At 43.1% G+C, this 144,179-nt stretch overlaps 4 protein-coding genes and 1 pseudogene across 6 annotated transcripts; 1 reads left to right on the forward strand and 4 right to left on the reverse strand.

The window, feature by feature from the left end:
- Positions 1-28,659: 28,659 nt before the first annotated feature.
- On the forward strand, positions 28,660-61,444 carry DRP2 (dystrophin related protein 2; the record flags this gene model as incomplete). The annotated part of the gene is made up of 22 exons (XM_084258072.1): positions 28,660-28,776; positions 35,476-35,642; positions 37,012-37,168; positions 38,622-38,742; positions 40,527-40,795; positions 41,453-41,599; positions 41,680-41,758; positions 43,441-43,501; positions 43,808-43,869; positions 45,743-45,817; positions 46,688-46,889; positions 47,116-47,201; positions 48,815-48,972; positions 49,568-49,734; positions 54,667-54,778; positions 56,121-56,257; positions 56,570-56,635; positions 56,867-56,932; positions 57,757-57,900; positions 59,504-59,741; positions 60,887-61,007; positions 61,320-61,444. The coding sequence occupies 22 exons, from the start codon at positions 28,660-28,662 to the stop codon at positions 61,442-61,444; spliced, it is 2,877 nt and encodes a 958-aa protein (XP_084114198.1).
- Positions 31,034-32,083, reverse strand: LOC311186866 (small ribosomal subunit protein eS1-like; annotated as a pseudogene). Its single transcript has one exon. The product of its transcript is annotated as a small ribosomal subunit protein eS1-like (transcript).
- Positions 61,445-69,363: 7,919 nt separating the features above from the next.
- Positions 69,364-83,825, reverse strand: TAF7L (TATA-box binding protein associated factor 7 like; the record flags this gene model as incomplete). The annotated part of the gene is made up of 11 exons (XM_084258953.1): positions 83,674-83,825; positions 82,816-82,894; positions 80,527-80,660; positions 79,745-79,871; positions 79,441-79,496; positions 76,164-76,311; positions 75,779-75,892; positions 75,182-75,373; positions 74,859-74,971; positions 73,629-73,688; positions 69,364-69,408 (listed from the first exon to the last, which is right to left on the reverse strand). The coding sequence occupies exons 1-11, from the start codon at positions 83,737-83,739 to the stop codon at positions 69,364-69,366; spliced, it is 1,134 nt and encodes a 377-aa protein (XP_084115079.1). The 5' UTR covers positions 83,740-83,825.
- A 32,681-nt stretch (positions 83,826-116,506) lies between these two features.
- TIMM8A (translocase of inner mitochondrial membrane 8A) lies at positions 116,507-118,299 on the reverse strand (the record flags this gene model as incomplete). Its single annotated transcript, XM_084258434.1, has 2 exons — positions 116,507-116,668; positions 118,168-118,299. The coding sequence occupies 2 exons, from the start codon at positions 118,297-118,299 to the stop codon at positions 116,507-116,509; spliced, it is 294 nt and encodes a 97-aa protein (XP_084114560.1).
- A 1,276-nt stretch (positions 118,300-119,575) lies between these two features.
- BTK (Bruton tyrosine kinase) lies at positions 119,576-142,091 on the reverse strand (the record flags this gene model as incomplete). Of its 2 annotated transcripts, XM_084259215.1 has the most annotated exons (18): positions 119,576-119,647; positions 121,569-121,726; positions 122,244-122,362; positions 122,995-123,059; positions 124,033-124,249; positions 124,762-124,933; positions 125,592-125,666; positions 126,699-126,826; positions 127,005-127,084; positions 127,367-127,421; positions 127,987-128,049; positions 128,465-128,652; positions 131,978-132,045; positions 132,358-132,486; positions 137,591-137,672; positions 139,299-139,367; positions 141,315-141,413; positions 141,936-142,091. In XM_084259215.1, the coding sequence occupies 18 exons, from the start codon at positions 142,074-142,076 to the stop codon at positions 119,576-119,578; spliced, it is 1,980 nt and encodes a 659-aa protein (XP_084115341.1). The 2 variants fall into 2 exon arrangements, with proteins under 2 accessions (XP_084115341.1, XP_084115342.1); XM_084259216.1 differs by lacking the exons at positions 124,033-124,249; positions 124,762-124,933; positions 125,592-125,666 and having other exon boundaries at positions 126,763-126,826; positions 141,936-142,076.
- Between the last annotated feature and the right edge of the window lie 2,088 nt (positions 142,092-144,179).

The raw sequence follows: 144,179 nt of genomic DNA on the forward strand, positions 1-144,179 counted from the left end.
AAGCAACAAAGAAATACAATTAAATGTCATTGACGGGGCCTCCCTGGTGGCCTAGGAGTTAAGTCTCAGAGCAATCACTGCTAAATGCTGAGTTCAATCCCCGCCTGGGGAGCTACCCACATGGCATAACAGACCTCTCCTGTCTCACCCCCCCCTCCCCTCAGCAGTGTATTTCAGTCAGTCTGCCTGTGCTATTCCTCACTCTGTCTCTGGTGAATACACTCACCCCCGCACCTCTGGCCTGTACTCCAGCTCTTCTACACAAAAATTAAAAAAAAAAAGTCATTGATGAATTACTGGAAATGGGAAAGATAGTGAGGGAATGGAGTTTTGAGTGTCTACTATGAGTAAGCACTATGATTACAAAGATGAATATAACATACCTCCTTTCAAGAGTTAAGGTTTTTATTTTTTGGAGAATATTTTGAAAATATGTCTGTTGATTTGTACTCTCTGTGTGTATGTGTGGGGGGAGATGAACGTTAACACGAAAGCAGTAGTTTTCTCTTTTATTCAAGAGGGAGAATTGTGGGCAGGACTTAGTCATAAATTGGCATTTATGCTAAGAGAAGGAATTCAAACTTGTCTTAAATTGAATGGGCAACCACAAAAGGCATTAAATATATAACAGAATAACATCATCAGATTTGGGTTTTTAGAAAGCAAGTACCATAGCATGAATATATTGGAAGGGACTAAATCAGAACCAAGGAGACCAACTCAGAGGCTTTTGCTGCAATTAAGGCAAGATGAGGGCCTGAATTAAGGCAGTAGCAATAAGAATAAGGAGACAGATTAGGGACATTTAAGAAGTAGAATCAATATCAGACTATGTGACTGATGATACAGGTGTTAGCAACCCAGTATTCTCTGGTTTCTAATCTAAGTTATTGGGCAAATAAAATTATACCATTCACTTAGTTTAGTTTTATCAGAGTCCTCAGCAATATAAAATAAACAAATATAAAACAAATATAAACAGCAAATATAAAATAAAATTAAAAGCCCCTGACTTTTAAAAAATGGAACTCATTGGGATAGGTCACAATTGAAAGTGTTGAGCTCCCAGAACTTAGACAGGATAGCATCAGAGGAACTGTGGGCTTCTTTGCAGCAGGAAACTGAATATCTCCTTAGAGTGCTGTCATTATAACCGAGCCTCAGCCACCTTCCACCTTCAATCCGCAATGAAATGAGAACAATACATAAGGTGCTTGAAATTCAGATTCTGACCTGGCTTGGAACTACAAGAGAGAATCTGACCTGGCTTGGAACTATACACCCACTGCTGTGGTGGGGAGGTAGAGGTACTGTGATCCATCATTTCACAAGAATGAATGAAATGGAGGAGTGTCAGTTTCCTGTTTTCCAGAAGTAGGACCAATAGATGTTAGGCAGATGGATAGATCTACTCAGGGAAGCAGGATGTGGGGGGAAGAGGTGTTTGTATGGAAGGGAGCTATGGGATAGAGGTACTCAATTTTAAGCACCTTGAGTTTGATGCCTTGAGACACCCCCAAAATTATCATTAGTAAGTATACCTAAAATTTGAATGATAATAATAGTACTTGATTGCGCTGTGGTGGAAATTGAGTTAATGCATGTATTTAGAATGTGTGCTGACCCAACTACCGTAGATGACTCAATACATGTTATCTTCTCCTATCTTCTCCTAGCATCACATCATCCTTCCAAAAATATTTATTGAACACTTAATATGCACTAGATACTGCACTGGGTGTCGAGGGTTGTCATGAAAATGCAATGAGAGAATGCATATAGAGGGATTAGCACAGCCTTGTGGAAATAAGTAGAAGCTTAGAGTGAGAGAAAAAAATCCGTTGAGCAGAGGATGCACCCTGCTGGATGATAGGGGTAACGAAAGGGAGACGATACTGTCAAAACATCACATACGAGTTTAAAATTTGTGATTCCACTTGTAAGATGGCTTTGAGCAAATTACTTAACCCCCACCAACAGTAATTTTCTCTTCTAATTTATTCATTTCATTTGTTATTCTTCACATATTTTTATATTTTTTATTTTTTATTTATTTTTATTTTTTAAATATTAGTTTCCTCATTGGCAAAATGGGGTATTATGAACTACCTTGTAGGTTTGTGTTAAAAATAAAGACTGTAATGGACATATTGCATAACACAATAGATATTCAAGACATATTTGTGAAATTCATAGCTACTTTTCTAATTCTCCCATTGCATTTCTAATGTCTTATATAAATCAAGAATAGAAGAAGCAGGATACAAAGATTCTCAGAAAAAGAGAGTTCTGGAGCTTGTTTAGTGTTATATTGTAAACCCTGGCAAGGAAACACTTCACTACCCTACAGAGAAAGTCTTCCATCAGAGAAAAATCCACCACCAATCATGTGGAGCCTTCATCAGTCCTAATTCATTCAACAAATATTTAATGATTCTGTACAAGGTGTGTTAGTCATATTGGGCTACCATAACAAAATACCATAGGCTTCAAAATAGGCCTAAGTAACAGACATTATTTTTCTCACCGATCTAGAGCCTGAAAGTCCAAAATCAAGGTACTGGTCAATTTAGTTTCCGATGAAAGCTTTCCTTTTTATTGTATTATTTTTATTAAGATAGCAATGATTTACAACACTGTATATGGTTTGGGGGTATAGATTCAAAACTCTACAGATCTTTGTTACCGTACCACACCCACCGTCCAAGCAACCTTAACCCTCCACCACAGTCCAGGGGGACCCCTACCCCATTTTCTTCCTCGCTCTTCTCTACTACCACTGGTAATTTCAATTCTACAGTCAGATTTCTAGGGTTTGTTTTCTTTTAGTTTTTCTGTTTCTTTGGATTTCTTCTTCATATTCCACATATGAATGAAGTCATTCAGTATTTGGTGTACTCCTTTTGACTTATTTTGCATAGCAGAATCCCTTCCAGTTCTGTCCATACTACTGCAAATTGCAAGATTTCCATCTTTCCTTTTATATATAGCTGAGTAGTATTTCATTGTGTGTGTATGTACCGTATCTTCTTAATCCACTCCTCTATCGTTGAGCACTTAGGTTTTTCCATAATTTAACTATTGTCAGTAGTGCCACAATGAATGTAGGAGTGTATACGTAGTGTTTTTGCTTTCCTTGGGCATATACCTAGGCATGGAAATGCTGGGTTACATGGTAGATCTATTTTGAATATTTTGAGAAACCTCCCTACTGTTTTCCGTAAGGGCTGCACCAATTTACATTCCCACCAACAGCATATGAGGTTTCCTTTTCTCTACACCCTCACCAACGCTTGTCATTTCTGGGTTTTTTGATATAGTTCATTCTCACAGGTGTGAAATGATATCTCATTATGGTTTTGATTGGTTTCCCTAATAATAAGTGATGATGCACACTTTTTTTACACTTGTTGGACATCTATGTCTTCTTTGGAGAAGTGTCCATTAAGCTCTTCTGCCATTTTTTAAAATTGGGTTATTTGGTTTTCGTTCTTGAGTAGTTGTTCTTTATGTATCTTGGATATTAACCCCCTGGACTCACACAGGCTTCAATTTCAGTTGCAGCTGCTTGCCCTTGTATAAGTTTCATATCCAATTGGGTCTCATTTCTCTTATTCGTAAAACAAAGAAAGCAACAGTACCTAATTCATTTAATAGGTACTTGTTGAGCAACTACTATATGCCAGCTATTCTACTAGAGTCATAGGGTTGTTGTAAAACTGAAAGCACATAAAAATATATAATGTGCTTAGCACAATGTAAACATTCCATTAATGTGGGTTATTGTTACAAGGCAGAGTCTCACTTACAATTGAATTCCAGCGCCAGCATTTCCAACTAAACATGTCCAGCCCAAAGTCACAATTCTCTCCTGGGATGACTTTTACTTAATCTTCCCCACTCCAGACAAACATACAAGTCTATTTTACCTCCTGGGTTCCCTCTTTCCATGAATTTAACATTTAAGGAGTCAACCAAATTAAACTCATCCATCATCTTTGATTTTTCTCTCTTTTTCCCCACATCGAATAGGTCACTTCATAGTGTGCTGGCTTCTATTGGCCCAAGACAATTGATTAAGCACATCTCTTCCCAACTCCATGTCTGGTAAAGTCTAGGTAGCTTGAAGACACGGGGAAGCACACAACACGGAAATCAACAAGTACTATAAAACCAGGGCTGTTTTTCTTTTGTGGAGAGTTAGTTGCTTACCAGCACATCATTGTTTCTTATTTTTTAAGAAAGAACTGGGGTACAGGCCAGAGGTGTGGGGGATGAAAGGATCCACCAGAGACAGAGTGGGGAGCAGAACAGGCAGATTGACTGAAATACACTGCTGAGGGGAGCAGCAGGCAAGACAGGAGAGGTCTGCTGCGCCACGTGGGTTGCTCCCTGGCCAGCCAGGGAATCGAATTAGTGCTACAGTGACTGGTGAGAGCTTGATAGCACTGTATTTAACCCTTGTGCCACCAGGGAGGCCCTGCGTCTTAATGATGTTCAAATCTGCCACCTTTCAGTTGTTGCTACCACTTCCCTAGATAGAGCTCTCCCTTCTTATCTAGCAAAGGGCAAGATGAATGGTCTCCTTACCTCTGTCTATCAAGCCTCCATACTCCCACCAGAGGTGTTTTTGTAAATGTGATTTTGATGGTGTTTTACCTGCATAAAACCCCATTGCTCAGAAAGGAAGTCCACTTCCCTTAACATGGCATTCAGTACCCTTCACAATCCACCCACTCTCCGTTGTCCCAGTCCCTGGGCATCATTCTCAGCACTCTGATGCCCTCTTTCAGCCCCACTTGCCTATTCACTGTCTTGAACGTGCCCTGCACTGCACACCTCTGCACTCTTGCACGCTGCCCCCCTCCCCCGCCCCGGTCTGGAATGCCCTCGTCTACCTGGTGACCAGTTTAAATATCAGCCCCTCTTGGACGTCTCACCGACTTTCTCTTCTTGAGATCAGAATGAATTTCTCAGTCACTGTGCTGTCAAGCCGGAGCTTCTCCAAGAAGAGGAAACAGTACCAAAAGTAGCAGTAATAGCAGTGGCAGCAAATATTCAATAAACAGATCTGGTGGACAGCATGACCTCTGGAAAATTTGGACAGGAGACTAGACAGTGTGGGCACTCAAGTTGGCTCATCTCTGTGGGATTCAGGAACCAGGAGCTGAGATTCACATGGCTGGAAAAGACTGTCTTTGTTTTAAGCAGAATGGCACCTAACCCACCCCAGATCAGCAAGAGGGCACTTTTTGAGAATGTCTAGAGGAGAAAAATAATCATAGAAAATTATTTGCCTCACCTGGTACCTCCCGCTCACTACGCACCTTCTTACCCTAAGTAGGAGGTGTGAGGAACTCGCCACAGGACTCTGGACAGTGTTCCCATATGTGGGCTGCTAGCTCATTGGTGCTTGGGGTTCATTCTGCTCCTTGCCCTGCTTCTCTCACGGTTGGATTACAGTTGGATTGTTCACAAATGGCTGTTCACCAGCCCACTGTTTCTGGAGCTCAACCCATCGGGAGTGGAAAACAAAAACAGGGCCTCTAAATGGCAAAGGGACTTGAGAGAAAACAGCAGCGTGGGCACAGGGATGCACTCTAATGTTACCCCACTGTGCATGTCCAAGGGCCCTCCACCCTTCCCTGGAAGGACCAGCGATATTTTATTGGTTGGTTGCTGCTTAAAGACGGCAGAATGAAAAACTAATGCAGCAGTGAGCATAAACATAGTATTTTAGACAGTTCTGGCTGCAATCCTATAACCAACAGAAGTGCCCACGCATGGTTTATGTTACTCTGCGAATTGAGTTCAAGAGGCCCTAACGCTAAGCTCTGTATGTAAAATAAAAGCAATTAGTGCAGCTGTTACCATTGTACTCTCCAATCTGGAATCAAGTTGCACTCAGGAAATGCAGATCTTTTTTCCACTTCAGTTTAATCACAGTTTGGAAGCAGGAAGCTCATTTGTTGCTTCTTTTTGTCCCTTGCAATGCTTAGCACTACCATACAAAGAGCAGACAATAGATAAACATGAGCACCACAATGTGGTTAAAGATTACCGCTTGACAGCCAGAAGTATGGTCAAGACAGCTTTCGCACCTTCCGCCCACGCTTCCTCATTCCTTTGGACCCTTGTTCTATCAGAAGGCTCTCTACCCCCTCAAGTTCATCCTAAACCAGTCCTCTTCTCAGTAAGCCTATCCGTTGGATTTTCTCTCTACCACTATTTTGCCTTTCCCTGGGGTCAGCTGGGGTATCCTAATTCATAAGACTCATTCTCGGGAAAATGCTGATGGGAGAAATTTGGGATTATTTGTTAGCTTCTAGACTTTGCATCAAAGAATCACTGCCCGAAGTTTGCACTGTGCTCGTGTCGCATGATGGAAAACAGGGCTGGTAGGGGCTTGGCTGTGTTAGCAGTAACCTTTGACCCTAGAGCAGAATGTATTGACATGAATAATTTCTTCTTTGGTGTTGACATTCTAAAACTTCATTAGTTTGTAGCCAGTTCTTCTCTGGAGTTCTTCCTTCCATGCTTCTCAGCGTGTACTTCTTGCCCAGAATAGTTCCTGCAATGAGCACAAGGAACCGGTAGGAGGGCTTTCAAATTTGACTTCTATCTCCACTGATCGCTGGCATGGTTACTAATTCTGCAGCAAGAGCCACCATAGCTAACGTTTGTTCAGTATTTCCCGTGTGCCAGGCAAGATGCTCGGTGCTTCACATGTGGAACTCATTTCATCATCGCACCTACCCTATGGTGTGAGTAATTTTATTCTTTTCACTTGACCAAGAGGAACACTAAGGTCTATAAACAGGCATGAGAGTCAGGATTTGAGCCCAGGCCCCATGTGGTAACCACTATGCTATGCTTACCCTGAAGTATTAAAATTAGTAAGAGACTAATACATATTTGAATAAATAAATGACTGGAGGTCTCCACCTTCCAAGGAGCTTCCCCCGAGGCATCCCTCAGGCAGAGTCACATGCTTTCACACTGCCCTGGCCCATTGCTCTGAGCAGAGTTTAGACAGATGGTGGAGGGCAATTAGGTTGTACTTGACATTTTCAAGCACAATTGAGTCCCACTTCAGCAAAGGAGAGAGCAGTTCAAAAGTGAAATTACCTTCTTGGGTCTGTTGAATATGAGTTAGTGTGTTCAGGCAGGGACTTATTCTTAGCTACTCTTAGGAGGAAGGCTCGGGACCCAAAGACCCAAAGTACCCCAAACCCACAAGCTTGGCAACCACTGTTTTCTCACCTGGAAGGATGGGAGTTAGACAAAGAGGATACATGGAACTTCAGCCTGATAATGTGATTTTCTTTGTTAACTAGTCGGGTCACTTACTCTCCACATGCCTCGGAGTCTCCACTTAGGACTTGGGAGCAACGTGTCTGACTTGCTCTCTATTTCCAAAGCAAATACTGCACCAAAGTGCTTCTAAGGCTGGAAAGGCTCTCTGAAGGCTTAACTGATTGTAAGCATTATCTCCAGAAGTTGGGGTTTACTGATGCAAAAAGGTGCAATGGAAACAATTTGGGTAAACTAGTGTATTGGAGAGAAGGCAATGAGGAACTGCTGGAGTAGATTTGCTTGTTATTGGTAGAAGGTTGCTGTGAGATCATTGTTTGTAATGCGCTTTGGAACTACAAAGCACCTTTATAACCCATCAACAGTGCCCTCCTACAAACTGACATAAGACTGAGGGCCTCCCTGGTGGTGCAAGGGGTTGAGCACAGCACTGTGAAGCTATCCACAGCCTCTGCAGCATGAATTCGATCCCTGGCCGGCCAGGGAGCTACCCACATGGCACAGCAGACCTCTCTTGTCTCGCCTGCTGCTCCCCTCAGCAGTGTGTTTCAGCAGATCTGCCTGTTCTGTTCCCCACTCTGTCTCTGGTGAATCCTCTTACCTCCCGCGCCTCTTGCCAGTACCCCAGTTCTTGTATGCATAAATAAATAAATCTTTAAAAAAAAAAAGACTAAAAGTGATGAGGCCAGGTCTGAAAGAGTCAGCCAGTGGGCCATAAGTGTGAAATGAGAAAATGACAAATATACCTCTCAGGCCTAGGACAGTGTGTCTCTAAGCCTTGTTCTCCGCTCTCACAGTGTTTCCAAGAAGATTGTGACTTCATGTTGTGGCCAGTAGGGCTGGGGAGCTGGGCTGCTTTGATGGCATTTGAGCCTGCTAAGCACGGTATTTTGGAAGAAGTGCATCTGGTTGGTACTAATACCTCTCTGGACTTCCATTGCCAACTCCATGGTATTGTTTTGTATTCTATCTTGTTTTGTAATTGTGTGAGTTGGTGTCTGCCTCCCCTATTAAACAGAGCATGTGGCTTTATCTTCTTTGTATCATGATTTGGTGTTGGAGATATTTGACAAGGCAGGGCCCTCCCTTACTTGTTCTCTGACCTCTGAAACCAAATCGATTTTAGCTAATTCCTATCTTGGATGGCTTAGTAATGGGCAGATCAAGCATATGCTTAGGAAACCAGCTAAATAGAGACACTAAAATTTTTTTGAAGAATTAAGTATTTGATACTTCAAAAAAGGATTGACATAATGAGACACCACTTTATACCCTCTATGATGACTATCATCAAAAAGTCAGAGAATAACAAGTATTGGTAAGGGTGTAGCACAATCAGAACTCTAGTACATTTCTGGTGGGAACGTAAACTGGTGCAGCCATTTTGATAGATAATCTGGCAGTTCCTCAAAAAATTAGTTACCATATAACCCAGCAATTTCATTCCTAGGTATACACTTAAAAGAATTGAAAACATATGGTCCATACAAAAACTTGTGCGTACACAAATTTTCATAACAAAATTCATAATAGTCAAGAATTTGAAACAACCCAATGTCTATCCATTAGTGACTGGGTAAATAAAAGTGGTATAGCCATACAAAGGAATATTATTCATCCATAAAGAATAAAGCACTGATTCATGCTACATGAAAGAAACTTATTAACAGTGTGCTAAGTGAAAGAAGCCAGGCACAAAATATCACATATTGTACGATTCCATTTATTATTTATTTATTCCATTTATTTATTTATTCTGGAAATTTAAATGTCCAGAATAGGGAAATTTCTAGAGACAGAAAGTAGTGGATGCCCAGGGAGAATTAGGAGGTAGGGGAGAGGGTAATGACAACATTCTAACAATGAGGCAATCAATGCACAACTCAGTGAATATACTAAAATCCATTGAATCTCACACTTCATAGAGTAAATTGCACGGTAATAAAAAGAATTGCGGTAGTTATTATGGGAAAGATCAGATTTTGTTGAACTATCTTATGTTTCTTTTTCAGGTTAGTATTATTTTTATCTTGAATTATTCCAGACATGTAGGGTTTGTCACTTTGTCTCTTAGGTGCTTGGAGTTTCTAAATGTCTTGAGCTGGCCCTACTAGACATCACGCTGACATCACACTGAATCTTTCTCTCTACCTTTCCCATCAAAAATCAGTTGCCCTGCACTCTGTACCTGTCTGGTTATTAGGATGAGAGTGATAAACTAATGAGTATAATGTATGGTGACTGAAGATAACACTTTTTTATTTTTAAAGATTTATTTATTTATCCATATAAGAACCGGGGTACAGGCCAGATTCACGGGAGGGTGAGAGGATTCACCAGAGACAGAGTGGGGAACAGAACAGGCAGACTGATGAAATACACTGCTGAGGGGAGCAGCGGGCGCGACAGGAGAGGTCTGCCTCGCCATGTGGGACCCTCGCCGGCCTGCCGGGATGAACCAGCTCTGCAGAGGCTGCAGACAGCTTCACAGCACTGCGCTCAACCGCCTGTGCCACCAGGGGAGGCCCAGCACTTACATTTTGACAGATGCCTTAACCTGAAGAAAGGGACTAATGGAGAATCGCAGGCCCCATAGCAGGGGCTGGGGGAAGTCATTTAGATTAATGATAGCATTTCAGTTCTCAAATGAAGCCACGTAAGCATCAAATGACTCTACCCATCCCTCTAAGATTAAATTTAAGATTGAATCAAAGAAGGGGCCAGTATGGTAGTTCTGAGTTTGACTGGTTTTTGGCCAGACAACACTGGGTCAGGCAACTTTTATCACTGACAGATTTGGGACTTTGCAATTGTCATTTTGCTGCTGTCAGGCCAATATTTTGCCCTTTCTTTTGGGAGGTGTCCTAGAGCTCACTACTACAGGTCAAAGACAGACAGCCTCTTGCCTCTTAAGCCCAGGCCTGCTTTAGATGCCAAAACAAATTCAGGCATCCCCGACAGGGCTCTGCAGAGGCTGCGGGCAGCCTTGCAACCCAGCGCTCAACCGCTGCGCCACCAGGGGAGGCCCCAGATGTGTGCTTTTGAGTACCCCAAGAAGTGATCATTTCTAGGCTCTGCCTTACTTTTAATATTGGAGCCCCATCTAAAAGGAGAGAATTGGGAAGAGCATCAACATTGGAGTCAGATGGACCTGGGATGGCATCCCCACTTGTCTTTTCTATTGGCTTAATGAACTTGCACAAGTTTTTAATATCTCAGAGCTACAATCTCTTTGTTTGTAAAATTGAGAAAAAAGTCCTTACCTCACAGAGTTGTTGGGAGTGTTACAGTGGGAAACAGAGGGCAAGTGCTTTACACTGTGCTTGGCACTGAGTATGACCTCAGAAAATAATATTTCCCTTCTCCTCTCAATGCAAGTTACAGGTAAGCAAGAATGCCCATAGATTCACCTCAGCAACCTAAACATAATGAAAATACAAATTTGTAGCCGTTCTATTTATTTTTTTAATAGAGGCATGTTTTATTTGTTTGTTTGTTTGTTTGTTTGTTTTGTTTATACATGCACCGGGTACAGTCAGAAGCGCAGGAGGGTGAGAGAATTCACCAGAGCCAGAGCGGGGAGCAGAGCAGGCAGAAGGACCGAAGTACACTGCTGAGGGGAGCAGCGGGCGGCAGGAGAGGTCTGCGCGCCATGTGGGACCCTCCTCCGGTGGCCGGGGAGCAGCCGGGGATCAAACCGGAGCCACAGAGGCCGCGGGCAGCTTCGCAACCCAGCGCTCAACCGCTGCGCCACCGGGGAGGCCCTGTAGCCATTCTGTTTAGCCTAGAGCACCAGTGGTTCTTTACTGCAATGGTTATCCTGTCCTGAAATTTCATATGTGAAGGTTGTTACTATGTATATGTTTGTGTGTGTGTGTATGTGTGTGTGCACACAGGCCTGCAACCTGGGCTGGAAGGAGAATGAGAGATTGATAATGTGAAGGATGCCTTGTTGGTATGTCTACTTAAAGCACTATACTATCTGATCTATCATGGAAACAGGGAGCTAATTATATTCCTGGCACTGCTTCCTAGCTGCCGTAATCTACCCTGGGCCTTTATGTCTTCTGCAGATAGGAAATCCACAAGGACCTTGAAGCAATGAAATTAATAATCTCTTACATTTGAATAGCACCTTATAATTTCAATATATTCAATACATATTCACATTCATTATCCAGTTTGATTCTCAACCTAATCAAGTGAAATAAACAGGGCAGATATTATCCTCTTTCTGATTCAGAAAAAAAAAAAGGCTCACAAAAGTTAACAACAAATTAGTAGCAAAATTGGGATTAGAACCTTTGTTTTCTGACTCCTAATTCAGTGTTTTTTCCACTGTACCACTTCAACTGTAGCTTGAATGGTTTTGGTATAAATGGAATACATTTGAAAACATAAATAGAACATAATATTTGGTTATATAACATCCCAGCTGCTGGGTCTGGTTTAGCAGAAGCTTGCAGAACAGCAGAAGAGGGTGGAAGTAACCAATTGTGTTATTCAGAACATTGATTCTTCAATCCTTAACCTATTGTGGCGTTGCATTATGTCTTATCAACTCCAATGACAAAATACAGCCTTTTCAGCGTTGCAGCCCCACAGCCCTAACGTGTTCCTCCAACTTATCTCCCAATTTCCTGTGTCCTTGCTTATGTTGTGCACACTTGCTGAAACTCCCTTCCTACTACTGTCTGATTCATTCTCACATGCCACCTTCTGAAGTGTGTCATCTCTGTCTTCCCCTCTACTTAATTAACCCTTTTGGTTTTGCTGCATGAAATTGCCATTCACTGGAAGCTAAATATATAAAATAATGTGACAAAAACATTCTGCAAAAAACTGACAAAAGTTTATGATTCTTATCCTCTGTGTTTTCTTAGTACTGTTTTTACTTCCCAACTTAGCTGAAACCTGGAATATCTTTGCCCTGAAGATGTTACTTCCTTCCTAACTTTTTCCAACTTATTGGTAAAAGAGTCCTGACCTGATTGGGGTGCTAGGGCTCTTTCTCTAATGGGAAAACGTCCTCCTATGGGTGGCCAGGAGCGACAGTCAAAGCTTGTGGCCTGAGCAAGTTTGATCTTTGCTTGCCTTCCGTAGAGAAATAGTTGAAGCTAGCCTATGTGCTTGCTCAGGCTTATCCAGATATATTTCCTGGGTGAAAATGACTCTCCCTGGGGTTTAAATGCCAGAGTGGAATTTTCTATCTAGTGTGGTAACAAGCAAAAATGTTACCTCTCCTGAAACAGTAGAGACTCTATCCAAAAAAAAAAAAAAAAAAACCAAACAAACAAAAAACAAACAATCCTCCTCCAAATACCCAAGAAAACCAACAACAGTAATGAATGCACCTTCAGTGGCCTCTGAGACAGTGTAGTGAGAAGCCCATAGGAGTTAAGCAGGTAGTAGAAACAAATAGAGAGACACGGAAGGCTGTATGGGGATCAGAGTGTAAGCACACAACCAAGGGGTACACAAGAACCCTAAATTATTAAGGGTGCATGCTCTAAGGGTTTGGCCATCCATGCACGCAAAGGCAAAGACAACAGATTCTCAGTGTGAATGATCTTTAATTGGTTCCATAGAGAGAAGACTTTATTTCAAGTACCAGCAAAATCCAAAAGTTATTCATCCCCTCATGAGCAAATGCCCAGCCAAACAGATTCAGCCCAAAATGGGGTGACTGAGGCCCCAAAGCTTGCCACGAGTCTAAAGTCACTTCGGGTGGGGAACCACAAAAAGGGGGGGCTAGGCAGCTCTCAGAAAGCTGGGATAGAAGGAAAGATCCCAAATTCAAAATGTGCCATATAATCCACCATGAGGTCAAGATGATAGCTGCCACTGTCTCTGCCAAGAACCAGGGGCAGCCTTCTAACATGTCTGTCACCCATGTGACTCTTCCCTAAATATCTGTCAAATGTCCCTTTTCCACATGTCTCCCCTTCAAGTCAGTTCTACCTCACTAAGTATCTAGCTTGTTCCTTTCCAGCTGCCCCCTATTCAGGAAGTCTGGTTAATGTCCTGCTGGGAGTTGTAGAGCAAGATGGCTGTGGAGCAGGGAAAATGGCGCCATTCACTGTGCTGCGATGCTCCTCCCCTTTCACCGTGATTCATTCAGTAACAACAGCAAACTGGAGAGCGCCACCCACCTCGTCATGTCTTTTCCCTCTCGTGCCCCATCCATAGACTTACCCCCAAATTTTGTGGGTTCTGACCACTTGGAGTGAGGGGAAGTTGGGGGTGAGTGAAGAGAGAGAGAGAGAAAGGAGGCGGGGGGGGGCAATTCTGATCTCTATGGTCCCTGTGTCTCTGACTTCTAAAGGAAAGGGAAATATTTTGAGTAGAGGATGTAATTGAGAAATGCACAAAGGATAGAAAAAACTATCTGGGGAATTCTTCTACCCTAGTCACAGTCTCAATCACTTGCGTGGGTCTGACATCAGATCAGGTTACCACTACACGAAGGGAGGCAGTATAGCGCAGTGGGTAACCATGTGATTATTGCCCAGAGAGAGCTACGTTATGTCTTAGCTCCAGAAAACATCAGCCATGTGACCTTGGGCATGTCACTTATGTTTCACTGCCCTTAGCTATAAAATGTTGGTGTTTGGAACATTCCATTTTTAATTGGGTTGGGGGGCATCCCTTTGATTCCACAATTGTTCCACTGTCAGACTGATGAATGGACTTGGGCGCCTGGGCTTGGGGGTGCACCCTCCTGGTTCCCACTGATTGTTCAGATTGATAAATGGACTTGGGGCACCATGTCCCTAACTATCTGTACCCATTTCCTAACTTTCTCATTCATTGCTACCTGATGAGTTAATGTTTTTTGTTTAATCTCAGAGGTAATATTTTCGTTTTCACAGCAGTCTTAGTGCCTTAAGAAAAGGAACTGGGGTGGGGAGAGTGGGAGTGGGGTGCTGTCTTTTCCACTATGATGAGATCTGTGAAAGAGACGTTTTGGGAAGCTTTTTGTTATATATCCCCCAAAGCAAACTCTGTGTTTTTTTTTTGTTTTTTTTTTTAAAGATTTATTTATTTATTTATACAAGCACTGGGTACAGTCAGAAGCGCGGGAGGGTGAGAGAATTCACCAGAGCCAGAGGGGAGAGCAGAGCAGGCAGACTGACGAAGTACACTGCTGAGGGGAGCAGCGGGCGGCAGGAGAGGTCTGCGCACCATGTGGGACCCTCGCCTGAGGCCGGGGATCGAACCGGCGCTGAGGAGGCTGCGGGCAGCCTCACAGCCCAGTGCTCAAGCACTGTGCCACCAGGGGAGGCCCTGTGGGTTTATTTTAATAGAGACTGGAACTGTATTTTTGTATCTGTGGCCTGAATGCTTTGTCTAGAGCTAGAAAGTAAGGGATTATTCCAAGTGTTCCTTGTGATCTAGGCAAGCCCAACTGCAGTCAATGTGGGGAGCCGGAGCCGCGTCTGCTCACCCTCCTTCCTCTTTTTAGACCTAGACTCTGGTTTTGTTTGGCTGCTGGTGAGCGGGTGCCAGAGGTGAGCCATGAGTCAGGTTCCCATGTGTTTGCTGTGTGTCTGTCACAGTTGTTCTGTGTCTGTGCCAGCCCAAACAATTTCTCAGAGTGTTCCTGTTACCGGGCAAAGGGTCTAAAAAAACTGTCATTGGCTCAGGACCTCTCTCACCAGTTCTGGGTCTGGCTACCCACCATTATAAATGCAAACAAAAGGGCTTTTGGCGCTGCAAAAGAGGAAAAGATACAATTTATTCTAACCAGCAGGATACAGGGAGAGGGAGAAGGTCCAGTTACCAGTCAGTGGTGTGAGATGGATTTGTAGCTACAGGAGCGGACAGGATATGCTAGAGGTCTGCAGTTGCTGAAGTGGGGGGGGGGGAGGGCAGCTCACCCCCGCCCCAACCTGCAGAGACACAAAGATCTACCATCCATCACAGCAGCTGCCTTCTCCAGGAGCTTCTACAAACAAAGGACCGAGAGCCCGTGGGCCATTCCTTCTTGTAAGGACTCTCAAAAATGGCTGCCCAGCTCTGCCCCTTCCCAGCAATCCCTTCACTCAGGATGCCAGGGGCAGGATTCAGGCCAAGGCACCGTGCAGGGGTTGTCGCCTCTGGTTTGGGCAGTTTCAGGAGGTCAGGGGGACAAGTTCCGCCCATCGTCTGTACTGACCAGGCCGCTCCAACATTTCCTCTGGTCATTCTTCTAGGCACCGCCTGCCCCCAAACACACTCCCAAGTCATTCCAAGTCAGTTGCAAAGGTTTCCTGGTATCTTGGATGTTGAGAAACCTTGCAAGTTGCCAGGACTAAGACTCAGGGCCAGGTCTGAACTAGGCTGGATAGCTAACAAATGCCCTGTTGAGGGTGTGTGGATTGAGAAGACTGATGTGTTTCCAAGAGCCCTTTCAGAAATCAAAGGCCCTTTCATACACCTGCTTGGGGGCCTGGCTGCTACCACTTTGGGCCAGTCAGGAAGGGCTGCACAGGCCTAGCTTAGCTTGGGGGTGGGGGCAATTTGTTTCCCATTTTGTTTGCTTGTTTTGAAGAGGCCATCACACCGGCCTTATCACTCACCTTTTACTGAAGCTAGCAGCTTAAGTTCTTAACATTTCATCTCAAAAGGAAACACACACCCATTCATTCACATGCTGAAAGATTTCAATAATGATGATGATGGTTCTCAGTCTTCATAAACATTTTTAAACACCAGTCCCAGGCCCTTTGGACCAGGAAGTAGTTTCTGATCTAAATTCAAGTGCCATCAGAGCTTTTAGAGGCAAATCAGTGAAGTTGAGCAACCCGCTCCCAAATCAGGCTGTTTCTCTGTCGCATATACATTCTGTTCTAGAAAATGGAGGGAAGAAAGAAAAATGTTATTTTTATCCTTTGCCCTGGCCTGGAGCTGTTGGGGCTCTAAGTGTGTAGCAGGACAGGAGTAGAGGCTTTCTGACTGCTCTTCATGTACCTATCCATCCATGCAATCCACTCACTTGACAAATATTTTTTAAGTAACCTACTATGTGCCAGGCTCTCTGATAAGGCATATAATTCCCCTGCATCCTTCAGTGACTTCTCCCAGGTCTCTTGGGGGTGTTTGGAGCTCATACTATCCTCTCTTCCACAGGGGTGACATTTGCTGAGGGGAGAAGTGGATTCTCTGAAATCATTCAAGGTCCATTTGTTTCCCTCACTGTCGAAGCTCTCGCTACATATAGATCTAAGAGGGGGTGAGGACAGAACTTAGAGGTGACTGGCAGACTGCCCTGGGCCCAAGACTCTACCTTGGGTACCAATGACAATTCTAGAGCAGAGTGTTTCAACCTTCAACACAGAAACTGAATCCTGGACTGGCTACTGAGGGCCCCTGCCAGCCGCTGGCTCCAAAGTTGGCCTTGGCTCTGGGCTCAATCTGTGCAAGTCGGGGCCCAGGCTCCTCACTCAGCAGCTTGTATTGATCTCCGGGCGTCTTTTGTCTCCTCCTCCCCAGTAGAAGCCTCTCCCCCTCACCCCCTCTGCCTCTCAGCCTCTTCCGCTTCCCTGCTCTGCTTCTAATGAATTGAAATCTCTGAGAGCCGCCAAGGTTCTGGTAGTTTTGCAAAACTGTCCTTGCTCTTTCGGCGTTTGCCCAGTCAAGGGTATTTTTGCCTGAGGTCGGAGTGATGCTGTTAGTCCCAGTGATATGATTGCATAGCAACACAGAGCAGCTCTGAGAGGGGAGGAGGAGGAGAAGGAGGGCAGGGAGGTGGGAGAGACAGAGGGAGAGTGTGCACACAGCAGCTGTCGGCATCCCTGTCTCAGGGACTTCTTTGCTGATTCACAGAGGCAGCCCGGGCCTCCCAGCTCCCAGTTGCCGCCTGCTCCTCAGACCTGAAGGAATCAGAAGGTAGGCCACAGAGAAATGATTTCCAAACCTCACCCTTTTTCGGCTGGCTGAGGGGAAAGATCTGAGGGAGGGGAAGCTCCAGAGGTTTTGTGTGTGTGTGTGTGTGTTAGAGAGAGAGAGAGTGTGTGTGTGTGCGCGCACGCACACACACGAGCGCACGCACGTGCACGCGCCTGCCTGACTGCATATGCCTTTGGGTAAAACTTGCATTAAAAATGCCCACAATGAAGTAGCTACTGCTTGGATTCATAGAGGGGAAAAAAGACAATCAGGAATAGAAACTCAAGCCCTTTCAGCAACTGTGCTCTACAAATGATTAAGAGGAAGGGCTACAGTTTGCAGCTCTGAGAGGAGAGGGGTTTTTGTTTACTTGTTTATTTGTTTTGTCTGTTCTCCATGACATGCTTTTTGCCCAAGGGTGGATTTCCCAATGGGAGAGAAGGGAACGAGGTGTGAAAAGCATTGGCCGGAAAGGGAGGAGAGAGCAAGCGTGGGACCTTGGAGCAGCCGCCCCCAGCAGATGAGTGTTCTGGTCAGCAGACAGGACACAGGAGTGCACCCCTGAAGTGCACCCAGCTCTGACCTAGCAACCTGGGGCTGGCAGAGCAGCCGAGTCTCTTCATGCAATTCCTGGCTCCATCTACCTTCACGGTTGCATTTCTCTGCAGCTTCTCCCCTTGGTTTCCTTTCTACCCCCATCACCAGGAGGTACCGCTGTACTATGACGAGCATAGCCCGGGGTGCTTTGAAATAAGGTTTACCTCTCTTGGAGTCAAACACCTGCTTCCTCTGCACTTTCTGCCTTCCTCTGACATCAGGCCCTGCCCCAGCCTGGGAGTGGGCCTGAGAGAGTGGGGGTGGCTGGGGCTTATGAGTCCTCTGGTGGGCAGTTAGAGTCGGGCAGGCTTCATGGGTGTTGGGTCCAAGCAGGTAGCTGAACTGAGCTGGGCTGGGCTGGGTGGAGGCAGGCAGAGCTGGGGCAACCACAACAGCTGCCAGCTTCCATGAACACGGTGCATGCTGTCTGGAAAAGAACATTCTTGTCTCTTACGTCTTCTTTTTGATTGTTCAAAAGAACAAAAGCCTTTAGAAACCTCTATGTTGAGTTGACTTTAGTTCCCAACTTTTCCAAAGAAATCCTTGTTTTAGGATTGAAAGTACATGGGTCAATCACCTTTTAAAATGCCTGGCAAGAGCCTCAAACCTCAGCAGAGTTTCCCTCCAGGGTTTGGGCGGGGGCGGGGGAGGGGTGGTTTCAGAGAATCTGGAGCCCTTCCAAAGAAACTCCCCTGCAAAGGCAGGGCTGCAGGTGGAAGTGATAAATGTCCTCTCCGTGGAAGAAAACGGAGCCCCTCTTTTCCTGGGTGGCCCAGCCCCTGTCCTGCAGTTCTACCTCCTGCAAACTATTCTTGGGGGTTGAAGGCACATGGAAAGGACACCCGTTCCTGTGAGACCTATTCCTGAGGGCATTCCAGGTAACTGAGTTCTGGACAGAGCACCCTTTGGTGCTGCCATCCTTAAAAGATGGGTCTGTGCCTCGAAGCAGCAAACTTAACAAAGACCCCAGGGTCAGCTACGGAGAGCCCATCTGGGACACAAGCCCCTCCAACCCAGTTGTCCAAAGGTCTGATGCCGACTCTGCCACGATGCCAAATGAGATGGGCTCTCTTCTCACTGATGATGTCCAAGAAGATGTGCTCTAAATTTGCCAGGGACATTCACCCACAGGAAGCCCACTCTGTGGAAGTTACACTATGAAACCATATTCCTCCCTTACAAAGGTTTTTCTAAACACTCACCAGGAACTGAAATAGCTCATGAGCTAAATTCTTCTAGGGCAGCCATTACCAAACCAATGCTCCACAGAACACTCTTCTGTGGGAATGTTAATAGAATCTGTTTTAAAATAAGAGTGGAGGTGGGGTGGTAGGGTGCACTCTAGTTTCAATGTTTTTTGGAGACAGCTTCATCACTGAATCTCCTCTTGGAGAGCAACAATGTTTAGAAACCTGTTAAAGGCTCAGGGAAGTACTGCTGAAAATAAATCTGTTTCATTTTGTATAACCCTCACCTCAGTACAGTTTTCCCTCACTATCCTAAAGTGAACTGTTGTTCTTTGGGATAATTTGGTAGGTTATTTGGCGGGGTGTAGGAATGCTCAAAAGATTTTCCATGTAAACTAATGGTAATAGTGTTTTGAGACCCCCACAAAAATCTACCAAATTATACCACATGGGAACTTTCTACTTTGAGGTACTGGGGGAAGGAGGGAGGGGTCACCTGTACGTACCAAACATTTGACCAAGGCATACTTTTTTCTACATTGAAACACATATGCATCTTGCAGGCACAGTTTTGGGAATTGCTGCTCAAAAAAAAAAGGATGAAATAGTCATTTGTTTAAAAAAAAAATTGTAAAATAATCTAGCCCAATCCAGCATTTAACAAAAAGATTGAAGTAGCATTGGTTTATAACATTATGTAAGTTTCAGGCGTACAGCACCATACCTCCACATCTGTCTACACTACATTATGATCCCCACCAAAAGTCTAGTTTCCATCCACCACCACACAGTTGACCCCTTTTACTCATTTCACCGACCCACCCCAGCCCTTTTCCCTCTGGCAACCACCAGTCTGTTTTCTGAATCTAAGAGTTTGTTTTTGGTTTGGTTTTGTTTGTTCATTTGCTTTGTTTCTTTATCTTCCACATATGAGTGAAATCACGTGGTATTTGTCTTTCTCCACAACACTGCATTTTTAAATGTAAAAAAAAACCCTGAGACGTGAAGGGAATTGCTCTCCTCGTAGCCTATGAATATCTAAGGGAGTGGAACCCATTTCTCCGGATCCCCAGCCCACTGTGCCCAACCGCTGCTTCTCCAGCAGGTTCCCTGCCCGGGAACTAGTGGCAGGAAAATGAAACAGCTTGAAGGAACAATCTTGTCATTTTGAGTGCAGCATTTGCATCTTACACATTTATTTTAGCTCCATCCCCCTCTCTCCAAAGTAACCACGATCCTGGATTTCATGTTTGTTATTCTCATGCATTTATTTATACTTGTGTGACATATGTGCGTGTCTTTAAATAACACATACTGCTGCTTTATATGTCTTAAAAATTTATATCCCTGGTATGATATGTACTCTTCTGCAACTTGTTGTTTTCTATTTACTGTTATATTTGTGAAAATTATCCACACTATAACACGTGGCTCTGATTCACTCATTTTTCACTACCGTGTAGCATTCTATTTCATGAATACGCCACCATTTATTTATCCATTTGCCCTTGATGGGCAGTTGAGCTCTTTCCAGTTTCTGGCTCATACTTAGGTCTACTATGATTGTTGTGTGTAGATATTCTTATGTCTATTACTATGAATATATATCTAGGAGGGAATCATCCCACCGCCTTTGGGAGATATTGTCAAATCCCCCTCCAAAACAGTTTACTAAATCTTGCTCTCACCAGCAATGTAGAAAGATTTCAGATGTACCACATTTATAGATGCTTATAGTAAAATTCTGCACTGTGAGGGTGCATCTCTGACTTTTTCCCTGGAAAATAAATTTTATTTGTCAAAATTGCTTGACAGCTAACTTCACAGGAACACATTTCATTGTTTCCCTTTGTAAATGAAGGGGTTGGCCTACATCATCTCTAAGGTCCCTTCCAGTTTGACAACCTCCGTTTCCATGATTTATTCACTAAGTGAGATCATCCAAGCAGAACTTTGGTTTTTGACTACATTGCAGGAATTATTTTAGGAACACATAACAAGGCTCGGTACCAAGGAAATGTGTGTCTCGTCGCTCAGTGGCAAGCTGTCAGGTAGAAAGAGTGCTGTGAGGAGGGTCAGCAGGAAGTGTCATCCTGGACTGGGGAGAAGAATCTGTAGCCTGTAGAAAGAGGGTCTTCTCCCCGCTGCTGTTCCCAAGTTTCTCTTGATTTAGAACTCTTCCCTCTTGATTTTTTCCTTCTAAAAATAATAAGAAAAGCTAGTTTTAAAACATACACACAAAGTGTTTCAAGTCAAAAGGCAAATCCCCCTCATCAACTCCTCAGAAATTATTTTGTGATTGGAATTCTATTCTGACACTTGTTTTCTTTAATCTAAAATATGTTCAAATCAGAGCCTATAACTACCTCTTTCTTTTTGACAGTGGCATAATATTCCATTGTGTGAATGGCTACAGTGATAGATAAGATTTGAGTATTTACTGTGAGTTTTAAAAAAGGAAAATATGTGCTTCTATATGCAATAAACTTTGGAAGAATACAAAAGAGCCTTTTGGAGAAGGAACTTTTCAGAAACTGTGGATGCCCTCCTTGCAAGGCTATGAGGCGGTCTTTTGGTGTTCCCTGTTTTGCAGACGCAGGGACTGTGCTGATGAATGTCAAATCCCTAGTGTCCTGGCTCAGATCTTGTGCCCTTAACTGTCATGTTGTGCTGCCTCTCTGACGGCATCCATTTAACCAGTCCCCTGTTGACGAACATTTGAGTCAATTGCAGAGTTTTGCTGTTGCAAACAATGCTGCAGCGGACATCCTCATTCACTTCTGCAAGTCTTTCTGTAGAGTAGGTTCCTAGACTTCTCCAGTTTACAGGTGGAAAGAACTTATTCATTCATTCAAAAAAATATTTATTGAACTCTAAAGGCACTGGAGAAGGTCTGGGATCACACTATGAGAGATGACCAGAATTTTACTTCTCAGATGTCCTAGGAAGATCATTCAAATGCTCTGTGGGGGATTTGCCAGCTGGATACTGCCCCAGACCCCACACTTATTGCCCCTCTTTAATTGTTTGTGTCTTTTCCTGAGTAGTGGCATGACTGACTCAGTGCTTGGGATCCTACCTGGTGGCCTGTAGCCAAAAATCTTCTCCACTTGCTAAGAATCAGTGATTACAGTGCTGCAGAAACTGGGTTCTCGAATTTATAGGATCAGAATAGTGTAACTGTGAAGAATTTGTTCTCTGGGGCACCCAGGTCTTCACCACTTATTCACAGCATGCTTTCTTATTCTCATCTCTCAGTGAAGACCACAATAATAGCTACTACTTAGGGGCTTCAAGAGGATTAGATCTCTTGATATAGGTAGACAGCTTAGTTAATATATGTTAAATGCGGAATGAGTCAATTTTAACTGTTATTATTTATTCAGTTATGAAAAAGAGACCTTAGCAATATTTCTACAAAACAGTTAAAGATATCCATGGCATTTTGGTGAGGAGTGGGGATGGAGGGAGAAAGTAGTGTTATTAAATCACTAAATAGTCATGTGGTTCAAAATACAAAAAGTAAATATATATTTATTTTTATTATTTAAATAAAATATATTGCATTATTTATATTTTTACATTTAATTTTTAATTTACATTTTATATATTTATATTATATTTTCATTTACATTATATTATTTAATTAAAATATTTATATTACAATATTCAGTAAAAACTACATCTCTTATTGGTGACATGGGGCATTTATGGGTGTGAGTAATAATTTTACATCTCAAAGTAGACAGTGATTATATGAGGATTAGCTTTATCGTAATTCAATACACTTCACATATATGTTTATTAGTGTGTTGTATTTCTCCTCTTTAAAAAGAGGGAACATATTATTGGCCTTGGTAAAGAACACTGTGTGAAAACATACTTTTGAAGAAGTGTTAACATATAAACTTTAAAACAAATACACTGTTATAAACCAACATTACCTCAGTAGACATATTGTGAAGATAAATTAATAAAAAAGGGAAAAATCCTGAAAAATGGAAGGAATCCGCACACCTTTGTCTTGTAACTGCTTGGCTCTCTTCTCCAAAGGCAATCAATGTGAACAGGTTCTTTTGTATACTTCCAAAGATGGTTTATTGCATATACAAACACATATTTTCCTTTTTTAAAATATAAATATGGATTAACCCCTAAAATATAAATATGGATTATTTCGTTCTTGTTTTCTTTTTACTCAAAATATATACATGAAGAGATCATGCCATATTGGCACACAAAAAGTTCTTTGTTCTGTTTTGAATGGCTGTATAGCATTCTTGTATGGATGCACCATTATTTATTTAATTAGTCCCCTAGTAATGGACACTTGGATTGCTTGCAATGTTTTGCCATTTCAAGTCCTGCTTCAAATTTTAACATTCTGTATACATCATTTTACACAAATACAAGTATATATGTAAATCCAAAGCTTTTCTTTCTTACTTCCTGGAATTTGTACCAACAAAATTAAGGACCTGTACATTTACCTAATTGGAATTCAATTCAGTAAATGAAGTCAGGGAGTGCTCATCAAGGACCTGCTCTGGGCTTAGCACTGGGTGAAAAAATACATGCAGGAGAAAGAAAAAATAAAACAAATTTAATGATACTAAAAAACAAAAAAATATGCAGGATAGAAATAAATATTGAGCAGGGATTTTGACGTCCAGAAGCCAATAGTCTTGCTTTTCAGTTTGGAATCGTGGTATTTCTCATGTTTTGAAAGTTTTGACCTATGCCCTGGAGAAACTGTCTCCCCCTAAAGCCTCCTGGAAAGGTCTGTGTGTGACTCTGAGAGCCAGGAAAACTGGCCCAGCCCTTATGGAAATCAGTATGGAGGTGTCTCAAAACATTAAAAATGGATCTGCCATTCGACTCAGTAATTCCCACAGCTAGGCATCTACCCCCAAAATTCAAAGACATTAATTGGAAAGGAAACTTGCATTCCCATGCTTATTGCAGCACTATTTACTATACTAAACTATGGAAACAGCCTAAGTTCCCCAAAACAGGTAAGTGGATCAAGAAGATGAGGTGTGTATACACAATGGAAGACTACTTAGCTATAAAAAAGTTAAACACATGCCTTTTGCAAAAATATGGATGGAACTGGAGGGGATTATGCTAAGCAAAAGAGATCAGGAGAAAGACAAATACCAAATGGTGTCACTTGTGTGTAGAATATAAAGTAACTAAATTAAGAGTCAGATAAAAACAAGCTTAAAAACTAACCCTTGATTGCTGACTACAGAACTGAAGCACCAAGAGGGAAAGATAAGGACAAAGACAGAAGGAAGCGGAGTGGACTATGAACAGTTTGGTAGTGGCTGCACTACGGTGGTAATATTTAATGGGGGTATCCAGATATTACCTTAATTGAAAATAAATTTAAAAAAAAGAACCAGGAGGGGCCTCCCTGGTGGCGCAAAGGGTTAACCACAGCACTGTGAGGCTATCCATAGCCTCTGCAGCATGAGTTGGATCCCAGGCTGGCCAGGGAGCTACCCACATGGCGCAGCAGACCTCTCCTGCCTTGCCCACTGCTCCCCTCAGCAGTGTATTTCAGTAGATCTGCCTGTTCTGTTCCCCACTCTGTCTCTGGTGAATCCTCTCACCTCCTGCACCTCTGGCCTGTACCCCAGTTCTTGTATGCATAAATAAATAAATAAATCTTTAAAAAAAAACAGGAAAAGGATATTTTGAGTGGCAAAAGCCACAAATGGATATCTAGAGGGATCCCTAGAGGAGAGCACAGAGGAGTTAATTCCACCCCCAAAAGCATCCTCCATGCTACTCCGTGTGTGCAAATCTTCTCTTTCTCCTTAGCTCAGAAACATCTCTTCCATACATACATCTTACATCCCTCAAACTTGAAGTAAACGCTTCTTCCTTTTACCTCTCCTAGCGTGATTTCCATGTCCCATATAAGGTAGGAATCATTTTTTTCCCTTAAGTCGTTCGTGCATTTAGAGTTTAAATGCCTTATTTCCTACATGTGATCATTTGGTGACCGAATCAGATTCATCTCCAACTTTTTACAGCCTCTGCAAATTAAAAGGAGCAATAGGAAAGAGAATCAGTGTGTGTGGGTAGTAATTTGGGACAGGATGGACATAAAATAGAGAGGCAAAAAGTGGAACCTTTGTATAGAACAAAGAACACTGACCAGGCATCAGGAGACCCAGGTTCCCTTGTCTCAGCTGCTTTGCCTGTTAAATGGGATCATAAATCTGCCTGGGCCAACCTCACCAATTGTGCTGAGGAGCAAGAAATAAAGTACAGTGGGCTTCAAAAGCATGATATACAGACCCAGGGAGTGCTAGCAGTTTGTGTGTGGCGAGTCTTTTTTTTTAATTTTCTTTTTATTTATATATTTTTTACATGGTTCATTTTTAAACAATGTTTGCTTTACTCCCCTCCCCCCTCAGGTGTAGTCTCCATAGAATTTCCTTCACCAATGCACCCGTGTACCATCTGTGTGTGGTGATTCTTAAATGTTAACATTACAGGTTAGCAATCCAAGATCTAAAGAAGCGAAATAATTTGTGGTCATAGTTAGTCATAGTTGACGTCATAGTTAGTGGCATAGCAGAGGTCAGTGAAAATAGCATAAGAGCAGTTATGCTGGAGTTAGAAGATTTGACTTCTCTGACTCCTGGGCTTATTTTTCTTTTGTGACACATCCACCTGGTATCAGGTCAACAGAGGGACAGGAAAGAGGTTAATCTGCAGAGCATTTCCTCAAAAGTGGAAAAAACAAGAACTAACAAATGACCACTAAAATGGGGAGTTAAGCATCTCCAGTAATTAAGGAAATGCAGATTAATCCTCAAGATGCATCTTCCCCCCCAAAATTGGCAAATATATTTTAAAAATTAGAATACTCACTGTTGGCAAGTGTGCTGGGAAATGGTACTATCAAGTGATAGAACTTACTTTCTAGGGCACTTTAGAGGTATATATCACAAGTGTGAAACTGATTCATACCTTTTGATTCAGGAATCCTCTCTTCTAGGAAATCATCCTAAGGAAAGTATCACAAATACACACGAGGTTGTTCATTCTAGTGTGACTTGTTTCTGTTAAAATTGTGATATATCCATTCAATGCAAGAGAATACAATGATGCAGGAAGCATTTAATGAGCAGTGTACTTATGCCAGAAACTGCGCTAAGCTATTGGAATGCATGACTAATTATAATCAGTAGGATAGTTCTGTGAGGGCAACACCTTGACCACCCCCAGATGAGGATGCCGAGGTGAGGAGAGGTAACTGACTTTTCACAGGCCACACTGCTGATAGGTTGAACAGTGTGGTTTCAACTGTAAGGTTATCTGACACCAAAGCCTGTGGCTTCAAATATAGTGCTCTAACACCTTTGTAGCTGTTGGAAATCATGGTTTAGAGAGAGAGTTAGCAATCTAAAATGATCATAATGTAAACAGAAAATGAAAAAGGTGGTATGTGGCATATGACGACAGTTTTATTTTAAAAGTGTATGTACACATTTTTCATTGATAAACTATGACAAGACCTCACACCTGTTAGTCCTGGTATCTCTGGGTTGTAGTATTGTAAGTTCATTTTATTTTCATCTTTGTGAGTTTTTTGTTTTTCACTTTTTCTATAAAGAATATGCACTACTTGCGTAATCCACAAAAATTTAAATGCTGATACAAAAAGAGGTCTGAAAGCAAGCTGACATGTGCATAGCAATACTTCATTTTTGATCTGAGTGGCAAATTCTTTTGTGCTGGTGTCCGATCAGGAGGGAGTCATTTATCACCCATCCTTTGGGGAGTCTCTTTGGGGATGAAGAGCCAGGTATCTGTGTCATCTCTATGAACTTCCACTACGACGAAGTGTCTGTCCTCCATGATCTGTAATCAGCCCCAGTCTTTGTACCATGGACCCCTGAGGAAGAGAGTACTTAATGCAAGGAGTCCACAGATCTTGAAATGTGTCTTTTCTCACTCTGTAAGTACTAAAAGTACAGCTACTATTGTAGGTATGAGTGGGCGAAGTGATATTTTTTAAATCTTAAGAAGGGGCCCTCATACCTAAAATGTTGGGAGCCGCTGAAATAGAGACTAAAAATGGTGGCCATTTCATCGTCAGCCCCAGAAATCAAAGATGCTCAGTTCCTGCTTTTTGGATCAGGATTTGCACATCCCTGCCCGGCATTGAAATGCAGCACTTTCCTCATTTGCAAGCATCATCTTTACCATCCAGTCTCATCACACTTGTGTATATTCATCAGACTATCAATTGGTTTCTACATCTAACTTTTCCACTCACATCTTCCTTTTATAAGCTTAGCTCCATCGCTTATTAGGAAACACTGCCCTCGCCTCCAACCACACCCAGTTTGGTCCTTCTCCTGTCTTTCCTCTCTTGCTGTTGGCAACATTTTCTACCTGGCCCCCAAATTAGAAACCTTTGACTCCTTCACCTCCTTCCAACTCACATCTGATGGATCAGAGCCAATTTATTTGATCTCACAGCTGTGCTCGCTATCTGATCCACACTACAACTCTGCCTATTAGGACAGCTTCCCAAAGGGTTCTTCCCAAGGAAAAACTCCAGAAGGTGGATTCTAAAATGCAAATCTGGTCCTGTCACACACCCTCTCCCCCGCCCCTGCTTAAAATCCTCAGTATCTTCCTATTGTCTACAAGATAAAGCCTAGAATTCTCTGTCATTCAAGAGTGACCCAATCTGGCCACAGCTCATTTTCCAGCCTGATCTGCTACTCCCCACCAGACACCTACCTTGCACTCTGGTCACACCATAGATTTTATTTTTGTGCCGTCTGGTATGTTCTTTTTTTGTTTTCTTTTTTCTGCCTAATGGCAGTCCGATTTCTCTTTCGTGACTCACCTACAATATGCTTCCTCTGAGGAGGCGTTTCCTGACATGACCAGGGAGACCTCACCTCATCTGTCCCTTCACTCCACCCCTTAAATACTTCTGGCGTTAATGCAAATAACACTTTATGTATCTGTGTTCTCTGTACAGGCACTCCTCAGGGGCAGGCACCTGTCTTTCATTTCCCTGCCTCCTAAACTCTAGCCATACTGAATTTACTGCTCTCTGAACATTCTATGCCTTTTTGTGACATTCCCCCTGTGCATGGGTGGGTCTCTCCTGGGAATGCCATCCTCCCTTTCCCCCTTCGCGGACAGGAAAACATCTACTCACCCTTCAAGGCACATCTTAAGTGCAGTCTCTGAAATATTTGCACACTCTCAGGTAGAGGTAGTTGTTCCCCATACTGTGCTCCCCTAGACTTCTGGTTAAACCTCAGTGATAGTATTTGCCACACAAGCATTTTATTATAATTAGCAGCTTGCATAACTGCTCTTCTTCCTCCTCTCCCTCCCCGCACCCCTGGCTGTGAGATCTGATACAGCAAATCATTCATGTGTCTCTAGCACAAAGCACAATAGGCAAGTGATAAGTACATTTGATCAATAACTAAAGTCTTTTATGGGACATGGTGGCCTGGGAGAATAAGGCAGGTCAGCATGATAGGAGTATTTATTTATATAACTAGTCAAGGTGCCTCTAGGTAAGTGCTGGGTTCATAGGTCTTTTCTAGGACTTGACTCTAAATTTCTCCTCCAGGTGCTTATGCTCAAAGTCGGTGCACGGCCCATCCTCAGCCCTCCATGAGCCTTGGTTCTGATGCAACCTATGGTCATGCAGGGATGCCCTTATACCCTCCCACGATGTCATGAGTGGCGGGCAGCTGACCAATTCCATCACAGCAGCAGCTTCCGAAGCACCGGTCCCCAGCCTCAGGTAAGAGGCCAATAGTAAAGAAAGACCTGTGGAGAAAGGGGTGGACATGGGATCTGTGTGTATTCTTGTGGGCGTCTATGCTTCTGAAGACTCAAGAGCACCCTCCTTTGGGTAACACGGGACCTTCTTCTGGCCCATCCCTGCCATTCATGAAAGCTTTTATAGGAAGCATAGTGCAAGGAAGGGTGTTGATTTGGGCAAGCCAATGGGCCTACCATGACTGAGAGGAGGTTGTTCTGTGTTAACCTCCCAGAGCAGGTCCTGGAAGATTGTGATCTTTCACTCGGATAAGGCACAACCTTCCTTTGCCTTGATTTCTCCACTGTGCAACTGGTATTCTGCAGGTATCTCTCATCTTCCATCAGTTCTTCCTTTCAAGTCCTTAGTCTTATAGCTCCAGGCTCAACCCCACTAAGAATCCCCTGGGTTTCATACCTGCCTCTCTCCTATCTCCACCCCTAGGAGTGGATGGCTGTGGTTTGTGTGCCTTCCTGTGTATGTTGGTAGGTGGGCGGAGGATGGGAGAGGCAGTCATCTCGAGAGGGCAGCTTCCTCTCCTAAAACCGAGGGAGGTCCACAGGTAGTTGACCAGACGAGGGTATATTTGATGTACCTTACAATGTTTTGGGGTCCAGAAAGCATGGGGCTGAGAAAGTACAATGTCTCTTAGGTTCTCACAGATGGCACTGCTGGGGGTTCAAGCAGCAGCTGAATATACAGGGAAGAGGAAGGGAGGAGAAAATGATAGGGTTGGAATACATGGGTGCTAGTGAGTCCATTTTAGAGAGAGTAATGAGGGAAAGGAAAGGTCTAGAGAAGCACAAAATCCAGATCCTCTTGGGCTATTTTCCCACATCTGACTGGAGAGAAATGGCTGCCTCCATTCTCAAGGCCAGGGTCAACTTTGAGTTCTCCAGGGTACAGACCCTTTCCCCAGAGTGGGACTTTCATAGGGTCAAGGGATCAAGAAACCTCAGCCCTTCCAAAAGGCTTGTCCTGCTCATTGTCCACCCGCTCCGAGCTTTACCGTCTAGACTGGGGGATCCCAGGGCTTCATTTTGTGATTAAGAATGGCGAGACCAACCCCAGTCCTCTGCCACTGCCTAGTTTCTTCTCTTTTTTTCTTATGATTGTGACCTTTCTTTACCTTAAAAAAATCAGTAGCTTTATTTTTCTTCAACATATATTTACATAACAGATGTGAGAAAGGATCTCATGAAATACACCAAGGGACTATATACAGCTAGGAGTTCCAAATCAGCAAGACAAAGTACATGGACAAAGCACTCCTCCCTGAGGGCCACAGCATCCTAGGACTGTCCTGTCAGAGGTCAGACTAGTTCTTGGATGGCTTTATGCTCAGCTGTGGGATTGTGCTGAGCTTCAAGGGTTTGTTGCTTGTGCCTTTGTTCTTGATGGCAATGGATTTTCTGGTTTTCATTTCACTACATTTTTGGCCATGTGCTACACGACTCCTAATACTTCATTCTTTATGCATCCAGGGTAATACTGCTACTTCACATTCCATTTTCCTTGGCCTAGAACCTTCTGGGACAGGCAGGAAGCAGCTGCTGCTGCCTTAGAAGGTATAATGTACTACGTCAAAGTCAATGAGTGCCAGCTCCATCAAATATTTGGCTAAAGTGTGCTGCTTGACATCAACCTCTGACTTTCAATGCCTGCCATAAGAGATGGAGTGGGAAAGGTGGACCCAACTCAAATTTCATTTGTTTCACTATTAGTTTCCATTTCTTGGATTTGGGAGCTGGTTAAGTAGTGTCTTTGATGTAATCAAAGTCTTCAATATTTGGAGAAAATGTCTCCTCATACTTGGAAGCCAAGAGCAGAGCTGTAATTCTACCCCAATGAAGCTTCCTCCTCGAGACTGACTAAACCTGTAAAAATGGATCCATTGTGGTGACACCCACATATAGAGTTTTCTACAGCAGCCTAGACTGGGAGTGGACCGGCCAGTAGACCAAGATGGCATGTGTACATGCATTTGTACCACTTCCATACACCATGGAATATTATTCAGCAATCAAAAAGATAAACTCATGCAATTTGCAGCAACATGGATGGAGCTGGAAGGGATCATGCTCAGTGAAATAAGCCAGAAAGAAAAGGAAAAATACCAGATGGTCTCAGTCATAGCAGGAATCTAGAAAACCTAAATAAGGGACCAGGAAAAAGACTAATTATAATAAAGCAAAAATCAAAATCAACAAGCAACTATAAACCAGAGACACGCTATGGTGGTGAGAAGGGAATAGAATCAAAACAAGGGTGGTGGGAATTGTATGGGGACTATAACCAAGATGAAAATGCATACATTGTGCAAAAATGAAAAATGATGTAAAAAATACATAAAATTTTAAAAAATTAAAAAAAAGAAATGTGGGTTTATGGGTTGCAGAACCTCAAGTTGCCTTTGATGCTGGAAGATAAGTTTTCCTTTTTCACGAAAAAAAAAAATCACAAATCATCACCATTAAAACTCTGAATTTTAAGCAGATTCTTGAACTAGTCGCTCATATCCATCACTTCATTCAACCTGTCTCATCTCCAGTAACTTTTCCAGATCTACTGCCTTCACCATGAAGCTCCATGCATTTTCCCAATTCAAACCTGGGCTTCTTCAGCATTTTTACTTTTCTAGACATCATGGAGTGGGTACATAGATTGGCAACCTGTTTCTGTGTCTTTCCCAATGCTGTCTGGAATCAATTTATTGACCACCTCTATCAAGTCATTCGTCTGCATTCTTTAGGTCACAATTTCCATCATCTTTTTCTGGACTTGGTGGACCTGTTGGTGCTGAGCATAAGAAGTCTTCTGCATCTGATTGTTGCATTATTTTTTAGTAAAACCAATGGAGAATAACTAAAACAAATAACTGTGAGCTGTCTCGACATCAACATGAGCTCCAATCACTGTCTGCCATTTTTTGACCATGGAGCACATTTTCTCACAGGTAAGACCCATGTCATGAAAGTTAGTCAGGCAGTTTTTGCCCTGAACATCCTCAGTGATCAGCTTGGATTTTCTAAATGCAACTTCTTCATTCTGAAGATCATCAAGGCTCACTTCAAAAACACAAACCTTCAGGCCATCAGATGCAATCTTGTTTCCTTGACTTCTTGTGACTAGTGTTTGTCCATTATTTCTTATATTGAACATGGCTGGTCTTTGACATCATACCAATCTTTCTTAGAAGATGGATCAACCACTTTCTTCTTGGCTCTCTTTCTGCCACCTTTCATAAGGTGTTTGTTTTTGCCAATGCCATGGTGCTGCTCAGACAGCCAAAAGGGCAAAAGTGTTGCAAAATATTTTAACATGGTCACAGCAGAGCTGAGGAGTCTCCCAATATTCATTATCAATATCCCCAATGTTGCCAAGCAAAGCATCAGAGAAAGCTTGGCAGAAGTTCTCTTCATGGAGATATGCTCTGGTGTGGGAGAAGGATCCTCTGGAGCCAACACTTCTGTCTGTTTCACAGAAGCAGCAGGTTCTAGTTGTTTGTTGACACTTGTTGATTTGATGGGTTGAGCAGGTTCTTGGGTGTTCTGAGCTTTCTTAGTTACTTGTGTGACCCTGGTTGTAACTCTACTTCTAATTTCTTCTAAAAATGCCCACTTGATAGTTACATAACTCTTAGCTTTGGAATTAATTTCTATGTCAATAGACTCCAAATCCATGAGCACTTTCAGGTGTCAGAGTAGCACCCAGAGGGACTGGGAAGGCCAGAGAGCCAGGCTCCTCTAGAGAGGAACACAACCTGCAGGGATGGCTGTGGAGCAAGCTTCTGAGGCTCCATTAGGCCTGAACTCTGGCCCCCACTGCTGGGAATCTTTGGCCTTGACTTGCCTTAAAGTTTCAAGAGATGGGAAGAAAGCCCTGTGGGGAGTGGGGAAAGGGAATGAGAGTCCTGGGCCACAAAAGCCAAAAGTAGAAGACTATTGATAGAGACAGAAGACAAGTAATATTCAGTATTTGCCTATCGTGTGTGCCTGGCTCTGCTGGGGGAGACTTGTAAGTATAAGAGGGAACTAGGAGAGGAAGAGTGGGGTGAACAGGGGACATAATAAGGGGACCTTGTGGGGGATTAGGAAAGTAAGAAGACTGGAGAGAATGACAGGCTAGCTTGGTGGAGCCTAGCTCAATGTGGGTGCTTCCCGCAGAACCAGGACAACTTGGCTGTGGCTGGGTCACAAGGGGCCATTTCTAACTGGGGGCATTCCAAGTGCCAGGCACTCTGCGAGACTGGCTTAAGCCCAATTATCCCAGCATAGGCGAAGCTGTGGCCCAGAGCTAGAGCCACTCCAGGCTCTTGCTCTTGGCCTGCCATCCCCATTCCACCCCAGCTGGCTCTATCCCAGAGACCCAGAAGGGGTCAGGCAGCTGCTCCAACTATTCCTGTAGGTGGGCCTCAGCATGGAAACAATGTGGAACTGTGGAAAGCCCAGAAGACTCTGTGGGAGATAAATGAGGATGGGAACAGAACACTTTCTGGTAAAAATGAAGTGTTTTCGCTCAATGCTGAGTGGTGGGGGCCCATCTCGGGAATGTTAACCTTTCCCTGGGCAAGTCTGCTGGAGCAGAAGAGTGGCCACTTCCAGAAGGGGCCCTGCCCCTCAGGTCTGTGGCCCGGGGCAGTACCGACAGGGCACAGGAGCTTCTCTGGCACTGGGTCCCTTCATGGAACTGCTTAGTTTCATGTTGCTCTGTCCTTCCCTGCGAAAGTCCAAGGGGTGTCCACAGGCTCCATTTCCCTTGGGCCTCAGAGGACAGCAAGAGCTTGGTGGGGGCGTATCGTTCTCCCTCCCACAAGCAAGGCAGAGCACCCCTCATTTTCACAGTGAGTTTGGATGAATCTTCTGTGGTCCACATTCCTTATCCCGCCATCCCATGGCCCTGTCCCCAGGTGCGCCACACACATTCCTCACAGCATCTGAGGACACTTATCAGAGGAAGACAAGACTTGTTTATCCAAGTCCATCCTCCTACCAGGCTGGGGGTGGGGGTGGGGGGTGGGGTGGGGTATTGATAACAATAGGTTTGTCACCAAAGTGGTCTGATCCTTTCCTCCACCTCAAGGGAGGGGCGGGCCTGGAGGCTAAGTGAGTCCTTTGTATCTTCCATGTACAGGGGAAATAAATCAACAAGAAGCTCCCCTCTGCATGCCCCTCCTCAGCACCATGGAATGCCCAGTCCCACTCTTGCCACCCTTGCCAGCCCGGGAGGGCCCTCCTGGCCCCGGTGTGGCGGGCCCAGTTGGGAGCAAGCCAGAATTCCCCAGGGACAAAGCTCTGATTCACCGGCTGAGCCCTGACATGGCCGCCCCCTCCAGATTCCTGGGGAGTCAGTAAACAAACAGGGTGACAGCTCCCGCCTCCTGGCCTGGCTCAGCCCTGACTGCTGTCCCAGAGGGAGTCTGCTCAGAGACTATCAGGACTCTGCCTGGGGCTTACCGGGCACTGGCTCCAGATTGGTGCTGAGGGATAACCATGGAGCTGCCCAGTCCTGCCACAGAGTCCCCAGGCAGTACAGGTAGGGTCGGCTCATGGTGACGCCCGGTTACTGAGGTCAGAGCTTTTCCTCAGCGCCTGGCTGCTCCCTCACTTCCCTTTCAGCGTGAGGCTGCAAGCTTTGGTTTTCATGGGACGACTGATGTCCCACATTGCCTGGAGGGTCTTGGGTGGGGGACCGGGATGCTAGAGGAGTCTCAGTCCCTAGCAGTGCCATGTTCTTTCCACAGAAGGCAAGTGGGTAGACAAGCAGGCCGAGGGTGGGTTTCCATCAGCTGAGGTGGAAGGGCACAGGCTGAGATTTCCGCCTCCACCGTGCTTGCCCTGGCTGGGCAGTCCTGGCATTGTTCGGGAGATAGCTAATTTCTTCAGGGCTATTGGCACAACCGCCATTCCTCAAACCCTGCAATCCTCCCCACAGGATGAACAAGCAAGCGATGGGCTCTGAATCAGATGAGACTTTGGGAGTTTCCATGGCTGGTCATAGCTACAGACTCTGTTCAGAGTCTTTTGACGATTGGGGTGGAAATGCTGCTTTATCCCTTTCCTCAGCCCATGGAAGAGTAGCAGTATTCTACAGGATTGTTTCCAGGCTTCTTTTCTTGACTCTGGTGGGAAATTTGGGTGGAAAAGAGGGTGAAGAGAATTCAAAACCCAACTTCATTTGGGAAGAACACTGCGTACTAATAGCTCTCTCCAGCTGGTCTATTCTCTCTTGCGTTCTTTATGGGACGGTCTCTCTTTCCTTTCCTTTTCTTTCCTTTTTTACATGGCAGCCCTTTCTTTTCTAAAGGTGGAGCCCTGGGATAGGCCCCTACAGCTCACCTTAAACATGTTTGGACTATATGGCAGTGGTAGCCAGTGTCGGGCAATTCTGAACAGCTCTTACCTAACTTAAGTACTTCCAGGATCCCACCTGGGCAGTAACTCTGGCAGAATTTACAGTCATAATAAGAATGATAGTAGTCACTGTTGTATGTGACCAACCTGGACCAAGAGAGGGTCTTATAATCAACAGTTTTCCATGGAGTTTCTCTTTTTCTCCCCTCACCTTCACCCCCAAGCACACCCTGGGCCAGCCCTTCTCTCCCCTTGTTCACCCTCAGTTTGTGGCAAACCCGGATGTGGCATGCTCCAGGGGTCACAGGATGTCTGTGTTTCTGTCCAGGTTAGAGCTGCTGCTGCCGCCGCCCCTACGCGTCCTCAAGATGGTGCTGGGGTTCCCTGCCTAAGCCCAAAGCTGTTCAACAGGTCTATTGGTGCTGCCAGACCCCTGGAACCTTCAGCCATGAATCTGTGTTGGAATGAAATAAAAAAGAAGTCTCACAACCTCCGGTAAGGCTTGACCCCTAGAAACAGGGGCCTTGGTCGGTGTCCGGCTCCTGTTTTTGCTGCTTAGCATGTCGTTCTCCTCTCAATTTTAACTTCCACTTGTTTGGGTGGTTTGATTTGTTTTGTGTTAAGTGGAGGAATGATACCTGTCCTAACCACCTCACTGCGCTGTGTGAGAATTCAGATAAGATATGGAAATGCTCCTGAACTTAAAAGCCCTGCGTGTAAATGACCGATAGGATCTCTCCCTCCTACTCTTCTGTCCCCCATCTTCATAGATCTCATCTGCTCTCTTTCCTGTCCTTTCAAGCCCTCTTAGATCCCATCCATTGGTTATCAGTCCGCCTTTTCCTTCCTGAACTAAGGCAAATAAGTAAGAATCTGAAGCAGCTCTATGTGTAACTTCTTCTCCCTGCCCCTCTCTGTAGCCCCTCCAGCCCCTCACATACATCGATTCTCACATAGATATTCTTTGCTCCTCCACTCCCTATCATCAAAACCCAAACCCCTGGCTTCTGGTGGGCCTTGGTGGCAGTGTGAAGAAAAATGAGTGCAGGCTGTGGAGTCAGACAATGCTGAGTTCTATCAGCGACTTAGCTACATGACCTTGGGCAAATTACTTAACCTTCTTGAGCAATGGCCATGCTTACTTATAAGACTGCTCTGGGAATTCATGGGAGCAATAATTTAGGTAAAGAGCTTGGCCCAGGTGGGAGGGAAGCAAAGAACACATTTTCTTTCTCAGCTCCATGGCTGCACACAGCCAAGACTGGCCTCCAGTTCCTACCACTTGGACCTCAGCTCATGGTTTATTTGGGGGAGGAAGTAGACAGATGATTATAGAGTACATACTTTTCTCTTTCCATATAGCAGAACTTTCGCCCATGTTGCTATCTTCCTCAGAGACCCTTGGGCTGCTTATATTGGTATGCACCCTCCCACGAGTGCGTGCCCACGCCCACTCCACTTGCGCTTTCCTCTGACCTCATCCACTCTTGCTCAGAGGGCAGACTTGGAGAAGTCTCTATGGAGGGAAAATTTGGCATAACTTGAGTTCCTCCGGGGCAAGGAGGCAACGAGACAACTGTCACCCCAAATATCCTTGCTCAGTGTCCTACTCTTCCCAGCCTGACATTGGGCACAAGAGATTAACTGGTGGCCACAGAAGGTGTTAATCCCCAGCTCCTGCGGAGGTGCTTTGGGAGCTTCTGTAGCTTTTCTTGCTTTTTTCTTGCTTCTGTAGCTTTTCTTCCACTAGAGCAAGTCATCCTTAATTGGTTCCTATATTAAGATCCCACATAAGTATTTGGAAACAATGTTTTGGCACTTAAAAAGAAGCTTGAAAATCATTGCTTTTATCCACTGTGTGCAGTGCTCGCCTAGAGGCCTTCTCTGACCACAGTGGAAAACTTCAGCTCCCTCTCCAAGAGATCATTGACTGGCTCAGCCAAAAGGATGAGGAATTGTCAGCTCAGCTGCCCCTACAAGGAGATGTGGCCCTTGTGCAACAGGAGAAGGAGACACATGCGGTAGGTTACAATTATGGAGGCCATGTATGTTCCCTCTCAGCCGGGAAAGGGCCTCTCTGCAACTCTCCAAGACACACAGGCACCCAGCCTCTGCCTAGGCACCCGTAGTAATGCCACACTGATGCAGTCCTACTGGGCTGTGGCTAGCACCGCACCGAGTAAAGTAAATCTTTCCTTTCTAGCTCTCCGCTCAGATATTAGCCTTCCCTTAAAAACCTGCCCTGATTTTGAATGGACACAAGGGAAAAAGAACATGATAAAAAATTAAGTTAAAAAAAAAACAACAGCCAATAACTTAGGATGCTAAACCATATACAGGTGAATGCAATTGTATAAAAATCTATATAGATGCCTGTACATATATACACAGGTAGAAACATAAAAAAGAACTATAGGGGTGATGAAAGTAGGGTATTTGTAATTTTTTTCTTTATACTTTTCTGAGATTTCTTTTTTTGTCTATAAGAGCATGTGTGTTTTCTCATTTTCTGATAAAATAGAATTGTATTATAGCATTGTAGAAGTTTGAGGTGTGCATCATTATGTCCAAGATTTCTGTGACATGTTTTACCTTGACAGTCAAAAACAACAACATTTAAAAAAGAATGCAAAATGCACTAGACAAAATAATAAATATATGACCTAACAGAGTGTTAGCTAGTGCTATGGTGGCAATCACATTGCAATGTAAATGACTGAAATCAATATGTTGTACACCTCAAACTGAGACACTGGTTATAAGTCATTTATATCACAATAAAAATAAATACAGAGTGGAATACAATACGGCAAGAACGTAAACCATAAAGGCATGCCACAGCAAGGATGAATCTGAGTGAAAAAAAGCGAGATACAAAATGAATCCATATTGTATGAATCCATTTACATACAATTTAAAAAAAGACAAAACTAATGATCGTGGTTGCCTGGGGGGTGGGAGGAAAGATGACGTAGTGACCAGAGGGTGCCATCAAGGGGCCTTTCAGGGAAGCTGGTGTTCTGTTTATTGATTTCAGAATTGATTACACACATGGAATCACTTTATGGAAATTCACTGAGCTCTATATTATTGATTTGTATAGTTTGTGTCTATCTCAAAAATAAATAAATAAAATATTGAATCTAAATCTTTCCCATACTGGTTTTGATTCCTTTAAGCCCCTTCCAGGGAACTTTTTGAGTCTTCCAGAGAACCAAACTTCCCAGCCCCAAATCTCTGAATTCCTTTCTACTCTGTCTGGGGGTAGACAGACTAACAGACCTTCCAGTGTCAGAGTGGTTCTTCTGCCTCTATGGAGGACTGCACCTCTTCTTCCCTGGGTTGCCAAAGATAAGAGAAAATGTTAAAGGATCAAGTTGCACTGGGGACAAAAAAGGTTATCAATTGCAGGATGGACTTCAAAGCAATTAAAAGACTTTCCTTCCCTCTTGACCACATTGTTAAACTTCACAGGCCTTTATGGAAGATGTCAAGTCTCGGGGCCCCTATATCTATTCCGTGCTGGAGTCAGCTCAGGCCTTCCTGTCCCAGCACCCATTTGAAGAATTAGAGGAACCTCGTTCTGAGAGCAAAGGTGGGTGGTCTCCCTCTCTCCCCACTTCTTCTTGAGCTATGAACTGCTAAATACTTTCCTGCCCTCCCCAAACTTGTTTTCTCAGCTGTTGTCTAGGAGGATAGTTTTCTCTTAGTAGCCTAAGTTAAGAGGAACAAGATTCATACTGTAAGACAAAGCAAAAAAAAAAAAAAAGAGCTTGGAACAGGAGAGTTAAGTGTGTGACTCAAAACTGTATGCGGCTCATCATGTGTAGCCCTTCTAACGAGCATGGAAAAGGAAAAACGAGAATCACATGCCATGAACTGACCCAGGGAATAAAAGCAATAGTATGTCCCTTGAAAACATACTGCTTTAATCCCAACATATAAAAATCCTTTTCAAAATCTAAAATGTTAGCTGAAGGCATTTGAGAAGCAAATTAATTGTGACTCTTTGATACTTACCCTAGTGACTTCTGGCACCTTCTCTCAGAAGAGAGGGTCACTTTGGGTCCTGGTTCAAATATGGCAACAGGGTAGGATCCATGGTGATTAGGTACGTGTGGTGATCCAACAAGTAATATTCTCCAGAAAGAATCCGCAATCCTCCAAGACTGGCAACGGATAGCCTGGAAGTACCCTGTTAATTGAGCCTTTCATAAATGCTGTTGACTGTCTCAGTTTACCTTGAGCTCCTCAGAAGGAGAACAAGTACTCAATTTACTGCCCAACCCAATTTACTGGGCCTCCAATAGTGCAAGCTCAAGAAAGAACAAGATAATTCAAATTAGCCTGAGGCTTTAGGCTCTGAATCTACTTCTGAGGAGAGATCTGAGGGAGGAGGAGGAAATGTACAAGTTAGGAGCTTAGATGGAAAGTCTGGGCTAGTTATACTAACCGCTTCAGGGATGGGCCTTCATAAAATGCTAGACTTCTTTGGATGGAAGTGGGCAGCAGACACTAATGCAAAGATCACATTCTAGACTAGCATGAATAAGACCCTGGATGATTTGCCTCACTTCACCTCTTAAAATATTTTGCTCACTATACTTTGCCCATTTAAAAAAAAAAAAAAAGGAAATCCTGATGATATAATAAATGAAAAACAACAATATACTCTCTTGACTTTGGTGGTGGATTTGTAAACCTACACGTATGATAAATCATGTAGAACTAAATACACATGTGAGTAAAATAAAACTGAGCAACTTTAAACAAAATTGCTGGATTGTATCAATGTCAATATACTGGTTGTGATATTGTATTATAGCTGTACATATGAATCTACAATGATTTCAAAATAAAGCAATCTAAAACACATACAAAATATACAAAAGGAACATAACCATGGGAAGATATATATTGATATATATATGCATATATATTTCTGTGTATGAATATATACAAAATAAGTGAGCACGCATGCACACACATACATTTTACAAATGACTATCTTTGTCTCTGTCTTTCCTGCGGTGGCCCCTGCTTGTTTCTTTCTTTTTTTTTTTTTAAAGATTTATTTATTCATTTTACACAAGAACCGGGGTACAGGCCACATGTGCAGGAGGGTGAGAGGATTCACCAGAGACAGAGTGGGGAACAGAACAGGCAGACTGACGAAATACACTGCTGAGGGGAGCAGTGGGCGAGACTGGAGCTATCTGCTGCGCCATGTGGGCTGCTCCCTGGCTGGCCGGCAGGGATCCAACCGTCTCTGCAGAGGCTGCGGACAGCTTCACAGTGCGGTGCTCAACCGCCTGCGCCACCAGGGGAGGCCCGGCACCTGCTTGTTTAGCTGACCTGGCTTCTTACTTGCCCATGCAGATACCTCTCCCAGACAGCGGATCCAGAATCTTAGCCGCTTTGTATGGAAGCAGGCAACTGTAGCCAGTGAACTATGGGAGAAGCTGACAGCCCGCTGTGTGGACCAGCACCGCCATATTGAGCGCACTCTGGAGCAGTTGTTGGAGATCCAGGGAGCAATGGAGGAATTAAGCACCACCCTGACCCAGGCTGAGGGAGTCCGAGGCACTTGGGAGCCCATTGGGGACCTCTTCATTGATTCACTTCCTGAACACATACAGGCTCTTAAGGTATGTGGTCCTCCCCCTCACCTGGCTACAGTATACCCTGAGGTCTCACTCTCCTCCCACTCCCAGACCCTGATAATGTTCCCCCTGCTGAGATTCTGTTGTTGGTCTGGACTATAACCAATCTCTCCCAGTTTGTGTGCTGGATTTATCTGGAGGATGGCTGAACTGTCTGGTGTTTTTTTTTTTTTTAAAGATTTATTTATTTATGCATACAAGAGCTAGGGTACAAGCCAGAGATGCAGGGGGTGAGAGGATTCACCAGAGACAAAGTGGAGAACAAAACAGGCAGATTGACTGAAATACACTGCTGAGGGGAGCAGAGGGCGAGTCAGGAGAGGTCTGCTATGCCATGTGGGTTGCTCCCTGGCCGGTTGGGGGATTGAACTCATGCTGCAGAGACTGTGGATTGCTTCATAGTGCGGTGCTTAACCCCTTGTGCCACCAGGGAGGCCCTGTCCGGTGTTTTCTGACAGTCAGAAGTGAAGCCGATAAGGACAGTGTCCACCATGCCTTAGTCTGGTTGCCCCCAATAAGCAAGCACCTAGGTTGTACTGTTGGAATGAAATATCTGGGTAAACAGGGAGGAGTTGAGGTGAATGACTTATGGTTCCTCTTTCCCACTCTGCCCACTGTGGGCCTTGGGTCCTGGTTCCACAGCTATTCAAAGAAGACTTCTCCCCCATAAAAGATGGCGTGAAGTTGGTGAATGATCTGGCCCATCAACTTGCCATTTCTGATGTGCACTTGTCAATGGAGAATTCCCGGGCCTTGGAACAGATCAACATCCGGTGGAAACAGCTACAGGTAGAGAGAAACTGGAGGTGCCTGGATATGTCATACTAAATATGTGGAAAGAGTCCATTGACTTCCTGTTCTTTCCATAGGTGTCAGTTGGCGAGAGGCTCAAGCAGCTCCAGGATGCCCACCGGGACTTCGGGCCTGGGTCACAGCACTTCCTTTCCTGTACGCGAGATAAGCAATTTCACTTAGCAGAACCTCAACCACCTTCCTCCCAAGAGAGCCTGCTACTGTCCTCTGGGGGCCCTGTGGGAATCCAGCATACTTTGGCATCCAAGAAGCAGGAAGGATAAAGCAGTATAGCATCGTGGTTAAAAGGACAGGCTCTCAAGTCAGAGACTACTGTGTCAGAGTCACCACTCCTCAATAGTTGTGCAAGCTTGACAAAAAATAGCTTAGCATTTCTGAACCTCAGTTTTCCCATATGTAAAAAGAGGAGAAAATACCTAGCTCATAGGGTTATGGGGAGTAAATAACTATTTTTTTCAACAATAGGGCCTATGGTGGGCAAGGCAATCTTCTAGGCACTGGGGCAACCTTAGTGGACAAAACAGACAGAAGTCCTTAGATTTTTAGAGCTTATATTCTACTAGGGGAAGCCAGATCATAACAAATAAGTAAAACATATCTAGGGTCAATTGGTAATAAGTGCTATGAAAAAAGGAAAGTGTGGATAGGGAGCGCTGGATTTATGGGGGAAAACATGACAACTTTGAATAGTATGGTCAGGAAAGTCCTCCCTGAGAGCATGGCAACTCAGAAACCTCCAGAAGGTGAGGAAGTGAACCGTGTGGGTATCTGAGGGAAGCTCATTCCAAGTAGAGGGAACAGCAACTTCCAGGAACTGAAGGCAGAGGCAGGCCTGGGGAACAGCAAGGAAGCAGACACGGAGGAGAGGAGGAAAGGGGAGGAGCAGGCTGTGTATGGGATGAACTGCTTTCATTTGGAATGAAGACCCCTCAGAGGGGTTGAGCAGGATGACATGATCTGACTTATGTTTCAACAGAGTCAGAGTGTTAGTGGCAAAACTGTAAGCAGAGACACCTGTTGGGAAGTGTATTGTAATAATCCAGGTGAAAGATTATGCTGACTCAGACCAGAGAGGTAGCTGTGCAGATGGTGGTAATATAGAGATTTGAACATTAGATGTGAACACAAAACATTTGGCTTAGTTTCTGGCACACAGTAGGAATTCCAGCAATGCTAATAGAGGTTAGAACTACTGGAGTCATGGTTGCTGGCAGGCAGCTATGCATACAGAAGGCTTTTGCACCCAGAAGCACTGCCATGAGGAGGTTGGTTAAGCAGCATGGCCTCTCCCAGACCATCTGGATGATAAAGACCTGGGGCAGAAAAAAAGCATCCTCTTCCAGAGTTTATCCCCACATAGAAATGGGCAGTACCTCTCCCTAGGACTAAGCTTGACTAAGCTTGACTAAGCTTGACTAAGCTTCTGTGGGAAGGGCTTTGAGTCCCATGAGGAAAGTGGGGTCCACCTCACATCCACAGCAGCACTCCAGCTGCCTGCTGCTGAATGGATAGAAATAGCGTCCTGCTCAAGGAGAGGACTGTCAGGGCGCCAAGGCCAAGTATTCCTGTGTGTACCTTTGTCACTCTTCTGGCACATGCGGGTGTCGATAGCTTTCGTCCTTCCCTTGCCCTAACGGCAAGGGGGAAGTGTGCTCCTTAGAAGTTTTGGCCCCCCCCCTTGCGGATGTTAAGGGCTGGCAATGAGAGTCAGGCATCCCCTTGGGACTTGGCCACCTCTTTGGGAGGATAAAATAGGGGAGTCTTCGGCATCCTGAAAGCATTCGTGGCCACCTTCTCTTTCTCTTCTCCCTTGCTAGCCTCTGTCCAGGTTCCCTGGGAAAGAGCAATTTCACCCAATAAAGTTCCCTACTACATCAAGTGAGTGAGCACCTGAATCAGAAGCGGGTCAGTCACCTGCCCACCCTTTCCTTCGCCTGTCTTTTTCTCTACCTGTCCCTGTCACTCCTTATTTGTTGGACTCCTTCATCCAGTCCAGTTTTTCCTCCTACTCATCTCAAGAGCTCAAGATTCTACTTTGTTAAAGGTGAACCCTTATGCTTTGGTAACTTCTTGGTTCACCCTCGGATCCTGCAGCTTCTTGCATCCAACCTGTGGAGTACTCATGTGGGTGGGGAGGGTGGGGGGTGGCATGGGCCCTGGTGCTAATGATGCTTTTGTTTGTAGCCACCAGGCTCAGACCACATGCTGGGACCATCCCAAGATGACTGAGTTATATCAAACCTTAGGTAAGAATGCGGGGTTCCTGATTAGGGTGGTGATTTACACAGCTGCTGGCTTCCCCTAAGAATAGTAGGGAATCCCGTTCTAAAACGGGGGTGGGGTGGAGGGTGAAGGACAAGTGAGTGCCTTGTCCTTTCTCCAGCAGCCTGCCATCCTCTGCACATTGTCTAACTCGAAGCTCTTCATTCTCCCTGGACCACTTTACCATAACATTAGAGAATTATGCTTGTAGATGTGAACCATTTCTGTCTTTGAAAGACAAGGTCAAAGCTGAGTGTGTGTCCAGGATGAGCATGACACTTGTGTGCCTTATTTTTGACTAAGAGAAACTCTCCCCTTTGGGTTGCAATTTTTACCTGTGCTGGTGCATGTGAGTATAGTTCATTCATCTTCACTGTTATAGAATGTTCCATTGTATTTAACACACCTTCTTCATCCATTCTACTGCTTATGAACATTTGGGTCATTCCTAACTTGGAGCTAATAAGAAGAGTGCTCCGGGGGTTTCCCCAGTGGCACAGCGGTTGAGCGCTGGGTTGCGAAGCTGCCCGTAGCTTCTGCAGCGCCAGTTCGATCCGGGGCTGCTCCCCGGCCACCGGAGGAGGGTCCCACATGGCGCACAGACGTCTTCTGCCGACCGCTGCTCCCCTCAGCAGTGTATTTCGTCAGTCTGCCTGTTCTATTCCCTGCTCTGGCTCTGGTGAATTCTCTCACCCTCCCGCGCTTCTGACTGTACCCAGTGCTTGTATAAATAAATAAATAAATAAATCCTGGTGCGTGTATGCCTGTTTTCAGTCTACAGGTCAGAATGTTGGGATAATCTCAGTATGTTGGGATAAGCATTCAAAAAACTAGAAGTGGTTTTTTGAAATATGAAAGTGCGACAGAGCCTTAACAAGGGGGGTATTTGATATTAATTTTGTTTTTACTGTATCAGATTTACTAAGGTATTGTTTCCTGCAATATTTAATTCAGTTACTTATTTATTTTTTTAAGATTTATTTATTTATGCATACAAGAGCTGGGGTACAGGCCAGAGATGCAGGGGGTGAGAGGATCCACCAGAGACAGAGTGGGGAAGAGAACAGGCAGACTGACTGAAATACACTGCTGAGGGGAGCAGAGGGTGACAAAGGAGAGGTCTGCCTCGCCATGTGGATTTCTCCCTGGCAGGCCGGGGATCGAACTCGTGCTGCAGAGGCTGCAGATTGCTTCATAGTGTGGTGCTTAACCCCTTGCACCATCAGGAGGCCCTAATTCAGTTATTTATTTAAGAGCACAAATGTGGATGCATACTGGACGATGATGTAAAATGAATTTCTGATCAAAGAAAGTTTTAAAAAATCACTGCTCCAGGGGAGTCTCCCTGGTGGCACAAGTGGTTAAGTCACAGCACTATGAAGCTGTCCACAGCCACTGCAGCACGAGTTCAATCCCTGGCCAGGGAGGTGACCCACATGGCGCAGCAGACCTCTCCTGTCTTGCCTGCTCCCCTCAACAGTGTATTTCAGTCAGTCTGCCTGTTCTGCTCCCCTCTCTGTCTCTTGTGAATCCTCTCACCCCCGCATCTCTGGCCTGCACCCCAGCTCTTGTATGCATAAATAAATAAATCTTTAAAAAATGACTGCTTCAGGATAAATAGCTGCTTGGGTTGTACAATATGTGAATGCTTAGCTACTAGGTAATAGCAAGTTGTTTTCTGGAATGATTGTATCAGTTAACACTTCTACCAGCACGTCTCATTCATCTACATCTTTGGTGTGACAACTGCTACTGTCAGACTTTTATTTTTTGCCTGTTTGATGGGTGGAAGATGGTATCTTGTGGATTTAACTTGCATTTCCCTGATCTGAGTGGGTCTCTTTCCATTCTTTGCAGCCGATTTGAACAACATTAAATTCTCAGCTTACCGCACTGCCATGAAGCTACGCAGGGTGCAGAAGGCACTGCGCTGTAAGTCTCTCATCCCACTCCCCTTAGGGCCTTCAACCCTCTCCTACTTTTCCTCATCAATCAGCTGTTTCCCACTTTCATTCCCCCTAGGCTAGGATTGATTGTTGGCTTCATGGAAACTCCCCAAAGGCTGGGGACTGTGCTGCCTGTGGACATTTGCTCTTTCCAGACTTGTTTCCAAATTAACCCACATCTATCCTCCTTGTCCCTTCCTCCCTGCCCAACATGGATAGTCAAGCAACTGTTTTATGCTAGAAATTCTCCCAGCCCATGATTTGGAGTCTCCAGGGATTTGTGTTCTCCTGCCATCTTGGAGTTGTTGGATGTAGCAGCAGAACACTTGACACAAGCACCGATATCATGTTCTTTCTTGTCTTTCTCAGAGGTACTGTCCATTTATCTTCCTGGCCCAGGCGTGTCAGGCTGGGCTGATTCCAGCATTGGGGGTAATTAAACAGCTCTCCTGAGATATGTCATATTTACCCAGGCACACCTAAGCTTTCATAACTGGTGTTCAGTTTCTCAGACCAAGGTTCATGTGTGCAAAGACAGAGAAACTTAAATTGAGAATTGATTCCTTAGGAACTAATGTACCAAAGAAGGTGAGTCACTCGCATCCTGCCATCTTCCCAAAACTGATGACAAAGAGTTTATGGGTATAGAAACATTTGGGTCAGTTCAGGGGATATTTTGCTGCCTTCCCTCGCCTTGGGATGAGGATTTTAGTAAAGGACAAGCTTATATCAAGCTAACAAATGATGGGCCTGGAGATTGAGTCAATTTTGGTGACACTGTTGTCCTTGCCTCTTTGTCTAGTATTTGGGGTTATACTTATGGCTTTATTTTCTCCCTCTCCCTTGTCCTTCCCAGTGGATTTGGTAACTTTAACCACAGCCCTGGAGATCTTCAATGAGCACGATCTGCAGACCAGTGAGCATGTGATGGATGTGGTGGAGGTCATTCACTGCCTGACCGCCTTGTATGAACGGCTGGAGGAGGAAAGAGGCATCCTGGTCAACGTGCCCCTCTGCGTGGACATGAGCCTCAACTGGCTCCTCAATGTGTTTGATAGGTAAGGGCTTGCAGCTGGCAGCCCTGGTACCCTCCAAGAGGAAATGCACGGGGACATCCAGAGTGGGTGTGGTGGGAAGGGAGGGCTCCCACGGAGACTTGGGCTTCTGTTCAACTTGGGGCATGGAAGACAGAGGTCTTCTGGGATCAAGTGTGTGAGGGACATGTCTGTCAAGATGTTAACCCTTTACATATAATCATGCTCTCAGTCTCCTCTTTCAACCTAGTGGTCGCAGTGGAAAGATGCGGGCATTGTCCTTTAAGACTGGCATTGCATGCCTGTGTGGCACAGAAGTGAAGGAAAAACTACAGTGTGAGTACAACTCCAAAGCCTAGAGGGGAGCTGGGTGGGGGGAGAGATGAGCTGGGGAGGTTAAGTGTGTTATAAGCAGAGGTGATTCTTATAACTCAGCAGAGGGCTATTTGGGTTACCTTGTAATGCTTCCTAGTCCAGGTTATCACAAAGAACCCACCAGAGGTGGTCAAGATATGCTTAAGGCCTATCACTATTCCCAGTCTCACTCCAGGGGGGTGATTTCTTCTGATCTGATGTAAGCACTTGGCCAGGATCTTAGCTGGCGTCCTAGCACACCGAGAGCCCAGATCTTCTAGTTCCACTCCCATGGCCTACCAGGCTTAGCCTTTTCCCAATCTGAAGCTCAAACCATGTCACCTATTGTGCTGGAGAATTCCCATATGATTACGCGGGCAAGGTACAATAATCTGTTGCCTGGGAGGTGGACACAGTGTAATTCTGTAGGTTTTAACCACTCTTATTTAGAGTATCTCTGCTTTATCCTCCACCCTCCATCTCTTGTCCAGCATATTGTACTTTTCGGCAGCAGTATTATTGATTGTTAAGTACTTAATGTGTGTTGACCACTGTGCTAAATATCCTGAGTAGTAGGTTCAATTAGACATGGTCCCTGCCTCCAGTGGTTCATGGTCCAGAGGAGGAGACAGAAATACACAAAGAGCATTTTTGAAGGTCCATTTAGAATCACCTGAATGACAAAGGGTGTGTGCTATAGCAGATCATAGGAGAAAGATGAAAACTTTGCAGGGAAGGAGACTTCAGAGCATGTTCATAGCTATGATATTATCAATTTCTTCCAACATTCCTTTGAGACAGGATGGAGGATGATTATGTGTCCTCAGTTCAGAGGTGTATGACTCACCCAAGTTTCTCCAAGCTAGTCAGTAATGGATTCAGAACTAATACACCTCTGCCTTCAACTTCTGCATATTTTCTAAGCCTTACATCAGGTATGAAGCAGACTGACACGAGCCTCTGGAGGAGGTTTTTGGAGGTTGGGGTGGGACAGGGGTGTTCTCACAAGGGCAGATATAGCCCACATTCGAGTGTAAGTACCATAGTCTAGTCCACAATTGCTTAGAGATAATTCTCAGATGATCAGATGCTTTCAATTGTCTCCACTTTTGGATTGCCCATGCCAATGTTTCTCCAAATTTGTGTGGGTAATTGAAATGCTGCACTATCAGACTACGTGAGGTATGTGAGCAGGAGGAGAGAGGACAGAGTGATTGAAACACACGCACAAATACACCTGAGCCGCATACTCCCTCATCTTGCTTCTTGAGAATCTGTTTTCCTAGCAGTGTCATATCTATGTCTGGCACTGCTGCCACGCAGCTCGCTCTTGTCTTCATCTCTCCCTCTTGTACCAATGAGCTCTCTCTTTGTGTCTGTCTCACTTTTTCTCTCTGAACTCAGAGAATGCTCTTTTTAGAACCCCTGGGCTTCTAGAAGTTCAGGGATGAAGCTCTAGGTATTCCAGTTTCAAAAGCCATTAGCTAAGTCTATGTGCTCTCTTTCCCTGTCTTCCTTTTCTGCTCTTTCTCCTTGCACCATTCTTTGGCCATTGCTGCATCGGGGTTGGCCATGACTTATGATGGGGCCAGCAGACCTCTTCAGCCAAGTGGCCAACTCAGGCAGCCAGTGTGACCAACGCCATCTTGGTGTCCTGCTTCATGAGGCCATTCAGGTGCCCCGTCAACTGGGGGAAGTGGCAGCCTTTGGGGGCAGCAATGTGGAGCCTAGTGTCCGTAGTTGCTTCCGCTTTGTGAGTATGGAACTGGGGAGAGATGTGGAGAGGGAGGGTGGGAAAGGAGGGAGGGTGGGAAAGAAGGGAGGGAGGACTAAGCTAGGCTTTTTTTTTTTAAGATTTATTTATTTATGCATACAAGAACTGGGGTATAGGCTAGAGGTGCGGGGGGAGTAAGAGGATTCACCAGAGACAGAGCGGGGAACAGAACAGGCAGACTGACGAAACACGCTGCTGTGGGGAGCAGCGGGCGAGACAGGAGAGGTCTTTCGTGCCATGTGGGACCCTCGCTGGAGGCCGGGGATTGAACCAGTGCTGCGGAGGCATGCGGACAGCTTTGCAGCCCAGCGCTCAACCGCTGCACCACCAGGGGAGGCCCTAAGCTAGGCTTTTGACATGAATTACTTAGATGTAAGGCAGTTTGTGGGGATGGAACACCAAGCAGAGGGTTCCCTGGACTCTTGGGACCAGAGTCCTTCTGGGGAGGGTGCCAGCTCAACTAGGACAAAGTAGAAGGTAGACATCAGGCCTTGCTGGTTCTCCTCTTCCACTGAGGGCAACCGTTACAGAGACAGACACTTTGGGCCTCACTTCGGGCTTCTTGTTTCCCTAGAGCACTGGGAAGCCACTCATTGAAGCATCACAGTTCCTGGAGTGGGTGAACTTAGAGCCCCAGTCCATGGTGTGGCTGGCTGTCCTACATCGGGTCACCATTGCCGAGCAAGTGAAGCATCAGACCAAGTGCTCTATCTGCAGACAGTGCCCCATCAAGGGCTTCAGGTAGGGCAAGCTATACCCACTGAATTGACGATGATGATATTATGGTAATAGTGGTATTATTATCCTATAGGTCATATATTAGAAAACAATAGATATAGGTCATATATTAGAAATCAATGCCTTACGTAGTTATATAGTCACTGCTGCTTTATTGTTTGATGTTATATATTGTAATCCTTTCCTCCAAGAAATTTTGACTATTTAAAAAATTGGAGATGAAGTATTTTCTTTGGTTTTACTGGTATTATGAACTACTTGAGACTTAGAAAATGTAGAGAGAAGCAAAGGGGTGGGGTGAGGAGTAATTTACTCATTGTTTTGCAGAGTGTTAAGTAGAACCCAGAAGCCCAGCCTCCTGGCATATGAGGACACCTAGGCCCCAAATGGTGTGCTGGCAGATGGTTCACAACTGACTGCAAAACCTGATTTGTTATATTTGATAATTTCCATGATATAAATATTCCCACCACGGCTGATGTGAGGCTACCCAAGGAGATCGGAAGAGATGAGTGGTTGTGTACCATTTATAATATTTCTGCCCTGTGGGAACAATCGATGTAGAAAACCTCATGAGCATAGACGATAGTAAAATAATTAGGAAAATATGAGTTTTGAATAGTTATTATTTTGGTTTGAGTATTATTTACATAATTACACAGTTGTTTATATAATTCAATTTTTATAAAATTAAATCCCCTTAAATTTAATCAAATAAAGACTGGATTTAACAACTTCTGGAATATCCCTGAAATTTTAACAACTGGCTCTTGTGACATGATGTGAGCCAGCTCCAGCATACCATGGAGTGCAGTCACTACCAAAGTTAAGAAACAAAGCAGTGTTCCAATATCCCACATTCCCCTCCTCCCCCCCCAAAGTTAACCACCACCCTGAATTTTGTTTTCATCATAAAATGATGTTAACTTTTTAAAGTTGAGAATTTAAGCCAGGTGTTAACAGTCAGTTAGTTTCAGGTGTACAACACAATGATTTGATATTTGTGTATATTGCAAAGTGATCACAATTAGTCCGGTTATCTTCTGTCACCATACATAACTACATTTCTTTTCTTGTAAGAAGAACTTTCAAGATTTATTCTGTTAGCAACTTTCAAATATGCATGCCATACAGTGTTATTAACTATAGTCACCACATTATACATTACACCCAGGACTTAATTTATAAAAAATGTTTGTGCTTTTTGACGCTTTAAGACGTGTTGCCTGTCCTACGACCCTCACTGCTGGCAACCACCAATCTTTCCTCTATGAGCTCAGGTTTTGGGTTTTTCTTTTTAAGATTCCACATATCAGTGAAATCACTTCTCTGTCTAACTTATTTCACTTCATATGATGCCTTCAAGGGCCATCCATATTGTTGCAAATGATAGGGTTTTCTTTTTTATTGCTGATTAATATTTTATATATTTATATGTCACATTTTCTTTGTCCACTTATCCATCAACGGACACTTAAATTATATCTATAGCTTGGCTTTGGTAAAGAGTGCTACAGTGTGGGCCTCCCCTGGTGACGCAGGCAGTTGAGCTCCGCGCTGTGAAGCTGTCCGCAGCCTCTGCAGCGCCAGTTCGATCCCGGCCGGCGAGGGTCCCACATGGCGCAGCAGACCTCTCCTGACTCGCCCGCTGCTCCCCTCAGCAGTGTTTTTCAGTCAATCTGCCTGTTCTGTTTCCCATTCTGTCTCTGGTGAATCCTCTCACCCTCCTGTGAATCTGGCCTGTATCCTGGTTCTTGTATAAATAAATAGATAGATAGATAGATAGATAGATAGATAGATAGATAGATAGATAAATAAATAAATCTTTAAAAAAAAAAAAGAATGCTACAGTGAACCTGGGTATACATATGCCTTTTCAAGATAATGTTTTTTGTTCTTTTGAGAGATACCCATAAATGGAATTGCTGGATCGTGTCATAGTTTTATTTTCAATTTTTTTGAGGAAGTTACATAGTGTTTCCATAGTGGTTGCACTAATTTACATTCCCATCAATAGATCACAGGGGTTCCCTTTTTCTATATCCTCATCAATACTTGTTTTTTCTTGTCTTTTTGATAATAGCCATTCTCACAGATATTAGGTGCTATCTCATTGTGGGTTTTTTTTTGAGATTTATTTATTTATGCACACAAGAACTGGGGTACAGGCCAGAGGTGTGGAGGGTGAGAGGATTCACCAGAGACAGAGTGGGGAACAGAACAGGTAGACTGACTGAAATGCACTGCTGAGGGGAGCAGCGGGCGAGTCAGGAGAGGTCTGCTGTGCCATGTGGGTAGCTCCCTGGCCAGGGGTCAAACTCATGCTGCAGTGGCTGTGGACAGCTTCATAGGTTGCGTTTTAACCCCTTGTGCCACCAGGGAGGCCCTCATTGTGGTTTTGACTTGCATTTCCCTGATGATTCGTGATGCAAAGCATCTTTTCATGTACTATTGTTCATCTGTATGGCATCTTTGGAGTAATGTCTATTCAGATCATCTGCCCATTTGTTAATTGGATTGTATAATTTTTTTCTACTGAGTTGTATGAATTCTTTACATTTTTTAGGTATTAACCCCTTAGCAGATATATGATCACACATTTTTTTTTTTCCATTCAGTAAGTTTCCTTTTCATTTTGTTGATGGGGTCCTTTGCTGTACGGAAGCTTTTTAGCTCAGTGTACTCCCACTTGTTTATTTTGGGTTTTGTTGCTTTTGCTTTTGGTTTCAGATCCAAAAAAGCATTGTCAAGACCAATGTATAAGAGTTCACCGCCTGTGTTTCCTTCTAGGAGTTTTATGATTTTAGGTCTTACATTCAAGTCTTTTATCCATTTTGACTTATTTTTTCTGGGTAGTGGAAGACAGTGCTCCAGTCTCCTTCTTTTGCATGTGGCCATCCGGCATTGTCAACACTGTTTATTGCAGGGCCAATCTTCATTGTGACTTGAACCCCCTTGGTTTTCAAGACTAAATGTTTTGGGGGGCTCATCTCAGTACAGGCCTTAAAAGTTGGGGTGCCTGATGTTGGGTTTAGACCCTTCACTCCTCAGAGAGAAGTGCAGGTTCTGAGTTCCCTTCCAATTGTGGGTCACTGTGCCGGGGTGAGGTTTATAGCAAGATGATGTCTTTTTCTTATTTGCCTGTTGTGTAGAAGTTGCTCAGCTATTTTTAAATTTTTCCTCAGAGAAAGTTGTTCCATATATAACTGTACATTTGGTGTGTCCGTTGGAGGAGGTCAGTTCAGGATTTTCCCACATCACCATCTTGAACTGGAACCTTTTCAAATTTTTTAAAGCACTGGGCCCTCCCTAGTGGTCTAGGGGTTAAGTCTCAGCATTATCACCTCTAAGCCCCTCCCACTGCATAGTGGCCTGAGTTTGATCCCTGGCCAGGGAGCTGACCCACATGGCACCACAGACCCCTCCAATCTTGCCCGTTGCTCCCCTCAGCAGTGTATTTCAGTAGATCCTCCTGTTCTGTTCCCCACTCTGTCTCTGGTGAATCCTCTCACCCCCTGCACCTCTGGCCTACACCCCAGTTCTACGCTAAAATAAAAATCTTATAATAAAGGAATAATTCTTTAAAATAAACAGATAAATGTTTAAAGCACCAACATACACTATCACTTTTTATAAGCAAGTGAGCTCAGAGGAGAAATGTGATTTGTCTTCATAGCCAGTTAAGTGTAGATCCAGGACTGGATTTTAGATCCTCTGACTTCTCTAAGTCTAGGTATTTCACCAGTCTATACTACTAGATCTAGGCAATTCAGCCAGACTTTAGAACTAGATCTAAGGGGCTAGTTTATATTCAGTAATAAAATAGTTGTTGTTATTATAAAAGACTTTTGGGAATACCTTTTTTTCCCCTTTGAGTTTATGTTTATTCATTCTTCAGTAGATACATAGGAGTGGAATTGCTGGATCATATTGTAGCTCTACTTTTAATGTTTTGCAAAACCTCCACATTGTTTTCCATAGGAGCTGGGCCAACACCATATGAGAGTTCCTCGTTCACTAGACCCTTGCCGACTCTTGTTTCTTACCTTTTTGATATGGGTCATTTTCAGAGTTGTAGGCGGTATCTCACTGTGGTTTTGATTTGCATTTCCTTGATAAGTGATGAACATTTTTTCCATCTGTGTATCTTCTTTGGAGAAGTGTCTATTTAGCTCTTCAAACAAGAGGCTAACATCCAAGAGAGTTTCCATGGATTCAAAGTTGGGAATAACTTTTAGCCAACTTGCCCAAGGCTAGCAGAATCGGCTGCATTCCCATAAGAGGGTACCTTTTCCAAGGCAGGTGGTAGTACCTGCGAGGCTGCATCCTTTGGAGCCATCCTTGTTTAGAAAGCTATTTGGTAAAATGAGCTCTTTACCCCGCCCCTCCCTCCCTTTTATTTTTTTTTAAATTTACGTTTACGTAGAAGAACTGGGGTACAGGCCAGAAGTAAGGAGGGTGAGAGGATTCACCAGAGACAGACTGGGGAGCAGAACAGGTGGATCTACTAAAATACTCTGCTGAGGGGAGCAGCAGGCGAGTCAGGAGAGATCTGCTGCGCCATGTGGGTAGCTCCCTGGCTGGGGATCGAACTCGTGCTTCAGGTGCTGTGGATAGCTTCAGAGTGCTGAGACTTAACCCCTTGTGCCACCAGGGAGGAAGGACCCCCTCTCTCCCTTTTAAAAAAGGTGATGAGACCATATTATTTCCCTTACTTCCTGGGAATCTGAGCATGTGCTCTCATGGAGATTTATGGACTGTAGTATGAGGTTAGTCACCTAGTGAAGACTCAAGCACTATGATGTGTAGGAAACCGAGCACGTTATGACTCCAAGTCTCGACGTCTTCTAATGTGGGTATATATTTGAATGTTAAAGGGTTGGGGCAGTCACTGTGGTACATTGGCTCCACTTTCCTGTCACTTCTCTCTCCAAGGTACCGGAGTCTGAAACAATTTAACGTGGACATCTGCCAGACCTGCTTCTTGACAGGCAGGGCCAGCAAAGGCAACAAGCTGCACTACCCTATCATGGAGTATTACACCCCGGTATGGAATCTCCGGGCTGGGCGGGAAGGGTAGGCAGCTCTCGGGTTGGGGCCCCTTGATCCACTTTGTCAGGCACTGGCTAACTGGAGTTTACTCTCTCCTTTGGGGTGCATTCTCCAAGCAGTCCTGGTGTTCACTAGTTCGAGGTGTTCAGACCCCTCCCTCACCCAGGATGCAGCTGACTCTAGCAGCTCAGGGCAGTCCCTGCCATTTAAAAGGCACACACTAGTTTCCTGCAGAGAAAAGATTCAGGGAAAGGTGGAAAGAACAAGGTAGCCCCAGGCAACCAGCCTTGTGTTGCTCACCTTAGTTTGCCGTCCCTGACTTTATTGTTCCTGTCACCTGGCCTTCACCTGCTACTTTATCGTTTCCATCCCTTCGAGTCAATCCCGACTGTGCTCAAGTGAGTTACTCAGGCTCTTGAAAAAATAAGTCATGTTCTTTACCTGGGTCCTTAATTCTGCTTGGTTTTTATTGGAAACTGCCCTTTGCAGCCACCTGAGCCCAGGTTGGTCAGCACCCATGATCTGCAGCCATGGAATGTCTCCTCTGCTGTGTTCAAGACCCACAGCACCAGGCTTAATCTTCTGAGCTGATTCTGCCCCCAAACCCTGTTATCCCTCTCTATCCCACAGTTTTCCCAAAGCCCCAGCCACCCCCCCACCCCCACTGCTCTCTCCTTGTTAAGGGGAGAGGATGTCCTGAGCAAACTCCATACAGGCTTTGTGGACCCCACCCCCATGACACTGGGAACTACAAATCCCATGATCACCAACGGGGCGGTTGCGAGGACCTGAGGGTCGAACCTCCCTATCTTTCAACCTGTTTCCCCACAATCCTCCTCTCTAAGCTGTCCTCTGTTCTCCAGATTATGTTGGCACAGAAATACCTGTGACCCAGTGAAAGCAGAAAACATGCCCTTTTTGTGTGTAAAAAGTAAATATTATAAAATTCATGCCAAAAACTGGCTTGAGGTGGTAGATGGATAATCTCTACCTCTTGTTCATCTTCTACCTCCCTAGAATTTAAAAGATATTTAAAAAATTAGCAAATATGTGCTCATTGTAAAAGATTCAAATTGTACAGAGGTTTTAAAGTATAAAATGAAAGCTCCCCGCCTCCCCTGCTCCCCCCACCCCTCCAGACCAAATTCTCAGAGACAACCAGTGTGCACAGTTTGGCAGATATATGTCTAGATCTTTTTCTAGAAATGGGGTGTGGTAGGCTTGCCCAAGAGTGGGTTACCAGTAGATTCCCTGCTCTAGGGGAGTGGCCACACCTCCCCCAGAATATCCAGAAGCCATTAGAGTGAGTTCTTCTGCCGTCTCCCCCCGCCCACCAGACCACATCCAGTGAGAACATGAGGGACTTTGCCACAACTTTAAAGAACAAATTCCGCTCAAAGCATTATTTCAGCAAACACCCTCAACGAGGTTATCTACCTGTGCAGTCAGTGCTGGAGGCCGACTACAGTGAGACGTGAGTACCGGGGCTGAGACGGGCCTGTGGGCAGCCTCACTGAGCCCCAGAAAGTTTTGTGAAGGGGCTGAGTTCCCAAGTGGGCTACAGGAATGTTCTAGGGAAAACCTGACTAGTGACAGGGCAGTTTAACTTGAGCCTGACCAGGAATCTGACCTGAAAAATAGACCAGACTCCAGTCTCTACTGGATCCCAAGAGCTCTTGCCCATCTGCATCATTTGGTGGTGGGGGTAAGAGGATGGTGGTGGTGAGGAAACACGCTGCACAGCTGGCCAACTTCGGTTCCCTGAGTCTTTGCTGCTTTCTTCTAGGCCGGCTTCTTCCCCGATGTTGCCACATGCTGACACACACTCCCGCATTGAGCACTTTGCCAGCAGGTACCATCAGGTCGGAGGGAAGGGGACTGTGGAATCTAAGGGGGAGGGGCTTTCAGTTGGGGCAAAGAGAATGGCCAGGGGAGATGTGCACTATGGGTACATAGCAGCCAGTGAGGCCCAACACTTAGGGGTGGTTGGGGCAGCCCCCAGAGCTGATGTTCCTGTTATGGGATTAGATGAAAGCAGGCCCCACACCCTGTGTTCCCTTCTGTTCCTGCTCTCTCTCCCCAGGCTTGCTGAGATGGAAAGTCAAAATTGCTCCTTCTTTAATGACAGCCTGTCCCCAGATGACAGCATGTGAGTTTTCACAGCTGCTTCTTTTCCTGGAATAGCTCTCCTTGGGGTCCCTCTGCCCCCTTTTGGGAAGTGTATCTTCAAGGGAGGCAGAGTGTGGTGGTCAGGGTCCTGGGTGCCCTAAGGGACGAAGGCTGCTTTCTGGGCACAGTGTTTAGTAAGAGAAGCAGTTCTGCAGGCTATGACCTGAGTTGGCCAATGGGTGATGTTCTGCCTGCCTCCCTGCCATCTGTCCCAGTCCCTTCCGGTTGCAAAATCCCATCTTATGCTCAGCATTGAGGGAAGAAGGATGTGGTCTCATGTAAAGTTGCAGAAATGAGCTACCATCTTGCACATCAAAATGCCTAGTGCCCAACTGATCCCAAGGAAACACCAGGGACTTGACTGGAATGTGGCCAAAGAGGCTCCCTGGTGCTATAGCCCCGAGAAGGGGCCCTTCACCTCTAGGGAGGTCCCTGGCCTGCTCCGAGGGCCTAGAATTGGTGGCTACAGGGATCAATCTGACCCTGACTGGGGACTCAGGCAGGCAATGGTCCTTCTTGGGTTGGGGAAGTGAAGGAGGGCCAGATGGGGGAGTAGCTCAGATGGGAAGTGGTTTGTTCATTGTTTCCAAGAAAGCTCTAAGTAGAAACCAGAAGGCCAGGCATCCTGAAAACCCTCTCCTAGTACCGCTCTCCCCCCCTCCCCCCACCATGACTTCTGCCACATTTGCGCACTTCCATTCCTTGTACGCCCGCCTTCGGGGCCTTTCCCGCCTCCGTGGACGTGGAAGTGAATCCTCACACGTCTGCCTGGACTCTTCCTTTCCTCCCCCCACGCCTGCGTAGAGACGAGGACCAGTACCTGCTGCGGCACTCCAGCCCCATTACAGACCGGGAGCCGGCCTTCGGGCAGCAGACTCTCCGCGACATGGCCACGGAAAGCAAGGGGGAGCTGGAGAAGATCCTGGCCCACTTAGAGGATGAGAACCGGTGGGTGGTGGTGACGGCAGAGATTTGTGTGGGTTCAAAGAGCCTGAGTTCAATTCCTGGCACTTCCACGTAGCCCTGTGAATTCAAGTGCAGGCACTGCCCCTAACTATGTGACCTTGAACGAGTTCCTTATATTCTGTGATCCTCCATTTCCTCATCTGAAAAATGATCATAGTAGCTATCTTTTCAGGGAACTTGCAAAGATCATGTGGGATCAGGCACATCACAGGTCAGCTAGCATCTGGCTTATAGTAAGTGCTCAATAAGTGCTAGCTAGACCAAGCATTGTCCTTTTAAGTCAACCGAAATACTTCTAAGTGCTCACTAGATAGATACAAGCAGAGAGGATGTAAACACAGAGAATACAGAAAAGAGCGGGATGCGGCCCCACCCTCATAGAACTTTCAGTGTTGGAAATCACTTAGGTGGAATAAGAGAGAAGGATCACGCTGCCTAGGGCATTTGCAGCCCAGAAGAAAGAAGGTGAAGAGGTTTCAGATGGCATAATTTCCATACAATACGGTTGGGGGGGTGGGGCCTGAGGATGCCCAAGCCACGCTGATGGGATGTGCAGTAGAATCCATAATATCCCTCAGAACAGTGCTTGTCAAACATTCGTGTGCATGTGAGTCACTTGGACGGTGGTATAAATGCCGGTTCTGATCTGCAAGTCTGGGGTGGTGCTTGGTCCAGGTTCTTGCGCTTCTTACCAGGAATGCTCATATCACTGGCCCACAGACTGAGTCCTTAGGACAGGGCCAGTCTGCAAAGCATTTGTTACTGGCTCAAGACCAGATGAATCCAGAAAATGAAAGGCTTAAAAAACTTTTATAGCTTTTCAATGTCATTATAACATCCAAACACCTCAGGGGGCTGATCTGCATTGAATAGGGCACTGGCCAGTCTGAGTGTTGTTGAACTTGTGTGGTGAGAGCAGCGGACCATGAGCATTCAGACCATGTACCAGTGCACAGTGGGTTGAAAACGCCCCCTGGTTCTTCACTATAGATAGTTGGAGAAACACTGCATTAGAGCAGCAGTGGGCAGGCCCTGGGAAACACCTGATCGAGAACAGTTCTGTTGCTCCCCCCTTCAAAAAAAAGTAATGCTCCCCCAAAGTAGGCCATCTCTTTGGAATCTGTTTCCTTGATGACTCAGCATGGGTGTTCCAAGTGGACCAAAGAGGAGGGTAGTGGAGAGAAGATGGGTGATATTTTGTTTATGTTCTACCTTTCCCAGGAGTCTAAAAATGGAGTAGGTGAGTTGACAGCCCCCATGCTCATTTATTTGCAGACTGTATTTCTGCCTGATTTTAAGGTCAGAATTAATCCCCGAAGCAGCACATCAAAGCCCTGAGACATTTGTTATATGAAATGCCAGCTCTCTCTGCTCGGAGGCTCAAGGCTGTGAAAGTAAATGACATCTGTGCTGAGGAGAAAGTGAATATGGCCATTTAAGCAAGGGGTGGGGGTAGAGGTGAGGATGGGAGGGCAAAAGGATTGCTCACACCTAGGGATGAGGGGATATCTGGGGCCTGGACGGGACAGTTAGTACCCTAACCTATGGTTAGGGCCATAGGTCTTGGCTTCTCTGTCCTTGACAGGATTCTCCAGGGAGAACTGAGGCGCCTGAAGTGGCAGCATGAGGAGGCTGCTGAGGCACCCACCCTGGCTGAGGGTTCTGCTGACACCGCTCAGGACCACCGCAATGAGGAGCTTCTGGCAGAGGCCCGGATTCTTCGGCAGCACAAAAGCCGCCTGGAGACGCGCATGCAGATCCTCGAAGACCACAACAAACAACTGGAGTCCCAGCTGCAGCGCTTAAGGGAGCTGCTCCTACAGGTGAGGCTGGAGCCAGGAGAAAGACCAGAGCAGCCCCTGAGAATGGGGGAGCGGGGAACAGAGCAAAGGGAAGGAAAGACATCGCTCCCTGGCTCAGGTGACAGTCAGATGACTTTCTGAAGAGAACTGGGGGGCAATTGGGGAGGGTGGGCAAAAGAAGAGGCTTCCATATCACATCCCTTTGCCAGTTCTCTTCCACCTAGCTTCCACTCCACCCAGGCATGTGACCCCCAAGGCCCTGTGGGTCCAGAAACAGAGGGAGAACGTCTGAGGGCTCACTTCCCCACGATCCCCATGATCCAAGCTGATATTGAAGAACAAAGTTTAGAGAATCATCCAAAACATCGATTTTTGCTAGTAAGGTGTTGGCTGGAGACGCGGCTTTGGACATGCTGGGCTGTGAAGGGAGGGCCTGTGACTCTTGTCCCTTTGCTCTGTGCGAGGTAGCATGTGGGAGACAGGGCAGTTCTGGAGTCAGACAGCCCTGAGCTGGGGTATGGCTCTGCTGATTTGTGGCTGTGGGATATTAGGAAACATTTAGCCCCACTGGTTCCAGTTCCCTCATCTGCAAAACAGATGGAATGGAACTTACCAACTCCATGGAATTTTAGTGAACATAAAAGGAGATAATGCACTGAAAGAATTTAGCATGATGCCAGTAATGTAATAAACGCTTCACAAATGTTACCTGTTATTGTCATTTTACATACCAGGTGACACCACCCCTTAGCTCTCCCTGAATCCTCCAAGGGATGGTCTCTAGATAAATTCCTGGAGACCTGTAGCATGACATTATGTCATGCATTGAAGATCAGGTGTGCAACTCTACATCTCCAGAGAGAATTGGGTTCTAAATAGCTTAATTAGAGCTGGGATGACAACAGAAGCCCTTTACGTGTAACACCATCCTTACAAAACTGGAGCCTTTGACACTTGCTTTTGAAGGAAGAAAGTAATAGGTAATTGAATATTTTGAGAAGTTTCCTAAAAGGGGAAGCCACTGTTTGAGATACTACCAAAAATTTCTTATCGTTCAAGGGCAAAGGGGTGGGCAAGAGATCGTTAAGATTCTTTCTAAGCTCAGGAGTCTGGCAAAGTCAGGTGAGAAGGCAGAGTCACTTAAGTCCTTGCTTACCTCTTACTAGCCACCCACTGAATCTAATGGCAACGGCTCTGCAGGCTCATCGCTAGCGTCCTCTCCGCAGCAGTCAGAAAGCAGTCACCCCCAGGAGAAGGGACAAACTACCCCAGACACTGAGGCTGCAGGTGAGTTCCCCTGAGCCCACCCAGTCCCTTCCTCCATGGCTGTGTCGTGCCCGGGATCTCCTGCCCAAGCATCTGCTAGGGTTGGTATGTTTTCTTCTCATGGCTTTGAGTTCAAGGTCAGGGATGATTGCTTATTGACTAATTCATCCATTTATTTATTCCAAAAATGTATATTGAGCACCTCCTATGGACTAGACATGGTGCTGGGAAGATCCAGATGCTGTAGGTTTGCCCTTCAGCTGGCAGGGGAAGCCCCTTAGCCTCATAAGGAAATTTCTAGTTTGCTTCCCAACTCTCTCTTTTCCGACTCAGATGATGTGGGGTCAAAGAGCCAGGATGTCAGCCTGTGCCTGGAGGACATCATGGAGAAACTCCGCCATGCCTTCCCCAGTGTTCGAAGCTCTGATGTGACAGCCAACACCCTTCTGGCCTCTTGACGGAGCCAGATCCCCAACTTACAGTTCATAGTCCTTTCCCCATTCTGATCAAAGCCTTCCCCCAGCCTTCCCCCAAACTTTCCAGTCCCCACTGGCCCCATATTCCTCAACCAGAGTTATCTGGGCTCCGGGCAGCACCAGGGAGGGATCTGGTGGCATGTGGAGCAGGCATGGGGGCGGGGAGGGGGTGTTGGAAGAGGGAGAGGCATGATTCCTCTGGTTCTAGAAATGTGCCCTTTAATCTTCAAGTTTGAGACTGGCCCCTTAAGTATGCTCCTATTGCAGCCCAGGCCAATGTTACTTGGAAGTCATTCAGGTGGGGAGCATAGAAACAGCCTTGCAGGACTAAGCAGTGCCCATTCATTCATCCCTTTCCCTTCTCCATGGAATTATGGACATGGGGAAGCCTAATGATCCCTGGTTCCAGCATTATGAATTCACAGGAGTTAGCCCTACTCTCTGGCCCAACTCAGGGAGACAAGTGGGTATCCCCAAGGCACCCCCCGCCACCAAGTGCCCCTGAAAAAGTCTGCCATGTGCTTCAGTTAGAGGTCATAGTTCTAGCCATCCTGAAGCTACCAAATGTTATTTCCTCCACAAATATCTTCAGTTCCTTCTGCCTCATTCCCTGGCAGACTTTCCTCAAGGTGGGAGCAACTCACTCTGGTTCCTCCTTCCACCTAACTTTTGGAAACGTTAAAAAAAAATATGTATGGACTTAGATGTTTGTCCCCATCACCCCCTTTCCTGAAGACCTCTGCATCCTGAGAGATCAGCTGAGTCCCTCTTCTGAGTCTGCCTTCACAGCCCCGGGGGAGGGGCGGCAGCTTGATCAGCAAGGAGGTCTTGCTCTCTTTGGGTGAGGAAGCAGACGACACCCTTCAGCTTGGAGGAGTGTGACCGCCCAACACTCTTGCAGGCTGTGACCCTTCTTTTCCTTGGAGTGAATCAGGTGAGGTGGCCGATTACCCCAGCAGATGCCACCAGACACCCTGTGCAGTGGTCCCTTCCTAGGAGCCACTGGCTCCAAATCAGGAAACTGGCTGCTTTCCACCCGGACAACAGCAAGGCCATCCTTTGGAGAAAACTATTTTGCTAACTCTGGAGGGGGAACCCGATCCTCAAACTGAACTAACTTTTCCTAAGCAACATATACCACGATCCTTTTATCCAAAAAACTGTTCCGAATAGAGAGTGGGGGTAGGGGTAGTGGGCTTGGCAACATTAAACACAGAGCCCACTTAGGCAGCTTTCTATCAAAAGGAGCTTTATAACCTAGAACCCTACAATTGACCTAAATTGCCGAAGTTTATATACAGACATATCTATCCTACGTATCTACTGTACATCAGCACTCTCCTGGCCTCACTCACACATTAAACTCTAATACCTCTGGAAGTATTAATGTTCTGCCTTGCTCTTTGTTAGCCCCAGCCTCTGGTTGGACAGATAGATGCAGCCCAAATGCTCCCTTGGGCTGCCTCTCCATTCATGTTTGGGGTGAGCTGTCCTCGAGACCAAAGCAACAGAAGCCTGTTCTCATCACTCATTCCAAATCTTGTTTCCTTAAGACCTGGGCCTTGGGCGAATCTTCCTGGGCTCCTCTCACTTGGTTCAGGTGCCAAAATAGAGCAAATCCAAGCTCTACTCACCCTGCACAAAAAAGAAGGAACAAATAGGCTTTTCTTAGCTTTGGCCAGGCTGAGCCCCTGCATACATCCTGTAGCTCCTTCCAGTCCCTAACTGTGGCTCAAAGCCTTAAAGAAAGTACTGGTTGCCATCAAGGGCAGCAGGGCATGAGATGGTTGGGCTCCTGCGTTGTAATGGATCAGGAGACCGGTAGGTTGGATGGCTGGGAAGCTAGATTCATCTGCTGCAGGGGAGGGAGAGCGGTGGCTGGGTCTAGGAGCCTAGGAGTGTCTCCTCCTAGAATCCCCAGGGGCACTTGGCCATAGGTTGAAGGTGTCAGACCTCATCCCAACATCTGTCTTAGTGCTCACGAGGCCTACAGGCAGGACTGGCTCTCTGGATGTACGCTGAACAGGTAGTAAGCGGGTCTCAGAGCCTGGCATCTGGCCATGTGTGGCATAGAAGAAACTTGCTATAGTGCAGGGAGCTCAAAGTCGTCGAGGCATACATCTGCCTCAGCTTTAGGAGGGCAAATATTATGAGACAGTCTTTCACCTGGAGAATCCTTTCCATAACCCTTGTTCTACCCAAGAGATCTTGAGCTGTGAGCACCTGTGGCAACTGCAGCAGACCAGGCATGGTTTTTTTTTTTTTTTTTAAAAGATGTAGATCTTGTTATGTAGGATTTGTGCTGTAGGTGGACCGAAGCAGCAGGCCAAGAGTTGATTCTCACTAACGGGGTCACTGACACTGTGTGGCCTTCGTTGACCATAATGCCCAAGGTGGGTGTATCGCTCGAGGATCCAGGTGCCGTTACTGCAGCACGTGAGGGCAGCTGGCCCGCAGTGAGGTCGGTGGATCCTCGGGCACGGTGAATCCAGGTTAGGGTGGGATTTGCCGAGATGTGTTATTTGTAGTTAGGCATCTGTCATGTGTCGTGTCTCCTAGACGTACTGTGTATGACGCTGCGTAGTCTATGGCTCTGCACTCAAGGGCAAGGAAGGCACTGGCTGGGTAGGCCGTCTAAGGAAAACTTTTGACTTGTGGCATTAGCATCAGTGATAAGGAATGTGAGTGCTTGCTGGGGTTGTTGTCAAATAGTATGGGGAACAGTTAGGATTGAGAGGCAATTTATTCTTGACAGAATCTGACAGAGGCCCAAAAGCCGTTAGGAGGATGCCTCCACTTGGAGGGAGAGCAAAATGGATTAGTGTTGACTGGGAAATTGCTAGGGAAGGTTGACTGGCTGGAGGCCCTCAGGTCGTTTCTTGTGTGGTTCCCTAGGGAGGGCCTGCTCAAGAGGGATGAGGGCCCTCCCCTCCACAATGGAAAGGCTCTCAAAGTGCCCATTTCCTTTAAGGCCCAAAGAGTGGAGCTATTTCCCTGCGGAGGAACCTGTTTAAGTTTCTTGTACTTCCAGAATTGGTGAAACCCTGAGGTCACGCAGAGGCCAATCCTCAGATATGTTTTCCTGCCAGATACATTTTAAGGAATCCCCTGCTCTCTGAGGTGTGTTTGGCACCTGGGATCTATACGCAGCTTCAGGCTAGACCATTCCCTGAACACACATTCTCAGGAATAGGCTTGTGGTTTCTGAGACAATTTCAGGCCAGGAATCTCTTCAAAGATCCCTTGACAGGGCCTCCCCTGGTGGCGCAGCGGTTGAGCACTGGGCTGCAAGGCTGCCCGCAGCCTCTGCAGCGCCGGTTCGTTCCCTGGCCGCTGGTGAGGGTCCCACAAAAAAAAAAAAAGTTCCCTTGACATAGGTGAGAAATAAATAAATGAGAGAGTAGCTGACTTTTGACAAACAGTCCTGGAGAGAAACTGAGAACACTGCCTGAGAGGTATGGAGACCAGGCTGCTCAGATGGGCAACTCTATTTCTGGGCCTTTCTGCCAAAATCTGGCCCTGGGAACAAAGGAATACTTCAGCTCCTTCTTACTTTTTTAACATCAATGGCTGTGGGAGAGGGAAAGGCCCAAGGCCAGGGCTCTTCCCCCAGCCTCCATCTCTTCCCACAGCAGCTGTGTATAGGGGGGACCAGCTGAATGTCCTTGCTGTCTCCAGGGCAATATTGAGGCCAGACTGAAGTCTGCTACGCCGCTTGCTGTCTGAAAGAACTGGTCACAAAGATGGCAGTTGGGGAAGGGTTTGGGAGAAGTGGCAAGAGTGGCATACAGGTCTAAAAAATTTGGGGTGAAGAGGCGGGGCTGGGAACAAATGGGTTAACTTAGAATGCCACTCACTGTGGTGCTTTTCCCCCTTCCCTTGAATTCTGCTTTGAAAAGAATAAATTTGTATTTGTTTACTTTGGTTCCTCTGGTTATACTCCTTGACTCCGATATTCTACATCCTTCCTTTATTTGAGTGTGGGAAGAGAGGGTGGGCCAAGCAACCACAGGAGCACAGCAAATCATAGGCTCCCACATGAGTCCAGGCACAGGACCCCAAAGATACCTCACTAGTCCCCTCCACCGCTGCTACCTGGAGACAGGTGTCTACCTCTGAAGAGCCCATGCACATTAGCTAGTTATCCCCTCACGGGACTATCCTCATCCATCTAGGAATTTTTCAGCATCCTGAGGCATAATGAGAAAAGTCAGAACAATACAACAGGTTTCCATAAAGTTAGGTCTCACATATGGCCATATATATACAGAAACCATCCCCACTAATTCACAGGGATAAATTTCTGCCAAAATAAAACCTTGTCAGTCCCTCTGCCCCATCACCACCTTTTCTTTTTCACCAATCTAAAGAGTAGAAATAAAATGCATGCCACAAATGCAATTTAAAATTTTCTAGTCACCGTAGAAAATACAATAAACAGGTGACAGTAATTTTAATAACATTTGACTCGCCCCAATATATCTAAAATACTATGGTTTCCACATGTCATCGTATATTGTATAATTGTATGAAGCAGTTGTTGATGAGATCCTTCATTTCTCTTCCTTTCACTAAGTCTTAGAAATGGTCAAGTAGGCTGACAGGTCCAGCTGGTAAAGAAATAGGAAACCCAGATAGACCCAGACAAGTTATTACTTAGAGACAGCAAAAGCAGGATCAGCGATGTTACAGCTCCCTGGGTCCCATTCCCCAGGACTACCCTGAAACGAAAGGGGCCAGATGACACGCACATGAACAGTCGGACACCCCGTTGCTGAGGAGTCCATTCCACACTGCAACTAAGCAGACTTAAGGCCTGCACTCACATCCTTGGAGTGGGGGGGGGGGACAGGCAGAAAGTCCCATGCCTCGCTAGAATGAGGGAGGTGGGTAAAAGGCACCCTCAAAATACAGAAATGAGTATGTTTGGTGGTAGGGTGAGGCATTGGGGGGGGCAATAAGCCCAGGAGGGCCTGGGGGGGGCAGTGGTGAAACAGGAACCCTAGATTACAGTAACATATGATAGCAGAAGGACTGGAAGGGCACTGCAGACACAGTGTTCCACCCTCACTGGCCTCAGTCTCCCCAGCCATGTCCACGGGGTGCTTTTTTATCTGTCTCTGCTCGTCTCTTGCCTCCCTTCATCTGGAAAGGCCTAAGTATTAGAAATGGTCAAGTAGGCTGACAGATCCAGCTGGTAAAGAACCAAGAAACCCAGATACACCCAGAAAATTACCTGTCTCATCCCCCCGCCCCTTTCTGCCTGACACTCAATTCCTTTTCCCATTTTCTTTCTCTTCATCTTTTAATTTCTGGGTTTCTGGGGTGGGGGGGTCTATTTTATATCATCATGACTCTTTCTTTTCTCCTAATCTTAGCTTCATTTTGTTTGCCCTTATCATGTATTTAGCCCTGTTTCTTCCCTGCATTTGCCCCCAGCATTCCTTCCATCTTTATCCTCCTCCATAGGCACTGCTCACACATACTGACCTCCTCTTTTCTGCTCTTGGCAAACTTCAACTTGGGATGTGAGCACTAAAAGTAGCACAGAAAACTTGGGAGTACATTTCCTAGGGTAGTGTTACAGGGTAGGAAGAGGGGCATCCCAGAATCCCCAAACCTGCCTACTCTAAGTAGGTTTTGCCATCTGCTGCATCATGACAAAACATATTCTAGTGAGTAAGACCTTCAATGGAAAGGAACTTTAATATAATTCGTGTGTAATACAGAAAAGGGGGAGAATGGGGAAGAATAAAGTTCCCAAATCAAGTACCTGAAGTTACCAATCCCTTCATGGGTAAGTATCCAGCCAAACACGGTTGGCCCAAAGCAAGGCCCGAAAGCCTGCCACAAGTCTAAAGCACCTTCTGGTGTGGACCCATAGAAAAGGGTCAGAAACTGCCAGAAGTCTGGAAGGAAGAGAGCAAAATCAAGATCAAGATAAACACTGCCACTGTAAAGCTCCCCATGGGGCTCTCACATCTTTCAGCCAGTCCAAGACCAAGAAGCGAGCGCAGTTTCTTCACCTCTCTCTGCTCCATGTGCCTCCTCCAGGTCTCCTTCTGGCTCGCCATCCTGCTTCCTTCCTTCCCAGTCTCCTCTCCAGCTTCCTCTATCCCCTGCTCAGCTCCAAACCCCCTTGGGTGGGGCAGGAAACCTGGAATCTCCCCTTGTCCTGGGGACCACCCTGTTACAGTAGCACAGATATCATCAACTGGGGCCAGATCTGGATCTAGCTGGGCCATTTCCAAAGATCATCGGATGCCTCTCAGTGATAAGCAGTATCAGCCTAAACATCCAGATGAAGAAATGGAGGCTCTAACAGGTAGAGGGACTTGCCCATAGTGAGTGGCAGAGCTGGGATCCCCACCTTGTGTTTGTTCTGTTATAGGACAGCCCCGATACAAAATGGGGTGCCTGATTGTGGGTCCTCACCCGCGTGCTTAAAAGGACTCTACTGCAGGCACACGTGAAAGGTTAATAAAAGGTTTATTTACAAGGGAAGGGGAAATGAGGAAATGTACAGCTCAGGGAGAAAAGTGGGAGACTAAGTTTTAAATGCGTCCTACCCAAACCGCCGATCAGGAATCCCAAAATGGTGCTCTGAGAGCTGGCCACGAGCCGGGAGCCGTGAAGCCAGGAGGCGAGCAACAGAGCGAGAGAGCCCAAGGCCCACATGTCTGGTTTTTATACCAACCCTGGCTGCTTAACTCCACCCTCAGGTCCCAGCCACCTTCCCTTTGGTGGTGATGGGATTCGTCTTTCCCAATGTCCTGATGGCTTTGGTCTGGAGTGGGGGTGGAGTCCACAAAGCCTGTATGGGATTAGCTCAGGACATCCTTTCCCCCTAACAATTCCACTACAACATAATTCACTGCCAATACCACAGCTTCCATCTTGATTGCTTCTCTACATGCTCTTTTAAAATCCCAATGCTATATGGTTAATGAGATGATTTGCTTACTTCATTGAGTTATCTTAAGAACTCTAGAAGGATGCCCCACACTGACAGTCTCTTCTGTCATTTCCTAGACTTTGCCTCTCTCTCCAGTTTCCTTTGAATATGAATTTGTTTTGAGAGCAGTTCAATAAGGAGACAGCAATCCATTTAACATGAGGCATTTATTTATTGCTTAAAGGACATAAGACCTTAACAATGCAACTGGGGAAAAAGAATTCACCCAGGGTTTTTTGGGAAGTCTTCACAGGCATTTGGTTTTCCCTAGCCTTTTCTGATGAGGGTTAGAACGTAGAGGCTCAGAATAACAGCTCAGAATATCATCTCTACTGTGTCTAACTGTTCCCTTAGCTGACAAATACCAACCATTCACAGTCCTAAAAACACAACAACCGAACAAAGATAGCAGCAGCAAATCACCCCTGAGCAGGAGAGCAGCCCTGGGGACCAGCAATAGAGACAGGGCACACACCTAGCATTAACAGCTGTGAGGCAGGCACTTAAGTTCACCATGGCAGGTCCTAGCCTTGGCAGAAATGACTTGCTTTCTTCTGTGTTTTAGGGAATATTGGAAACAAAAAAAGGAACTGTTAAAACAAATGCAAATCAGTGGTTTGACTTTCAGGCTAGACTATCGGCCTTTGGCAAGCATGGCTCTAGCATCTGATAGTACTACAGAATAAAAGCAATACAAGCAATTCTCAAATTAATTGGGGGGGGGAAGCAAAGTCCCATCACTGAATTGGGTCTTTTGGTCTAAAAACCTAAAAGATTTTTATATTCTGTCCCTTTCTACAGGTTACAAACTTCTAATAAATAACTTGTATATTCAAAATAAGGCAACAAAGCACAATTCAACATAAGGCAACTAAAGGAATAAAAACATGCACAATTTTATCCAGTCTGGTAAATCCAAGGTTTTGTGCCAGACTGATGGCTCTTCTCACTTCTCCAGAAAATATCTCAATTGTTCCCGTAGGTAAATGAGCTGTAGGGCGAGACAGAAAAACATGAAAAATTCATCTGAAATCTTAAGTTCCAATACTGGATCTAGAATTTATTTATATTGGCTTTTAGAAGGTTATCTTAGTCTTGCAATGTTCCAAAACCCAGTGGTATGACATACCACATATACTGGTATGTGCCCAATGGTATGACCACGATGTTGTCCCTTATCAGATCAAACTTACAAAAGGAGGCTTTAAAACCGAACATGCTTAGAATGATTCTGATTACAATAATTTAATTCCATTGCTTTCTGCAGAGCTCTAAAAGGGGAAACCTGGCTTGTTGACTACCTGATAACATTTTCTTCTCTTCTTATGGCTTCACTGTAACTCACTTGCACCATGACTAAAAAGCATGGCCATCTGGGGAGTGCTACTCCATAATTTACCAGTAACATAAAGAGTAGCCAAAATATCAACTGGTTTTTCACTTTCATACCTTCATTTGGCAACGAACAAACACCAAAGCATTTTTCAGTGCAATTAACACTTCTGTTATGCCTGTTTCATACGACAATAATCCTGATTGAGATTTTACAAAAACTGAAGATGCTTTAAAAATGAAATATGCCATTAAGAATTTGTACTTCTGGCAAGACTGTCGCCATATTCTGTCAGAAGATAAGGCAGTTGGGATAGCCTCTTGTTCCATTGAACACACCGGGTCTCATACAGTCCTAGCTGATGCTTGGAAATAAGGTCAGAGTGCTGACCAGCAGGGGCCCTATGATATTCTACTAATATCCTAATGCTTTCTAAGTCAGAAACGCTGAACCTTTTGTGCTTTAAGGGTATTGTTTTTTTAAACTTGAAATGACAAAATGACCCATAACATGCCGACAGGGTATACTGCCTTTGGGACAAAGATTGTTTTGGAACATTATTCAATGTCGGCTGCTCCACACCAGTGTAGGTATAGCTTTTCACTCGATGAAATGAGAGGAATGGAACATCACAAAACCATCCTGTGTACCGCACCATCCCCTGAATAGCTGTAACTGCTACCTGTGGTCATTTAGAGGCTCTTTTCACTCAGCTCCAGACCACCTCAATTGACCAGGATTACAATCACTGATTGCTCCAATTCTTTCTCCTTTGTGGGCTCTTTCTCCTCCACCACCCCCTAATGGGAGGTTTTTCTTAAGGTTCAGACTTCTTTGGAACAGTCAACCTGGCTAACCCACCTGTCCCCCACAGCTTCACTAAACATGTCTGTGTCTGAACCACTCCCCAATCTCCCATTTTCAAAAGCACTCACAACTCAATATACTTCCAACTCAACCCATTATCTTCTCCACTCCTGCCCCCAATAATCCTCTTCCTGCTGTCTTCATTTCTATTAGTGGCAGACCATTTTCCTGTTACCCAGGCACTGGACTTGTCTTTGCTCCCCTTTTCTCCGCACTGTAAATTCAAACATTGTTAAGTACTGACTCTATCATGTGCATCCTCCTCCAGTCTCTCCCCGCACCAGTTTCTCCTACATACTGCCTGCAGAGAAATCATCCTAAGTTATTCCCCAGGTGAAAATGTTTTGGTGACTCATTGCAGCCTACACCAAAACCCTAAATTCTTCAGTTTGGCATCCCACCTGAGTCAATGTGCACCCTCCTTTCGATAAATAATGCCCTTCTTTTCCTATCTCTTTATTAAAGCCATACCCGCTTTTTAAGGTCCCAGCCGAACACCTGTTCCCCATGACCTCTCCCCTAATCTCCACAGACAAATGATGAGTGCTCATTCCTTTAAATTCCTATCCCCCTCATGGACTTCTTCTCCCCAGCTGGAGGCACAGACTGTGTTGTAAGTATTCTGTAGCTCTCTGCAGAACCTAGTTTAAAGTAGGCATTGAATACATGAGTTAACATAAAGAACTCTGGGTAAATAGCGTTTACAGCTATGTTTTTATGTTGAAAATAGCACTTGCCAAAACTAACTACTTACATGAAGGAAAACAAACTGTTTTGTTTGCGGGTGCTAAAGTGATCCTGGCATTAACGGTTCATGTGGTTGTTTTATAAGCAGTAGTTGGAGAAGGGATTTGCTAAGGGAAAGGGAAAATACAGAACATAAGAATTCTCCTGGCCTTGCTGACATGGGATTGGGGACAATGGCTCTACCTTTGAAATGCATACTAAGCCCATCTTCATACTATGACATCTGTAGGGGAAATAATTGTCAGGCTTTTCTGCCCTCCCGCCATTAGGACTGATGATGGATCCCTGCAGTCCTGAATGCATGCCTGCTGGCGGGCACCTGACGTGGGGTGTGGGCATACATAGATGGGATTCACCTGGGCTGAGGCTGGCTTACAAGAGCGAAAGAGAGACCAGAAGGAGGAGAGGAGAGGAGGAAGCAGAGGTCACGAGAGAACGCGGGAGAGCCCAGAGAGAGTGAAGATTCGCCAGCCTCCCTGCCGCCCCTTGGCCCCCCTGCTTGCTGTGTGCCTGGTAAAGCCCAATAAAAGCCTGAAAAAGCCACGAAGGGCTCCAGGACTCTCCTTTCACCCGTCTGCTCAGATCATAGAGAAAGCTGCTCCCTCCCTTCCTGCCACTAGGACATCCTTTAAAGGTCACAGTCTTCAAAGGTCAGTCTCTTTTAAATGGTTACCCCCAACAGGATAGGGCTGGGGGCAGCATACATTCCTGTATTGCGACTTGATCCTCACTTATTCCACACTGATCTCCTTTCACTCTGATCACTTTCTTGTGGCTTTAAATAATACAGTTGTTCACGTTAGAAATCTGGGTTACATCCTTAACACCTCTTTCTCTTCAACACCCAGTAATTGACCCAAGTCTCATCAACTCTACCTTTAAAATACATTCTCTCACATATGAATCCTTGTAGCAATATTATTCATGATAACAAAAAGTAGAAACAACTCAAATGCCCCTTGATGGATGAAAGGATAAATAAAAGGTAGAACATCCATACAATGGAATGTTGTTTGGCCATAACATGGAAAACTGATGCATGCCACAGCGTGGATTAGCCTTGAAAACATTCTGCGAAGTGAAAGAAGTCAGATACAAAAGACCATAGGTTATGTTTGCTTTTATATGAAATAACAATAGGCAAAGTAGACTAGTAGAAAGTAGATTAGTGGTTGCCTAGGGCTGGGGGGTTAGGAGGAATTCACAGAAAATGGTGAATTTCTTTTTGGGGTGATGAGAATGTTATGAAAGTAGTTGTAGTAACAGCGGCACAATTCTGTGACTATATTAAAAACCACTGAATTGTACAATTTAAATGGGTGAACTATACAATTTAAACGGGTGAATTGTATGGGATGTGAGTTATAGATCAATAAAGCTGTTAGAAAGACATTAATTATATATCATAGTTAAAATATACTTTCAATCCCCAATGCCACCACATTAGTCCAAGTTATCACCATCTCTTATTAAGTTACCACCTCTTATTAAGTTACCACCACTCCTAACTGGCCTCCCTGTCTCTAGTCCTGCCCTTCTATAATCCAATCAGATAATCAGAGTGATCTTTTAAAAGTTTAAATTAAATGTGATTCTCCTGCTTAAAGCTCTGCCAGGGCTTCCCACTGCGCTCAAGACTAACACCCTTCCTCCTTAGCACAGCCTGCAAGGGACCATACAATATGGCCTCTGCCTACTTCTCTAACCTTACGTTCTGTCACTCTTCCTTGCTTTAAGTATTCCAGTGGTCTCCAAAGAGACCATGTTCTTTCTCAGTGTGGCACCTGGCATATGCTCCATCCAAGTGGCTCTTCATCCCCACTTTGCCTGGAATTATCTTTCAGGCCTCGCCTTAAATGTCACTTCCAGAGAAACCCAGTATGACAACCCCCACCCTGGCAATTTAATTCAGGACTCTTCTTTATTCAAATAGCACCGCTGACCTTTTCCTTTCACACCACTTCTTCACGATGATATAATTTTTTACTGTCAATCTCCGCTAGACTGTTAGCTTCATGAGGACAAATAATGCATCTGTCTTATTCAACACTATACACATCCAGTGTTTTTCACTTAATAGGCATTCAGTAACTGATGAGATGAGTGAATTTTCACAAAGACCTTGTTCCAATTTGCTACCCTCATTTAGAAGGTTTGGCCACTACTACTCCCATGAAAGGAACTGCCCCAAATGAGATTAGGGGTAAGGGTGGGGATTGTTTGTCTCAAACATTTTCTGGTTGATTCGAAAATATACTTCTCACCTGTTCAATTTTTTGCTTTTCCTGTAACTTAAGCTGCTCCAGCACATTCTTTAAATGATTCTGGAAAACAGATTGTATAAATGATGAATACCAAGTCTCAAAGGAAAAGAGAACCCGGGTTAGGCAGACAAGAGTTTGGTAAATAATTTGATAAGAAAAATAGTCAGTCATCACAAAATAGCATTCTTTTTAAAGGATTTATAGTATAAAAACTGCATCTCCTAGCGACAGGGCCATCAGATTAGATTTGATTTGCCCTATGCAACATTTTTTTTCTTGCCCTAAAATAAATAGTTGGAATGCTTTCCTCTTACCTCTTTTTAGGTTAGTACAATCCTTTGACTGCGGTGAACTATTTAAAAAGCTGGCTTGGACTGTGGTGCTGACTTTTCCATTTCCCTGCACTAGGGAGTGTACAGTGTTCCTAACTAGTACTGCATGTGACAGCAATCATAATAATACCATCTATCTGTATCTCTCAAAGTATATATGCATCCATTATCTCATCTGGTTATTCTAAAGGCCAACACTCAAATGTCAAGGTGCTCATCTTGGGTCACAACAGCTCTACAGAAAATGAAATCTGGCAAAGAATTCTCCAGATGCTTTGGAATTTCCCTCACTCCAAAAAGTGAAACCAAACATGGCCTAAACATACATTTTCCTTTTGCTGACCTGTGTATTAATAAAATGTATACTAATGTGTAATAATAAAATAAAGCAACATATTTATTCTTGTTTAGGCATGAATCACTTAAATCAACATTCAAAATGAGTTTAGTTAATTTTGGTACAAAACAACAGTGCTCAATCTATGTCCCACCACTTACTATGGTCTTTGGCAAGTTACTTAGCTTCTGTGAATTTCAATTCTTTATCAACAAAATGGGAATGGTTGGAAATAATTTTTAAAAAGTGGGAAATAATAGTATTTCAGAAATGGCAGGATGAACTAATACATATAAAATGCTTAGTTTCACATGGTAAAAGCTCAATGTTAGCAATTACTATTTCAAGTCTCCTGGTCCTTCCCACAAATGCTTATAAGAGATGATCAAAATTATTCAGGTAACAGGAAATAGGGCTGTCTTGTATTAGGGGTTTCTAAGGGGTTGTTTGGGTTCACAAATGAACAAGAATGCTGCACAGGGGTGACTTAGTAGAAACTTAAAGATGGGATCCTGAAAGTTAGACACCAAAATACCTTTACACCTGCCAACAAGAATTTACCTTGAGTGTCAGATTTTCCACTTTCATGATGAGATTCCTCTGCCTTTGTGCTTTGTTCTGAATATTTTGGAGCTTTCTCTCCAGGTAATCAATATACTTCTGAATTTCCATGACTAACAGAGATAGATAGAAACTTTTTGTATCAAAACATAACCTAAACTAATAGACCAAGATCCAAATCAACTAAAACTCTACTACACATCTGAATGGTAACTTCTCAAGCTTAGCCTTGCATGTACTGTGTGTTTAGAGTCAATCTTTAGCATTGCCCCCCACCCCACCTGCCACCGTGCCGTACCCCTTTGATTTTTCCTCTCACTTACCTACTGAACGAGCTACTTCCTTTCCCCCACTCTGGCGAGCTTCCAAGAACTTGGCCTGTAGCTTCCTTTCCATATCTTCTTCATAAAAATCTTCTTCCTCTTCATCATAGTCATACTCCTCTTCATCCTCATCCTCTTCATCACTACTGTTACTGCTAGAATCCCTGAACATGTCCTGAAGTATATCATGTTCTATTGGTTTTAAACAAAAGGAAGATGAAACTATTTGAAGCTTTTCAAATGACATCCACTCCAACTACAGTTATATTCCTCCTCACATTTACTCAGCAACCAATTAATTTTATAATTTTTCTTGCAGGAAGATGATTCTCTTCTGAAAACAAGGGCAGGAAATACAAAGCACTGTAACACCCATTCAGGTATTCAATGATCAAGACTTTTAGAGCACCCACCAGGGACGAATGGGAGATCAGAATACCAATCTAAAAGCCCTAACCCATAGAAGGACCAATAAGAAGAAAGAAGGGCAAAAGTGCCCTTGTTCTGTGATTGGCCTGTGAGTCTACGGATAATGGGTCTCCCAAGGGGACAATATATGCCCTCGCTGAAGCTCCTGCTTTGCCTTTATGAATGTACCTGATGGGAAACGTTTCTGCTTATAGCCACTTAGTCCCGGCGAGACAGCAAAGCCTGGAATGGAGCCTTGACTTTCTATTTCCTTAGTACCATCTTCACCAATGACCTCCCATCCTGAAAGGTGAGGTAGTCAAGGAAAAAGCAGAAAGAAAGGAGGTGGCATAGCTGAAAAGGAAGAGGCTCAACCTCAGGCCATTTGTATCGAATTACACAAATAAATTTCTATTATGTGAATTTACTGTTTCTAGCTAGAAAGTAACTTTTCCAGAAAGCATAAGTTCTATACATCAAAACTGGCACATAAATATCACAAGTGAGGGTTTGTCAGCAAGTACACATGAGATAGAACAGATTACAAGAGAAAATATTTGATATCAAAGGATACGGGCACTGACAGCTTCAGCATCTGAATATAGGAGTCTTTTCACTTCCTTCTCCACTTCAGGAGACTCAGTATTTTGAACCACAGTGGGGATGGCAGGAATACTAGGAATGTCATTGAACACTCTGTGTTTTGCAGGAATGCACTTCTCCTATATATAAATGAATTGAAAGAATTAAACTTTACATATCCATCAAACCAAATTTCTACTGTAAGTAACGCTATTTATGCAAGAATCTTCAACCAGGGTCTAGATGTTTATATGGTAAGCTTACTTTCCCCCAATCAAATAAACTGCTTGAAACAATTAATCTTTTCAACCTGCAACTCTTATTAAAGAAATTTCTCAGAGGCACGACCCTTAGGGCTCAGTTATTATTTGCCTTGACCCCTACTGGCAAAGAACAATATCAGTTTTTATTTGTTATTTAGAAGTAATTTGATTTAAAGATTCAAATTCCCAGATTTCACTTACTCACAATTTTATTATTAGAGAAAGTTTTCCTGTAAAAACTGAGTCTTAGCTACATGTTCTCCCTTAAATCCAGTTTTAGACAATTATCTCCACAGCAACCAATTTGTCATGCCACAAATAGAAATTAGAACTTTGAGGGAGAATAAACAATTGCAAACAACTGCTGGTAAAAGTGAACGCTGGTTTCCCAGAAATGATGTTTTAAATAAATATCAGGAAAAGCAGATTAAAATACACAAGGTCACTGTCCAAATTATATATTTTCCTCTAGGAGTTATCAGACATTAAACAATGAGTTCATTTTTCACTGAATCAAATTCAGTGTGTGTCACTGGGGGTAAGTGATAGAGGTGAGAAATAACGCTTAAAAATAATCTCCATGATTCCTTTGAAATGAATGAACTATGAAATAAAACATACTAAGAGTAAATAATAAAGTCATATTATGATTGCTCTACCTCAGTGAGGTTGACTTCTTCCAATTGTTTGAAATCATTGGTCTATGAAATAAAACACAATAAACAATGAAGTTATATTAAGATTACTCTAGTTCACTAAAGCTTAAAGAATTATAAAACTATTCTTAACTTAGTTTTACACTTAGTAGTCACTCAATAGAGCCTGTTGACTAACAGTTTAAAAGCCAAGGCAACTGTGTTCATAGATTAACTCAACATAGGTTTAATGCAATGCCTATCAAAATGTTTAATAAGTTTTTCTATAAAGAGACAAACTTATTCTAAAATTTATATGGAAATGTACAGGCTTCAGGATGGTGAAAACAATCCTGGCAAAGAAAAAATGAAGTGTAAACAGTCTTTCTGATTTCAAGAGGTATCATATAGCTACACTGTGATTCTCAGTGGATCAGTCAACACACAGATTAGTGAACCAAAAGACAGAACCCAGAAACAGAACCACACAATCTGCCCTGCTTATTTTTGGAAAAGATACAAAAGCAATGCAGTGGAGGAAAGATACCCTTTAAACAAATGGTGCAAGAGCAATTGGACATGCAGAAGCCAAAAAAAAAAAAAAAAAGTGTTGAACTAAACCTCACACTTTTTATAAAAATTAACTCAAAAATGGACTGCAGGCTTTAATGTAAGATGTAAAACTTTTAGAAAGAAGAAACAGGATAAAATCTTCAGGATCTGAGCTAGGCAGAGTTCATAAACTTGACACAAAAAACAAGATCCTTAAAAGGAAAAACCAATGAACTGGATGTTATCAAGCCAAAAATGTTAGCTCTTTGAAAGACCCTGCAAGAAGATAAAAGCTAAAAAGATGGAGAAAATATTTCCAAACTATGTATCTGACAAAAGACTAGTATTTGGAATAGAAAATGAGCTCTCAAAACTCAACAATAAAAAAACCATTTAGAAAATGGGCAAAAAGACATGAATGTCTGTCACTAAAGTTGAAAGTACACAGATGGCAAAGAGCACAGAAGATAGTCAACATCATTAGCCATCAGGGAAATGCAAATGAAGACCACAATGAGATCACCACACATCTAAAAGAATGGCTAAAATAGAAAAGTAACAACACCTAATGCTGGTGAGGATGTAGAGAAATTGGATCACAAATACATTGTTGGCGGGGGTGGAATGTAAAAGGGTACAGCCATTCTGAAACGCAGTATGGTAATTTCTTATCAAACAACATTTGACTACCATATGACCCAGCAATTTCACTCCAGGGTATTTTTCCCAAAGAAATGAATACTTACATTTACACAAAAACCTGCTCAGAGCTTCATTTATAATAGTCAAGAGCTGGAAACGACCCAAATATCCTTCAATGGTCAACAGTTAAACTGTAGTACATTGATAATATTGAATACTACTCAGCCATGAAAAGGAATCAACTATTGATGCATGTAAAAACTTGCATGAATCTTAAGGATATTATGCTGAATGGGAGGAAAAGGGTCAGTTCAAATCTTATACATCAGATGATTCCAATTATGTGATATTCTAAAAGTGACAAAATTATAGAGATAGAGAACATATTAGTGATTGCCAGGGGTTAGAGACTGGGGAAGAAGGGAAGTGGGTATCACTACAAAAAGGCAAGATGGGGATTCCTCACAGTGACCCAATTGTTTAGTATCTTAACTTTATAGATGGATAAATGAACATACACGTGGGATAAAACTGCATGGAACTAAACACACATACACACATAAACACACAAGAGTACCATAAATCTGGAGAAATCTGAACACCATTGGTGAATTATAATAATGTCAATTTCCTGTTGACATTAATAATGTCATTCCTGTTTGTAATATTGTACTATAGTTTTGCAGACAGTTATAATGGGAAGAATAGGTAAAGGGTATACAGCTTCACTTTTCTATTTCTTACAACTGAATGTGAATCTACAATTATTTCACAATTACAAAAGGAAGCCAAGCCACAGTACTTATGTAGCTTGTCCAAGGTTCTACAGGTCTGAGGGATGGTTAGGAATATAACCACAATTCCCAATTCTCAGGTTCTGGATGGGTTCACTTTAAAACGCTAGCTTACAATTGAAAACTAAAAGCACTAGCAGAAGTTTCAATTCATAACACATCCTAATCCTAAATCACTAACCTATAACTCAAAGGATCAGGCCTGTTTTTAGTCACTTCCCAATGGCTTTCACACAGTGCCTGGCATTTAGCTCATACTCTATAACTGTTTATTGAACATACAAAGGAATGAACAAATTACTCCCAATGGGCTGTCTCCCTTCCCCTCCCACTCATAATTGTCTTCCAGTCCACCCAAGAGATAGAAATAGCATGCAACTAACCTTTTTTTTTGTTTTGCGGAACCTTTTCTTTCTGACATTCTTAAGTGGTGGAGTAACTAAAATAAATTCAACATGGTGAAATGTATATATGGCTGATGGTAGACACCTATATATCTGAATTAGAGAATGGTCATGCTATAAGCCACTGGTTCATGACATGACTAGTTCCTTCAAGCGTCTGGATGCCTAATGAATCAAACACCTAAGTATGGTAACAGATCCCTGGGTCACAAAAAATTAGGACTGAGCAGATAAATGTAGTCACAGTCAGAATGAGCAAGGGCTGGTGACTTTGATGACTTACTGCCATGCTTCCAGACATATTTTTTCTGTTTCTCCTTTTCACTTTTCCTGCCTGCTTTAACATCAGCAGAGTTAAATGATTCTTCCAGAGAAGAGTAGGAATCAGCAGCAGCAGTACATACAAGCATCTACATTTAACAAAGACAAAGCAGTTGACTATGGCCATAAACCTTGGGTTAGTAATTATTCACGATCATTCTTACCACCATAAATCCTGGACCAGAGAAATAAGAAGAATGTTACTTGGCTTTTCCAGAAAACCATTACATACATTGATATTCATTCTCTCTCTCTCTGTCCCAGCAGCATTGTACACGGGCTCTGAGGTTTGGGTTTTTGTTTTTGTTTTTGTTTTTGTTTTTAGCTTGAGTGCTTACCACTGCAGAGGGAATATGTTGAAAACAGATATATCTTAGCATTTGATTTAGAAAGGAAACAAGAAATCAGTAGAGTTGATGAGTGAGAACCACAGCAAATCTCCAGAGGTAACAGCAAACTGTTTTAGCACAAAGTTCAGAAGATCCCAGATACTTGCAATTTTCAAATAATAAAAGGCACCATAAATGGCAAACAAGGGGCTCTAAAAGAAATCCGGATAAAATAAAGTAGTGAAAAGTTATGGATCAAACACCGAAACAGAACATGACAATCTAATCCTGTGAGACTGAACTGGACGTTAGAAAAGCAGCCATTCACCAAGTGGTAAGGAGCACTGAAAGAAAGGAGGGAGAGGAATTCCTTGAAGGATGCTGGAGCTAGTAGATAAAGAAAACTCGTTCATACCTGAGAAATACTTGCTGTTTTATAAAAGGTTTTTTTATCGAGAGTTTTCAGGCTTCCAATAACACAAGGCAAATCAACCAGCTTAGCAGCTAGTGAAACATCTTCTATCTCAACAACTGCATGACGTCTACCAGCTGAAGAAAAATAGGAAAGGTTAAAATAAACATATTCCCAATGTACAGTACTCTTAAGCTTCCTAGTGTTTGAACAATTAAGATTTATGTAGGACAGACTAGTCTTCTGTGAAAACTACTAGTTCTCATAATGCTAGAATTGTGCACTCTATTAGTAACTTCCCAGAGAAAAGAGTAGATGGAGTTCTTTTCTCTCAGTTTATGTCACTGAATCAAAGTGGCTAAGTTCTTTGATAATGGTTGTGAACTAAATGTAGATGAAGCAGTAAATGCTTCACTGACACCGTTGGAAGCATTCAAATTATGTCATTGCATGTGTGTATTTTAAAATGTTTGGATGAGGGCCTTCCTGGTGGCACAAGGGGTTAAGATGCAGCACTATGAAGCTACCCGCAGTCACTGCAGCACGAGTTCGATCCCCAGCCAGGGAGGTGACCCACATGGCACAGCAGACCTCTCCTGACTCACCCTCTGCTCCCCTCAGCAGTGTATTTCAGTCAGTCTGCCTGTTCTGTTCTCCACTCTGTCTCTGGTGACTCCTCTCACCCCCCACACCTCTGGCCTGTACCCCAGTTCTTGTGTGCATAAATGAATAAATCTTTAAAAAAATAAACAAAATGTTTGGATGAAGGAAGGGTTGGTTCTAGAATGGTGACAGTACTTCTCAAATTATTAAACTAGTTAACTTCACAAGGATAAAATTCTACACAATAACCATATATTGAATATATATACACATACATATACGAACGAATACATGGTCACATACTGACAACTCTGAATCCTGCCCAGATGTTTCAAACATGAATGTCTTTTTATACAAGAGGATTCAAGTATAGTCTTCTAATACTAAGTGAAAAAAGAAAGAGGCAAATCATGTTTGGCCTGATCCCTTTTTTGTGTGAATTAACTTTAAAAATATAGAGAGATTATTTGAATGTTGATATTAATCATAAAAGTTTTGTCGGTAAGGAAATGGAGAAACAGTATTATATTTGGCATTGAGGTTGGGGCGCTGTGAAGAAGAATCTCACTTCTTTTGAACTTTGGTTTTATTTGAATTTTCTAACTATGAATTTTCTAACTATGAACTATGAATTTTCTAACTATTACCTTTTTTTTTTAAAGATATTTTTGATTTATGCATACAAGAGCTGGGGGTACAGGCCAGAGATGTGGGGGGGCAGTGAGAGGATCCACCAGAGTGGGGAACAGAACAGGCAGACTGACCAAAATACACTGCTGAGGGGAGCAGGGGGCGAGACAGGAGAAGTTTGCCTCACCATGTGGGTTTCTCCCTGGCCGGCCGGCAGACTGAACTCGTGCTGCAGAGGCTGCGGGTCGCTTCGTAGTGCGGTGCTTAACCCCTTGCACCACCAGGGAGGCCCTAATACCTTTTTTTAAAAAATGTCAATAAAAGCTACTGAATTAGTGAGATTATGGGCTATTTTTAAAAAAATTTTCGGGGCCTCCTTGGTGGTGCAAGGGGTTAAGATGCACCACTATGAAGCTACCCGCAGTCACTGCAGCACGAGTTCAATCCCCAGCCAGAGAGGTGATCCACATGGCACAGCAGACCTCTCCTGACTCGCCTGCTGATCCCCTCAGAAGTGTGTATTTCAGTCAGTCTGTCTGTTCTGCTCCCCACTCTGTCTCCGGTGAATCCTCTCACCCCCCCCACACCTCTCGCCTGTACCCCAGTTCTTGTATGCATAAATAAAGAAATCCTTAAAAAATTTTTCTTCTTTATATACTTTTCTCAATTTTAAAAAACTAATAAATATTATTTAGAAGAGAGAAAGATAGGGCACCCTTGTAAACAGAGAACAGGACATTCGTTTGTCATTTCCTGGACAGTCAGCAATCACAAAAAGTGCATGCAGAAGATAATCCACACTATGCAAATCCCACAGGTGATCCCCCAATTTTTCCTTATATACACTATATTTACCTCAAGTTGCCCAATTTCTACTTCCTTTCTGCTTTAAATGAAGAGGTGGCTGTGATTTAAGCCTCTCCTTACAGTCCATCTAGGCAGAGATCACATTCTATTTTTTTGTCGCATTCTTAGTATCTAGTATACTGCCTGGCACACAGCAATCCTTAATAAATCACTGCTTGCTTGAGGTATGGTAAATGGGTATTAAGTACTTACGAGATAAATCAATTCTCAAGTTATCCTTCATAGAGAGATATCTGGAATGTACTATCTTTCTGACAGTAGAAGCATGTTCCTAAAACAGAAGCAAATTGAAAAATCAGAATGATGAATTGTCTACTTGGCAACTGATCGAACAGCTATATCAGAGACAGCCCCCACTAAATAAATCCTTAAACTTCCCAAATGTTAGGACCAATGCCCTGTAACCACACTACATGTATAAGTTAGGCTGAGACTTACTCCAGTTCATGCTATCTTTTAGTAGTTCCAGTGAATGCTCTATATTCCTCCCGCTCACTGCTGCCCTTTCCTTGTAAGTTTCTAAGGAAAGGCTTAGTTGTAGTTTACTGGGTATATTAATTAACCCTAATTGGGGAAATACCTTTCAGAAGTCCCTGTTTAATATGGCTCTCTTAGACTAAATAACACTTGAATACAGGTTCAATGAGGGAAGAGACTCTAAGAATAAGCTGAGATTAGCTTCAATAGCCATCGCAAGGTAATGAATTTACATGAAACAGCACTGCCCCTTTTGAGGTGATAGAAAGGATTTTAGAAGAATCTTTGTCCAGTGAGCCGGCTGTTCATGTCTGTGATAGTGATTGAATCCACCACTGACACAGCTGTTTGTCAGGAAAGTAACCCACACGACAGGCAGTATGTATAGGGCAAAGGAAAGACTGCTGAAAGAGTACACACTGGGATGGGACAGCTTAACAGAACATGATCCCTGGCAAACAAGCGTTCTCAGTTTTCACAGCCTACCTTAAATAGAATAAGTGTTACAGAATCCAAGCAGAACTAGTACTTACACACTGAAGATCTTTGATCTGAGATATAAGGGTTTCTTACCAAAGGCAGACGCAATATGAACTGGTTCTCAAGTTCGTGAGGAGGTTGATCCGGAGTTTTATTCATCTCTTGTTCTTAAGATCATGAAAACAAAAACAAGTTAGCAAAGATTCCTCTTGCTCCCTCTGCTGGCCACTTCTGATAATACTGGTTAAAATTCACAAAATCTTGCCCATAATCCCTACTGGAATGAGGTATAAACGGATCTGAAATACTTTGACGTAACTCAATTATTCCTAAAAGTCACCTTCTCTCCTCTCCAATTTGTGCAGATTTTCCAAAGTCAATTCACATTACATAACAAATGAAGCGGTGTTATAAACATAATAGTCTTAAAAATGAATATAATTTACTTTTTAGAACCATTTTAGATTTATAGAAAAAAAAAGAGCAGATAGTACAGAGTTCCCATGTTACTCTCCCCCACCTTTGCCTTTTATTAACAACTTAGATTAATGTGGTCCATTCGTCAACATTAAATAATCAATGTTGACAAATTACTATCACAGTTGATAGTAAGGTTCACTCTTTGTGTTGTACATTTTTATGGGTTCTGACTATTGCATAAGGTCATGTGACCATCACCACAGTACCAGACAGGAACGTTTCACTTCTCTAACAACTTTCTGTGTTTTATCTAGTCAAATACTTCCAAACTCCCAGCAAACTGATCTTTTTACTGTCTCCATAGTTTTGCTTGGTTTTAATTCTATTACTTTTATTGAGGCAACATTGGTTTTACAACACTGTATATGATGAAAGGGTACAGGTTCACACTTCTTCATATGTATGTTATCACACCACACCCCCACCAAGGCACTCACAGAGTTCTCTACCACAGTGCACTGGACCCCCTCCCTACTCATCTCCCCTTCCCCGTCTGCTCTCCACTCCACCCTGACCCTCTGGTGGCCTCAATTCTGCAGTCAGAATTCTAGGATTTTTGGGGGGTTTCCTTTTATCTGTTTCTTTGTCGTTTTAATATTAATCTTAAAACTCTCAGGTAAAGGGCTATAATGAATGGATACAGTGGTGGCTACTGGTGGCCAGCTACAGACTACTACTGGGAAGAGTGCCAACCAAAGGACAAAATCAATGCAAAAACTGTTGGCAGAAATGTTCTTTGGGGCCTCCCTGGTGTCGCAGGGGGTTAAAGTCTCAGTTCTATTGATCCCTGGGCAGGGAGTTACCCACATGGCGCAGCAGACCTCTCCTGGTTCACTCGCTGCTCCCCTCAGCAGTATATTTTGTACATCTGCCTGTTCTGCTCCCCACTCTGTCTCTGGTGAATCCTCTCACCCTCCCCACCTCTGGCCTAAGCCCCAGTTCTTCTATGCATAAATAAAAATTTAAAATCTTTAAAAAATAAAAAAATTGAAAATGTTATATGACTGGAAAGAGCAAAAGCTTAGCTTTCCAGCTTGCATTCACCTTAATGGATTAGTAGGAATTAAGTAATGCAGTTTCATATGACTTTAGAATGAACATCAACAGCTCTGAGATACCTTGGGTAAAAGTCAGGATTCCAGTTATTATGGCTAGACTATCTAGATGCACACACCTCATTTTTGGGGTAGATGTATTTCTGAAGGGGTGATATGAAAGAATTTATAATTCAGTTTTACTAATTACTGACTTTACACTGGATATAGTCTATGTGGCAGGCACTAAACTGAGTATGTTAGGTCTATATTTCATTTAAACCTCAATCACCATTTATTTGGATTACCCCTAAAAGTTATTTAAGGAATTGTAAGATAGATCTCTTTATTTAATACAAAATAAAACAAGATTATTCTGTAAAGTGAATAATCCCCTGCAATTTCATTTTTAATCTTATTTTCTGTTGATATGGGATGTATCTGTAGTGGCTTGTATTTTGGGTTTTAGGTCCTACACTGCACTGCTGAAGAAATTTTTCTCAAAGGTAGAAAAAAAAGTAGTGTACCTACATAAAACCTGACAAAGTTTTCTTATGTTCTAAGAACACTGCTAAACACCACATTATAAAATCTTATACCTTGAAATAGATTAAAAGCTCCATTTAATGTACAACTCCTAATGCTCTGTAAAACATAAACTGGGCTCTGAGTTTTGAGTTTGAATCTCACTTAAAAGCACTGGAACCTTTTTTTATTTTTTATTTTTTTTATTTTTTTTATTTTTATTTTTTTTTTTATAGAGGCATGCTTTATTTATTTATTTGTTTGTTTGCTTGTTTTGTTTATACATGCACTGGGTACAGTCAGAAGCGCGGTAGGGTGAGAGAATCCACCAGAGCCAGAGCGGGGAGCAGAGCAGGCAGAAGGACCGAAGTACACTGCTGAGGGGAGCAGTGGGCGGCAGGAGAGGTCTGCACGCCATGTGGGACCCTCCTCCAGTGGCCGGGGAGCAGCCGGGGATCGAACTGGCGCTGCAGAGGCTGCGAGCAGCTTCTCAACCCAGCGCTCAACCGCTGCGCCACCGGGGAGGCCCCTGGAACCTTTTTTTAAAATACAAACAAGTGAGTCTGAGCCTATAATGGTGAAATAATCCACCCATTGTGATTTCAGTCCTTTGGTTAGACTTCAGAAACCACCAGAAAGGTACAATAAGCACAAGAGAAGACAGCAATGGAAAAGCAGATACCCAGGAAGAGAGAGGGGGAAAAAAAGACAGGTTATTTGTGGTAGTCTTCTTTTCCTGCTTCATACATTTACACACACACACACACACACACACACACACACTTAAGGCAAACAAAGAGAAACATTAAAGTAAAAAAAAATAATCTTGGGACTAGGCACATTGCCTACTAGAACAAAAGGTAACAAACACTTAAGGTAGGGGGCAGAAATAAAGATTATTTGAAGAACTAGCTGCTAAGCAAGATTTTCTCACATCAGTAGTAACTTAGATTTCTCAGCAGAACTAAGACTAGGACATTTTGTTCATTTCAATGCATTTTCTGGCAATTTCTCTCATGAAATAAAGAATGTAAAAACACTTTCAGAGGTGGACAAGTTTAAGATGAGTTTCAATGCTTTTTAAAAATCTGCTACCTGCATTTAACCCATGAACTGGTTTTACAGATTTATTTATTTATTTTTAAAGTTTTTATTTATTTATGCATACAAGAGCTGGGGTGTAGGCCAGAGGTGTGGGGGTGGTGATGAGAGGATTCACCAGAGACAGAGCGGGGAGCAGAACAGGCGGATTGACTGAAATACACTGCTGAGGGGAGCAGCGGGCAAGATAGGAGAGGTCTGCAGCACCATGGGGGTAGCTCCCTGGCCGGGATCCCACTAGCGCCTCAGTGGCTGCCGATAGCTTGACAGAGCTGAGAACACCAGCGCCACCATGGAGGCCCGGTTGTACTAATTAATTTTAAGAAAAGACATCTACATTGTTTTCCTGCACACACGCCTATTCTCCGCTCCATCTCACTTCAACAGGATTCGAATTGGAACTCTGATTACAGCTAGCCAGAGAGGGCCAGACTGCAAGCGCCTGGCAGACAAGTCAGCACCAGCCAAAACTGGTATTTTCTCAAGTTCAGAGGCGCTAACTGCGGTTTGGAGCCAATGACACCTCCGTCCTTATCCCAGAGGCACTACGCTTCCAAAGAGGTGTCTCCAGTTCCTAGGTTTTGTTTGATCTCGTAATCCGGAAAACTAGAAGCCCAGGGAACTCAGCCTTTAGGCCTCGCCATCCAGGCAGGTTGGGGAAGAGCAGCGCCGCGCGCAGCTCGGCTGGCGCTGAAGGGTTCCTGGGAACCACCCAATGGCGGGACTCCCCCACTGGGCGCAGTCGCACACCCGGCAGCCTCTGTGTCCCGGCGTCTTCCAGGCGTCCGCGTGGCCCGAACTGGGCCCGACAGGAGCCTCGAGTGGCTTGTCGGCCTAGACCAGCCGCCAGCGGAGGCCTCGAGGTGAGGCTGGCTCGCCGCGCAAGGGCGGGGAGGCGGGGGATGCCGGGAAGGCGCAAAGCAGGAGGAGCCGGGGCCGGGCTGACACAGGCAGAGCCAGGCTTCTGCGCCCTCCTTTGCCCCCGGCCACTGTGGGTGGGCCACCCTGTGTGCCCTGCCCCAGGAGTGTTACTCCCGTGGTCACCGCGCACCACTGCGTACATTACAGGCGCGATGGGCGCGGCGTTTGTGAAAGGTGGGCCCCACTGGTTGCCCCGCTAATCCGTTCGGTGGGCCTGATGTGTCCCGGGCCCGGCCATCTCACCTGGTCACCAGGGCGCCGCCGTCAGATAAAGAAGAAGAAGTCCGGAATAAAATAACCACCCCATAATTTGAATCCGCGGGCCACCTCCTCTAACATTAGTCACCCCTCTCCATCTACTGAACAGGGCCCACGGGGCCCCGCTTCGGTCTCCCACGGGGGTTCACCCTTCCCATAAACATCCAGCCAGAGCTGCTCCCAAACCAGATTCTTCCCCACAGAAAACAAACAAAAAACAGCTTAAAACCATTTACCTTTCCCTTCCTTTAACTTTTCCTGAGGAGTTTGGGTGCCATGGTCGGCAGCAGTTTGGGTGCCATGGTCAGCAGCGGCTTGGGCACCATGGTCGGCAGCAGCTTGGGCGCCATGGTCTGCAGCGGCTTGGGCGCCATCGTCAGCAGCGGCATGGGCGCCATGGTCCTCAGAGGTTTGGGCGCCATCGTCGGCAAGTGTTTGGGCGCCATCATCGGCACCAGCTTGGGTGCCTTCGTCTGCAGCGGCTTGGGCGCCGCGGTCGGCAGCGGCTTGGGCGCCATGGTCGGCAGCAGTTTGGGCGCTATCGTCAGCAGCGGCTTGGGGGCCGTCGTCGGCAGGGGCTTGGGTGGTTTGGCCATTGGCAACATTTTCGGCACCCTGGTCACATGCTACCTCAGCCCTATGAGCCTCAGGAAGTGGGGGACCCTGGAGGCTCGTTGTTTCTTCTGTTGAAATCATTTGTGTGGAGTCACCTTCTGAGGGGTAGGGGGGCGTTCTTCTGGGCACACCACGGCCTGCCTCATTACAGGGGTTCACAAAATGGCTTCCAGTTGAGTCATGTGACCAGCACGTTTCCAGAATTTTCGCAAAATGAGGTCAAAGGTATCTTGTTTAAAGACATAGGGGTGATATTTGTGAGCTTACGGGAGCCTGTTAGAGATTATAGCCATGAAGTCACTTCCATCTAGCACTTGAACTTCATCAGAAGGAATAAATATTTTTGGAAGACTAATAATTGTACAACCATTTTTGCTGGATACATGATTTATTTTATTTTTTCATTAAGTGCAACTAAATTACCAGAGCTTCAGACCTAGACAAAAGTGGGCTTGCCCCTTTTAGAACCCCCCCACCGATCTTTGGTGGTTACATGACGTGACTTTATCGGGGTGGTACAACAAAATAGATCAATGAAACTTGTTTTTCCTTTACCACACAATATTTTCAAAGGTATTTGTTACATTTAAAAAAAAAAAACCTTTACCAAAAACTCAAGGAAAAAATGTTTTCAGCGACTGAACTAGCTGGGTAATTGTGTATTTTGAATCATATGCACAATGTGATGGCGGTTACGAAACTTAGAACCAACTTTCTAACCTATCCCTAACGACCGTGAACCTTATTGGCACATGTTGACCTTTCTCTGATTTTAAATAAACACATTCTCAACTTCCTAATTATTTTCATCATGTGGGGTACCAATGAAAGCTACTTCAAAACCATTTTTTTAAGTAAATTCTGATAAGTAAAAATAGTGCTCTGACCAAAGTGTCTCAGGAAGCATCCTTATGAGTGGAGGGGGAAGCAGAGTGAGCAACTGCTCACGTATCAATTCAATCATCCAACAAATGTTAATTGAAATTCTAATGTTTCAGATTTGTTTTGAAATATTTATTAAGTGGTTAAAATATGGTAAGGGTTTCATGGAGGAAGGCAAAAATTGCCTTTAGGGTACAAGTATACGTCTATGTAATTTTCTGCTTATAGCCAGATTTTCAGCACATTCTTTTTAAACTTTATTTTATTTTATATTTAATTTTTTTTATTGAACTAACATTGGTTTACAATACTATAAATGATTTAGGGTATAGGTTCACACCTCTTCAGATGTGTATTACCACACCTTGCCCACCACCAAATCATCAATAACCTTCCACCATAGTCCAGTGCTCCTGGAATATGAAAGTTCAAGAAAGGAAAGGGGATGATGAATTATGATTTCTCTTAGTATGGGAGAACTGATCCAAGAAGTAGCACAGATGTCAGACAAAAAGCTGTCATATACATACTATCATGTTTTCAAATGTGTACATAATTTATTTCTGAGTTCTATTCTTTTTTTTTAAAGATTTATTTATTTACACAAGAACCGGGTACAGGCCAGATGCGTGGGAGGGTGAGAGGATTCACCAGAGACAGAGTGGGGAACAGAACAGGCAGACTGACGAAATATACTGCTGAGGGGAGCAGCGGGCAACACAGGAGAGGTCTGCTGCGCCATGTGGGATTCTTGCCCGCTGGCGGGGATCGAACCCACGCTGCTGAGGCTGTGGACAGCTTCACAGTGTGGCGCTCAACTGCCTGCGCCACCAGGGAGGACCTCTGAGGTCTAGTCTGTCTTTCCAGTAAGGTCTTCTGGACCCCTTTTTAAGCCCTCCTTCCCCTTTCCTAACTATTGATTCAATCAATTTCATTATTATAGCATATATGCAGTAACCAAGGTTACAACAGAACTATGTTACATTAGCTGAAGAAATGCACATACATCTGTTGAATGGCATTGCAGCTTTCAAAGCCATTCATGTGAAAGACTTTCAATCCACCTTTACATATGGGAACCTAGAGATGTTTCTATTTGGTGTGCTTGTAGAAAGAGGTGAAATCCCTGTTGACCTCACAACTGCCTTAACAACCATTCAGTGCTGATCACTGAACAAGTAGTTTTGTTTAATTATCCTGACAACCATAATAATTGAGTCACATCTAAATACTCAGATGTAGCTGATGCCAACTATTCAAATGCAAAGAAATGCTCCATTTAAAAATGAAGGCCGAGGGGCCTCCCTGGTGGCACAAGGGTTAAAGAGAGCACTATCAAGCTATTGTCAGCAACTGCAGCAGGAGTGATTCTCTGGCAGGCTAGGGAGGTGACCCACATGGTGAAGCAGAGGTCTCCTGTCTCGCCCACTGCTCCTCTCAGCAGTATATTTCAGTAGATCTGCCTGTTCTGCTCCACAGTCTCTCTGGTGAATTTCTCACCACCCCGCACCTCTGGCTTACACCCCAGTTCTTGTATGCATAAATAAAATAAATCTTTTAAAAAATAAACATAAAGGCCAAGACAAGTGACAACTGGAAATGACAGAATCACTATACCTTTTAGATACAACCTTAAATCTTAGTGGTGTTCTACATACTATTTGGTACCTTTTGATTTCAGTAGTTGGGGTAAAAAAAAAAGTTTCTCTATTCAAACATATCTACAGAATGCCAATATAAAAATGTGTGAATATATACATTTAATATACAAACACATAATCACTTATCTGGAAACCAGCACTTAATCACATCTCCATTTCTCACTAATGACTCAGTGAATCACTTTACAACCAGCTTAGATGCTATAAGGATGCCACATATCACTAAAGATGTCAAATGCAAGCACCCACCTTTAAACTGGATTAAATTGTTCCTCCTCGTGATTTTTGACAAATAATATAGTTTATATAACAATTATATTTAAATAAGTTATAGGTCAGAGTAAGAAACTATTGTCATAAACATTTAGCTCCCTCTCTGTTCAAAGAACACTCCTCCTTCCTATTTCCACTAATGAGAAGGCACACCAAACCAGGTCACATGCAACTGTACAAATGATCTTTACTTTTTGTCTAAACATCCATGTGTTAAAACATGTCATTTATTTATTATTTATTTTTATTTTCTTAGATCATTGTTCATTTTTGAATGATGCATTCTTTGCTAGCTTCACCTTTTCAATTGCCTTTGATGCACGAGTTTTCATTTTGATGCCATCCAATTTATTTTTTTTTCTTTGCCTGTATTTTAGTGTTATATTTAAGAAATTATTGCTAAAACAGTGTCATGTTTTCTTCTGAGACTTTTATTGTTGTAGGTTGTTGGAGACCCCTAAGGCCTGCAGTGCTGAGACAAGGAAGACATCAAGGTCATAGCTAAAAAACTGATGAGTCCGGGTGGGAGAACTGGCCCATGTACAGGCCGGGATGTTCTTTCTTGTGTCTGCAAAGCTATGTCTAGGGGACAGACTAGATTAGAAAAAGAAACAGAATGACCTGATGGCGCAGAACCTCAGCGGTGAATGTGTGCCCGGACAAGGCCAAATGCTAAGAGAATACTTCATTGTCTAGTAATTAACCTGAGGTGGGAGAGGGGCTGCTTGTATCAAAAACGAGTTGCACTGGGCACTCTGGACATTTGAGCATGAATAAGAGGCCTTGAGTCCCCTGGCTCCTGCTTAAACTCTTGTTTTGTGTCTGTCATTTCTTGGTAATTTCTACGGCTCAATCAGATTCCTCTCTCAACCCTGTTCACTGGAGCTGGACTCCGGCAGTAGGTCTTACATTTTAGGTCTTTAATCCACTTTGAGTAATTTTTGTATATAAAGAAAGAGTTCAGCTTCATTCTTTTAAATGTATATATCTTATCCAGTTTTCCCAAAACTGTTTGTTGAAGAGATAGATTGTTGGGACAGGAACTTTGTTGCTGCTCTGCAGCAGGAACATGATGAGGGACACAACAGTCGTGGAGCAGGTTTGCAACGCAAGACTCTGCTGCTTGAGCAGAAGTTCTTCTGCCATTTAGTGAAATCATACAGGCTAGGAAAAGGTGATCATGTGACAATGGTATGAGGAATAAGGTCCGGAGAGTGAGATAGGAATGGGGGACAAAGTTGTATAAGGGACAGGAAGGAGACATTGTGACCATACATCAAAAGGCATTTGTGTCAGCAAAGTTTGATGTTATCACAGGCAGAATTATCCTGAGAGCACCATGGAGATAGTTACGTAATCAGGTCAACAGTGGCCTAGGCGTCCCCGGGCCTGCCTCATGATACGGGCTATACTCTGTAGGTAGTCAAGGAATGCTCTGCTGTGATTTGCAGATAGCAGATAGGTCACAGTTGCCCATGAGTGGCCAGCTCATAGAAACCCACAATAGATTGTTATTTCCCCTATTAAATGATCCACACCTTTGTGGAAAATCAATTGACCATTTGACTATTTCTAGGATGTTTATTCCACTGGTCTAAATGTCTATTATGCTAATGCCATATTGTTTTGATTACTACTGCGATGCCTTAAGTCTTGAAATCAGTTTCATTCTTAGTCAAGATTGTTTTGGCTTTTCAGGGTCCCTTGAGATTCCATATGACTCTATTTCTGCAAAATTGTCATTGAGATTTTGAAAAGGATTATATTGTATCTGCAGATCACTTTGGTTAGTATGTTCATCCTAACCGTATTAGCTCTTCCAACCCATGAACATGGAATGTCTTTTGTCTTCCTTAGTTTTTTCATCAATATTTGTAGTTTTCAGTGTGCAAGTCTTGCCTTCTTAGTTAAAATTTCTCATAAATAATTTTTTGATGCTGTTCTGAAAACTGTTTTCTTAATTTTGTTTTCATATTGTTCATTGTTAATGTATATAGGGACTTTATTGTGATGAAGTTTCCTTTTATTCCTACTAGGTAGAATATTTTTTATCATGAAAATGCGTTGAATTTTATCAAATTCCTTTTCCTCATCAACTGAAATGATCATGTGCTTTTTTTTTTTTCCTTCATCCTATTGACCTGGTGTATTACACTGATTGACTTTCATATGCATAACTATTCTTGCATTCCAGAAACAAATCTCACTTGGTAATGGCACATAATCCTTTTAATAATTTGCTTAATTCTGTTGTTAATATTTTGTTGCAGATTTTTGTATCAATATTCATGAAGGAGATCAGTCTGTAATTTTTTTCCTTGTGGTGTCTTTGCCTGGCTTTGATATTTGGATGATGCTGGTCTCATAAAATAAATGAGGAAGCATTTTCTCCTTATGTATCAGAAGAGTTTGAGAAATACTGATGTTAATTCTTTAAATGTTTGGTAGAATCAATTAGCAAGCCCATCTTGTTTAGAGCTTTCCTTTCTTGGGAGGTTTTTGATACTGACTTAATCTCCTTGTTGGTTATAGATTTGTTGAGATTTTCTCTTTTTTAATTGAAGTCACATTGCATTGTACATTACATAAGTTCCAGGTGTGCATCATTGAATATCAATGTTTGTATATAGTACTAGTATTTTCAGTTTTAACTAGTTGTGTGTCTATTGTTTTTCTATTCTCTGTTCTAATCTTTATTATTTCCTTAATTCTGTGAGCTTTGGTTTTTGTTTATCTTTTTCTAGTTCCTTAGGGTGTAAAGTAAGGTTGTTTATTTGAGATATTTCTTATTTTAGATGTAAGCACTTACAGTTATAAATTTCCCTCTTAGCACTGCTTCTGCTGTATCACCTGTTTTATTATGCTGTGTTTTTGTTTTCATTTATCTCAAGTTATTTTCTGATTTCACTTGTGATTTCTTTGACTCAATGTCAAAGAAGATATATTTATTCTGCCAATCTCTGTCTTTTGATTAAGCAGTATAATCTACTTACTGATAAGGAAGAACTGCCATTTTGCTATTTGTTTTCCATAGCTCTTTTTGTCCCTCAGTTCCCTTTGTGTTTAACTGCCTTTTTGTGGTGACATGGTTCGGTTCCCTTCTCATTGCCATTTGTGTATATTCTATAGATATTTTGTTAGTGATTACTATGGGGAATACATACTAAAGTTATGGTAATCTAATTTTAATTGATACCAACATAACCCCACTGCATACAAAACCCTACTCCCATATAACTCTGTACCTTCTCTTAATGCTATTTAATGTCACAAATTACATCTTCATATATTTTTGTCCAATAACATAAATTCACAATTACTTTAATGTATGTGTGTTTTAAATATGGTAGAAATAAAAAAGAGGAATTTCAAACCAAAAATACAATAATACTGGCTTTTACATTTCCCTCTTAGTTAGCATTGTCATTATTTCCTCATACGACACTGAGTTACTGTCAATTGTCCTTCCATTTTATTTTTTAACATTTTTAAAAGATTATTTATGCATACAAGATTTAAAGATTTATTTATTTATTTATTTATGCATGCTAGGGTGCAGGCTAAAGGTGCAGGGGGTGAGAGGATTCACCAGAGACAGAGTGGGGAACAGAACAGGCGGATCTACTGAAATACACTGCTGAGGAGAGCAGCAGGAGAGGCAGGAGAGGTCTGCTGCACCATGTGGGTTGCTCCCTGGCCAGCCGGGGATTGAACTGGGGATCAAACTCATGTGGTGCTGCAATAGCTGCAACGAGCTTCATAGTACTACGACTTAACCCCTTGCACCACCAGGAGGGCCCCTGTCCTTCCATTTTAATCTGAAGGACTACCTTTAGGATTTCTTATAGGGCAGATCTATTACTAACAAACTGCCTTCGTTTTTGTTTACTGGGGGTGTCTTAATTTGTTTCATTTTTTAAATTTATTTTTAACTGAGATAATATTAGGGTCCCCCCCATCAGGTATTACCACCAACTCACCGATATGCTACCACCATAGACCATTGTGCTTCCTTCTCTCTTTGTTCTTTCCCTCTCTCTACCCTCCATATTTCAGTTCTGTAGTCAACTATCAAGGGTTAGGTTTTTGTTGTTGTTTTTTTTTAATAGTATTTTAATACTTGAAAGTTGTTGAGCGTAGATCTTAAACATTGTATGCATACACACAGTTACCTATGTAAACTATGTGAGGGATGGATGTGTGACTTATATTCATCTTTATAATCATTTTACAGTGTCTACTCTTATCAAATCATCATATTGTATACTTCATTTTATTTTATATAATTTTACATCATTTTTCATTTTTGCACAATGTATGCATTTTCATCTTGGTTATAATCCCCATACAATTCCCACTCCCCTTATTTTGACCCTAATCCCTCTTCCCCTTCACCCCCACCCTGTAGTGTGTCTCTGCTTTATAGTTGCTGTTGAGTTTGATTTTTACTTTATTATAATTAGTTTTTTTCCTGGTCCCTTATTTAGGTTTTCTAAATTCCTGCTATGAATGAGACCATCCACTATTTTTCTTTTTCTTTCTGACTTATTTCGCTGAGCATGATCCCTTCCAGCTCCATCCATGTTGCTGCAAATTGCATGAGTTTATCTTTTTTGATTGCTGAGTAATATTCCATTGTGTATATGTACCACATCTTCTTGATCCAATTGTCTATTTTGGGGCATTTGGGTTGTTTCCATAGCTTAGCTATTGTAAAATAGTGCTGCTATAAACATAGGGGTGCAGGTGCCCTTTTGAATTAATGATTCTGTGTCCTTTGGGTAAATACCTAGAGTAGAATTGCTGGATCATATGGAAGCTCCATCTTTAGCAGGTTGAGGAATCTCCACACAGCTCTCCATAGTGGTTGGACCATTTTGCACTCCCACCAACAGTGCAGGAGAGTTCCTTTTTCTCCACACCCTCGCCAACATTTGTTGTTGCTAGTTTTTTTAATATGTGCCATTTTCACTGCTGTAAGATGGTATCTCATGGTAGTTTTGATTTGCATTTCTATCAAGGTTTAGTTTTTAAGCTAGTCTTAGTATCTGAGTCTTACTTTAGTTACTTCATATTCAACATATTAGTGATGCCATCCAGTATTTATCTTTCTCCTTCTGACTTATATCACTTAGCATTATCCATTCCAGCTCCATCCATGTTGCTGCAAATGGCATGAATTTATCTTTTTTGATTGCTGAGTAGTATCACATTGTGTTTATATACCAACATCTTCTTGATCCACTTCTATTTCATTTTTTGAAAGATAATTTGACCAGATTTAAAATTCTGGACTGACATTTTTACTTTCAGCACTTTGAATATATGACCGCATTGCCTTCTAACCTCTATGGTTTCTGAAGAGAAATCGGCAGTTAATTTCATTGAGGTTCTCAGGTACGTCATGACTCACTTCTTTCTTTATGCATTCAAAATTCTTTCTTGGCCTTTACTTTTGAGCATGTGACTATAATGTGTCTCAATGTTGATCTCTTGAATTTATCCTGCCTGGAGTTTGTTGAGCTCTTTGATGTGTAGATGTATGGCTGTATGGACTGAAATTTGGGACATTGTCAGTCATCATTTCTTCAAATATTCTTTATTCCCCTTTTTCCACTGTCTCCCTCTTGGAATCCTATTGTGTATATGTGAGTATGCTTGCTAGTATCTCACCAATCTCTTGGGCTCTATTATCTTTTTTCATTCTGCCCCTCAGACTAGACAATCTGAATTCATTGTTCTCCACTTTCACCCATCTTTTACTGATTCTTTCTTCTGCTTAACCAAGTCTTACTTAAAATGGTCTCTGGTAGGGACTCCCTGGTGGCTCAGGAGTTAAAGTCTTAGTGGTATCAAGCTATCGTCAGCCAATGTGGCACAAGTTCGATCCCCAGCCAGGGAGATGACCCACATGGCTTGGCAGACCTCTCCTGTCTCACCCGCTGCTCCCCCTAGCAGTGTATTTCAGTAGATCTGCCTGTTCTGCTCCCTACTCTGTCTCTGTTGAATCCTCTTACCCCAGGCACCTCTAGCCTACAACCCAGTTCTTGTATGCATAAATAAATTTGAAAAAAATGTCTCTCTTGTGTATTTTTTATTTCATTTATTGTATTTTCAATTCCAGGATTTCTTTTGAGTTCCTTGTGGCAATATCAATCTGTATGAGGATTGCAGGATATCTTCTTCATGGCTCCCACTGACATGGGCAGTGGGAAGTTGGTAGGCAGGTGATTAAAAACACCATGGACACCTTTTATTTCATTGTAGCCACTTTGTTCTTCACTAAGCTTGCTCTTGCTTGTAAGTTTTTTTACTAGAGTAAAAACCAAAGTTCTGTAAAAGTTGGCAGATTTTGTGGAGGGATAGAGGCAAAGAATTTCCTACCCTGCCATTTTTGGTGCTGGCATTCAACAAATGTAGTTGCTGTGAACTTTTGGCTCATTTTCAGAATTCTTCTAAAGTTGATGTGGACAGTGTTTACCAACTTATTTGCTGTTTTTGTGAAGGAAATGACTACTCTGCCATTTTTACTGATGTTCACTTAAATACAGGAATTTTTTTTTAATCAACGTAAAAAGTATTTTATCCTGCCAATGAATCATTGCTAGAAAGAGACAATGTCTGGCCACTCTGACTTCTGTATTGGCCTAATCTTGGCTCTCAGGCCCCAGCATTTTCACTGGAAGAAATTTTATCTAAAAGAACAAAGGGCTTATTAAAATGATCAGCACTGGTTCTATTAGAACAATCTCTAAATTTTTACAAAAAGTTGAGTACTTGGCTTTTCTTCTCTATCTCTTGCTGTCTTACCATTACACATATTCTTCCTTGTACTTTTCTCTATTTTCTGAATGTTTTGCAAGTCACTATGCATATTAATTTCATAATCAGAGAAAAATTGAGCTTTTTCAAAAAACAGCTAAATATCTTTTTTCATAAATGGAATAAAAGAAGAATCATGAAGGTGATAGGGGAAAAAAATCCAAGCTCCTTACTAAAAGTCATAAAAAGCAGTTAAAATATTTCATTGCTTTTCACCTGAAAAAATATAAGTAGCTGCAGTATTATTTGATTATGTTACAGGTTCTAGAATTGATAGATTAATCATTTTTCTCTTTCTTTAGGTCATAGTGGCCGGGCATACCTGGATTCATTCTGGTGTGTTGGGCTCATGCTCAGTAAGTGTTTTTCAGTTTATAATCTATTGAAATTATATTCAACCCAATGCTTATATTAACAACAAGGGTTTTATTCCCCTGTGAATCAACCGGATTTAAAATAAGCCAGCAGGCGTTGAGGGTTTCTCTTTTTCCCAGTTATTTTCAGTAAAATCTCATTTCCTCCTATAATTTTATGCACACAAACATATACACAGTCACATCAACATAGATACATATTTACTTTATTTTCTCTAATAAAAAGTTCTCTCAAGAGTATATGTCTGTTTCTATCCTACAGTCAGATCAGTTTCTGTGTGGCTAAGTCAAAAGCAAATTTTACCTCAGCACCTGTTGCCTGGGCATAGAATTACAGTTGAGTCTCACTGCTCAAAGCCTGCACTATAGAAAGCAACTTTTCTAGGAAAAATCATTCTAATAATAAGAGAAAGTGACGGGGATAAAGTTGATGTCAGACTCTAGAAATTGGGTCTGTCTGTGAGCCTTTCAACAAAACCCTGCCTTTTTGGTCTTATGTTCTGTCAAAAGTCATGCTTTCTTAATCATAGTAAAATACAAAATAAATGCTTATCTGTTGCTCAATTCTCTGGAAAATATGATGTATTTGCTCCTTATTCATCTGTAGAAATTTATTAGAAACTATCAACCTAGAAAAAATAATTTGTGCTTACTGGAATAATGGTGAAAGCTACAAGGGAATCAGTAAGAACTGTCCTGTTTTATAGTTCCTGTGGCATTTAATCTGAAAAAGAAAGTAACACTACACTGGAATTTTGTAGACTTTCAGAAGTCATATAGCACAAGTGTAAGCATAAAAGCTTTTGATACTTGGGCCTCCCTGGTGGTGCAAGGGGTTAAAATGCAACCTATGAAGCTATCCGCAGCCATTGCAGCACGAGTTCAATCCCCGGCCGGGGAGATACCTATATCACCCAGCAGACCTCTCCTGACTCACCCGCTGCTTCCCACAGCAGTGCATTTCAGTAGGTCTTTCTGTTCTGTTCCCCACTCTGTCTCTGGAGAATCCTCTCTCCCCCCACACCTCTGGCCTGTACCCCAGTTCTTGTATGCATAAATAATCTTTAAAAAAAAAGAGATCGCTTTTGATTCTTTATGTAGGCCACACTTAGATTTAAGAAGTATAGTATATCTAAAAAATAGGACATACCTGCCAGGTTTCTTTATAGTTACATTCCCTCACATAAACATGAGTTCTATGTCTCCTTTGTAAATGGAATTGGAGAAACTGCCAAGTTTGTAGCCTGTGCCTTTGCTCTCGAAATCCCTGAGTGACTGAATATATTATTAGTCAGGTAAGCAGAATTGAGATGCTTTATCTGGGACTTCCAATAGTATTGTCATAATTTTCATTCTCCCTTTCTCATCCTTAGTTTTAATTATTATATCCCCTGATTAGTTCTAACTGTTAGTATTTTACTTCTGTCAGGGGTAGACTTTTAGGTCCTGTGTCTCTTTATTTGGGAGAAACTTTAATTTTTAGTGTTTAGAAGATACTACATATGTAATGAATATTTGCCCATCTATAAAGCCCACCAACTTTAACATGGCTTAAATTGTTACTTCTATATTTTTTCTTTATTTTATCTGTTTTGAATGTCCTTTGCTGCTTCTTGCTTTGTTCCTAGGAGATGCCTAGTACAATGGCTTAAAGTGTTACTTCTATAATTTTTCTTTAATTTATCTGTATTGAATGTCTTTGCTGCTTCTTACTTTATTCCTAGGAGATGCCCAGTAGAATGTCTTAAATTGTTACTTCTATGGTAATTTTTCTTTAATTTATCTGTATTGAATGACCTTGCTGCTTCTTACTTTGTTCCTAGGAGATGCCCAGTAGAATGGCTTAAATTGTTACTTCTATAATTTTTCTTTAATTTATCTGTATTGAATGTCCTTGCTGTTTCTTACTTTGTTCCTAGGAGATGCCCAGTAGAATGTCTGAAATTGTTACTTCTATGATAATTTTTCTTTAATTTATCTGTATTGAATGTCCTTGCTGCTTCTTATTTTGTTCCTAGGAGATGCCTAGTAGAATTAAATTAGCAGCCATTTTTCTTCCTGTTGAAACTCTAGAAAAACTATTTGGCATAAAGAAATTGTAATTCACTTGGTCATTTTTACTGTCTTTCCAAAAATTGCCTACCCTAAGTCTGGAGAAGGGATTCTAGGGCTTTTTGGTGGTTGTTATTTATTTTTTACATCATTATTCATTTTTAAACAATATTTGCTTCCCCTCCACCCCAGTTGTATGATTCTAGGGGCTTGTTTTTTTTTTTTTTTTTTTTTACCTCTTAGGTCAATTTTACATTCTTACTTTTTGAATAAGTAATTGAAGATGCCTGGGAAGATGGACTGCATCCTAAATGTTCTGGCTCCTCAGTAATAGTGTTCTATTCCCAAGACAGGAAGCAGAGTTGAATCATGTCACAGATGGCTAAGAAACTGAAAGATCCAGATACTAATGAAGGAACTATAGCATAATTTCTAGTTAAAAGTCACTTTTTTAATTTTGACTTTAAAATCAATCACAAGTTAGACTATGATGAAATATAGTTTACTGCAGGAATGAGGATGGTTAGATATAAGAAAATCTGTCATCATAGTCCATTATATCATCAAATTAAGGGGCAAGACCCTATGATTGTATAAATTGTGAAAAGAAATTTAATAAAATTCAGCAGTCATTCCTAATAAAAACTCTAAGTAAAATAGGAATAGAAAGAAACTGCCTCAATATAATAGTCTGCATACCAAAAAAAAATCAACAAAGAGCATCCTAGTAGCAAAAGACTAATCCATTTTGATTAAAAGCAGGAACTATGCAGACATACCTACTATTGTCATTATTATGTAACATTATTTTGGATATAGACTTGTGCTGTTCAATATGGAAGATACTAGTCACATGTGACTATCTACATTTAAATTAACATTTCATTTTAAAAGGACAAAACAAATAATTAACATTAAACATTTAAAATGTTAAATAACATTTTATTAAAATTTTAATTTTAATAAACATTTTAATAAAATGTTAAATAAATGTAAAATAACATTTAAAATGTAGTTCTTCAGTTTTGCTAGGCACATTTTAACTGCTTAATAGTCACATGGGTCTTGCTGCTGCCATATTAAAAAGTGCAACTATAGAACATTTCCATCACCCTAGAAAATTCTGTTGTGCAGTGCTGTTCTAAGAAATGAAGCTAAGTCAAGAAAATCTGTATTTATAGAGGGAAAGATGAGATTAAATGATCTATCTTTTAGCTAATGTATGTTTGTACATATAACAAACCCAGGAGACTTTAGTTAAAAAAAATTATGAAATAATAGGGATTCAAGATAAATACACAAATAAATAAAGATAAATACACAAATATTGTAGCTGGACACACTTAGAAATGGAAATGGAAATGAGAAAAATATTACATTTGCAGTAGCAGAAAAAAGGACTCATAAGCCAGATGAAGAAATACAAATGCTGTGTGATTTCATTGATAATGTGCAATCTAAAATGTCAAACACATAAAAGCAGAAAGTTGATTAGTGGTTCCGGGGGCTAGGGAATGGAAGAAATGGAGAGATAAAGGTCAAAGGGCACTGTAGTGGCAGGAATGGCCAGTGCGGGATCTCTATGATCCAAGGATGGGGCAAGGAGGAGTCCTGGAACCCTCGGTGGCTTTTGCAGGCTTTTATTGGGTTTACCAGGTACATGGCAGGCACGGGTGCCCCAGGGGAGGGGGGCGGGCTGGGAGGCAGGAGGCCCCCAGCAAGTCTTCACTCTCTCTGGACTCTCCAGCGTTCTCTCTTGGCCTTTACCTCTCTGCTCCTTTTGTTCTATTGTTCCACTGGAAGCTCTCTTTCGCTCTCTTCTTCGCTCTTTTCACTCTCCTGGTGTCCCTATGATACCACTCTTATAAGCCCAGTCTCAGCCCAGGTGTACCCACCTACATATGCCCACACCCCACTCCAGGTGCCCACCATCAGACATGCATTAGGGACCGCAGGGATCCATTATCAATCCTAATGGTGGGAGAGCAGAAAAGCCTGATACTTTTTTACCTTGCCCTATAGGCACAAAGGTTCATTTTTGCAGGATAAGTCTGAGGATCTAATGTACAGCATGGTGACTTTATTAAGTAATACTGTGTTGAATACCTGAAATTTGCTAAAAGACTTGATCTTAAGTGTTCTCATGATGAAAAATAATTCATAACAATCAAGGTGATAGATATGCTAATTAGCATGATTATGATAATAATTTCACAGGGTATAGGTATATCAAAACAAGATGCTTAAATATATGTGATTTTGATTTGTCATGTATACCTCAATAAAGCTGGAAAATATCTTTAAAAAATTGCAAAATACTTTGGAACAAATGTAATCAGAAACACACAATACCTATATGAAGAATACTATAAAATTGTGTTTGTGTGTGACCAAGGGGCACCCTGGGACCCACAAACTCACATGCTCTAAAGGGATTCAGCTCTCTGTGCATGCAAAGGCAAAGCTAACAGTGTGAAAGTGTAATAGAATTATCGTGCATGAAGGGAAAGGAAAAGAAAGGATAATAGTTTCCCAACTGTAGGGTAAAGAAAATGTCAGGCTTTCCTGCCCTTCCGCCATCAGGATAGATGATGGATCCTTGTCCTGAATGCATGCCTGATGGCGGGCACCTGGAATAGGCTGTGGGCATAGGTAGATGGGATTCAGCTGAGCTAAGACTGTGCTTTTAAGGGCGGCGTCACGGGGGGACGCCAGCAGCAGCAGTAGAAGCCCAAGCCGAAAGAGAAGCCGAGAAGCAGCAGAACGAACGCTAGAGAGCCCAGATAGAGTGAAGACTTGCTGCGGGCTGGGAGGCTGGCAGGCCTCACCCCTGCCTGCCATATGCCTGGTGAACCCCAATAAAAAACCTGCAAAATCACTGAGGACTCTGACTCCTCCTTTACCCGGTCTGCATGGGATCAGAAAACCTGCCCCGTGTCCTGTCCTGCCTTTACACCAACAAAACACCTAAAATTACCCACCCCCTATGACAAACAGGGTCGGCCCAAAGCAGGCAGCTGAGGCCCAAAACTCGCCACAAATCTAAGCCACCTTCTTCCAGGGAACCATAAGAAAGAGTTCTGAAGCAGGTCCCAGAAAGCTAGGACACGAGGAGATTCCACATCAAGATAAGGGTTGCCCTTGTCAGCCTCCCCATGTGGTCTCCCCATGGGTCTCTTCCAAGTGTCTCCTGCCCAGCAGTACCACGGTGCAGTGCAAGTCAGGCCACAGGAGCGCTTTTTCTCTTGAGCCCACCTGCCTTCCATGTTATTTAGCTTCACCTGACTGCTCAGCCCCATGCAAGGGAGCTGCATGTAAATGGAAACATCTCTAACAGTCTCATTATCACTAATTTTTAAATATAAGACAATCACATGAGCTCATGAAAAGTCATATGCAATGTTCTTGAACCTGTGTTCATCGGAGATGTTGATGACCTTTGGGCAAAGCACTAAACAGTCTTTCTATGCCCCACTCTGCTCATCAGTACAATAGGGGCCTAACAATTTCTGCCCCACAGGGTTTTGTGTTTAAAACAGTGTCTGGCAGATAGCTTAGTAAATAGTGACTCGAGGATGTAGGTTTTACAGATGAGTAAATGGGCGCTGGGAAATGATGAGTCACTTACCCAAAGTCATACAGATAGTAAGTGGGAGCTGGGATTCAAACAGTTTGACTTAAAAACCCGTGTTCATAACCACAGCACTAAAGTGTTAACTGTTGTTTGTGCTGCTGCTGCTGCTGCTGCTTACTGACATGGGAAAATGCTTATGGAGAAATGCCGAGTTAAAAAAAGTAGACTACAAATTATATGTGTAGTATTCTGATTTTACATCAACATTTATAAAATGTTTACAATTTATATACATTATAAACTGTATATAAAAAAACATGCAAGGATAAAAGACAGGAAGAAAATATGCTGTAGGGTAAATGGAAGTGATGAGTTTTTTTTCTGCCCTCCCTCCATTAGCGTCAATGAGTGACACCTGCAGGCTTACACGCGTGCCTGATGGCAGCACCTGGACTATGGTGCAGGCATGGGTGAGTGGGCACCTCTGAGCCAAGAGACTGAGCATAAAAGGGGGGCGGCAGACAACAGAGGCGAGTAGCGGCAAAGTGTAGGGGAGACCATGAAAGAACGCCAGAGAGCCCAGAGTGAAGATTTGCTCTGGGTGCTAGGCCTGCTGGCCTCCTGAAACCATGCCCCGCCCTGGCTCCCCTGCCTGCTCTGCACCTGGTTGCCTCACTACAAATGGTGTAGAAAGATCATTAAAAGCCTGAAAAAGCCACCGAGGGCTCCAGGCCTCTCCTTCACCCGTCTGCCTGGATCGTAGAGAACCTGCTCTGTGCCTTGCTAGAGCTACATATACCCGTATATTAAAATGATTGTCTTTACTCAGTCTATCCTGGCACATAGAAACTGTTAAGTATCCTCGTTATGATTGTTTTGATGTTGTGAAGATTCACCAAAATGTGAATTTACTTGTATTTATCCTACGTAGAACTCATAGTTCCTGACTCTCAGAATTCACATCTTTAATTCATCAGTTCTGGAACACTCTCAGCCGTTCCTTCTTTGAATATTACTTTTCTCTCCATCTGTCCTCTGTGTCTCTTTATCTCTCTTTCGTTGTTCTGTTTCGTTATCTCCCTGTGCTTTATTCTGTTTATCTGTATTCCAGTTCACCATTTTTTCTCTTTAGCTGTGCTCAGTCTGGTTTAATCTCCCCATTGGGTTTTTAATTTTAAAACTTTTTTTTCCATTTCCAGAATTATTTTTTTAAATTGGTCTTTTTTTTTTTAAATATAGGGTCTTGTTTTTATGTTTTCAATTGTCTTTAATCATTTTAAATATAGTTATTTTAGATGATTCTATTATTTGAAGATCTTGGGGTCAAGTCCTGCTGTGTTGTCTCCAGACTTAGCCTTATGGTGGGTGTTCCCTCCTGTGTTCTGTAATTTTTTAAATTGTAATTTGTGTCTATTGTGGCTTTACCTGTGGGGAGAATTTGTCCCTCTAAAGCTGTTTTGCACCTCTTCTGCCAGGTGGTTTCACTAGGAACCACTTTATGCTAATTTTTTGGCCTAAAGGATTTCTAGGCTTTGCAGGAGGTATACATTGTGAATTTCAAACCCACCTGAAAGCAGTTTTTGAAATTAAAGGGAAATCTTTCTTCTTCCTTCCGTGATACCACGTTGTCTCCCCTAAGTTAGTGAATAGATTTTTGTTTCATTTACCCATATTAAAGGTATAGTCCTTTAAAAGTCCCAACTTGCTAGGGGTATCTCGGTTCCAACACCCTGCCTTCCTTAGGACCAAGGCTTAGTCTTCAGCCTCTACAAGGTAGTCAAAATGTAGTTAACAAGATAACCAAACTGCCTGGCACCCCACCTGTCAGAAGGCCTAAAACCAGCTTCCACTAAATGCTCTAGTTTTGTTTCCACTTGCTGTTTGGATCCCTGGTGATTTTCCTTTATTTACTTGCAAACTTGGTTATACATTTAAGAGAATATTATATTTTATTCCGTATCTCTGTTTGCACTGTGGGAGGACTGACTTTCAGGTTATTTTGGCCACATTATTACTGGAAATAAACATCAAAGATCATTTTAAAAGGAAAATAATCTTAAAGTGGCGGGCAGTATTGACTTCGATGTTTATTTTTTATTTAGAAGGACATCCTCTTTTCCCTGAACGAATGTAAATTGATTTTTTTCTGTCCTAGCTCATCATCTGTAAGTATTTTTGCTTGCCTATAAAGAAAACAAAACTGTCTGCCTACCAGTGAGTTACCTGTGATCTGCTGTCTTTGCATTTTTTAAACCTAATCTTACCACATTTGGCAGAATCCCAGATTTCATACCAGTTTCTTGAAAAGGACTTTTTGGAAAAGGAAGATAGTGAGAGTGAGAAGAATACTTCTCACTTATGTACATACATACTATGGTTGGGTCATATTAATGGTTTCCAGCTTTTAGTGGTTTTTAATTAATGGTTTCCAGCAAGCCAAGGCATGCTTCTTTGAAAGGAGTGATTTATTTCCTTCCACACATTTCAGGAACAAATATATAATACAACATGAATACAGAATAGGTTGACCATCCTTATTTTTTCCCTTACTCCTAAGTCTATCTACCTTGGATATTACATTTCTGTTAGCGGGTAGACCTAGGGGTACCCTGGAACCCCCAAGCTTACATGATAAAGGGGTCCTGCCATCCATGCACACAAAGACAATGCATACTCAGTGTTAAAGAAGTTTAATTTTAGAATTAGTGTGCATAGCGAGAGAAGAGAAAAAGAGTAATACTTTCCCCCCAAACAGGACACTTTCTGGTGGGGACCCATGGGAAAGGGGTCAAAGAGGCCAGGCAAGTCTGGGATGAAAGGAGCAAAGTAAAAGTACAAATCAAGATAAAGGCTTAGTTCACTGAGTGTAATTCCTTCTAGCTCCATCCACATTGCTGTGAATGGCATGAGTTTATTATTATGCTCAGTGAAATAAGCCAGAAGGAAAAAGAAAAATATCGGATGGTTTCACTTATAACAGGAATATAGGGAAATCAAATAAGACATCAGTGTAAAAAATAATAATAACAGTACAAAACATAACAAAAGCAAAAACAGACAATTATAAACCAGAGACATCCTGCAGGGGAGGAGGAGGGAGGGGGTGAGAGGGAGGGAAGGAGGAGCACAGGGGACTGTGGTGATGGTGCATGGGTGCCTTCGGGAAGGAGATTCTATGGGGACTCAATCTGGGGGGGTGGGGGGAAGCAAATGTTATAAAAAAAATGTAAAAAATGATAAATATTAAAATAAAAAAATTTTAAAAAGACAAAGGCTGCCATTGTCAGCCTCCCCACAGTCTCTCACCCATGTCTCTTCCAATTGTCTCCACATGTGGCTACTCCACTTGTTTCTTCCAAGTCCCCCCAAGTTCCTGGTGCAAATCCAAAGCCAAGAAGCAAGCAGGTGCTTCTTCTCCATGTGTCTCCTCATCTCCCTTCCCCACATGTCTTTCCTGCACCCACCTAGCTTCACCAGCCCCCAGTTCCACCATTCCTTATGGACAGGAAAAATGGAACCTCCTCTTTTATGGCGATGCCTCTGTTATGTTTCTACGTTAAGAATCTGTCAGATCTCGGGCCTCCCTGGTGGCACAAGGGGTTAAGACACACCCTATGAAGCTATCTGCAGCCACTGCAGCACCAGTTCCATCCCCGGTCAGGGAGATAACCACATGGCGCAGCAGACCTCTCCTGACTCTCTCGCTGCTCCCCTCAGCAGTGTATTTCAGTCAATCTGCCTGTTCTGTTCCCCACTCTGTCTCTGGTGAATCCTCTTACCCCTCGCACCTCTGGCCTGTACCCCAGTTCTTGTATGCATAAATAATCTTTAAAAAAAAGAATCTATCAGATCTCTATTTCCAGTCTTATGCTTTTTTTAGTCCTCAACATTGGTGTGATTGTAGACATCCTAAAACATGTGTTTAAAATACTTTAGAAGTTTCCCATCACTGCAAAAGTACATCCAAATCCTTTAGCATGGCTTAACTAATACTGTGTCTATCTTGTGATCCTTACCTCCAGAGATTCTCCAGTATCTACCTTGCATTTAAGTTGCACCAGATTACTAGCACGCCCCCTAAATTCTACTTCTTTATATTAGGCCTGAGAAAACATTTAATGAAAGTATTATTGGTTTTAATGAAAATATTACTGAGGAGTTTGCTTCCATTAAAAAAACCAGGAAAGTAAAAATTTTAATAAACACGGGTTTCATCTTAATGTTGTGAGTTTCAATATATCTTTTACAATTTTTCAACATTTTCTTCAACTATTTTAAGGTTCTAGAAAACAAAAACCGTTCAAGAATACATACAAACATGTATGTGGAGCCCACACTTTTCTTTCTGCTCCAGGCCTCAGTATGGCTCATTTTGGCAATGTTGTTGATCCTGCCTTTATTTTAAATTTTGATATTTTGTTCATCAAGAATTTTTTTGCATTACTTTTTATTTAAAATATTTCATTAGGGCCTCCCCGGTGGCGCAGCAGGTTGAGCGCAGCACTCTGAAGCTGTCCGTAGCCTCTGCAGTGCAGGGTTTGATTCCCGGCCAGCCAGGGAGATACCCACATGGTGTGGCAGACCTCTCTTGTCATGCCTGCTGCTCCCTCAGCAGTGTTTTCGGTCCGCCTGCCTGTTCTGCTCCTGGCTCTGGCTCTGGTGAATTCTCTCACCCTCCCGTGCCTCTGGCCTGTACCCCAGTTCTTGTATAAATAAAATAAATCTTTTAAAAAAATAAAATATTTCATTAAAATATTTTATCGATTACTGAATTTTTTGGAATCCATTTTCATGTTTGACATGAGGCAAGTACCTTCCTCACCTCAGATTTATTCCAGCCCTGCTTGAGATACTTAGACATATAAATAAATAATCTATTGGAGATTAGTGGGCATCTGGAAGTATTGTAGCTGAAATATAGGACTTTTATTCCTGGAAGTGATTTCCATCACACCTCTCTACTTTTTAGTTGAGTTCAGGGTTCTGAACTAGGGAGTAATTTTATTTTTAAAATATATTCATTTTTGAATAATTTATATATTAATATGATGCAAAAGTCAAAAAGCAGAGGGAGAAGATATATAGTAAGGAATCTCCCTTCCACCCTTACCATCTAACCACTCAGTTCCTCTCCCCAGAGGCAACCAATGGTAATAATATCATTCAAGAGATAAATGTGTATAAATAAAATTAAAATTAAAAAAAGAGATAAATGTGTACCTACAGTTTAATGCCTCCTTTTTACATGAATAGTAGCATATTGTGTGTTAAATCTTGTTTTAATAATATGTATTAGAACTCATTCCATTATCACATATATAGAAGATTCTTCATTTTTTATGGCTGCATAATAAGTATCTCATAAAAACATCAATTTAACCAGTAACTATAAATGAGACACTACAGTTATTTCCAGCTCTTTCTACTACAGAAAGTGCTGCAGTGAATAACATTATTTATGTCATTTCATGCAGGTTGAGTATATCTGTAGGATAAATTCCTAGAAGTCAGGTTTCTGGACTGGAATGTTTGTACATTTATAACTTGGTAGATATTGCTAAACTGTTATCTGTGAAGGTAGGACCAATTTATACTCCCCTCAGTAATATAAGAGTGTCTATTTCCTTACACCCACACATACAGTGCATTATCAAAATTCTGGTTTGCCAGTCTTATAGGTAAGAGATAGCAGTGTAGGTTTCTTAACTTCTCCCAAATAGAAATATCTTGTACATGTTCAAAAGCTATTTGTATTTCCATTTCTTTGAACTCTTTATATCCTTTACCCATATTTTTATTGAACGATTGGTTTTCTATTACTGATTGGTTTTCTATAAGGAAATCCGCTCTTTGTAGAAAAGTTACAAATATTTTTCAGCTTCATGAAGTGACTTCTTGCTTTTTTCTTGTTTCTTCAGGACAATGGCCCTGCCACAGTTTTCAGTGATGCTCAATTCTAAATAATAATAATTGAAAAACAAGGGCTACCATTAAAGAACTTATAGTGTGCCAAGTGCGTTACATGTGATCTCATTTATCCACCCTGTAAGGGAGGCATTGCTATGTCAGTTTTATAAAGAAACTGATGATCAAGAAGTTAAGTGACATCTCTAAGGTCACACAGGTGTTGGCAGTCAGGGTTTGAGCCTATTTCTGCCTAACTCTAAAACTTAACACTGCTTCTGGGCCTCCCCGGTGGCGCAGCAGGTTGAGCGCTGCACTGTGAAGCTGTCCGCAGCCTCTACAGCACGGGTTCGATTCCCGGCTGGGCAGGGAGATTCCCACATGGCAAGACAGACCTCTCCTGTCATGCCCGCTGCTCCCTTCAGCAGTGTCTTCAGTCCGCTGCTCCCCTCAGCAGTGTCTTGGGTCCGTCTGCCTGTTCTGCTCCCTGCCTTCTCTGGTGAATCCTCTCACCCTCCCGCACCTCTGACCTGTACCCCAGTTCTTGTATAAATAAATAAATCTTTAAAAAAAAAAAGTTAACACTGCTTCCACTATACCATGCTATCTCTAGAATGAAGTGTTCTAGTCGCTTTGGTCCTGCCATTAAGGAAAACATTACTTCCTGCCTAAATATCTAAATACATTAGGAGGCAGTAGTTCAGACCATGAGCTCAGGAGTCAAACTGCCTGGGTTCAAGGTGTTGTCATCACCTACAATTTATTAGTTGTGCAACCTTGAATAACTTAACTTCTCTGAGCTTCAGCTTGTCCATCTGTAAAATGGGCATGGTAGTAATAGTTCCTCTCATAGAGTTGTAATTTTTTTTTTAAAAGATTTATTTATTTATGCATACAAGAACTGGGGTAGAGGCAGAGGTGCAGGGTGTCTGTGAGAGGATTCACCAGAGACAGAGTGGGGAACAGAACAGGCAGACTGATGGAAATACACTTCTGAGGGATGCAGCGGGCGAGTCAGGAGAGGTCTGCTGTGCCATGTGGGTCAGCTCCCTGGCCGGGGATCCAACTTGTGTGTGCTGCAGTGGCTTTGGATAGTTTCATTGTGCTGCGTCTTAACCCCTTGCACCACTAGGGAGACCCCAGAGTTGTAATTTTTCAAAGAGAAAATTCATGGGCAATACTTAGTACATGTGGCAAATAGCATGCATACCCTCGATTAAAACATAGCTGTTATTATATTTCAGATACATCTCAAAATTCTGTTGACCCTTTTGTTCATCTAGAGCACCTGAATAGTATATCTGAATCCTGGTTTGCCATATTCTAATAGTCCCTTCTATGTACTTTTGTTGAGCAGAAAGTACCATAACTATATTGCATAGGCTTTGTCCTTTTGAGTGATTTTTGCAACATGAGTTTTAGATACACAACACAGATCATGCTTCAAGGGCTAATTGCTCAGTGTTGTTGCTCACTTGCCAAGGTATTATACAATGTAATGATTTAATTGTCAAATGATTTAATTGCTTTAGTATTTCTCATATAAGTATTAAGAATAGCAACTCAATTTTTTTTTTATGGCAGTATTTGTCTTTTTTGCCCTGTGCGATCAGTTCCACTTGCTTTTCTGCAGCAGTGCCTCGCCACGGCGAGTTACCTTCTGGTGTGCAGTCTCATCTGCTGTTCTGCTGGCTCACTTTTTGTATCAGGTGTCAAGTTCCTGTGTTGCCTTTAACTGCTGTCTTAAGGAAACTAATCACAAAACCAGTCAGGGCTGAATACTCTTCTTGTCTTGTGATTTGTGAGAGGGTTCAAATAAATTATCTGAACAGGCCTTGGATATTTTCAGTGCCCATGCAGTCATTCCCACTCAGTATTTCCTTTTCTGTGCTGTTATCATCACCTGCTCTGCCATTCTTTTCAAGGAATAATAGCATATGGCCCTCAGCAACTATAATTGTGCTCCCTATGGTTTCCTGACCATGGCTCCTGGCCTTTCCCCCTCCACACCTTACGATGTCCCGTTTGATCAGTACCAGTTGCCCTTTGACTGCAGATCAACAATACCTTTACTCTTCACTGAATTAAAATGAAGGTTACTAGGCCTTTCTCCATCAATCTCTAGAAGATGCCAACAAAAAGGAGACTCAGAGAGAATGAGTAGTCTTAAGACAAGCACTCACTATTGGGTGGTATTTGGAATAAACTATCCCTATCTAAGATTTTTATTAGAGTATTGATATGGGGAAATTGTTTTTTTTTTAAAGGACCATTAACTGCTTTCCATGTAATGGCTATTTTACATGGGGTTTATTGATGTGTTACATTTTTTAATTCAAACTCCCTAATGGAGAATTGTTTGTAACCATAAATAAATATGAAGTTCTTGCTTGATTTTCCTATATCTGTTATTCCTAATGTTAGTTCATTGAGTCATGAACCTCTGGTTCCAGTTCTCAGTGTGCTCTGTAAAACCTTAGAGGTCCTATGACAGTGCATTATGCACCAACAGGTGGGTGCGGATGGGTCAGCAGGCCTCCGACACCCTCCACCAGAGCAGCTGTTTTTGTTTTTTTATATATTGGCTTCTGAGTAAGCGTTCATTTCAGGAAAAGGAGAGTGTTTAGCCAATCCCTTTGTTCCACAATTGAGTCTGAGTTTTCTACTCTGAACATTTAAAATGAGGACTTTGAATGTTAATAAAGCTACTTTTATTTTTACTTTAATTGGAGTAACATGGCATAACATGTAAGTTTCATGTATGCATCACAGAAAGTCAATATGGGGTAAGAACAAAGGGTAGAAGCGGTCCAGTGACTATGGTGGAAGACTATTGGTGCTTTGGTGGTGGGTGGGGTGGGGTGGGGTGGGGTGGGGTGGAGTGGGGTTGGGTGGTAAAATACATTTGAAGAGGTGTGAAGCTTGTTAATACTAAAACATATATAGTGCTGTAAACCTATATATCTCAATAAAAATGACAGAAAAAGAAAATCAACTTGTACATGTTGTGCTACGTTGAGTTCACCACTAAAAGTTCAATTCGATACTGCACTATGCCATACCATTGTCCTCTTTGTCCCAGCTTACCTACCCCCCTTCCCTCTTCCCTTTTGATAACCACTAATTGGTCTCGTAGACTAAGTCTATTTGTTTCATTTAGTTCATCTGTTTTCTCTATAGACCACATATGAGTGAAATCATACAGGATATTATGCATAATGAAATAAAGCAGAGAAAAGAGAAAGACACAGTACCACCTTTCCATCAAGGTTCTGAAAACAAATTTCTGAGATGAAAAAAAACAAACAAAAACCCAAACTGTTGCTCTGACATTTAACCTGAGGGTGGGGGTAAATGTTCTACCTTCTTTCCTGTTGTCTTGTGCCAAACACACATTTGGTGCTCAAGCATCTTGTGTGAATCTGACACCTCCTCTTTCTCATGCATATTAGCTGAGCAAGCAACAATACTGTAGAACAGAGAATCTGAAGTTCATGCCTAAACGTAATGAGTTACTTTACTAAGTGAAGGCATGAGAAATATAGGAATAAAATAGTAAGAAAGAAGAATAAAGACAAGAAGGAAAAGACTAAAGGATCCTTTTGTATGACTTGAGGGGTTACATGAACACAATTTTGTGGGGCAAAAAAAAATCAAAAGGGGCATATACACACAAGGCATATGCCAGATACCTACCTGTTGGAGACCCCTAAGGCCTGCAGTGCTGAGACAAGGAAGACATCAAGGTCATGGCTAAAAAACTGATGAGCCTGGGTGGGAGGACTGGCCCGCATACAAGGGATGTTCTTTCTTGTGTCTGCGCAGCTAGGTCTAGGGGACAAACTAGATTAGAAAAAGAAACAGAACGACCTGATGGCGCAGAACCTTGGCAGTGAATGTGTGCCCAGACAAGGCCAAACGTTAAGAGAATACTTCATTGTCTGGTAACTAACTCTAGGTGGGGGGGCAGCGCTTGTATCAATAAAAACGAGTTCCATGGGCCTCCCAGGTGGCACAGCAGTTGAGCGCTGGGCTGCAAGCTGCCCGCAGCCTCTGCAGCGCTGGTTCGATCCCCAGCCACCGGCGAGGGTCCCACTTGGCGCACAGACCTCTCCTGCCGCCCGCTGTTCCCCTCAGCAGTATACTTCTTCGGTCTGCCTGTTCTGCTCTCTGCTCTGGCTCTGGTGAATTCTCTCACCCCTCCTGTGCTTCTGACTGTACCCCAGTGATTGTATGAATAAATAAATAAATCTTTAAAAAAAAAATGAGTTGCCCCGGGCACTATAGAGAATAAGCACTAAAGTGAGTGAGCACTAAAGAGAGGCCTTGTGTCCCCTGGCTCCTGCTTAAACTCTATTTTGTGTCTATCATTTCTTGGCAATTTCTAAGGCTCAATCGGATTCCTCTCTCAACCCTGCCCACCGGAGTTGGTCTCTGGCACCTACCCTCAAAGCCTGATTACTCCTGGACTTCTGACTGCTTTGCCCTTGCTGCTGTGACTACTATTGCTTGTTTATCATGTATATGTTCTCCAAACAGCAGCCAAGTTCGCCTAAAACTCATTACAGCATGTCACTTGTCTGCAAAAAACCCTCAAGTGGTTCTCCACATCGCTTGGTAAAAGCCAAGTCCTTACAATGGCCTGCAACACCCTAGCTGCCCAGTGCTTGCTCTATGCTGCTCCCCACCCCATGCATCTCCAGCCTCATTTCTTAGCATTCTCACTTATTTTACTCCAGCCAAGGTGACCTGCTGACTGTCCCACATGGCACCATAGCATGTACCTCCCACCTCAGGGCCTTTGGACATGCCGTCACCTCCACCTGAAATGTTCTCCCAGACACCTACATGTCTTGGTCATGTAGTTCTTTTAGATGAAAAGTAGCTGAAATGCCACCTTCCCAAAGAGGTTTCTCTAACCATCTTATCTCAAATAGCAGCCACAAACCTTCCTAATACCCCTACTCTGCTTTTTCTCCAAGGCCTTCATTACATCAACTGACATACTGATACGTGGTTTTTGCTTTTCTCCCCTCACTATGACATAAACTCCACACATGCAGGGACTATTTCTGAGCACCGCTGAGTCCCTGGCACCAAAAGCAGTGTCTGGCACAGGGTCAGCGCTAAATTGTTTATTGAGCCGTGCTATCTTCGGGATTTTAAAACATTTTCTTCGAGTGCTTATAAGGGAAAAGGCTAAACAGGAACTTGAGGCTTTCTATAAATGTGTTCCCCCAGCTTTCATGGATTCGCATTATTGGCTCCCAACAAGTGCTTCTGTAGGTCACTACTCTTGTCTATAAGGATTCGTCATAGAGGGGAACTCAGTCAATATAATCTCTCTTACTAGACTCAGGGAATTGACTATCAGCAATGAATTCTTTCCATCCCCATCTTATTTCAAAATTCTTTTCTCACAAAAAGATCAGGGATCCCTGCAATGCTGTGCTGTAACTTACAGAGCAGGTGCCCAGAATGACTGCATCCAGCCTGGGATCCAGCCCACACCCAGTCTCTCCAGGTCGTAGGTGATAGCCAGAATAGAAAGCCTTCTCAATCAGATTTGACTTGTGTAGAAGCTTTTATTTCAGTGATCAAAAGAATGCAATAAATGGAATCTATACTGATTAACATTAGGCATGCACCTCCACCTGAAATTGCGGTTAGTTTCTGACTGGCCTAAATCTTTACAACTGATTTAGGCACATCTTTAAATTTTCTGGACCTGATACACAGGGTTGTAAGTTAACTTCTTCCAGGGGCAGTTTAGTAATGAGAATTATGTTCACTGTCTCGAGTCCTTTAAAACTAAAGGCCTCTAGATGCTCAGGCTGCTTGTACTACCTCAAGACCCATACTTTATGTAGATATTTAAGTAACTCACAGAATAAGGGAGATAGACTAGAATGCTGAAGTGTACTGTATGAATAGTCCATAGAATTTTTTCCCCCAGCACAGTCAAAAACTAGATAAAGAGAGTCTACAGTTAGGTAGCAAATTACTCTTCCCTCACTGCCACCCTTTCTGAGAGAAACAAAGATGTATATCAATATCCCCAGAGATCTGAAATGAGTTCACACAAATGACAGATTTTTACCTATGTGGTCCCACTATCAAATTATAGAAAGCAGTTCCACTATCAGAATTACAGGAAGCAGTTAATGGGACTGAGAAAAACAGAGTCCCACATAGAGTAATAGGCATCTAATAACTTTCCATTCATCTGTCAATTTTTTCAAAAGGTTAGCATTAAAAAATACAACCAAATACACATATGACCCCAACCCCCCACCCCACAAAATTGGTCTTTGTTCATTCTTAGATGACCGGATGTCCCAAGAGTAACAAAGGTGGGAGCCAATCCCCCATAGCGTTTTCTTCAACTGCCCCATCAACAGCTCTTCATTTCTTGAACTACCTTCTCTTTCCAAAGAGGTAATGCTGAGATCAGTCAGAAAGACTTTCTGAGAAGACTGGCTTGGATTTCTGGGTCTGTTCCAGTCGGTTCAAGATGAATTGGCTTGTATCAATGAAGCGCTCAACGCAGTTCACAAAACAGGCCTCAGCCCGACTGTCCAACTTTGGCCCAGGCTTGTCCATGCACTTCTCCTGCTCAGGACAAGATACAGAATCACAAAGGGAATTTGGAGGTGGGAGAGAGGGGGGTAAAACTTCTTGTTGCTTAGAAGAAAACTTCACCTAACAACAGTATGTGTCCCTCCTAGTTCACACTTGGCAGCTTACTTTGTGTAAGCTATAGTCTTACACGAAATTCTAACAGTAACCCTAGGAATTGATACTAATATTAATCCTCAGTTTACAAAGAGGGAAACTGTGGCACAGGGACACTTTGACCAAAGTCACAGGGCCAGGAAATGGGAATGCCATTAGAGTAAGAAAAATGGCAAAATAAAGTGAAGCTATCCTTCCCTGAATTTGGTGGTAAGTCACACAATGCATCACATGCTTTTAAATAAAACCACAGAAGGGTGATAGGATAGCTCATTGCAACAAGACACTCTAAAATCGACCAATAAAAAAAGGAAATCTCTGACTTGAGATTCCACTACCTTGTCTACTTAAGCCAGAGGTTCTTGAATCCTCTCAAGGTGAATAGAAAATTGTGTGACGTTTCCTAAAAGACCCAAAGCCTACAGATTCCAGTCTTTAAAAGTTAAAGGAGTCCTTAACCACCCCACCCCCGCCCAAATGTAAGGAATCATACAGAATTTTAAAGAGAATCAAAGCACTCTAATACAAGGCAGATTGGAACTAAGCAAGCACTTGTTAGGGACCGGAGTCCAGTAATACCAAAAGTGTAACCGGCCAAAGACTGACAACAAGTAACTTCAAGTTAAGTGGTTCAAATGAATTTCCTTCACTATTCTCTACTGTGTACACACGGTGCAGACCCCCAATTCTAAGGAAAATTATCTTTGGCCTCTGAATTCCACTAATTTTGTATGTCAAGGCAGGACAGTTGTCCTTGGTAGCTGGGGAACACTTTGATCCCAAGCTCTAAATGGCTTCTACCCTTTTGCCAAAGTTCCCTCACAGGGCATACTAAATTCCTCAACCTTCAGACCCGTGTGTAATAAATACCAAGTATTACACAACCCTCCAACAATAAGGCAACTAAGTGTGTATGTCGGGAGAGATTATGCCACTTTCATAGTTCGTGAGCTAGCGTCCTTCTCTTCTCATGGGGTGAGGTTAGTGCAACTAGGTGATTAAGGTAAATCCCTAAGAGTCCAGGAACAGGAGACTGATTAACTGACTCCCAGGGACTCGGGCTTCCAAAAATAAAAGGCCAGTATTGGGGGCGCTGATCAGTCCTGGTGACCAGTACTAGACAGTCTCAAACCTCGGGTGCCTGAAAGTGCTGGCTGGGACAGCGGCGTAAGTCTTCTACGATCCCCGGTCCAACAAAGCCGAGGTCCAGTGTGACAGTCCCCCGAGAAGACGAGTCACCCTTTCTCCCTGAGGACACCAACGGGCGCTGCAGGATCCTCCCCCTCCCCGCATGCCGGACGGCGTGACGAGTCCCGCGGGGCAAGGGCAGGGGCAAAGAAGACACAGTGACCAGGTCCCAGTCCTACGATCCTCACCCAACAAAGTTCAGTCATCTGGTGCACCAGCTGCTGGAAGCGCTGCTTCTGCGTCTCTACCTCGATGAAATGCTGCAGCTGCGGATCCACCGAGCCCAAGCCCGCGGAGGAGGAAGACGAGGTTGAATCCATCCCAGCGCGACCACGCGTGCCGAGATGCACTCCGCCACCAACTCACCGACCTTCACGTGTCTCCGCGACGGAAGCGGAACCACAACCCGCCGCCTCCGGCACCGCCCCGTGAGCGCACTGCGTCGGCGCGGGGCCCTGCGCGCGGGCCCGCCCCGCCGCCCGGCGAGCCCCGCCCCCGCCCCCCGCGAGCCCTGCCCCCGCCCCCCGCGAGCCCCGCCCCCCGCGAGCCCCGCCCCCGCCGCCCTCAAGCCCCGCCCCTGCCGCCCGCACGGCCCTCCTCCCGCCGCCCCGCGCGGCCTTCCTCCCGTCCTCGGCCTCGTTTTGGGGCGCCTGCGCCCTGAGGTCTCAGGCGTGGCCCTGGGCGCTGTGGCGTTGTTTGGATGTTGTTGATTCCAAAAAGGAAAGAAAAAAAAGTCAGAGAGGAAGTTACTTAAGACCACGTGGCCGGTGCCTAGCCAGCCCGACAGTCCCGCCTCTCCCGCTTCCAAATTGGCCCGCGCTTTCTTTGCCGCCGCGCTCCTGCCCCGCCCGTCACTGGGCGGTCCTAGGCCCTAGGCTCTAGTTCTTCGACAGCGTTTTCTCCTCCTGGCGTAGGGAAAAAGAACCCCGAGAGAAGCTGTCCCCCTTTTGCAGATTCGTTCCAATACTATTGCCTGGCTACAATGTGCCAGGCACCCTGCTTTGGCTTATGAGTTCGAGGCGGCCTAAGAGGCAGAGTTGGTCCAGAGCTAGCAGCTAAATGCTAATGATCCCGAGGATCTCCGTGTTGGAGTACGCCTAAGCAATGTCACAAAACAGTTTATTGGAACACTGACGCTTCCGGGAGGCTGCATAACTTAATTGAGATACCAAGAAACCTTCATACGTTCCAGTAATTTTATTTTATCAAAACACCCTCCCATTTTCATGACACCGTTTATTCTTGCCAAATTTGACCTCCCTCCCCCCAAGCTCTATTGTCTACCCAAAGAGCTGTCATAACCCTTGTAAGGCTATTTACATCGCTCCCTGCCCCAAAATGTTTCCATCTCGAATTTTGTCTCTTAATACGCATGGGGAACAATTCCTCTTTGGGGAACAATAACCGGTACAATTCCTTGGCCTTTGCTGGAAGGCGCTACCCCAGGGAATCAAATAAGAGAGGATTCCTACATGTAGAGGGGGGTCTTTGTGTATTCAGCAAGAGCACATCTCCACGACTTAAGTCTGGGATTTCCTCAGAAAAAGTGACGAGAGGCTTGGAGAGTAGAGGAGAACAAACAAGCTTAAGGTGAGTTCAAGATTCTTCGTCCATGACATCTAGAATGCTGCTCAGAAGAAATTTGAAAGTGGGACGTTCATCTGCTTTCTAGAATCAAAAAGAAAGGAGCTCATTATAGTGGGCTAGAATCCAGAATCCAAGGGAAATGCAATGAGTAAACAGCAAATGTTTTTTTTAACATGCACTGTGCCCAGTAGCATACCCTGTTGACTACCAGAAAGGAAAAGAATTAGAAAGCACCCCATAAAGTCCTTCTTATCCTTAGTAACTCAGATTGTTGATGTGATGAGAACGATTTGCAAATTAAACTGACATATTGATCACAATCGAGGGCAAATTCATTACATAATTGTACAGGGATACTTTCTTATTTTTAGATACTCAAGTGAAAAATGGCTCTGAAAGAAATGAAAGTGGTTGGCTGACCTGAAATCCTGTAAACTGTGATGTTTTGTACTTGGGTATTTTGTACTTTTGTACTTTGCACTATTTCTATCATCCTATAAAGTTAACAAAGGGATTTTCATAAAATCACAGGCTGCAACTCTAGGCAGGGCTCCAGAGCACCTGGGACCTTTTCTACTCTTCCCGCCTTCACTTTTTGACATGGTTCACAAGCCCCTGAGGTATTTAATGATTCATGCCAGAGAGGTTTCAATCCATCAGAACAAAAAAGTCATCAATTTCTTGTTGAGTAATGGTTCTCAGACCCACCCAGCTGAATATCAGAATTTCCCCGGGAAGTTCAAGACATGCCTGGGTTCCAGTCCAGACAAACCTAACTGGAATCTCTGGAGATGAGACACAGTCATCTGAAGGTTGTTTTGTTTTGTTTTGTTTTTGGCAGTGTTACTTAGAATTTATTTTAAAATGTCCCCCAAAACAGTTTCTGTGCTCTCTGCAGATAAGCGGCTTTATATTAGATGAAGCTACCTCTGCCTTGAATACTTGAATCAGTTTAAGTAATGAATCTAAGTAAGGAATCAGACACCTAATTTGAATATCATCATAAATATATACCTCTTAATTTAAAAGGTAATACTCTGTAGAGTTAAATGTTAGCTACTTGCATCAGTAGTTTTAAGTGCATCCTCCACAATCCCCATGTGCATCAAGTTTGGTGACTGCCTCTTTATCCAGGCTGTGGGGAAAGTACCTGTGTGGCTTTCCAGTGGAATAAGGATATTGGAGTAGGGAGGAAATGGAGCTTCTCCACTCCTCCATAATTTCTTTGTGACCTCAGTTATTTGTTGAAGGGAGGGGAGCCATGCTCTGACCTATACCCACTTTTCACCCTACCAAGAGGGCTCCGGGTTCACATATGTGCTTGTTGCATGCTGTATTTCCCTGTTTCTAGTGGGGCAGAACTAAGAGCTGGGCATTTATTTCTAGGAAATAAATTGCTGAGGATCTATTGAACAGTGGAGAAGGCACCGATGGAAGAACCCAAGTTGAGAGCAGCAAAGTATTTTAGTAATAGTGAGAAAGCCTCCTTATTTTCAAATGACCACATACTCTACCCATGTACCCCAAAATGCATCATATTCAAACAAATATGAACAATACCCAATTTAGTTCAGGTGTCAGATATGTGTATTTTTTTTAAATCTCATTGGGACCTCAGCCAGAAAAGGTTGGCAGCTAGTAAAGTAGAAGAAAGGGTTAATAGCTCCCAAGAGGTGAACACAAATGTTAATGACCTTTCTCTGTAATGTCCACACACTTGTCTAAGTGCCTTTGGCTGGCTGCTTCTGCTAGGTGGCACGGGCCCCCAATACCTCATCTCCTTAAAGCTGAGTTGGCCATGGGCTTTGCTAATGAGACTCGTGAAAATTGGAGTGGGCCCAGAAAAGATTCTGGCCAGGAAAGGACTGGGGTACAGGTCAGGGCCGGGGTATGTGTGCAGCTATCAGATGTGCCCAGCTGCCATGGCCGCCAGGAAGCATGGGGACTGGGTGCCTGGCCTGAGTAATGGGCATAATTTAAAAGGACCCAGTAAAACACTTACCTCATGCCAGCAGCTGTACATGATGGTATAAACCCTCTCTGAAGCTAGGTGAGGCCTGTAGAGTCGGAGGCCTTGGGCAATGTGCTCAGCAGTTTCACTGTTAGTAAATCTCTCATATGGCATCTTCCCCAGAGAGTAAATTTCCCACATCAAAACCCCTAGAAGATGGGGGGAAATGTAGTAAGTCAGTGTGCAGTCTTTTGAGTAGTGTGCGGCCGGTCTTCCTAGAGCAACTTAAACATTAGATTCTGTTACTTCTCCCCTCTGTGCTTTTTTTTTTTTGCATTTGGTCCAAACGCCTTCTGTAGTACTGACCCTACTGGAGGATAATCACAGTGTCACTGGACGATTAGCACCTCTTATCTGTCTTTGTAGTTACAGGACCTGGTAGAATCCCTGGCATATAATCAGTATTCAGAAGTTGTCAAATAGTGAATGAATGGTTTGTTTCCCTCAATACAGTATAAGTTCTGAGAAGGCAAGGGTCGTGTCTAGTTTACAGTTTTTATCCCCAGAAACCCCTGCAGTGCCTGACATAGTAAGCACTCCCTATGGAGTTGATGAATGAAAGCTAGAACAAAGACTAATCTCCCTGTGCAGCTTGCAAAATGTGGCTCTCCCCGCTGCGTTCCTCTTCCTTTCAGCTGTGTCATCTGTATAATCTTATTCACTCACCAAAAGCCCAAATGTCAGATTTGCTGCTGAACTTGCTATACATCAGGACTTCCGGCGGGGACCACCGGACTGGAAACTTGGAGCCCACTGAGCTTGTGTATTCGTCATCCAAGACATACCTGCAAAGGATTCAGGGCAAGTTCCTGTTAGGATATAGAGAGCTGGAGATTTGCTTGAGTTTTCTTGGCACACTCATGACAGACACACAAATACACGCCTACAGCTTTGCTCAAAAGTGTCTGCTGGCCCACCAGTGTCTTTTACAAATGTTATTCTTACACTTTCCTGTCTCTCTTATGTGACTAGGCGTTCCTGGTTGGCAATATGGTTACAGCAAAGATGGCATGAAAGATGTTCTAACAGGTGCTTCTTCCTCTCCTCTATTCTGTCCCTCTCCTTTCTCTTTCTTCTCCTTCCCTTCCTCCAATTCTGCAACTGTCAGTAGGAGTTAGATTGATTAAAGGAGGAGCAGAGGTGGAGTAAAGTCAACAGGGTTAACACATCAACAGAAGGTTTTGAAAATAGCTCAAAGAGAGCGAGAAGGAGAAGAGGAGGGGGAATAGAACAATAAACAAAAAGATGAAAGAAGTAACTTAATTTATAGAAAGAAAAGGAATAGAAAGATGGTGGGAAAGACTAGAGAGAGAACAAAAAAGAAAAGGAGAAGATTAAAAACACTAATGCCTCCTCACGTGTGTGTCTATTGTGATATTTTTACTGTTAGAGGGAAAGCTGCGGAAAGCACACTCACCTGGACAGGCCAAAGTCAGAGACTTTCACAACTCCTTGATCATTTACCAAACAGTTTCGAGCCGCCTGTAGTACAACAGATACCAGTGAGACTCGTCCCTGGCACACAGGTTAGAGGCACAAAGCAGCTGCCCACCAGGGGAACGAAGCCAGAGAAACCTGTTTGGCTAGGGGTACCTGCCCACCTAATGGGAGTCCGCTGCTGAGAAATGCCCGTGCAGTCTACCACATGGAAGGCCACTGCTCTGTGGTCATATGCGGAGCACAGAGGACAAGCAGAATTCCATTCTCAGTGGCAACTCCATGACACCACATCCTGCACTGAAATGCCGAGACTTAAGGGGGAATAGGAGGCAAGTCTGTTTGGTTCTCTCCTACTCGTGGGACATGGACCATTTGTCTAGTCCTCGCTGAAATAAACAGGGGCATAAACTCTGAGGCCGCCCGAGGCCAGACAGGCCCAGTGGTAGGGTGAAATGAGGAGGGTGGAGACTGCAGAAGTGGAGGGCACATGGCTGGTCTGAAGAGGCAGCTGCTCCTCACCTTCAGCCAACTGGTAGCATGGACTGTGAGAATATGGGCCTGTTACCAGATGGGCTAGATATACAGGAGAAGCTGGAAATTCTCTTTTTAAATGTGAAATGTTTCAAGTGCCTGCTAGCTAACATAACTTTAAAAAGCCCAGATGCACCCCGTAGGTCCCCAGCTTGTGACCCATGTGATGAAATGATGGCTCTGTGCCAGGAGTAGTCCCACGAAGAAGCCCGGCTGCCCTTCTGCCCCTGAAGGAGCCCACCATTGCCTTGGAGTGGTAGAGGTCCATAAGTGCATGACTGCTCTAGCTCCGACCATGGCAGAACTCATGGTGCTGAGGCTGGAGTGACTGACCACTTGGGCAGAGGCACCCCGAACTTTTAGTGTTTTCTAGATCAAACTAAAATGAAAGCTCCAGCAACCCTCCTCATCCATATCTGAAATGTCTTCCTGTTATTTCCACCCCTTAGCCCTCAGTCCCAGGTTAATTCTTGGGATGTCCTACCAGGTCTCGGTGAAGGAACTGCTTTGACTCCAGGTATTCCATGGCCTCACAGACATCCTTGCACATCTCCAGCAGCTGCTGAGTCTGGAAGCAGTGCCGCATCTCCCTCAGGTAATTTAGGAGGCAGCCATTGGCCATGTACTCAGTGATGATGAAGATGGGCCGCTGTTTGGTGCAGACACCATATAACTGCACCAGCTTCTCATGAGAAAGATTCCTACAGGGGAGGCAACAAACCATTTCTTGCCTTCTGGCTCTGCATACGAGTCATAAAGGGATTGGGGACAAAGGGGGCTGACCTGGGAGTAGAGTGTCTGATAAAGGTCTATAATAGTAAGTTGATTTTCCTCCTTCCCACCTTAAAGCCGAAAAGTACCTAATATGTGGGGTCAAGCAGGGATGTGGAGCAAATCAACAGAAGAAGAAATAAGTCAAGGACTTATTGGACACTAAGGCTAAGTTAGAATCTGTCTTCCCTTTGAAGGTCTCATTGTCCACGTCTACCCCTAAATGCTACTGAGATGATGTACACCCGCAAGCCACACTATTCTCAACCAAGCTCTAATGCAGAGAAATGAGTATCTTAGTCTCCTGCCAATCAATGGTTGACATCCGGCTCTGCTCTGTTCCCAAGTCCCTCCCACTGTAAGTCACCTTAAACCACAGTGGGAACCGTCCTGGTAATTCCTAGACTTTAGCAACTGAATTGAGAGTTGGGCTGGGACTCACATCATGACTTTGGCTTCTTCAATGAACTCATCCTCAGACATGGAGCCTTCTTTGATCATCTTTATGGCCACATCGTACTGGCCTCTCCATTTCCCATACTTCACTACTCCAAATTGTCCGGTCCCCAGCTCCTTCAAGAAGGTCAGATCCTTTGGATCAATTTCCCATGATCCTATAACAACAAAGCCTTGATGTGATTCTTTGGGAGTCAAGTATGTACAATTCCTGTCATAGATAAGACTACTGGGGTGGAAATAGATAAGTTACAATAAAAGGGAAATTCTTAGGAGTACTACTCCCACAGGGACGGGGGTTACAGGATGGATGAATCTGGAAATTTTAGGTGTAAGTCAGCCATAAGGCAGGAAGATAGACTAGATAACTTCTTAAAATCTCTTTGGATAAAAGAGGTCAACTATATGGTAGATGGAAACTAAACTTTTGGTGAAAAGCATAATGTAGCATATACGGATGATATATAACTTGGTGCACCTGAAACTTATATAATGCTATAAGTAAATGTTATTTCAATTAAAAGAAAAGAAATCCCTTTATGATAATGGGGTTCTTTTTTAGCATATATATATATATATATACACACACACACACACACACATATATATATTTAGTCATTTCTGAATATATTTTTACAGTTCCAGTAGGAGCCACCAGAGGGAGAAAGTCATTGAATAACTTTTGTTTGTCTCTGTCTTAAACCTTCTGGAGGCGGCTGGTGCAGAACAGTGTGCTCTAAGGATGCTACTGGTCCTGCCATACGGAGTCCTTGCCAATGGCCGATCCACCCAACCTTAGAGCAATTAAGCAGTTACCATAGCCCAGGCCTGCAGTGGAAGGTGCATTCTTGTTTTGTTGAGACACTGGATATTTGAGCCGGGATATGAGTCCTGAAACATACGGAGAGGGTCATGGTGCTGGTGCAGCTCTGGGGGATGGGGGTACACCTTGCACACCCTCACTTCACACCTCATACTTCTGATGCTCATCTTTCTAGTACATTTTGAATCTCAGAAGATCTCCACAAACCCAAGGTTTTCTGGAAGTTTCTCTTCTCACAAAAGAGTTTATGGGGACAATAAGTGAGAAAATACTAACTGAAATACATTCCCCAACTAAATATATCCACAGCGCTCGGCCCAGGCTTAGCTCTCATGTATTCATGCCCTCCCCAATTTCCTGGTTTTTATTTATTTATTTTTTAAACAATCATTAATTTTTTTAAAGATTTATTTTTATTTTATTTATACAAGCACTGGGTACAGTCAGAAGCGCGGGAGGGCGAGAGAATCCACCAGAGCCAGAGCGGGGAGCAGAGCAGGCAGAAGGACTGAAGTACACTGCTGAGGGGAGCAGCGGGCGGCAGGAGAGGTCTGCGCGCCATGTGGGACCGTCCTCCAGTGGCCCGGGAGCAGCCGGGGATTGAACCGGTGCCACAGAGGCTGGGGGCAGCTTCGCAACCCAGCGCTCAACCGCTACACCACTGGGGAGGCCCAATTTCCTGGTTTTTAGAATGACCACACTACTGCGAAACTGTCCTCTGATGCTTTCTAACCTATATTTTTGTTAAGAGCAAGGACCTTGGTTAATAATTTTCCTATGTTCTCCTCTAGTGCTGAAGAAATTACTGAGCACATGCCAGGAATTCAATGAATACTTGCTGGCTGATTAATCACCAGTCTCTTCTGATGCCCTTCCTTAGCACTAAGAATCAATCACCAAGTAGGAAGTCAGTCCCTCAGGGTATAAGGTAAAGAAGTGCCCTTGACCACCTCTTGACCTCTACGCAGCATACTGGGGATTTACTTTCACAGTCAGTCCATGCTGCTCTGTGAGACCTAGTCTTTCCTTCACCACCTTGTTCTGTATTTCTTCTCCTAGTATCTGTCCTACCCTTCTTCTCTGGTGCCCCTGCTACTCACCTGCAGAGTTATGTTGATGGTAGTTAATGAGCTCAGGGATGGTACTGAAAAGGTGCTTCTCGGCCAGGTAATACTGGCTCTGAGGTGTGGAACACACAACATAATGGCGTATCACCCCTTGAGGTTCCCTGAAGAAGTGGATGCTGAGTTAGCAACTTGGGGACCAGGGTCAGCAGGACCCAAGAAGTGCAGTGAAAAGAGCGTTGAGTGAAGGGGCAGAGGAAGTAGGAGGGACACACCATTCAGGAGACGTTGGGAGGACACCCCTGTCCTTTGTCCCCAGGGCCTTGGAATACTAGAACTCACCCTGTAGATTTAGCAAACACAGACACAGTATATTTCCCAGCTTTGCTGGAGTCTCTGACAATGAAACCTCCTTCTTTCCCCTGAAACAATAAAAAAGAAGCTGGCTATAAGGAGGAAGTGGTACTCACACCTGCATCCCTCCTACCCCAAAATGAGAGAAAATAGAACCATTTGATTACACAGACAACTTTCCATATTTGAGCTACTGATTCATTGCATTTGATACAGAAGATTGTAATTGGGACTCCATAAAAGAATGGCCTTGATACTTCCTTGCCTGCGGGTATCAGGCAGCAGCAAGCATTGGATCAGGAGTCTGGCTTGTGCCAGAGAATGCCATTTGCTTGTGGTCACACACTTACCTCTTGCTTTAACAGTTCCTCAGCTTGACTTCGAGTCATGTGCTTGGAATACCACCTGTAAAGTGAGGGATGGAATGGCCCATAGGCCTCAGTAGCTTGGAGAGTAGAGCACCCTCTGGTTTGTCCAGGCCAGTGATTCAACCAATTCACCCAATCCCTGTTTTATTCATGTGTATAGCATACTGTGTTTCTTTCCCAAAGCCTAGGTGGTACTGAAGGGTCATGGGAATGGAAAGTAGGCAGGAGAGGATTGCAGGGGAGAGATGGGGGACAGGGCGCTCAATGACAGTCCCTTTCCATCATTAGGGAGAAAGGACAATGGCAGAAGCTTGATATTTTCGCCCTTCCAAATCCTTATCAGGTTGTGAGAAGAACCCTTTTTCTTTGAGTGTAGTCCTTCTGGATTTGTGGGGCATAACTTCCTCATGACCTCTCATAAGCAGAGAGTGTTTGGGGTGAGGGTAAGACATAAGCACTAACTTGGTGTGGTGGTATCATTTAACCCAGCTGGCACTGATTTTAATAAGTGTCTTGAAATAAATCGTTGAAAGCAGAAAAATGTGTATACTGTACTTCATTCCTCCTGGAAGACTGTGTGCTGGGAACATGTGCATACTCACTCATACATTTCTATGGAGTCTTCTGCTTCAGTGACATAGTTACTAGGGACATAGCCTTCCTGCCTGCAGAGGAGACAAAGCGGCAGATCACCCAGGACTCCCCTTCCTGGGGAAGAGACAGATTCATATGCCCCTATTCCTGGGTTCAGAACTAATCTCAAGTGAACACATACAAATCACACCCCTCCCTCAAAGAGGACCAAGTTGCCATTGCATGGCTAGGCTGGCAAAGGGTCTAACTTCACACACCCATGGCACTGATTACATGTGCAGCACAGCATGTGGACCAGACCCTACACACTCAGAGAGGGGGCTTGTACAGAGCCACCTCTAAAAGTCCTTGGAGGGAGAATGTATACACTCTGGTATGGGAAGAAGAATTTCTGAACAGGAAAGCAAATAGGGGAATTATGCTATACGATTTGCATGTGTGGGATGTGAGTGGCCATAGGTTCTAGAAAGGCTGGTGTAGACTCACCCGTTTTTATCTCGTGCTCGCCACCACGGTAAGTTGCTCTCCTCCAAGATAAAATACTCGTCACCCTTCCGCAGCTGGAGATCATTAGCATTCATTGGCATGTAATCATAAAGGGCTACAACCTTCTTCAGCTCATTCATGGAGACGGGTGCTGCTGTTGGCTCAGGGGGCAGTGGCTTTTTCAAGATCTGTGTAGTCAGAGGAAAAAGAAGGTGGTGGTGGCTAGATACCAAGCACTCTCCTCTTCTTCCCCCAATTCTCTCCGTTAGGAGAGACACCACTCTAACCCAAACCAGGAGTAAAAGGTTTCTTCAGTATTCATTTTTAACATCCATTGTTAAGCATTTATGCAGAGGTGTCATCCTGGAGTGCAGTCAGCATCACCTAGGGAGTATTTAACAATCCTGACAACCAGAGAGTTTCCCAGACCAATTATGTCAGAATCTCTGGGGATAGAACTCAGACATCAGTATTTTAAAACTTCCCAGACAAAACCTAACAGCCATGAGCTGGAAATCTTGGCACTGAACTAGTACATGGATCTATTAAGTGGCGCTGAATCTCAGTTTCCTTGTTTGTAGAATGAGCATAATAATTCTTGCCCTGATAACTTACAATATATGAAGGGCTTATTAGATCTCAAAAAGTAAGCAAAATCATTTTAAACTGATATCTTAGTGGTAGAATGTAGGTATCAGGCACATGACTGTTAAATTCTTTCAACTTTATGTTTGAAAATATTTTTCATTACAAAAGTCAGGCTTACATGCAAAAGAATAAAACTGGAACCACTGTCTCAGACCATATACAAAAATTAATTCAAGATGAATGAAAGACTTGAATGTAAGAACTGAAATAAAATGCCTAGACGAAACCATAGATGAGATACTTCATGCCATTGGCCTCAGAGCTGTCCCAGGGGACTAGACTCAATGGCCAGAGAAACAAAAGCAAAAACAAATGGGACTACATCAAACTAAAAAGCTTCTGCACAGCAAAAGAAACGCTCATCAACAAAGAGACATACCATTGAATGAGAGAAGATATTTGTGAACCCTTCTATCAAACTAGTGGTTAATACCCAAAATATACAAACAACTTGTACAATTCAACCACAACAATAAATACAACCTGATTAAAAAATGGGCAGAGGATCTAAGGTGGAATTTTCAAAGAAAACATACAAGATGGCCAGAGACACATGGAAAGATGTTCTACATGCCTTATCATTATGGAACTGCAAATCAAAACCACAACGAGATTTCACTTCATAGCAGCTAGAATGGCTATTATCAAGAAATAACAAGTGTTGTGAGGAGGATGTGGAGAAAAATGTGCCATTGGTAGGAATGGCAAATTGGTGTAGCCACCACGAAAAACAGTATGGCGTTTCCTTTAAAAATTCAAAATTGAACTACCCTGTGATCCAATAATCTCACTTCTGGGTATTTACTCAAAGAACATGAAAACACTACTTTGGAAACATATATGCACCCCTGTGTCCACTGCAATAACCAAGATCTTCAAAAAACACAAATGCCCAACCACCAATGATTGGATAAAGGAGATGTGGTATGTATACATAATGGAATACTACTCAGCCACAGAAAGAATGAAATCATGCTATTTGAAATAACATAGATGGACCTAGAAGGGATTATGATAAATGGAATAAGTGAGATGGAGAAAAGCTAATACTGGATTACTACAGTCATTTGTGGAATAAAAATACTAAAATGAATAAAACAAAAACAAAACAAACACTTAGACTCTGATAACAGAATGGTGGTTACCAGAGGGAAGGGAGGCAACGGGTAGAGGAGGACAATTGGCTGTTGGTGGAGCGAGACCAGACATTGTTAGTGGGCAAGGTATAAATACAGTTGCAGAGGTAGGAAAGTATACACTTGAAATCTATAGTGTTGTAATACTACCTCAAAAAAAGAAAAAAAAAGCCAAAAATGTCCTACTGAATGGGAGAAAATATTTGTATATCATACATTCAAAAATGGATTAATAGCCAAGCTACATAAAGAACTCCTAGAACTCAACAACAAAAAACAAATAACCCAATAATAATAATATTAATAAAAACCAAACAGCCAGACGATCTGAATGGACACTTCTCTAAAGAAGACAGAAAGATGGCCAACAGCACATGAAAAGAAATGTACATCATTATTTATTATTACGGAAACAAATTAAAATCGCAATGAGATTTAATTGCTTCCCACCTGTGAGACTGGACTGTATCAAAAAGTCCAAAAACAACAAGTGTTGGTGAGGGTGTAGAGGAAAAGGAACTTTACATTGTTGGTGGGAGTGTAAATTGGTCCAGCCCCTATGGAAAACAGTATGGAGGTTTCTCAAAATATACAAAATAGATCTCTACCATATGAACCAGCAAGTCTACTCCTAGTATCTACCTGAAGGATGCAAAAATACTAATTCGAAGGGATGCGTGCATGTCTATGGTCATTGCAGCCCTATTAACAAACTAAGTGCCCGGTGACAGAAGAGTGGATTAAGAAGATGTGGTATAGGGGCCTCCCTGGTGGCGCAGTGGGTTGAGCTCAGTGCTGTGAAGCTGTCCACAGCCTTTGCAGTGCAGGTTCGATTCCTGGCAGGACAGGGAGATTCCCACATGGCACAGCAGACCCCTCCTGTCACTCCCTCTGCTCCCCTCAGCAGTGTATTTCTGTCGTCTGTTCTACTCCCTGCTCTGTCTCTGGTGAATCCTCTCACCCTCCCGCACCTCTGGCCTGTACCCCTGCTCTTGTATAAAAATAAATAAATCTTAAAAAAAAAAGAAGATGGGTATATATATATATATATATATATATATATATACACACACACACACAATGGACTACTACTCACCTATTAAAAAAGAAAAGAAAAAGAAACACTCTTGCCTTTTTTAAAAACATAGGAGAAGCCGGAGGGGAATATGTTAAGTAAAATAAGTCAGAAGGAGAGAGATAAATAGACCATGGTTTCACTCATGTGTAGAATATGGACAAACAAACAAGCAAAAAAACCTAGAAATCTGTCTGCTGAATTGGGGCTACCAGAGGGGATAGGTAGAAGGAGTGGAGAGCCAAGGGGGAAGGGTCATGTTCATGGTGTGATAACATGCACTTGAAGAGGTGTGAACCTGTACTCCTGAAAACATATGCAATGTTGTAAACCAATGTTATCTCAATAGAAAATGAATTTCTACAGATGAAAGATAAAATATGTAAAGTGAAAAATTAAAAAAGAGAATTTTAAAAATCAGCGTTGGTTTTGTTTTAAATGGGTGACTGGATTAAATGGCTGCCAAGAGTGGCCCCAATATCCCTCCATCTTCCCATTGAAGAGGAAGTCCTAATTAGGACAAGTTCCCTATCTCAGCAAAAATATCAATTAACACAGCCAAGCCCCAGAGGAATTCTAAGACTGGTGTGTTTTCAGGGTATGACTATAAAATTTCTATTGAAGCTTTAGCAGCACCCAATTTTCCTGGTATACCTGATCCTCTTCAGGTGTTGGGGGAAGAGGCTTTTTCGTCTTTCGGTGAGAACTCCCAGGTTTTAAGCCTGCAAAATAAGAAAACAGTGATGAGTGGGGAAGGGCTCAGAACAGGATTGGTCAGGGAACTTGCTCACATGCATAGCCCTTTTAGGCAAGTTAGGAAAAGTGTGGGTGGAAACAGCCTTACACCAGGTCACAGAGCTTGGAGAGGAGAGCCCTGGCTAGATTTCAGCCCCCACTGATCCCCTCCATCAGGCCCCTTTATGCAGGGGCTACAGTGTACAACCTTATGCTGTGTCCCTGGGTTTGATAGACCCTTGAGAGACAGTATGTATAGAGTAGAAGGAGGAAGAAATTATATGGATGAAATCTCTTACTTCCATTCCTGTTCTCCAAAATTTGGCAGCCCATGGCATTTTTGGCTGTCTGAGAACAGCAGAGATACTGCCCATCGATCCAGAAGCAAGGGTGATATTTCTGTACCAGATCACTGTTATATCGGATGACTATAACAGGAGAGAAGAGAGACAGTATATCCATCATGCCGAAGAATCCAAAATTTGTGAAACTCTTTGTGCTTAGCGGTGAGCTTTCAAACAACTGCTCCTTTCTAGGCCACCCCAACGGAAACCAGATGAACAGAGCCAGTGGGCTCACATGTCCAGCGCAGGAGAGACCTGTGCAGTTTTTCATGATGACTATCTCCTCATCAAATGGTAATAATATCCCAAGTCTCCAGAGCCCAAGAATAAAAACAAACATATTATCTATAGCTTCCCCTTAGGCAGATGTTGACAATGGCGTTGAAACAATGTGCCCAATCAAACCCTCACTCCAGCTTTCAATTCACCAACGTCCCTGCTCCCTGAGCAATCTTTTAGAGAGATCTGCTATAGTGAGAACTTTTTTTAGGCTTTCGTAGAAGAGTCTACAGAGTGGAGATCAGCAGCAAATGAAATGATCCTGCCTCTAGAATGAACATGGTTCCCATCTTCCCAGGACCACCAAGGTGGGTTGAGTTCATGGCAAGTGATAAACATGGCAGCTCCTCTTCCCTCAATAGGTTGTGAGGCTCAAAAGATCTCCCAGAAGCCAAAGTTCCTTGCAAAGAATAGGGTAGTTACCATTTTTAATACTGTGGCATCCCCAGGACCTTAACATGAAGACAACTGGACAAGGCCTCCAGGGATCTTGTTAGACAGCAGAGAAGCAAAGTGAACTGAAATAACTGACAACGGCTCACTAGCACTGTGGCAGAGACCTGAGCTGGGCTAGCAACATGCACGTTGAGCACCTACACGGTGCAACATTTGCTGCTAAGGAGAAGCCTGCATAACTTTCTGAAAAAGACAAAAATAAAAACCTTCTTCTGTAGAGACCTACTCAAGTCATTAAGAGATTGCCTGTCACATTCTGCTCGCTTAAGGCCTTGGGGAGACCTAGATGCTTCTGGCAGCCAGGTGCATTTTATAGGCAAATGAACAAAGGTGCTGTCTTTAAGAAAATAATGCTATCTCGATGCTTTGATAAACAAGGATTTAAACACTTCTAACCATACCCCCCACTCAACCTCCCCCCTCACTTTTTCACACTCCTCTTCACCACTGTACCAAGTGCGGGTGTACAGAAGCTGTTCAAATGAGGTGCAGGCTATAAGGGGTCATGAGAGTGGAATCCATAGGATGGGATTATTGTCCTTACAAGAAGAGACCCAAGAAAGGCTGTCTGTAATGTGAGAGCACAATGAGAAAGTGGCCAACTGCAAGCCAGGAAGAGAGTTCCTACCAGGAACCAAACTGGGCTAAACCTTGATCTTAGACTCCCCAGCTTCCAGAACTATGAGAAAGAAACACTGTTTAAGTAACAAGTTCATTGGTATTTTCTTATGGCCACCTGAGCCAATACAGTGTCCAAATGGGAGGGTTGGGAGAGACTGCTTACTTCACCATTCTCAGGGCCAGCCCTTCCGGGAAGCACTCCTGATTGATGCACATTCATACCCAAGTATTTGATGGGCTGGTCTCAATATACGCACTTAATCAGGAGTATGTCTAAAATCTGGCTTCAGGCAGGAATAGATTACTCCTCCCTCTACTGGTCATTGGGGTTTCACCCATGCCATGCATTTTCATTCATTTTACTTATTTCTGAAGTTGCAATTAGAGTAGATTCTATGGAGCTTGACTGAACAAAGATCCAGAGGATATAGACAAATATCTGTGGTGCTGCCATGTTCCTGAGCAGAGCAGGGAAGCAGAGAGCCTATGACTAAGTCCTCAGGGATACAACCTTTGCATGAAAAGTACCACTGAAAAAAGATGGCAGCTAGATATGAGCTACCAGAGACCCTACTTTTAAAACTGAGTGTAACTTACACACAGTAAAGTGAGCTAAGGTACACAGCTAGCCACATCTGCCTACCACTGTGTAACCACCTAGGTCCAGCACCTTAAAGACTCCATTTCCCAATGCCACCACAGCCAGTGCCCTGCAGCCAACACCCCGTGCTCTGATGCGGCTCCCTTCTCACCTGAGTGATTTTCAGACCGTGGGTCTTACTGTTGAACAGGCCTACTTGTCACTAGCGTGGATCTTACGGCTTCTAGAGGCTCACACTGCTGGCATTGCCAGCCTCTGGGGCTGACCTGGGATTATTGGGTCTCACACCTAAATCTCCCAACAATGGGGGTGTTTGTTGCAAGGTGCCTTTGGGGGCTCATGTTGTCAGCCCAAGCAGGTCCACCCAGCCATAGACCCATGTCTGGAACAACTGGGGAAAAAATGCCTTCAGTAAAACATAAAGAAGGCACACTTGAAAGTTACCCACCTTAGTGACCCACTGAAGTGGTGGTGCAATCTGTTTGTTTTGGCTTTATTTTTGCTGCTGTAATTTTTCTTACCCAATGAACCTTAATAGCAGTGTATAATCACCACAGTAAGGTAAACATGAGTCAATAAACCAGGTTTACAGTAAGCTGGATATTCCTATTGTTGGTCATGACTCATACTTTGAATATAATGAACACTTAATAAATATTTGTTGCATGAAACTATGAACTGTTTTTGAAATTTGATGTACTTGAAGTGTAAAGGAGTTACTGACTTGTACATGCCACATTTTGTTCTTCTCCCTTGTTTCTCCCTCAGTATTCCTACTTTCCCTTATTTCCAACTAATCCATCAATGTGGAGCCCAGGTTGGTGGTGGCTGTTTATGCCCCCAGAAAAATCAATCAACACAACTATTTATTGGTCTCTTTCTGGGTGCAGGGTACTGTCTGAGGCACTGGGGAGGAAACCAAAGAAATGCAAATATATCTGCCCTCCTGAGCTCTTGTCTCACTCTGCAAATATTTCTCTGGCTTGAAAATAGCTGCAGAGCATGAACTCTGGAGGCCAAATCAAAGCCTGACCCTGCCACTTAATAACTAATTGCCTTTAGGCAAGTCACTTAATCTCTTCTGTACCTGTTTCATCATCTGTAAAATGGGGATGATGAAAATAACCACCTCACATGTTTAATACGAGGAAGAAATGAGTTAATAGCTATAAAGAACTTAGAGAAGACCCTGGATGGTAATCAGCACTGCTGCAGTGTTTGTTCATTTTGTACCCCACCCCCAGCAGGCCACGTATCCCTTATTTGTAATATCAACATAGTCTTTTTTTTTTAATTTTTCAACATAGTCTTACTCTAAAATATCTTGCAGTCAACTACAGATGTATATTCTGGACTGGAAAACCAAGCAGCATAAAACTATGTCATGAGCTTAGACTTTTAGTCATTCAGACCTGGGGATGTGGTAAGAATCCAGGCCCCACCGCTCATTATCTGTGTGGCTTTGAGTAAGTTACTTAACTTCTTTGGTCCTCAATTCTTTCATTTGCAAATAGGAAAATAACAGGCTTCAGAAACTTTTTGTGAGGATTAAGTGAGTGAATGTATTTGAAGTGCTTGGCCCAGAACCTGGTACATAGTAAGTGTACATTAAGCATGAACTCTTATTATTGTTGCTTTTAGCCCAAGGTTGCTATAGTATTAAATGAGATAATAAACATAAGGTATCCAGGACCTCCCCTGATGGCGTAGGCAGTTGAGTGCAGTGCTGTGAGGCTGTCTGCAGCCTCTGCAGTGCCAGTTTGATCCCAGCCGGCCAGCAAGTGTCCCACATGGTGCAGCAGACCTCTCCTGTCTCGCCTGCTGCTCCCCTCAGCAGCGTATTTCATCAGTCTGCCTGTTCTGTTTCCTGCTCTGTTTCTGGTGAATCCTCTTACCCTCCCACACATCTGGCCTATACCCAGTTCTTGTATAAATAAATAAATAAATAAATAAATAAATAAATAAATAAAAGGTATCCAACTGGGTGACTGACACATAGCAAGAAATTCAAGAAATGACCCTTCTTTTCCTTTCTCCTCCCCTCTTTCAGTTTAAAATATTTGCTGATTTTTATTTCAACCAATCAGACTTGCTATTCAAGGGAGTGAACAAAGCCAGGGTAGCCAGCCACTGAATATCAGAATCTAAATGTTTATTAAGACAAAAGCTGTCATGCAATAACCCAACCATGCTGTTATCAGTCTGCCATCCTTCCTGTTTCTCTAGGCAGCCTTTCCTGATGTCAACTCAACCAGTTAATCTCTCAGTCACTTGACATGTGGCTATATATACACACACATATGTATGCATGCATCCTGTGCTGCATGCATTCACAGTCAAGTTTATCTGAACACACTGTATGGTCTATGTGCAATGCTGTAACAATGTTCAAGTTTAGGTCCTCACAAAACAAAGAACATGAAACAGTTCCTTGGAAAATATTTAGCGACAGTGAAGAGATGTACCGAGCTTTCTTGCACAGTGCTTTGGTTTGACATGTGCTTTCATATATACCATCTAGTTTGTCCTGAGGACAACCCTGGAGGCTGGTACAGCAGGCATCATTATTATTCCTATTTTAGAAGAAGGAAATGAGCCTCAAGGAAGCTCAGTTTGGAAGCTTTTTGTCCTGCTGACCCAAGGTGACCCAGCTTTTTAGTGCTTACAAGAGAGCTTGGAATCAGGTTCTCCACCCTGACTCCCAACATTCTCATAAATCATCTACTAAATTTTTAAAAACTACATGCATATTTAGGATTTGAAATATTGCAACAACTACAAATTCCACCCCACACCACCCTTGTAATCAGTGTAAAGAAGGGAACCTTTTTATAAGTAGGGAAACGGAGGTGCCTACAATTACAAAATCTCACTGGTGAGATAGTAGCCAAAGTGGTTGCAACTCTTACTCTAGTGTGTGAACTTTTATTCACGGGAGGGAATAGTAAACGGAATCGTATCGCTAATATTGAAAAAAATATAATCTCTCTCCCTCCCCCGCCTTCTGCTCCTTCTCTCTTTTACCTTCTTTCTCTCACCTCCCTCCATCCATTCTTTCCACTCCCCTTTGTCTGTTTGACCTCCTTCTCTCTTTCCCGCCTTTCTTTCCTTCCCCGTTCTCTGTCTCTTCTTTCTTCTCTTTCTTTTTCTCTCCTCCCAATGTCTCTCCTTCCTTCGTTCCTCCCTTTCCTTCTTTCTTCGGAAACTAATTTATTTTCAAATAAGTCTCACCATTTTTGAGCTGGTGGATCCAACGCTTTCTGAGTTCTTCAGTTGGGGAGAAGACATAGAGAGGCCCTTCATCATATACAACCTAGAGCAATGGACACACAGACTTCAGCAGTTAAAATTCAGAAGAAAAAAGACCTTTAAGGAACTAATTTTAAGCTACAACCTTGTATATTCAGAGTAGGAAACAAGGCAGGGTTTTCAGTGAGCATGGGGTTGGGGTTCTACGAACTAAAGAATTTCTGAATAATTCACATCTAGGGATATGCAACTTAGAATCTCTCAGCTTTTTGAATATTCCCAGATCCTCCTGTGTTTCAATTTGTGTGTAAACTTAGTGCATAATTTATCCCTTAGTCCTTGGTGGAGACAGGATTTTTGTTTATCCAACAAAGGATATTTTATGATCTTATTATTAAGCCTTGTATAGAGTTTGTATAGAAGAGAACTGATGAAAAGATTTATATAACAAGTCTTGATTAGCACATGTGGATTATTCACTTGGTAATATAGAACAAAAATTCAATTCCTGGCTAATTTCCTCCCCACTCTCTAATGGCCTCCTCTCACCAATATTAACCAAAATAAACCCAACTTGGAATCACAAACCTACTTCAAAAAGAGTAGAGCATATATTAAGCATTATCATCAAATCAGACATTCAGTATTTTTTTGAACAACACACAGGTATGAGGCATCGTGTAAAGTATTGTGGAAGTTTTTGAAACTTACAAGATGTGGTTCCAACCCTCACAGACTTAATAGACATCCAATAATGGCTTCTAAACTCAAGTGTAAATTAATTTAGAAGTATCTATGTTTGGAAGTATTGTGGAAGTTTTTGAAACTTACAAGATGTGGTTCCAACCCTCACAGACTTAATAGACATCCAATAATGGCTTCTAAACTCAAGTGTAAATTAATTTAGAAGTATCTATGTTTGGACATTATCCACTAGCCCAGCCAAACAACACCATCTTCTTGGGTTTTGTAAACTTTGATATAGTCACTAACATAAACAAGATCATTTTACATCTTTCATTTTGCTTATTAGTCTTGCTGTGCTCATAAATCCATGACAGAAAGCCCCCTCCCCTGAGACTTTCCACTTCCTTTTCTGGCTTTCGCTGTTGCAGAAGCTACTATATTCACGTCATGTGGCCTACAGCGTTCGCAGGACGTAAGTGTGCCAACTTGAAGATGGAATCTGAAGCTCTTGCTCTCCTCTATTCTCACACTGCATCTACCAAACATGTTTACGTGGCTCTTCAGTTATTCCAGGCCAGAACAGACTTAGGTTTATGTATAAGCCTTCCCCATGCCGAACTTCCTGCCACTACTCCTTCCCTTCCTTTTCTGTCGTTTCAACCCTCATGACCACCATTAGACAGATAGGCAGAACCAGAAGGAAGTGAAATGCTCACTCAACAAACAGCATCTTTCTCAATGCAGTAACCATAGACAAGACACATCATAATAGAATTAGTGCTGTTACAGAGTCCCTTTGAAGTGTAGAAACTAAAAGAAACTATGTTAGATTGGAGAATGGGGAAGCATACTCTCAGCCCATGCCAGTCTCATTTCTCTCTCAAGCTTCCTTGTGAACCTCAACTTCTGTCCACTGGGACACAGCATTCTTCCCTTCGTCCTAACTCCCATCCCTAGCGAATACATTACAGGTCCCTTTGAGAGTTAACAGATGATATCTCACCTGGAAGGGGTAAGGAAACCTTTCAATGATTGAAATCTGCTCCATTTCACTGGACTCCTCACCCCTCCTCTGTAATGAAAGAAGAAAGTATGGCTATTGGTTTGGTACATTGCTCTTTTCAGGATTTTCTTAGGCATTGGGAGTGCTTTACAGTGGCTCCAGAAGGCACTCCTATACAGACAATGCTAATTTTAATGAGTGCTTCCTATAGCTCAGTAAGCATACATATCCATAAGATCCAGCACATACTCACTCAAAAAAAGAAAGAAAGAAAAAGAAAAACAAACCTCAGCTTTTCAAACCATGGAGGAAAGGGGGATTATTCAATAAATGGTGCTAGGACAAACATTTAACCATTAATATTGAAGGGGGGAACTGGGAAGTTATTTCACACCTTACACCAGAATAAATTCCAGATGGATTCGAGAGCTTAACATAAAAAGTGAAGTTAAGAATGACTGAGGAAAAAATAAGTATAACTATAAAATCTTATGGGAACCAAGGTCTTTCTAATTTAGCGCTAAAGGTTAGAACCATGAAGAAAAGATGAACTAATTTAATGACATTGACATTAAAACTCAGTATGATAAAAATATAAACAAAATTCAGAGATAAGTGAAAAAAAATTCTCAACATACATTGCAGCTAATGGATTAGTATTCTAATATATGAAGATCTCAAAAAGTAGGAATAAGGTAAATACTTCAAAAGAAAAATGGGCAAAAAAGTAACAGGCAATTCACAAATGAAAAAATATAAATAAACTGTAGATGCATAATTATTCAACCTTATGAGTAATAAAAACATTGTAAAATAAGTTAAGTTTTCATAGCTGTCAAATTAATAAATATTACAATCTATGGTGTTGGAAAGAATGTAGAGAAACAGATACCCTCATATACAATTTGTAGGAATGTATGGAATTCAAATTACCCCTTCTAGAAAATAAAATACCCTTTGATTAAAATAACCAAACTGTACAAATTTCATAAAGAGAAAAATTTTATTTCTAGAAAGTTATTATAAGGAGAAGACTAACAAACATACATAAGATGTATGCAAGCATACCCACTCAACAAGGTTTATAGCGTCAAGTATTTGAAAGCAACTTGATTGCTTCCCAATGTTTTTTTATTTATCTTTGTATTTTGTTGATTTTTTTTCATCATAGAGAGTCTTAATGTCTACATTATCAAATCAAGTAACTAGATTTGTTAACCAAATCACAATATATTCAGAAAAGGAAATACCATGCAGTTGTTCAATCATGGGATTAAAGAATATCCACTGTCAGGGAGGAAAGTGTTCATATGTTGTCAAATTGAAAAGCTAATTTGCAAAGCAAGATATGTAGCAACGTGAGTCTGTGCTTTTAAAATACAGCATATACATTAGTGTGGGTGTGTGTCTGGCTGGTGGAGAAAAGCATGTCAGTCTATACACCAACAAACTAGTCACTGTTTTAGCTGGACAATGGGATTATGCATCATTTTATCTTCTTTTTTGTGCTTTTACAAATATTTTCAACTTCTAGAATAAATATGCTTTATTCTAGTAATCAGGAAAAAATAAGAAATGATATCTATTTTTAAGTCAGTTTAGAAGTTAGCAGGTGTGATGGCCTGGAGAGGGTCTGGGAAATGAGGGGAAAATAAACAGTGAACTATTGAAGAATCTCATATGACTCAGAGCCCCAGGGTTCTGTCTTTCAGACTAACTCAAGTCTGTAAATCTGATCCTAGTAACTGAAGGAAGAAAACCAATTATCTCTATTCAGTTAGAAAACTTGATATGATATCATCTTAAAATTGGTGTTACAAGTTTTCCAGATTGAGTTCTGCATCTGGGGAAAGATGATGAGACTCAGTCAACCAATAAGTGTCAGAGTGAGTAAATTTATACGGGAACTGTTTAGTGTGTTCCTTGTTACACAGTATCACCAATTTATTTACAGAGAATTGAAGGGTTCCAAGTTTCTTAACAACCCCCTCCGCTCTGACAATGGTGTCTTCTTACCGGAATCTGTCTTTCAGGGGGAGGATTTTTTTCAGGAACCACTGTTTCAACGCAGGTGATCTTCTCAACATCTATTGAACCCTTCTTACTGCCTCTTCTCTGAGAAAAAGAGTGAGAAAGAAGATAGAGAAAGATTAGGAGTGATGACGCAACCAGATTAGATTTTCTTATCTAATCCTTCAACGTAGTCAGGTGACACTCATTGTCTATATTAGGACCTGTCATTTTGAAAAAAACAAAAACAAAAAAGTCCAGATCTATTAATGTAATTTATTTTAACTACCACATTGGAGGCCAATACTATAGAAGAATGCATGACTGTGTCTGTCTTTATCAAAAGAAATAAGAAGCAATGTCCACCGACTCTTGGATTTCATTCTCAACACTCATTTAATGAGTGCTCCACCAATTGTTAAGAGTCCACCGTTACATTTCCCCCAAGGCTTCTCAGCATCCTAGAAATTTGTCTCAGCGTGGCTGCAGCTAGTTCTAGGCTAGGGAACCTTTTGTTAAGTTTGAAATATACTAGGTCTCTTCTCAAACCAAGAGGATCTACCTCCTCCCCAGGAAAGATCTAAGGCCAAGTCCTCGACACTCAGGTCTCACGGCAGAGAAACTTACCCCACGGTCAAAATCATATTCGTAGTAGGAAAGTTTGTGCACTGTCAAGAGAAAGAGACGCTTCTTGAAGTTTAAAGGTGATGTTTTCTTTTTTTGCTGGGATCGCTTCAGAAAGATGCTCTCCAGTATCACTGCAGCCATGGCTTCTTCTTCCTGGGGCTCCTATGTATACTGTTGGTAATGAAAGTTCTTCAGGACCCAGCACATTAATCCTTATTCCTCCTGGCTCCCACCTTTCCCCCATCTAGCTTCGAATGGAAAAGAAATGCACAAAGCTACCAAAGAACTTTCTTCCTATCTTGATCTCTTTCCTACAGCCCCCAGCTCTGTCAGTTTTCAGGAATAATGGATGCATATTGAACCGGGGTGGGGGCTGGCTCTACACTGTGAGTTCACATAAGCTGGCATGTATAAGGCAATGGAATGCTCTGGAAGTCAGGTAACATTTACCCCTGGGCTTGGTAGTGTCTAGAGGCAGTTTTACACCAACCACCCTCTTATAATACATGCAGAATTTGTGAACAGCAGAAGTCTCCACACAGCTGTTGACGCTGATATCCCCAGAAGGGATAATGCAGGTGCCAGACCTCCACTGAGGCAGATACTGGACTTTCAGTTCCCAGTTTCCTGGACAGCGAAGTTAATTTTTCAAACATTGTCCCACTGGGGTCTATAACTAAGGATATGGAGACTGCACCTGCAAATATGGACATACACTAACTGCCACCAACCGATTCTGCCCATCACCCACTGGTTGAGCTACAGAAAGGCAAAGAAAGTTACAAAACGTTGCCACTGGTTTTCTTATTCACACAAAACATTTCATCTCAAATACTCACTTAAGGATCGCAGACAGTCTTACATTACTAATTCCAAAGCTTCAGTAGAAAGATATGGTGAAACTGTAAGTACTGTCACAAAGACTGAGCACAAAATAAATACTGAAAAACTCACCGGCTCCCATGGTCAGAGGTGGTTCCCCCATCCACCCCCAGGCCCCCAGAGATGGGGAGTGGAATTTATTTTTTCTTAAACTAAACTCCTTGTGCCTTTGGTGGCATAAAGTCAGCAGGGTTTTTTTTTCTACTTATCAAGCACAGATTATTGCTCACACCAGGAGAAAAAAAGGGAGTAGTTTTAATCAAAGCCAGAGGCAATCCACACATTATTTTGTTCTTTGGTGGTGTGGAAGGTTCTATCATCACACTGGGGAGACAAAAATTTAGTTAAAAGAACACCAGGGGGGTTCAGAGTGATCACTTTGCCACTGTCTCCAGGTAGCGGATTAGTGTAAAGGTTTGTAAATGATGTTCTGGAAACAACTGGGCAAAGGAGCAAAGCTTTCCCCACACCATGCCACACAGCTCTCTTTTCTGACTCGCTGGTTCAGTCTCACACAGGAACGACAAACTAATACGACATTACAACCAAGCAGTGTCCTTCCCAATATTCAGATTCAGCTCAAACCCCAAAGAGATTTCTTTTAACATTAAAATGATTCATGTATTCAGAAGTAGTGGTAAACAAATACTGTACTGTATCCTCAGGAACTGCCAACTCATCAAGATCCCTATAATAATATCACAATTGTTCCCATGGTGAGTTAAAATTAAGGACCTCTTCACAATCAAAGACTCAAATTACAGAAGACAAAATAAATCCCTAGGGAAATTGAGTAGCATGACCAGTGCATTGGATCAGAAACACCCCAACCAACGACGTCCAGTTGTGCCTCTTTCAGCTAAGTAAAGCACACCCATCATTTTACCTTCAGCTTTGTTGTGAGCTGTTGCTGGAGACCTTCCCTGCTCAGACCCAGGATCTGCTTACATCTTGGCCTGTGCTCTACAACAGATCCTTCTGGACACTCTCTGTTCATTTTCTTTTTTAGAACACAGTCAGCTTGTACAAGAGAAAGGCTTCCTCTCTTTCAAGAGTTGGTTTTGGAGTAAGGTTTACTGCTGTTTGAGGAAGTAAGTGAGTCTTACTAGCCATCAGCTCTCTTAGCAAGGGCTGAAATGGCCTCTACCTCTAGACCACTGAGCTGGAGGATCGCTGCGATTCGCATGGTCTGGTTGCCCCTTGCTTGCTTCCCTCCCGCCTATGCTTTGTGACTCAGTTCAGACACACACAGCCTGAAAATGTAGTTCTTCCTTAGTCACCAGGGGCCATTCACCAATTATGTGAAAGGAGAGGCGTCTATCTTTTCATCTTCCTGAAAGCGGTGCGTAACGGGCACTCTTG

Source organism: Talpa europaea (genome assembly GCF_964194135.1).
Source record: "Talpa europaea genome assembly, chromosome: X".
Lineage (NCBI taxonomy): Eukaryota > Metazoa > Chordata > Mammalia > Eulipotyphla > Talpidae > Talpa > Talpa europaea.